At 38.5% G+C, this 144,179-nt stretch overlaps 1 protein-coding gene across 3 annotated transcripts; it reads right to left on the reverse strand.

Moving 5' to 3' along the window:
• Window positions 1-30,620: 30,620 nt before the first annotated feature.
• KITLG (KIT ligand) lies at window positions 30,621-117,605 on the reverse strand. Of its 3 annotated transcripts, none has more exons than XM_060777346.2 (10): window positions 117,286-117,605; window positions 65,787-65,900; window positions 58,181-58,243; window positions 53,610-53,789; window positions 51,295-51,457; window positions 49,791-49,880; window positions 44,158-44,267; window positions 43,431-43,507; window positions 42,286-42,370; window positions 30,621-40,595 (listed from the first exon to the last, which is right to left on the reverse strand). In XM_060777346.2, exons 1-9 carry the CDS (start codon window positions 117,298-117,300, stop codon window positions 42,331-42,333), a joined length of 852 nt encoding a protein of 283 aa, XP_060633329.1. In that variant the 5' UTR covers window positions 117,301-117,605; the 3' UTR covers window positions 30,621-40,595; window positions 42,286-42,330. The 3 variants fall into 3 exon arrangements, with proteins under 3 accessions (XP_060633329.1, XP_060633328.1, XP_060633330.1); XM_060777345.2 differs by having other exon boundaries at window positions 30,621-40,599; XM_060777347.2 differs by lacking the exon at window positions 117,286-117,605 and adding an exon at window positions 67,426-67,480 and having other exon boundaries at window positions 30,621-40,599.
• Between the last annotated feature and the right edge of the window lie 26,574 nt (window positions 117,606-144,179).

Below are 144,179 nucleotides of genomic sequence, written 5' to 3' on the forward strand. Positions count from 1 at the left end.
AACTGATTCTGAAAAGTAACTGTTTGCTGACACCCCCTCCCCACACAATGTTATTTTTGAACAGAGAACTGAGTGTATATGTTGTTGTTTGGAGGATGAATAAAGCCATTGGCCTATGGCCTAATGCTAGGAACAATAAATATGTGAATATCTGTTATGTTTGAAATCAGAGTCTACCACTGTGACCGTTCCCACCAAGTACTTTCTCCCAAAGTTGAGTCTTTCATACATTGTTTCCATTTGAGAGTGGTGTTGAACTGTACATTTGCTTCTGATGTATATAAAAAAGAACTAATCCCATACATGGCAGGGACCTCAGTTTGTCCTTGATGAGATGTTGATTCAATCAGAAACAGAAGCTAAGACAAATCTCTTGGGATCTCATGTTTCTATATTTCCCAGCCCTGGTATTCCCCTGCCCCAGGCCAAAAGCAAAGGTTTGGGAATGAACATTATTTGAGGAGGGTGCAACTTCCTTAAATGTAAAAATCTTTCTAATGAATATTTCTAAAACTGAATTAATGTTTAAAAAGTACAGACAGAATAAGTTCACAGTCACTTAGGCAGAGTGCTTCTCTTTTCTGTACGACAGAAACAGAACTTAGAAAACTTACCATATCATACTACCATGGGTCATTTGCCAGCTGGATTTGGAAAGCTGTAGTTCAAAAGTAACTTGTCCAAACCATAAGGAGATACTTGTCCAACCTCACTCTGACATCACTTAACTTAAGACTTATGGGATTGAATTGTATGAAGTTGTGAAGTTGCTACCTTTAAAAAAAACAAAAGTTCTAGGTGGTATTCAGGACTATGGAACAGTAATAAAAAAGACTGAAAAAAACATGACAAGGCCCAGGAAAATAGATCTATTCATTGGGGAAAAGTCTATGAGTTTATTCTCATGTGGTAGATGTCTCTTTTAAGAGACATCCCTTAGAAAGGATTTTAAAAGAAACGTACCAGGAAAAATATAAATTTGGATAAATGTTGTGTTTGGAAGTAGAATTCTTATGTGCTATTTTTAAAACGAGTGCTTTTTAAATATACCTTTTAAAAATAACTCTGATGCAAATGGCACAGATTCAAACTAACAAGAAAAAAACTGTAAAACTGTTTTTAAACAGTTTTTATAAGTAACTAGTTACAAATTATTTATAATTCTTTACATTTTATAATAATAAATATTTCTCATTTTGTAATTTAAAACACGACCATAATGCAATTTAAATTGTTTCTGTTGCTTTTATAACTACAAAAGGAACATGGCCTTGTAATTTATTATTTCTATTAAGAGCCAATTGTTGATTTTTTAAAAAGTAACTCAAAGGATATCTACTTTGTTATATTTGGATAACAAGAAAGCAAATAGTTACTTTGTGAAATATAGTTAACACAACTGTTAACAAACTACATTTGGGGTCTTGGTGCTATTATAAATTTTAAAAAGTGACTTTCCAAGCCCTTGTAGTTTAAGCCTAAATTACGGCTCAGATATGCAGACTTAGGATGCATCTATGTTGTGTATTGAGGCCTTGGCCTTTGTAAGCCGCATTGAGTCCTTCGGGAGATACTAGCGGGGTACAAATAAAGTTTAATAATAAAATAATAATAATAATCTACACCCAGCATGGACAAACGCTTTTGCCCTGGAGCCACATTGTGGGCACAGCCAGGAGGGCAAGGCCAGGAGGGAGGGTGAGGCAGGGTTAGGGTTAGGGTAAAAGCTAAAAACAGCCTAACAAATATTGATTTCTGCACATTAGGGCTAGATCAAGAGCTCTTCCACACAGCCCTGTATCCCAAAATATCAAGGCAGAAAATCCCACAATATCTGATTAGTACTGGGTTATCTGTGTCCACACTCAAATAATGTGGGATTTTCTGCCTTGATATTCTGAGATATAGGGCTGTGTGGAAGGGCCCCAAGGCACATTGAGATTCTATGCTACACCAGCTTTAGCAAGCAACACAGTGTTGTTGTTGTTGTTGTTGTTGTTGTTATGTTTATTTATACTCTGCTTTTTCTCTCCACAAAGGAAACTCAAAACAGCTTTGAAATATGTGTTTGAATAATAGAACAAATAATTTTAAAGTTAACATTCATAGCTCTGAGGTTTTCTTTTACTCTGAGACTCTAAACTGTAGCTTACTTCATTTAGTATAAACCAAGCCCACATCTATAGTGCCATGTAATGCAGTTTCAAACTGAATTATATGGCAGTGCAGATCGGACCCACGTTGAATCCAATACTGCAGAGCAGTCAAATTACAACAATGGACATCATGGAACCTTTAGTAGCAGAAGTGGTAATTCCACTTTCATTTTTATTCAAGTACATACTCCATCAATGTAATGACCGTACTATTAGTCACAGAAACTGAACACTGTCAGAGTCCTGTCCACCAAAGTACTGTAAAACAGCTGCACAATGAATCATAGTCCAAATCAGTCCGAAGTCATCCACAGCAGTCATCCAAAATAAGGGTAAGACAGAAGAATAGTCCAAAGTTCTTTCCAAAATGTTCAAAGTCTCATCAACACCAAGGCTGCAAGCCAAAACATATTCCACACACCAACATCAAGGTTCAGAGATTCAGGCTGTAACAATTTCACTAATGATGCCTTCAGCACTATAACTGATCCAGCCTCCAGCTACTTATGCCACTTTCCAAGTGATCTTACAGGTTGGCCCTCCTCTCAGTCAACTGACTGGATCCCCTCAGTTGGATGGCATCAATTTTTAATTGCAGCCTAGCTGGAACTGAGACCCCTTCCACACAGCCATATAACCCAGAATATTAAGACAGAAAATCCCACAATATCTGCTCTGAACTGATTTACCTGAGTCCACACTACCATATATTCCAGTTCAAAGCAGATAATGTGGTATATTATTCAGCTGTGTGGAAGGGGCCTCAGTTACTGGTTTGCTTCCTGAATCCCTTGATCCTGCCCTGACTCTGTATCCCTATCTCTTTGGGGCTGCTGCTCCTGCTTTGCAGAGATGGGTGTCTCAGTGTCAGACTGCTCATTTTTTAATCATGTCAGAATTGACTTGAGAAACTGAAAGTAGCTTCTGCTGTGAGACTATTGGCCACCTGCAGAGATGTTGCCCAGGGGATGCCTGTAGGAAGCTTCTCTCATGTCCCCACATGGGAAGCTGGAGATGACAGATGGGAACTCACCCCATCTAGCGGATTCAAACTGCTGACCTTCAGATCAGCAGTTCAGTTAGCACAAGGGTTTAACTCACATGCTGCTGATCTGTTTGCCCCCGACTCAGATGCTGAATAAAGAAATCCTTCCCCTTCGTCCTCAACACAAGTCATGACAAACCCTTAAACCCACAGCTTCCTTGTTCCATCCAAAATATTGTGTGGAATTTTAAATGATGAACAAAAGATAAAAGATACATTCTTTTATCTTTTGTTCATCATTTAAAATTCCACACAATATTTTCTAGAGTCTGTGTGTACTCACCAGGCATTTCATTCTACTGGGAAAATAATTTTTGTGTCTTCCATATGACAGAGAACTTTTTTTCATGCAGTTCATAAATCTATTAAACTTTCGGTCATAGGTAGTCATAAATTAAAAGTACTTTTTAGTACTTTGTCTAGAGAAGTGGTTGTGTTTGACCTGAGAATAACTGGAATATTTAAAAAGACATTATACTTAGTAAATCAAATATTTCTGGCAAGGGGCTAATAAAAAGACTCCCACACAGAGCAATTATTCCAAATAGAATATGCCAGATATCTCTATCTCCTCCTCCTCCTCTTGAAAGGGAGGGAGAAAAGCTTCAGTCCTTGTTGGAGTGGATTCTTCTCCTGGTAAGTGCAGGGGGAAATGGGGGAAAGGGAGCAGTGGGGGGGGGGGGGGGAGAGAGACTGCCAGTGCCAATGTGCACTGCCAGGGGTGAGTATCTGGGCTCACCTCCTGCAAAACCCTGGGGTTTAGGCCAGCTCTGTGGCCGCCATCCCAAGAAGAACTGGGATTTAATACCCCAATGCCTCTCATATCTTTTGCCTGTCTGGAACCACCCTCAGGGGAGAGGGAAAGAGAGTTAGAGAGGTTATGATGAGCACTGGAGCACTGAGGAGATTGGACTGGTGAAGAGAGTACACACATACACACACACAAAGTGGTTTATTTAACTTAGGCTAAAGTGGAAAGGAAGTTTGAGTAGTGACAAGAGAGGTGGGAGAGACCTTCTGGATGGTGTGGTGTGATGATGACAACAATGACAATGACAATGACCACACGATGGTACTGGTGTTGGAATGAGTGGTTGGATTTTTGTGAGAGAGAAAGGCTTGAATGAATTATTTGTTGTGAAACAGAATGTGGGGGCATGCAGTGGGTTAGTGAGGTCTATTAATCTTTCTTTTGCTCCTGGCACTAAGAAGAGCTACCCCAGAGGAGTGGCTGAATTTTAACATTTCAAGTGACAGCAGGGTCTTAGAGATAGATAATTAGTATCAGCAGCACTGTGCTGCTGCGTGCTGGGCCTATAGCAATTGGCTTTTGAACAGGACATGCTCTTTGTGCCCAGCGGGAAGCCGGGGTGCCTCAGATGAGAGGCCCTATGGGTTTTCCTATACAAAGTCTTTAGAAGCTTAAAAGTTTAACAAAGTTCTTTATTATTGCTTAGGTCTTCAACAAACAATCTTAGATCTTCAACAAATCAAACAAATGCTTCTTAACTTGTCTACAATGGACAGGCAACTTGCTTGGAGAACTATTTCTTTCCTTTACAAGGAAAACCCTTTTTGACCCCTCCTTGGGCAATCTGCTTTCTAGGCTTTGCTGGTGTGGATCCTACTCCTGGCTCCAAATTGCTTCTTGGGTACCCGAGTAGACCTACCAGCCAAGGCTTTGAAGAATTTCCAGCTGGAGTCCTTAGGATTTTTCGCACAAAAGCTGTAGGTCAGTTTCTCCAACCCCAACAAGGGTTGTGCTGTAAAGCTGTTTCTCTTAAAAGCCTTTCTTTAGAGACTGTTCTTAAAGCTATGAGGCTGTAAATTCCCCAGCCAGAGCTTTTGGGACTGTTTTCCCCCGGACGTTGTAAGAAACGAAGCTTCTCTACAGGTAGAAAACTTTCTCGTCCTGTAGCTGAGCTTCCAACTGTAAGACTGAACTAAAATGGTTCCCTTTCCCTCCTGAACCTGGAAAAAAGGGCAGAACTAAAACTTAACGATGATAGACAGGTGGCTAGCCCCATGACTGCAGCCTAACAGGAACCATCCAACTGCAAAATGCATGGCCAGAACAAGCACATGCAAACGCTCAAAGTACGAAAGGGAGTTTGGAGCTCCTGGTACAGTTGTACCAGCACAATCACATATTTTTTAGTTATATGCCCACCTTAAGGATAAAGTCTTAATGTCTCAATCTATATAGATTGTCAGCCCTTTCCTTTTATTCTAACATGCAGGAGTTTTATGGATGATGAAAATGATGATTTACATGTCACATTTTCTCTCTAAACTGAACAGTAAAGTAAATGTAAAGGTTTCCCCTTGACATTAAATCTAGTCATGTCCAACTCTGGGAGGTGGTGTTCATTTCCATTTCTAAGCTGAAGAACCAGGGTTGTCCGTAGATGCCTCCAAGGTCATGCGGCTGATATGGCTGCATGGAGTGCCGTTACCTTCCCACTGGGGTGGTTTCTATTATCTACTCACATTTGCATGTTTTCAAACTTCTAGGCCGGCAGAAGCAGGTGCTAACAGCGGGAGTTCACCCTGCTCTCTGGATTCGAACCACCAACCTTTCGAACAGCAAGTTCAGCATCTCAGCAGTTTAACCCACTGTGCCACTGGGGGCTCCAAACTGAGCAGTACTAAAAACAATAGAATATACAACAATATAAAACTTAAAGATTACAAACATTAAAATATAATTGAGCTAATCACTATTAATCCATTTTAAGCCTCTTTAAAATACATAAAATATCATACAACACTCCTGACTTAGTCTTAAAAGTCTTCATATTTAAAAGCTTGCTGAAAAGAAAGGTTTTAGCATGCCGCTGAAACAACAGCAGCAGGGAGGGATCTGTTCTGGCTGGGGTTCCACAGTGGAGGACCAGCCACTAAGAAGGCCCTTTCTTGTGTTCACACCAACTAAGCTTGTGATGGAGGTGCTACCAAGAGAAGGGATTATCTCAGCGTACAGACAGGTTCATACTGGGTGATACATCCTGTCAAGTAGCCTGGACCTGAGCCATATTTATAGATCAGAACTAGCAGCTTGAATTGTGCCTGGAAACACTGGAGCTGTTGCAACCGGGGGCGGGGGTGGCCAAAGTGTGGTTCAAAAAAGGTAAATAGAGGTTGATAAGCAAAAACATCTATTGCCAGAAGTACTGAGAGGTTTGGGTGGTCCTTGGGCCAGCATTTGCTCCTCTTATTGCAATGTCATGCCCAAAGGCTTAGTGTTTAAATAAGTGATTTAAGATGACTAGCTCTGTATTAGTCAAGACATTTTTGCATGTTTACACATATAGAAAACTGTAGTTATAAAAGAAAATGAAATGATTTACTTTCCCCCTGTGCCTTGTGCTCAGTAGTTAATGGCCTTTTGGGCATCTGGTCTCCTTTTTCAGTCTAACCTTAAACTTAGTTCCCTTCTCGTGCTTTCCAGAGTGTTTGCCTTAAAGCATATAAACAAGAATAATAATCTCAAAATACATATGTTTGAGGCTCTCCTCCTGTTGGTAACTGCAAACATATAGCCTGCCTCTGTGCATGTTTACTCAAAAATGAATCCCACCACATTCATCATCAGTGTCTATTAATATAGTGACTTGGAAAGAAAACTCTCTGTTATGAGATGGAGGATGTAAAATCCAGACCTGGAGCACCCTGACACACTAAATCTTGTATGGACAATTTTATGTACACCAGTGATACACCATGATTTCCTGCTGCAGTTTGGGAATCCCAGCTATGTTCAAAGCTTCCTGCGTAAGAATTAATATAATCTGTGCATTCAAGATTTAAAGAAATCACTAATGTAAAGGGACTACACAGCAAACACTTCTGGAAGATGAACTTCCAGAAGCACAGCATACTTCGAATTCCATTTTTCTTTTTTTGTAAATTGACTGCTCAAAAGTTTACAGTTGCTTATTTGCTTTTGGGCCTACCAGGCAGATATTTTGCAGGAAATTATTCATTCAAATGTTTTATGTATTCTCACAGACGTGTTACTACAGGAAAACGGCCATTAAAAATTGACCAATCATTTTCAAACTTTTTCAGCTGTGGAGCCTTTTTGAAGCAAAAGTTTCTCATGGATCCCCAAGAACTGTTTATATATTATATTATATATTATATAATGTGTGTGTATGTATGTATGTGTGTGTGTGTGTGTGTGTGTGTGTGTGTGTGTGTATATATATATATATGTATGTATGTATCAGGCATGGGCAAACTTTTTGACTCATTGAAAAAAACATGAGCAAATTTCTCACTGCAATATCTCATTTTTAGTGCAAAAAAGGGGGATAGAAAGATAGAACAATACATTATTTTAAATGATGAACAATTTTAATTTAACAGTTTATCTTGGTGGGAAGGAAATAGGGTTTTGGGAGCAAGGAAGAAGAGGGGAAAGGGACTTGGGAGGCAAGGAAGTTAAGAAAAAAAAGGCTTTTGGTGGCAAGTGAAGCAGAGGGAGGAGCAGGAAAGAGGAGGAAAAGCTTGGAGAGAAAGGAGGAGGAAGAAGTGTGGAGCCCCCCTGTATGCTTCCTGGGACTCCAAGGGCTCCACAGAGCACACTTCGAGAACTGCCGGTCTAAGGAATTCCTTTATATTATATTGACACAATCCTCACAGTCAAATGAGGACTTTGAAGTTTCAAGTAATTACAAATAGATGTGAAAAACTATGGGTTGGGAAGATATTTATTTTCCATAATCTGCTCACTATGCCAACTTTGTTAGTTTATCTTTTGTTTCATCTCTTGAGTTCTGAAATATAATCACCACACTGATAAGCATATGGAACATCACCAAAAATAACAAAACCTTTAGACTGCTATCACATATTCCAATTACATAATCAAAATGATATTAAGAGCACAATGAATAAATGTGAGTCAGGGCAATTATGAAACACAACATTCTCCATGCATTAAAATATTAGGCTATAGATTATTTCTTTCTAAAACACTTATTCATTCATTTGTTCGTTCGTTCGTTTGTTCATTTAGGTATTTATTACAAAACTAGATCTGCTAATTTCAAAGCAGTGTATAAGAATAAAACATAAACTATACTCAAATATATAATGTATAAATTGACAGGGAAGCCTGGCTTAGGTACATAAAGATGGCCCATTTATTATGTGAGTTCACTGAATATAGTTTCATTGATGTGTTAAGAGCTTTGAATAACATAGATTTGCTCTGTAGATATAGTGATACCTAGAGAAGTGTTCTTTCTAGACCTTCAGCTTGGGTTTACAGTCAACTTCTACTGGAGGTTTCACCAGAAGTTGGCCATAGAATCACACTGGAGGTCTAGAAAAAACACTTATGTGAATATCTGTAGGTCTCCCAGATAAATTCTATGGTATTCTTTAGAAGGAATCCAAAGGCATAATTCATTTCAGGTAAGAAAAATAGAGGTCCAGGTTATATATGAAAATCATATTGATCAAAGTGTTTTAGAGCACAATCCCTTTTATAATATGTGCCCCTACTCTATGTCTGTAGTATGGATCTAAAAGTTACTGTATGCTAAATGTTCACTGAAAGGGCATTCTACAGAGTAGGTGCCACCAGTCTAACCTTCACATGACTACTTTAAGCCCCAAATGCAAAGCAGACTTCAGAAATATGTGGCAATATATTTCTAAACCAAGAGGGCCCCATCACATGAACTCATTTCCTTTTTTAAAGGTTTAGTCTTATCTTAGATTCTTCAATCAGACCGCAAGTCTGTTAGAGATGCATAGACTACTCAAAGTCACTCTGTAGACAGGGTGTAGTCTTAAATTGTCACTCTGTAGTCTTAAATTGTCCAAAGAAAATGACTTCATAAATGTCTTCTTTCTCATATGCTCTCTGCATTCACCTAAATCATTATGTAATATTTATTTCAGTGTCTATTCATCAGAACTTAACACACACCAGATAATTCCGTAGAGCCTGGTTATTTTGTAGTTCAGTATATCATTCGTTTGTCAGCTTATTATATCTTTAAGTCATATTTCAAGATGACTCTCTTTTACAGCTCAATAAATTTTTGATTTCTGTTTTCCCTTGTGAGTTAGTGGTGATATTACATCAGTCTCAAAATGAAAATAAATAAATCCAATGACTACTTTCTCTGATTTCATGGCTTGTAACTTCTTAGGAGGTAATAAAATGTTGCTTAGAAAGCAAGTATGATGCTATTCATCTGTATAGTAGCAGTCCAGGGGGCTGTTAAAATGATGATAGATTATGAGGTTTCCTATTCTATAATCTCAAGGGGGACAATTATCCTCCTGCTTTCTCCAGTGTTTTACCATTCAAAAGTCTGACATTATTCTTCATTATTGTGTTTAACAGCAAAATCTGACACATTTTCTTCTTCATGCTTATCAGTATTTTTCACTCCTTATTCAAAGCTATGTGGAAATCGTGTGAGAAAAAAGGTCAAAATTTAGCCTATAACAGGAGAGTCATTATAGATTCAGGACAACTTTGACTGCATAGCTAGTATAATATAGGAAGAGCATAAGACTTCTGATATTTTCTACTGAATCCTAGGGGTCATCTCCTGGTAAGCCATTTATTTTGTATGGATGAGGACCATAGGAAGATACATTATGGAAATTCAGATTTTAGGAAAAGACTATTTTTTCGACAGTATCAGTTTCTGGAGTGTTGTGTGGTTTCTGGGCTGTATGGCTATGTTCTAGCAGCATTTTCTTCTGATGTTTCACCTGCTTCTGTGACTGGTAGCCATGTGCGATCCATTAAAAATGGTTCTAAACTCCTTTCAAAAATAGGGGGTGGGGCTGGTGCTTCATTTCTAAAGTCTTTCTGAATTTTTGGTGGTCAAAATTTCAGAACTCTAATGAGACTTATGAATCTTAGTAAGTACTTCATTAATGGCATTCGCGATTGCTCAATAGGGAAACATCACTGTCAATGGGGAAACTTGAGGGGTTTCTCTCTGCCTCATTTTTGAGCTATCCTGAAATGGTAGAACACATTTATCACAGATAGCTCACCAAATTTCAAAACATTTGACTTTAGCCATGGATTTTGGCAAATTTTCAAAGTTTTCATAAACAGATTTTTTTTTAAAAAAAATACGTGAGCTGTTGTTGTTCATTCATTCAGTCACTTCTGACTCTCCGTGACCTCATGGACCAGCCCATGCCAGAGCTCTCTGTCGGCTGTCACCACCCGCAGCTCCTTCATGAGATCCTACATGAGCTATCGACTTAAATTTCATACACAATGCACAAGATAACGAGGGCATCAAACCCCGGAAGTTTCAGCAAGATTCACACATCTACAGATTTTAGGGGATTTTAAAAAGTTCAGACCAAAACAGTTTACCCCCCTCCCCCCCCCCCCACAAAAGTGACAACAGCAATCCCCTTGCCTACAGGTAGGCAATTCATCACAAAGTGCCTGTTGTGACTCAGCTGGAATCACAGACTATCTCTAATGAGGATGATGGGGCTCAGGTTCACAGTTTGGTTCAAGATTTCCCTGTTGTAGACGTCCCTGTTATAGACAACGAAGAAGTGCAGTTTCCCACAGCAAGGCACGAGAGTGTTGATTCTGAAAATAGCCAGGTCCAGGTGCAGATTTACTCAGAGAAGGAGGATAGTTCTCAGCCTGATAATGAACAAGCAGGAAAACAGGCTGACACTAACGAACAGACTGACCTTGACGAAATGGGAACCTTAGATCAGGCTGACAGTTTAGAGTTCGAAGGAGTGAAAGGATAGCTAACAAGAGGGAGGCCAGAGGCCAAAGAAATGCCTTCATGTTGCAAAGGGTATTTTTAATAATATTTTTATTATTTTCTCATGATTCAATATGTTTGTTATACATTGTTTGTTTTACAGCAGATACATATTATTCAATACAACCTACCATGCTTTAACTTTTGGCATGTAGTGTTATTTTTCTGCTTATGCATATTATCTATCCCTCACCGATATGCTCCCTCACCCTCAAGCCACGGCTTTTACATATCATCTGTCCAAAATTTCAATTCTTCTTGTGGAAGTAACTTTCCTTCTTTGTTTTTTAATCCTTTTTCAATAAATTTTCTCCATACATCACCAAAATCACTTTGTTTCCATATACCTCTTTTAACTTTTAATATACATGTCAGCTTATCATTTATTGCCAATTTCCATACTTCCTGGTACCACTCCTCTATTTGTATATTTATTTCTTTTTTCCAGTTCCTTGCTATAAGCAGTCTTGCTATTGTTAATAAATTTGTTATCACTTCTTTATCCTCTTTTTTCAATTGTTTATTATTATATAATGATAATAAAGCGATACTAGGACTTCTTTCTATTTTAATGTTCATTATATCTTTTATTTCTCTAAATACTTTCCCCAAAAAATTATTTACATATTTACATTGCCACCACATATGTATATATGTTCCTGATTCTTGACATCCTCTCCAGCAATTTTTTGAATAGTTTTTATTTATATTTGCTATTCTTACTGGTGTTAGGTACAATTTCCATATTAACTTACAATAATTTTCTTTAACCCGTATTGATAATTTTTTTAGATGTCTGTCTCCATAATTGTTGCCACTCTGTTTCATTTATTTTTATCCCTAAATCTTCTTCCCAGACCTCCTTGAGGATGTTATTTTTTGTTTTCCTTTCTTTATTTCAATTATTATCTTATATACTTTAATAGTTACTCCTTTCAAATTTTCATGCTCCTCTACTACCCTTCCATTTTGTATTATTTGTTCAAATTGGTTAAGCTTACTTCCTTTTTTATTATTTGTTTCCCAATTTTTAAACCATTGTTCTAATTGTATACAATGGAACCATGTCAATTTTATTTCTCTAAATTCTTCCATAATCATTTCCTTCTTCATTCCAACCTTTATCCAATCCCCTATTTTGTCTAATTCTTTTCCCCTTAACTTTTTATCCATTACTTTTTTAAAAAATTGGAAATTTATTTTCCATTACAATTGGGGTTATTACTGAACCATCCATTATTCACATTCTCCTATATTTGTTCCATACTGCTAATATATTGCTCAACATTGGGTTTCTAATTTCCCTAGTTTTTTTTCTCGTAAATTGTTAAAAATATATATTCCAAATTTCTTCCTCCACTTTTTCCGAATCTTTTCTTAGCCAATCTACATCCTCTATTTTCATCATTCCTTCTATAACCAATCTTAATCTGCTTACTTCATAAGATTTTTTTAATATTAGGGAGTGCTAATCCTTTCTTTGTATAATTAAGTAGCATCATTTCTGACTTATTCCAGTTAACTTGTAGACTTGTTATTTCCCCAAATATCTCTAAATGATCCTTTATTTTATCCATTTTACTTACTATATTTTCAATACATTGTTATTTATTGAAGGATATTAAGCTATGTGTGTGAGACCAAACTTTTGTCAAAGCAACTTTGCGTTCAACTAAGAAGCTTGCCTTTGTTTGTCTGGATTTATCTTGCAGTTATTGTGTTAATGGTTTCAAGACTTTGTCATGTTCTCTTGGGGTTTTGCTTTGCTGGTGCTTTTTTGGATTAAGCTTCAAGTGCTATATGATATTGCTCTGTTGGAACATTAACCTTTGCCTTTAAAAACTTTTTGCCTTTTATTTTCAATAAACTATAAAGACTTCTGGCTGTGTGCAGTTTGGTGTCTTCAGCAAGGTGAATCTACTCTGAGGTGCAACAGTGCCTCCAAAGCCCTCTTCTCCTCAGTCAGTGCTAATATTTAGAACTTCTTTCTCAAGTTCAGATAACATAGCCTATCCCTTTCAACTTCCATTCTGTCAATTTAAGTATAGGGGTAGAGTGTACATTTGATGGTGCTCTATTAGTAACAACAACTAGTACTACTACAACTACAACACAGTGAAGAAAACAAAGCTTCAAAGAGGATACGATCCCATGCAATCATATTCCAGGTTGAATCCTCTAAAACCTTTACAATTTTCTGCCACACTTTTTTTGGTTATATCTATTCTCCACCTAGCCAGGGGAATAACTTGCTTTCTCTCTCTCTCTCTCTCTCTCTTTCCCCTCACCCCTTACCTCTGCAATTGTATTTGATCAAAAGTTTCCCAGGGCCATGCCTAAATACAGTAGGAAAAAAGTTCATTCTTCTCCTGAAAACAGAAATGAGTACTGTATTGCAACATTTCATGAGCAGAAAGAATGATGGGCAGGATTGAATGGGTATCTTCTGGGACAAAGCAGAGCACTTTTGGATATCAAAAGTCACTTTATTTCAGCAGCAAGAATTATGGTCACTAGATGTCTAATAAAATACTGTAGAGTATGGAATATCAGTCTGGGTATACACGAGCAATATCTAATGATATGTAGTAATCTTTATCTGAAGTCTATGTGACCAGTACAAAATGTAGTCAGGGCTTGTTTGTTGTTTAAGAGGGTGTTCCCAGGGTCTGACACTTCATGTATCTATAAGTTCTGATGCTTGGCCATGGACACATAGTATTGCAGTTGTGACATTTCTTGCACAGCATAAATGGCAGAATTCAGAAAACAATACAGGCCACAGGGAGATATCAGCAATTGTCAAAATGAAGTTTATCCCACTCACCAAAATCAGATCAGCATACATATGAATCTCTAATACTTATTTTATGCCAACAAGTGTATAGAGTTTTGACTATTAAGGTATTACAATGTAATGTTACATCATTAAATGTTTTGTCAAGACTATTGCCTGGTTGATAATATGTAATTAGTTCTGCTAAACTTTGTTTATTATCTGAGGGGAAAAAATGAAAAACTTTAAAGTCTTCAAAGCATCTATCTAGCAATATTAAAAACAGCACTCATTTCTTTTGATGCAATAATGTCTTGGCATTTAGAAGCACACAGATACAGATTGTAATGGATAAGGAGCTATTCAAAGTTAATAGCAGCAGTAAATTAGATTTCATATATAGTTTGGCAATCAACAAGAGACACTACGAGTTCCTGCTTGCATCAACACTCTTTGTCAGATGCTTTAGGCTAGTCAAAAAGCAACGTGAGAGATGGCCTCATAAGTAAGATGACTTTATTTATTTATTTATTTATTGTATTTTTACTCCGCTCAATCTCATCCCAAAGGGGACTCAGAGTGGCTACACCCCAACCCATAGGTCTTGTTTCTCTCCCCCCCCCCCCCCACCACCACCAGTGATGTTGAATTCACACCATAGTGCACAATAGGAATTATTCTGATGTCTTTGAACTACCCCTTTCCACATTCCTCTCCTTGGCCATGTCAGCCACGTGTAATGGGAATTCCCATCCATTCCCATCCCAACATCTGTGAGGCTCCATGATTCCCACCCTTGCAGCAGTGCCACTCCCTCCGTTGCTTCACTACTAAAGTGGCACTGCTCAGCTAAAAGCAGGTGTTGTAGAGTCCTGCCATCTCTTACCTGATTGATTCTGACAAATGAAATAGTTTCGGGCTATATGGCCATGCCTCTAGAACATGGTCATATAGCCCAAAAAAACCCACAAGGACTTAGTGTGTGACTATCTTCCTATTTTATGTGGGCAATGAAAGCTACCAAATTGGAAAAAAACTTAGTACCCACCTGGTACAGCTAGTAATGGGATTTGGATGCTAGCTGTACCAGGTACTATCTTGTTCAGATAGTTAAATCCCCCAAATCACTGATGTCCACCTAAGTACCCTTGATGACATTTTTAGCCATTGGAAATCTATGGTACAATTTGCAGTGGCATCATGGCAATTCTCTATGGACACATCTATACTGATCACTTAATGCAGTTTGGAGGCAGCTTGGCAGTATGGTGTTTAGATGACACACTGTGCAAATGCATGTGCATTAAGCTTTAAACTAGAATTAGCAATGTTGGGGGATAGACGACACTATGATATGCTTCAGTACCCCTAAGTCTAAACCATGTCATGAGGGTGATTGCCGGAGTTCACTCCTTTCAGGACACTTTTGCCCCTTTTCAACCATGGAGGGCTATGCATGACGGCCAGAAGTAGTTGTGATGAGCTCAGTGCCTCTCCATGCTTGAAAAGAAGCTGAAGTGTTCTATGACTGGGAAATTTCTCAATGTGATAAGGTAGTTAGTCTCCACATGCTAGGATTCAGTTAATGAAGATAATGGATTTCCTAACAGTGGCCTGTCTCCTGAATTTTCTCAAAAAGTTGGGTGCTTGCAAATCTAGCACCAAATGGCAAAGATTATTTTATGCTGTAGAGCAACTGAGCTAATTTCATTTCCATGGAAATTTGTTTTACAGTGGCTGAGTGTCTAGTTCTTCCTTCCACAAGTATGCTTTCAGAGTTCATTTATTTATGCTGTCAGGTGCCCCAAGTTCTAAGAATGTACCACACTTGCTTGGCAAAGACATAATAACTTAACACGTCTCCCATTATTCATCTAAGTCAGAGCTCAGACAAGGAAACCAACCAAAGGAATCCCCAAATACACTGGTACTCTTTTGGATTTTTTTTCTTCTAGCGGTTGATTTTTTCCCCTCCTGTATCTTATCAACTGGAAGGAGCACACATAATTGACTGGATTTTATTTACACTGCAAAATCTTGAACTTCTAAAGCTGAATTTCAAAATGATCTCATGTTCTGTTTCACCATCTTTGGAATAATGCAAAGTTTTGTAAACCATGTGGCTCTCCAAACAACTGCTAAGGATTCCAGATGACTCCCAGCCTCTTGAAGCAGCCCCTTTTCCCTTCCATGGAGCTTTATGGACTGCGATAAATAATTTCATTAACCTTTCCACACAAAGTTTTCTACACTTCCAAGTGTAGTAAATGTAGTGTAGCCAGTGCCATATGAAATCCTTAATATAGTCAGCTTGTGGAAGTTATATTTATCTTTTTTGCTGGACAAAGCCAGTTAAACAAAATGAACAATCCTGACCATCTTTGCAATAATCTCCAGTATCTTTAAACATCATTGACCTAAATTTATCCCCACTTCTTCCTCCTGTAATCCCATAGCATTTGCTGAAATGTTTTCTTGGAAAAAGGATACAGGAGGCCCTAGTATTCCTCAGCCAAAATAGTGACTGTAATACATTTAATGAGACACATTTGGCAAAGGTGAGTGCTAATAATACAGTTATTACTCATTACTTTTTAAACAAAAAGTATCTGGTTGTTAACTTTATTTCAGCATAACTTCAGATTTCATGTGTGTATTTTTTTTTAAAAAAAAACCCTCTACCTACAGAAAAACTCAGACTACTCGACAGTCCACTTTGTAGGTAAAATCACTGGGATTCACTCCATCTTGGATACTATTGATGTTATGATCTGGTGGATGCAAATCTTCTCCCTGGTTGTATAGCAGATACTTTTCAATTTATGCAGCCTGATGATGTGAATGACTTTTAGAGAGGTGAGACCCATCACATATGTTCTAGACACTTGCCACTGCTGGCTTTTAAATGCACAAGAAGGAACTGGCAGAATAGATTAGAGGAGTGTTTGATTCCTCTTTACAGCAAAGCATGGTTCCCATTTGCCTAAAAGAGGCCCTTGCAAACTGGAACGTTATTTATGATTATAAACCAATCTCCATTTTAGGGGAGCTATTGGTGACTTCTCAGCAGTATGGGTTGCTGGATAAAACATCAAAAATATTCATCAACTGAAATGCAATGATGAAGTTCTATATATATATATATATATATAGAGAGAGAGAGAGAGAGAGAGAGAGAGAGAGAGAGAGATGATATTTATTTACATGGTAAGTAGATAAATCCATAGTAGATAATTATATCTATGGATTCACTTTATAATACCTATATGTTATTTCCAAGTAGGCAAAGATGTTTCTATACTACTCAGAGCAATTTAAGAGCACTTCAAATACCATGGCTACATCCAGTGGAATCCTTGTTTGTTTGTTTTTTAATTTGGTGATGTGTTTAGAATTCCCTATTAAAGCCACTTTGAGTTCCCTTTGGGGATGTTAAAGCAGAGCATAAATAAATAAAATAATAATAAAGAGCATTCCTGAACCAAAGCATTAAAGGACTGTAGCAGAAAGTCAGACATCGGTATGTGCTAGGATTTCATGAGATGGAACTGTGACAATTTAAACGTGATATCACACTTTTCTCAACTTGTGTAGTGTATACACCAGGGGTCCTCAAACTAAGACCCAAGGGTTGGATACGGCCCTGCAAGGTCATTTACCCAGCCCTCGCTCAGGGTCAAACTAAGTCTGAAACAACTTGAAAGCACACAACAACGGCAACAACAACAACAACAACAAAACTATCTCATCAGCAAAAGGCAGGCCCACACTTCCCATTGAAATACTAATAAGTTTATATTTGTTAAAATTATTCTTCATTTAAATTATTGTATTGTTTTTAAAGGGTTTTTTTTTTGCACTACAAATAATATATGTGCAGTGTGCATAGGAATTCATTCATGTTTTTTTTAAAATTATAATCCGGCCCTCCAACAGTTTGAGGGACTGTGACCTGGCCCTCTGTTTAAAAAGTTTGAGAACCCCTGATATACACAGTAAGAAAATACCAACTTCTTAATAGCAGCCATTTAGGAATATGAGCACTTGTTGAATCCTCATTCCATATTTCACAAAAGTATCTGGTAGGTCATTGTGGAAAACAAAGTACTGAACTAGATAGGTTGTGTGATCCAGTAAAAACCCCTGTGTTAGCTTTCGTGATGTATTTTTTTTTAAAAAAAAAACAACAACCAAAAAACCCTTTTATTGGACAAAATATCTAAATCAATCCTCAGGCATACTATGGCTCCTACAACAAGCCCAATATCTTTTGTTTGCCTCCATAGTCTCTCTAGAAATGTTGTCCTGAGGCTGTGTTACTTCCTATCACCATTTTTTTTTGAGAGAAACTATAAATGCAAATGTAGGTACTATTTAGGGGTGTGTGTGTATGTTTTCATGTGTTTCCAAACATTTGGGAGATTATCTATGTAGCTCTCAGGCAAAAATATTGTGCCAAAAGATATATTTATATAGGAAACTTGTTAGGTGGCTTCATAACTCAAAAAAGGAGAGTTTAGGAAAGGCATGTCATTCAGGCTTGTACTCTGCCTACTCTTCATCTAGATCACAATAAACTGGTTGCCCTGGAATACTTCTTTTCTTCTAAGCAATGAAATATATTGGAACAATATGCTTGGATGATCTTCTTCAAGGAAAACTGAAGCATCTTTCATTATTGAGTTGGGACACACACACTAAAATTAATGGAAGGTAGCAAATATTCTTAGTTTGAAAAGTGCATATTTTATTTATTGTATATACTGAAGTATAAGCCTAGTTTTTCAGACCTTTATTAGGCTGAAAAAAGCCCCCCTCAGCTTATTCTCAAGTGAGGGTTTCTTTCAGCGCCACTCCTTTCTGCCAGGACCCTCACCTCTCCACAAAGCAAACAGCTCTCCTTCCTCTCCTCCTCTCTCAGTGCAGCACATGACTTCCTCTCCTCCTCTCTTGGTGCTAATCTTTCCCACTTTTCCTTATTCATATGTTGTTGTTCATTCGTTCAATCATCTCCAACTCTTCCTGACCTCATGGACCAGCCCACGCCAGAGCTCCCTGTTGGCCGTCACCACCCCCAGCTCCTTCAAGGTCAGTCCAGTCACTTCAAGGATGCCATCCATCCATCTTGCCCTTGGTCAGCCTCTCTTCCTTTTACCTTCTACTTTCCCCAGCATATTTGTCTTCTCTAGGCTTTGCTGTCTCCTCATGATATGGCCAAAGTACTTCAACTTTGTCTCTAGTATCCTTCCCTCCAATGAGCAGTCAGGCTTTATTTCCTCGAGGATGGACTGGTTGTATTTTCTCACAGTCCAAGGCACTCTCAGAACTTTCCTCCAACACCACAGCTCAAAAACATCTATCTTCCTTCGTTCAGCCTTCCCTAAGGTCCAGCTCTCACATCCGTAGGTTACTACAGGGAATACCATGGCTTTGACTATGCGGATCTTTGTTGCCAGTGTGATGTCTCTACTCTTTACTATTTTATTGAGATTGGACATTGCTCTCCTCCCAAGAAGTAAGTGTCTTCTGATTTCCTGGCCACAGTCTGCATCTGCAGTAATCTTTGCACCTAGAAATACAAAGTCTGTCACGGCCTCCACATTTTCTCCCTCTATTTTCCAGTTGTCAATCATATATTCATATACACACAGCATTTCCCCCAAAATATATAGTTAAAATAAACTATGGTGATTATTAGAAGGATACCTAAGCACATTTACATTGGAGGTTAGAATAATGGTTTAATCAGAGTAGGACAGTCTTATCTTACAGTTTTATGTAAATATTTAAAAACATTTAACCTACTTCTGCCTCAATTAATGTATTTTATTGATATCTATTTTTATTTTGAAATTTACCAGTAGCTGCTGCATTTCCCACCCTCATCTTGTACTCAAGTCAATAAGTTTTCCCAGTATTTTGTGATAAAACTAGGTGCCTTGGCTTGTATTTGGGTCAGCTCATACTCGAGTATATACAGTATTTTATATTGGATATATAATATTTTATTTTTAGGACACAAGACAGTTTTACACCCTGCCATACTGCTGAATTCTCATTGTGTGTCAGAAAATATTTCAGATGTTACACAAGGACTGAGGGTTAACTTAGATTTTTTATTTTTAAGATGTTGATCAATGTGTGAGCCAAAAAAACAAAACAAAAACAAACAGCAATATTTTTTGGATATGTTTCTTTGTGTTGTCTTTAAAATGAAAAAAAGTTGTAATCACTGGGGAATTATTTTGAGCTCCACAGGAAACAACAAAACTCTTGCCTTGAGAAAAGAGCAGCACAGAATAAAATGAAATGACCTTACTCTGCGGATATTCCACCACCCCCATCTTTGTAAAATCTGGGAACCTGGTTGATATCATGCAAGAGCTGCAGAAGCAACTGCCTCATTGTGGCTTTAGGAGACAATTTACAGAATCTTGAAGAATCCACATTAGTGCCTCTGGGATTTAGCAAGGCCTCACGCTCTTTCATGGATTGTATACACTTAGTGCCAGTGGGCTGACGGATGGCTTGTGAAGCTGTATAAATATTTTTTAACATTTTGCGCGTTAGATTAAACATGATAGGTGGAGAGAGAGCTTTTTATACTGAGTTGCAGTACTTCATAAAACAGAAGAAAAAATCTCTTCTGTAAATCTAAGTTCAACCCTTATCATTCCCAAATGCTTCCTATTTCCTCTTTAAGCCAATGCTCTTTTTTAGAAGTAAGCAAGTAAACAAATAAATGAATACACAGTGAAGGAACTCCCTTCCTATAGCTGGCATTCAAGGATTGTCTGCTGTAACAGGATGTAACGAAGTAAGAGAACACATTATGATGATCATAATAAAAGAAATATTGGAAGACTGCCTAATTAATTTAAGTGGAAAAATGTGCAAGATACTATTTCTGTAGCACTGCAAAAACACATTTTTGATAAAAGTACACTCCCAGGGATTGGTTTGTGGGAAAAGCTGTAAGAAATCATCTCCCACCATTATACTGTGCGGCAGACTAAAAAGCAATAAACAAAAGCCTTCCTTTCCTTTTATAGAAAACGTCAGCTCTTTATAAGGTTGCTGTTCCTTCACTTCCCCAGACACCAGAAGGTCTGTATCAGCATGAGAGGATGTTGTAAATTTCATAATCCTTCAAAAACTAAATATCCCATGTTCAGACATGGTAAATGCTTCTACGTATTTTAACACTCCACTTATTTCTAACGTAGGTATCACAGAGCAAAGTAGGATGCCAGTTTGTTTCAAAGGGACACAATCACATTCCTTTGACAACACACGCTTCTGAAAAAAAATGATTGTTGTAAATGTTAAAGAAACGTGGATAGTCATTGGTAGATTCTGGCCATTGGTAATTCGAATCTTGTCTGATGAAATAACACTGGAACTGGCTTTTAAATGTGTGCAGCTGTTTTAATAGTATTATGTTTATGTTTTATAATGGTTTATTTTGTATGGTTTTGTGTTGGTAATTGAATGTTTTGCCCTATGCTGGAAACCGCCCTGAGTCCCCTTAGGGAGATAGAGTGGTATACAAATAAAAATTTATTTATATATTTTATATTTATATCATAAAATATATACAAATTTAATCATTTTAGTATGGCTATTTCACAAGGCAACCCTATTTTCTGGATTGGCTCCAATAAAAGGCAGAAATGGTTGCCCCAGGCAGTAGGTACTATATTAGAGGATGGTTGCATTGAAGGAGAGAAGAGTGTGCTAGATTGCTCTCTTTGTGTGTCAAATAGGTCATCTGACAGACCACATCTCTCCATATGAGCCAAATCAGATCCTGGGCTACTTGACAGGAGTGCTTAGGCAGTTCTATATGGATACTTTACTCTGGGGCTGATATTAAGTTTTGAATTCCAAATCAACTCTGGGATCGTTTTTATTGCCAATCCTCAGGATACTGTGGAGCTGGGAGGGGTTTGTAATGCCGGCCATTGGCAGATGAGGAAGTGGGAAGGATTGCCCAACAGCATTAAGCATAGTTCATTGTCACTTATTGGCCACCTTTACTGTCACCCTTCCATTCTCATCATAGCTGCAGCCACTAGATGCAAACATATTTAGTGTCCATCACTCCACGCCTGGAGTGACATCAGCCAGCATGCCAGAACAATGTGGCAAGGGGGAGAGGAGGAATCACCTGCACTTTTTCTCCTCTCTGATAATCTGGGCACCTGGACCAGTGTCACTCGAAGCAGTAGGCAATGAGCATGAACCATGTTTCAGCCACTGGATGCCTCTGTGGCAAGAATGGAAGAGGGCAGTGAGTGGCATTCTGTGTGTTCAGGCCAGCAGAGCCTAGGGAATACAGCGTGGTAATGTAAACAGTTGTGTTTACACAGGCCAAAAGTTACAGTTTGCTCTGGATTCTTGGTGAAAATTTAGAGCAACCTGCAACTTTTGTTAATATAGTTCAATGTTGCATTAACCCAAATCAGCTCCATTTGAAATAAATGGTCAGTTCCATCACATAGGTTTTTTGACAGCTGCTCTTAGGCTCAGAAACTCCCTTCCTAGAACTGCCAGGGTGTTCCTCACCTCACTATCCTTCTGCAAACACCTTTTTTTAAATGGAGGAAGAAACCATCCAGCTACTGTCCTAATAACAACTTTGACCAAAACAACAATAAAAAAAAACAAAAACTAAAACAAAAAACAACAACATATAATCCATTTGGCTTCAATACACAGAACTAGAGCTAAATGTGCTCTGCCTTTCGAGAAGCCATTTTTCAATGTTCAAGTAGCCTTTCCAGTTCAGAAGTGCATATTCAGGAATATGTCTGTTTTCAGGAAGGCTCAGTAAGCTATTATTAGTTTTCTTTATAAAGATTTGAAGCTGTTTTTGGCCATGCAACCTGCTTAGCCCAGTGGTGTATTGAGGTTCAAACAGGATCTCTTTCTTTGCCATAGCAAACTGATGCTCTTTACAAATCTAATTCAAATTAAACTCCCTTACTGTTCAATTAGCAGTTGAATACATTACTGTTGAAAAGTAAACTGCCGACATGTCCCCATCACTCACCTATTGGAGGAGGTTTTCAAAGGCTGAGGTACACAACCAAGAATGCTCCAGAAACATAATAGTACCTGATACAACTGACATAGTTATGTGTTTAGATATTCTAGTCCCTGCCTGTATCCTGGCAGCCTCTTTGACATGATCTAAAACTTCCAGGTAGCGTCATTTAACAGCAAAGAATGGTTAACTGATTTCTAACTATGCAAATAGCATCATGTTTAGTTTGACATGTTTAGTATCATACAAATGAGAACATGCATTTTGAATACAATTTATAGTTTTTCATCATATCTTGTGAAATTTTTATCAGAGCTAGCCAGCATAGCCAACAGTGAAGGATGATGGGAGCTACAGTCCAACAACTTATGACTTGAAGATAATGCACAAGAAAGAAAAAAGCACAACTCTATATCAAGATCCTTTGATTTGATAGTGTAGATGCATGACAAACTCTGCTGGCAATTTTGTGGTCTGAAATAAAGCAGAGTTCTGTGACAACCTCCTCCAATCAGGCAACATGGCAATCTATCTGAGTGCCTATGTGCACTGCATGAGTCCTAGAATAAATGATGAGAAATTCTGGACAATATGTTCAGACCTTCAGGCTTGAACTGGAGTGAGCTGTACAGTTTTCACTCAGGTCTGGCAACTGGATATAAAATCAGCAGCAAGGGGTCAGGCCAGGAGAAGTAACTTATATAAGTTCTTAGTTAAAGGGTGAAGTGAACTGTGCAGTTTTCACTCTGGAGTGAGATGTGCAGTTTTCACTTAAGTCTGGCAACAGGCATAACATCTGTGGCAGGGGGTCAGGCCAGAAGAAGTTACTTATTCAAGTTCTTAGTTAAGAATTTAAGGTGATACAGGGTTCCTGACAATATTTATAAGCAGCAGTAAGAGGAAGGCAGGCAGGCAGGCAGGCAGACTATTTATTTTAGTGATATGTAGTTCTCCCTACAACAACAGTTCACTGGAGAGGAACAAAATGAAACAATATATAATTAGAACATCAATAAAACTATCTGAAGGAGATGTTAAGTGAAAGGAGCAAATGTAGCACACCAACCAATCAAAGCAAAATAGACACACCTGTCAGGAACTGCCCAGACAGGTTGGATATAGATATTTAGTATGATGATGGCTATCTTTACTTTTGATGTTAGGGAAATGAAATTGAGAGCAGAAGAGGCATCAGGTCATTTGTCCTAAGACTAAGAAGTAATATATAAGCTTATTTGTGCAATGAATTACTGACCATCTTGACAATATGGATTTGAATGTGTATAATATTTAACTGCTTGGTCATTCCCCCCCCCCCCCCCCCACAAAACATTATTTCTGTGTCATTTATATAGGCAAGCATATGGTCACTGCCTTTATTTCTAAGGTAGATAATTTAATTATTATTTGTAATTGATATAGTGTTACTAGTTATTCTCATAGTACATCGTTTCTTTAATTGAACATTGCAAAAGAATTCACAGTATAATGATGATCACTATTTTGTAATGGAGATCTTAAAATATTTTATAACACATCTTTATTTTATTAATAAACATTTCCAGCAGAACTTTATAAATGATTTAGTAAAAACTGGACAATCTACTTGTGAACCAGGATCTTCTAAAAAAAAAAAACTGCTTGTAAAATAATGCAATTCTTACATGACTGAAGGAAGAACAAACATAAATGGTAGGGCAGCAACTAGGTCAAGTCAGGAAGAAATGAAAACCAAGGCTCGGAAATGCTGGTAGTCCAAAAACAGCAGAGTCAAGACAAGAAACAATGATATTACCACAACAAGACTCAACAATGAAAGCCTATTTATCCTATAAACTCAGCTATTGCTTGTTTAATGTTTGTTTCTCTGCTAATCTCTTCAACCTGTGATACTCTGCTGTCCCTCCCTCTTATGCTCCAAAGGTAGGGACATGTTTAACCCTTCACTAGCCTGGTCCAATGTGCTTGTTTCAGTTTGCTCAGATTGCTGGGGAGTGATTACTATGTCTGAAGGCTGGGGAAGACTGCTGGGAATTGCTGACCTCCATGTCCTCAATTGGCTCTTCCAGCAACTTCTCATTCTCAACATCAGAGCTGGCCATGACAATATATGGTAAAAGGGTTTGTTGTAAAAATTTGAGCATCACTTTGCTTGTATGGGATATTAATGCAACAGTCTGATGGTGACTGCAATCCCTCATGCCATCTTTCCTGGGAAATGGAATGTTTATTGAATATTTACAATCTGTGAGTGACTGTTTTATCTTGCATATTTGTTAACAGATTTGAAATAGAATTTGAGTAGATTCTATCTTGGTTGCTTGAAATAGCTGTATTATGCCATCTGCTCATAGAAATTTGTTTCTCCCAAGGGCTTTGAGGGTGGCTTCTACTTCACTTTCTAAAATTGTGTGCTCCTCATCAAATAGTTCTTTCTATAATGAATCTGTCATAATGTCATCTCTTTTATAGTTTCCAGTGAATTGTTTCCATCATCTTTTTATTTCTTCATGATTGTGCACCATATTCCCCAGCTGGTTGGAGAGTGTCACCTAACTGCTTGATGAATTTCTTGTGTCATCCAGGAGAGCTTTTATTTTACTTATGGCTAGAGATATTTTTTTGCATCCTTTCCTCACAATTTCCCTGTCTTCAGACCAGAATTCTTCTGGCTCCTGGTCAATCAGGCCTAATAATGTCAATCTGTTGTTTTAAACATTACATAAAATTTAAAGGGATATCCTTCAACTTGTATTTTTGCACAATAGTTGATCTAGTGTTATTTTCAAGCATTACTCTTTTTAAAAAATATATTAACAGTTCATGTTCTATGCCACAATCTGCTCCTGATCTTTTTTTTCTAGACAGAATAGACTTTTCCAGTTTCAGCTTCCAATTATGTAGTCTATCTGATTACCATATAACCAATTGATGTCAATGTATCCGCATAATCAAAGACCCACAGGTGAAAATATCAACAAAAATATCCAAAAGGCAAATCTTGATTTAACATTTTATATAAGGGAAAACAACGGGATCCTAGCTGAACTGTTTAAAATCTTGAAAGATTATGCTGTCAAGGTGATTCATGCCATATGCCAGCAAATATGGAAAACACAAGAATGGCCATCAGACTGGAAAAAATCGACTTATATCCCCTTACAAAAAAAGGGAAATGCTAAATAATGCTCAAGCTTCCATACAGTGGCTCTTATTTCTCATGCTAGTAAGGTAATGCTCAAGATCCTGCAAGGAAGACTCCAGCAATACATAGAGAGAGAATTGCCAGATGTACAAACTGGGTTTAGAAAGGCAGAAGAACGAGAGACCAAATTGCCAATATCCGCTGGATAATGGAAAGGCAGGGAGTTTCAGAAAAAAAAATCTATTTGTGTTTTATTGACTATTCTAAAGCCTTTGACTGTATGGATCATAATAAATTGTGGCAAGTTCTTGGTGGGATGGGCATACCAAGTCACCTTGTCTCTCTCCAGAAGAATCTGTATAAGGACCAAGTAGCAACAGTAAGAACTGGCCATGGAACAACAGACTGGTTCAAGATTGGGAAAGGCATACGGCAGGGTTTTATACTCTCACCCAACTTATTCAACTTGTATGCAGAACACATCATGCGATGTGCAGGGCTTGACAAATGCAAGGCTGGGGTTAAAATTGCTGGAAGAAATATTAACAATCTTAGATATGCAGATGATACAACTTTGATGGCTGAAAGCTAGGGGGAGCTGAGGAGTCTTCTAATCAAGGTGAAAGAAGAAAGTGCAAAAGATGGGTTGCAGTTAAACATAAAAAAAAACTAAGATTATGGCAACCGGTTTGATTGATAACTGGCAAATAGGCAAATAGTGGGAGAAAATGTGGAGGCCATGACAGACTTTGTATTTCTAGGTGCAAAGATTACTACAGATGCAGACTGCAGCCAGGAAATCAGAAGTCACTTACTTCTTGGGAGAAAAGCAATATCCAATCTCGATAAAATAGTGAAGAGTAGAGACATCACACTGGCAATGAAGATTCGCATAGTAAAAGCAATGGTATTCCCCATAGTAACCTATGGATGTGAGAGCTGGACCATGGGGAGGGCTGAGTGAAGGAAGATAGATGCTTTTGAGCTGTGGTGTTGGAGGAAAGTTCTGAGAGTGCCTTGGACCACAAGAAGATCCAACTGGTCCATACTTCAGGAAATAAGGCCTGACTGCTCACTGGAGTGAAGGATAGTAGAGGCAAAGATGAAGTACTTTGTCCACATCATGAGAAGAAAGGAAAGCTTAGGGAAGACAACGATGATGGGGAAAATGGAAGGAAAAAGGAAGAGGGGCTGACCAAGGGAAAGATGGATGGATGGTCCATGAGGTCACGAAGAGTCGGAAGCTACTGAACGAATGAACAACAACAACAATAAGGGAAAACATTTATAATGCCATTGTATATAATGGGATTTAAGCATTCATAAATGTTGGCATCAATGGACCTGGAATCAAATGTGAGTAGATACTATGCATCTACTGTATGCAAGTGCTTCCTTGGTTACTTGAAGAATGTGTTTGCGCTGAACAAACGGTTGGCCTCCCAACATTCATCCTGTTTCATTTCTTGATTCTAGGCTGAATTTTGAATTCTTCTATAAAGTTTCATTCTGTTCCGTTTCCTTTTTTTTTTTATGTGTGCTAATGCATTTTTTTTAATGTTTCTCCATTTTGGGGGAAATTGGGAGAACAAACCTGTCTTTATCACATGGCTTCAAAATGTCTATAACCTGTAGATCTTTCTTCCCACCTTTAAAATGTTCCACCTCAAATGTTCAAGATTCCTACAGCATAGTGGAGCACTTGGTGAATATGTTAGCTAATAGTCTGTTTCTTACCTTTTGTGTGCCAGAGTCAACTTTATTAGAAGTCCCATACTATGTCCACTACACCATAGTATGTAAGTATGTGAGGTCTCATAAGACTATTTTTCACTTTTATAGACGAATATCTGGAAAACCTATCTGGAAAAAAATTCTAATGCCACAGCATGGAAAATGTAGGGGTTTTAAAACTACAGTTTTCAGTATTTCAAGAAGTCAATGGCCATGCTGACTAAGAAATTCTGGAAGTTGACTTCCAAAAATACATTTCTGAGCTCTATTTAATATTCATATTTTTTTAAGTGTTAAGTTTAAAGTCCTTTTTACTTTTTGCATTAATACATGTCATCTCATTTAAAGCTTGTGTGGGTGTCATTTACAAATAGGATGAACATTCCTAAATCCTCTGAAGAGCTGGCTTGTGGTTCTGCAGTGTATAAAACTAGAGAGTACTGGATCCACTTAATGAAAAATGAAAGGTTTTGTTAATATATACAGCTCTGCTACAATTGTCTGGGCCATTGTGTTCTTTTAAAGTATAGTGTCTTCATTCTTTGTGACTTCATGAGAAGACATGTTACAGTACTCGTTTAAATAATATGTTGAGACTTTTGACTGGAAGCCCTCTTGCTACTAGAAACGATACAAACGGTGTCATTTTCATGCCACTGATTCTGGGATTGGTTTGCTGGCTGGGGGATTCTGGCAGTTGTATTCTAAAAAGCACTTTATATTTCCAAGTGCCATACTCTGTAGGACCCTCTGTTCTTTAGGAATGCACACTATCTCCATCGCTTTCCCCGTTTCCGAAATAAATCCAAAGGGAATTATTGCCTTGGAAATGAAAGAAGGTGATTCGGGGCTATGAAGAGGACACAATAAAATGGTTTTGGAAGCCAAAGAAAGAAAGCTGACTATTTGGAGTATGTCTTGGGTTGTCACAGAAAAACAAAACAAAAATAGTGGTATGATTGCTATGCTATTGACTCTCGATGTGCAACAAGTATTGGATTTTTTTTGTCGTGTCAGGAGCGACTTGAGAAACTGGCTATCTGCAGAGAATTGGCTATCTACAAGGACATTGCCCAGGGAACGCCTGGATGATTTGATGTTTTTATCATCCTTCTCTCATGTCCCCACATGAGGAGCTGATAGAGGGAGTTCATCCGCCTCTCCCCAGATTCGAACCTGCGACCTGTCGGTCTTCAGTCCTGCCGGCACTGGGGTTTAACCCACTGTGCCACCGGATTCCAATCAGTATTGGAATTGATTGATAAGAAGTATGTTTTATCTATCATAAAGTCTTTAAGATGCCATTCTATTTAGGTTTTTTGTGTTCAGTTGTCTTTGACAACTGGGGGACAACACAGGACCAACTATATGCACATATTGCTCTCTTGACTTCCAGCATCTTCTAGTAAATTCTGTGGAAAGGGAATAGAAACTACAGCTACAAATTACATTTTTTCAGACATATGTGAGACCTTGGGCCCAAAGCCAAGCCAAAACACAGAAGCAATTTTTGTCTTTTTTCTGGCAAAACGCTGCATTTTTTTGACCCAATGAAAAAAATTGTTTGGAGACTACAAGTGTGTCTTTGTTTTTCCAGTATATTGTGTGATGCTGAATAGTAAAACAGGCTCAATTAAAGAAGCTGAAAGACAGAATGTATGGCTTGTGTCAGTTTTAAACATCCACCACAAAATAAGTCAGTCTGCATGTCAGAAATTCTTTGTTCTCATTCATACCTTACTGAATATTCCATCGCTTTATTAGTCAATCCTGCCTATAAGCCCAATGATTTTTAACATGTATTATTTCAATCAAATACCACGACTACAAACTCAGGAAGAAAAACATCACCGTTGTCTTTGCTAATGATAAAAACTGAATTTCATAAATGAGATGGAGTATTTACAAAATATATTTTGAAAAGCAGTACATTGTATTTTTATCTTATTCTCCTTTAAAGAAGCTCTAGACTCATGGTTTCTCCTTTTCTTCTCAACCCTATTGGCCAGGGGTACGTCTATACTATACTCTAGAATAAATCAGTAAGAGTTACAGGGTGGTGAGACATGAATGCTCTGACAGAAAAAGCTAAAATCCTGGGAAAACTCCCAAGAATCCATATCACTGAGCCATGGCAGCTAAAGTGGTGTCAAAACTGCAATCATTCTATAGTATAAATTCACTCACAGTTCTCCTTGGACTAAGTATTTTACTAAATCAACTATAGTACAGATGAGAATGTTAGTTAACAACATTTTCATGTTTATACTTAGTGTATGCTGGTTTCCATGTTACTTTATAGAAGTATAAGAACAGTAAATATTTGATTATTTTCATTCTCTTTTTCTGCATCATTCTAAGGTGAAGGCATTTCTTTCTTCTATCTCCGCTATTAAATCATACATGTAAGTGGGAAAAAAATATAAGAAAATCTTTTGAAATTTTGTTGTAAGTTGTACATATTTGGTATCTATTTTATGAGGAAGGCTAAAGTTATTTCCTTTCTTTGTCCAACTCTCTGGTTTTTTATGTGTGTGTTGTGTGTGGGAGGGATATGTTATTGTTCAGTTTCTGCCTTGAAAATTTGATTACTCTGCTTGAGAGTGTAAACCATATTTCACATTTCCCAAGACAGGAAGATATTAACCCAGGTATATAACTGTATATTCTGAATCTCTATGTATCCTCTGAAAGTGGTAAATGTTGCCTACAACTGTGCCAAGCCTTGCAATTTTCTCCATTGCCACTAGTGGAATGATTATGTATTAAAACAGCCCTCCTCCAAATCTTTGCAAATTGAAAGAGGGGCCATCTGAATCTCTGATATGAATTACTAATCAGATTTCAACCATCTCGCACACCACACACACACACACACACACACAAGCAGACATATCAAATAAAAGAAAGATGAACAAGAAGACTCTCAAGTGGTCTTTTCCTAATGATGGGAAACAAAAAGACAACATATAATTTTTTATTAAAAGTCTTGAGGGCATACGCAAGATAACTTAATCAAACATTCCACTTAATGTCCATTTATGTTTATATCCTATTCAAGCCAAATGGTATTTCAAGGCAGCCAAACATAATACTGTATTACAGTCAGCCTTCACATTTGCTGGGGTTCAGGGCACAGGACCCTCATGAAAGTGAAAAGCTGTGAATAAAGAAATTGTTAATAAAAAATTACCTGAAAGAACACCTTTCTGGAAATGTCTACATCTTCTAGCATGACTCTGGTTGCATCTTCACTGTGGACTTCATGCAGTTTGTCACCACTTTAACTGCCCTCATCCAATTCTATGGAGTCCTGGGAGCTGTAATAGTTAGGTGAAGTATGTTCACTATTTGGCAGAGAATGCTAAATACCTTGTAAAACCAGAACTCTCCAAATTCCATAATATTGAGATATGGCTGTTAAAGTGGTGCCAAATTGCATTAATTTTACAGTGTAGATTATTTGCAGTCAATGTTTTCTAGAAGCTGACCACAGAATTGTATTGGAAGACCTATGTTTTCTCAGAGAGGTGTTCTCTCCAATAATACCTAAGTCCTTCAGTATATAGGAGTCAAACTGGATGATCTAGTTTGACTACTATATAGTGGGGGGAAAGAGGGAATGGTTTTAAGTTTTTATTTCTAGAAAGAAAAAAAATCCTAAAAATCAGGGGATGGTCCAAATGTTAAAAAACATAGTGGTCAAACAGTGGTAGAAGTGTCCTCCAAGTGTGGCAATTTTCACCCATCTGGCCCTAAAACTGAGGGGAAGGGGAGCCCGCCCATTGCCGCCAATGGGACAAAAATATGTCGGTTTTTTTGTACACAGAATGAAAATGTCCATTCAGGAGTACATCCATTTTTGGGAGGTGTATCAAAACCCGGGGGGGGGGGGGGCTTCTGGAAGAAGCAAGCAGAAACAGATAGCAATCATCCCAAAATGCACAAGCCTATGTGTTTCATAAGGAGCCGCCGGTGGCGCAGTAGGTTAAAGCGCTGAGCTGTTGAGCTTGCTGACCGAAAGGTCACAGGTTCGATTCCAGGGAGCGGCGTGAGCTTCTGCTGTTAGCCCTAGCCTCTGCCAACTGAAAGTTCTAGCAGTTCGAAAACATGCAAATTTGAGTAGATCAATAGGTACCGCTCTGGCGGAAAGGTAACGGCGTTCCATGCAGTCATGCCGGCCACATGACCTTGGAGGTGTCTACGGACAACGCCGGCTCTTCAGCTTAGAAATGGAGATGAGTACCACACCCCAGAGTCAGACATGATTGGATTTAATGTCAGGGGACAAGCTTTACCTATGTGTTTCATGCAAACACAGTGAAGAAATTGGATTCTATGTTGGGAATAATTAGAAAAGGAATCCAAAACAAAATTCCCAATATCACAATGATTTAAAAGAAATCTATATTTTGACTACCCTTGGAATAATATTACAATTGAGATCAAGGTAGGTGCAAAAAGTCCAGAAAGTCAACCAAGATAACCAAGGGGATAGAGTTGAGAAAGCAAAGAAACAAAAGGATGATTAGATGTGTACAAAATGACTTATCAGGATTCTCTCAACCATAGTCCTTACCATTAATTACACCTTTGCATAATTTCAGGTTATGTCTGGCTATACCTCTTTGCCTCTGGCACAAATGCACTAGGATTGCATGTAGATATTTCCTATCACAGTCAGATAGACATGAAGAAGTGGCCAGGGCATCTAACAGACATTTCTGTGTAGAAAGCAAGGAGAAACTGAAGACAAGCTGAGTGAAGTACTGCCAGCTATCGAATGGAAGGTGAATGACCTGTTCCCAGCAACAGATTAATTACCAGTGAAGTGCGTTTTGTATGGCATTCATAAATTTTGAGTCTTCCTGACATTGGGTTGTTGTAGGTTTTTTTCAGGCTGTATGGCCATGGTCTTGAGGCATTCTCTCCTGACGTTTTGCCTGCACTTCGGCAAGCATCCTCGGAGGTAGTGAGGTCTGTTGGAACTAGGCAAAAGGATTTATATATTTTTATTTTATTTTATTTTATTATTTGAACTTATATGCCGCCACTCCCCTGGGGCTCGGAGCGGCTTACAAGAATAGCTAAAATCTAACAAAATTTAAAAGCAATTTAAAACAATTTAAAAACAGCGATATCTGTGGCATGACCAGGGTGAGACAAAGGACTCTTCTCTGCTAGAGCTAGGTGTGAATGTTTCAACTGACCACCTTGATTAGCATACAATGGCCTGACTGCGCCTGGGGCAAACTTTTGTTGAGAGGTAATTAGATGTCCTTGTTTGTTTCCTCTCTGTTGTTGTGCTGTTGCAATTTTAGAATTTTTTAATACTGGTAGCCAGATTTTGTTCATTTTCATGGTTTCCTCCTTTCTGTTGAAGTTGTCCACATGCTTGTGTATTTCAATGGCTTCTCTGTGTAGTCTGACATGGTGGTTGTGAGAGTGGTCCAGCATTTCCGTGTTCTCAAATAAAATGCTGTGTCCAGGTTGGTTCATCAGGTGCTCTGCTTGGCTGATTTCTCTGGTTGAAGTAGTCTGCAGTGCCTTTCATGTTCCTGGATTCATGTTTGGGTGCTGCATTTTGTGGTCCCTATTTAGACTTGTCCACAGCTGCATGGTAAACGGTAGACTCCTGCAGAAGCGAGAGGATCCCTCTTGTCCTTTGCTGAACGTAGCATTTGTTGGATTTTCTTGGTGGGTCTGTAGATAGTTTGTATGTTGTGTTTCCTCATCAGCTTCCCTATGCGGTTAGTGGTTCCCTTGATGTATGGCAAGAACACTTTTTCTCTGGGAGGATCTTCATCTTTACTCTCGTGGCTTGTTCTTGGTCTTGCAGCTCTTCTGATGTCTGAGGTGGAGTATCCATTGGCCTGTAAAGCCCAGTTGAGGTGGTTCAGTTCATCTTGGAAGAGGTGGGGTTCGCAGATTCTTTTTGCACGGTCTGCCAAGACTTTAATAGTGCTTCTTTTTTGACTTGGGTGATGGTTGGAGTTTTTATGTAGATATCTATCTGTGTGTGGGGGTTTTCTGTAAACAGTGTGACCCAATTGTTGATCTGGTTTTCAGATGACTAGGACATCTAGAAAAGGCAGTTTTCCTTCCTTTTCTTTTTCCATGGTGAACTGGATGTTTGGGTGGATACTGTTAAAATGGTCCAGGAACCCGTTGAGTTCTTCTTCTCCGTGGCTCCAAATGGTGAAAGTGTCATCCACATATCTGAAACATATAGTGGGCTTTTTGGTTGCTGTTTCAAGGGCTTGTTTTTCAAAGTGTTCCATGTAGAAATTAGCTATGACTGGACTGAGAGGGCTCCTCATAGCTACTCCATCTTTCTGTTCATAGAACTCATTGTCCCACTGAAAGTAGCTGGTGGTGAGGCAATGGTGAAACAGAGCTGTGATGTCTTCTGGGAACCTTTGATTGATGAGTGCCATGGTGTCTGCTACTGGGACCATGGTAAATAGAGACACCACATCGAAGCTGATCAGTTTGTCATTGGTATTTAACTTGAGATTGCTGATTTTTTCTATGAAGTGGGCTGAGTCCTTGATGTAGTGTGTAGTGAGCCCAATATGGCTTTGTAACTGTGCAGCAAGAAATTTTGCCAAGTCATAGGTGGGGGATCCAATGGCACTCACAGTGGGTCTGAGTGGGGTGGATTCCTTATGGATTTTTGGGAGTCCATAAAGCCTAGGTGGAAGGGCTTCTGATTTACATAGCTGTTGTGGTATGTCGAAGTTGATTGAAAAGTTCTTAATCTTCCTGACATTCTTATTTGCTTTCCATAGTGGCATGTGGCCTACCATCTGACTGCCTGATTATTTATATATGATCATGCAAGTTAACTTCACACTAATCAGTGTCACTAATTTCTTATTAATGGCACTGGAAGTGGATTTTAATTCATAAAAGCTGGTGCCATTAAAACAAGTAATTGGTTAATTTTAGAGATGATGTAAGATTTTTTCTCCTCTCACTCCAATGGCGAAGTTTTTGAGGCAAGTCAAAAGATTAATATATAATGTGGCACATGTTTGAACCTCATCATTTTACTGGCTCATTCCCAAGCACATAGTATTAAATCTTGTTGATTGTCTCAGGCAGAACAGTCCCAAAACTTATATTAATCCAATAGATTTTCTCCAATGATGACCAGAAAAGCTGTAAGAATTGGCTTGGTACTTTTCTAATCTTATTTCTATAAGATGTCCAGCATCTGACAAGTGTCTATAAAATTTTATTCCCTCTCTCACATGGATTGGAAGTCAACATAGTGTAGTCGTTTGTGTGTTGAACTAGCCACTGGGTAATGGAAGTCCATTGGGTGATCCTGGGCATAGCACACTTTCCCAGCCTTAGAGGTAGGCAAGAACAAACCTCCTCTGAACAAATTATGGCACAGAATCCATAAGTGAGAAATGCCTTCAATGCACACAATGCACACAAAGGCAAAGGGATTTCATTTGAATTATGAGATTAATTGGGAGCCATTGCTCCAAGTCCTAGTCTCCAGGGCAGCAGAAAAAAAAGACTTTTCCCTCTTCCTTATGGCATCTTTTGAAATATTTTACATGGCTATCCTGTTTCATCTCAACCTTCTCTTCTACAGGCTAAACACACCCAGCTCTTTAAGCTGCCCTGCATAAAGCTGTCCTCTGGACACATTCCAGCTTGTCAATATCTCTCTTAAATTGTGGTGCCCAGAGCTGGACACAGATAGCTATTCAGATGGATGAATTGTTATCCGTAAGCGGTGCTTTGATTGTGCTTTTACTGCATGGTGGGTTGGAATAGATGGCCCGTGGAATCATAGAGTTGGAAAACTCTATGATTCTACTACATAAAATTCTTTGTTAAAACGAAGTATTTGCATGTAATCTAATTTCAGATATAATGTAATTCCAGATTCAAACAATATTTTAAAAGCTGAGAATACACATCTGTTTTAAGAGTACATGTAAGATATTCATTACATTTTTACAATCACAGTCAATTCAACATCAGTTTGATTACAAATACTATGTTGTTTTTACATTAAAATACTGTGAACCCATGAACCAGTTAGCACATGTTTCTCTGTTTTCAATAAGGAGGAGCCCAAAGGTTTGGATTTTCAAGAACTTAAATATATTTATTATTTATACATTGCTTCTTTTAAAAATACAGTTGAATGAAATGACTAGTGATGCAGGGGGAACTATGACATAAATCTCATTCTGGGTAGCTGAAATAATACAAAAGTAGCTCCTTTGATTCAACAATTGTATAGTATGTAGTCTTCAGAGTCTCACCATATTCAGAGGAAAATGATTTTGAAATGGCACATTTGTACATTTGTATACCAAATTTGCAGTGAAATGAGTACCATTAAGTTATTCAAGTAAACTCTTGTGGAAAATGGTATTTGTTTTTTGTCTACAGCTGCTACTTTTCTGTCTTTGAAAAGATGTTAATAACACAAAAAGTTAGATGACTTCATCATATACACTTTCATAAATGCTGCAAGGAATTAAGAAAATGGAATTTGTATTAATGTACAAATGAAAAAAAATCCCTTCTATCATTGAAGTCATATATTATTTACTCTTCCCAAAACATAACAAAACAAAGCTGAACGCAGAAATGTTTTATGTTTTCCAAAACGAAATTGTTGGATCTCAAGAGAATTCATTTATGCCAAAAATGTTTGTGGAAGAGCTAATGGAAAAGTTGCACACACAAAAAAAACAAAAAACAAAAAACAAACAATGTAAACACATGCCTCGAGGTGTACAAGTCACATAACAGATTGTACTGTGTCTTGTGTTAAACGGAGGCACGTAGCTGGATTTCAATTCTCTTTTCTTATGCCAGGATCTTGTCTGTTCTGGACAACAGATTACTTTTGAATTTTGTTAAGCAATCCAAAGAACTGTGTCCAGAGGCATGTCTCTTGGATATGCTCTAATGATGACCACCCCAGATAAGCATCCTTATTCATCTTTGCAGTTTGTATTGAAAGGAACTTCCTGAATTTGACAGAATGATTAAAAGGTGGGGCTGAGAAGAATATCTGCAAATATTCAAAAAAGGTTGGAAAATGAATTTCTTGCGTGTTGGGTGAATTGAACAGAATCCTTAGTGTTCACGATCTATTCCACACAGAATAAATAAATTTTTTCTATGCAGCAATATTAGTTTCTATGTAGAAAACACTACTTCTCTAAGAAAAATGATGTTTCCATACACATGGCTATGTGATTTTTGAGCAAAAAAAGGCTCAAACTACAGCTTCCAAAAGTTGCTAGAATTAGTGATTGCTTCCTTTCAGAAGAAAATCAGTGAAGGCTTACTTCCCTATTAAATGATTTTAAGTGGTATATAATTTTATCAACCTTTTTTTTTAATGTGTCAACATTTTCTTCCTTTTGAAGGCAGTTTGTCCTTTCTCCATCTTGGTCATAATCTCACCCTAAATAAACATTTGGGAACTATATCACAAAGTTTAGCATAGTTGAAGATAAAGAAGATGCCTCAGAAAGGTTATATGGCTCTGCCAACAAGATTATGAAGAACTGCTAACTCAGGGACAGACAATTCACAGCTTACAGGCCCAATGTAAGCTCCCAACATCCTTTCTGCCAAATTTTGACAACACAGAAGTTTTAAAAAGTCTAATATTTCTTTTGCTGTAGCAAATTCCCCTCACTTAATTTATGAACAAGGAATTCAGGGAGGGTGTATCTTGATTCAAAGCACTGTGTCATCTTTCAGAAGCTTCCGGAATTGCTTCGGTTTTAAAGAAAAACTGTGTGTTTGTGTGTGTGTGTGTGTGTGGGGGGGGGGGGTTATTTCCATTCAGTGGGTTGTGGAGAATTGAATCCCCTCCCTGATTCCCAGAAAGTTGACCATCCCTGTTTTAAGCAATCAAAACAATTTTTTTCATGTCAGGAGTGACTTGAGAAACTTCAAGTTTGTTGTAGTGTCAGAGAATTGGCCATCTGCAAGGACATTGCCCAGGGGACGTCCAGATGTTTGATGGTTTACCATCCTTGTGGGAGGCTTCTCTCATGTCCCTGCATAGGGAGCTGGAGCTGATAGAGGGAGCTCATCCACGCTCTCCCCGAATTCGAACCTATGACCTGTTGGTCTTCAGTCCTGCTGGCAGAAAGGTTTAACCCATTGCGCCTCGAGGGGCTCCTATTGAAACATGATTGCTCTGAAATATTTGGCCTAATATATAACATTGCCTACATATACCTTTGATTCTAAGATTCTAAGATGCCATTGATTATAAGACACACACTAATTTTGAAACCACAAGCAGAAAAAAAAATCTATCATGTGATTCGAAGATACACCTTATTTTTAGAAATGTTTATATGGGGGGGGGGGATTATCTTAGAATAGAGGAAATACAGTCTATTTTCTGTGATAGAGAAAATATAACAGAATATTGTGATATTGGGCTAGTTCCCAACCATGAGTTAAGGATGCTAGCTTTGTCTTTGGGGTAGGGTTTAGGGCTCTTGAGTAGTTACTTTTGTTATGCTAGAATTCCAAATCTACCCATGGGTCACTTTGAACCAAAAGAAAATGGAGAATAGCTATGCAGAGCCAAACTCTGGCATCAAACAACTACACTGAAGTCACCCTGTCTCTGATGGAGAGGACGTCAAAGGAAGCAAACTTTCGACATTACTGCTTTGCAAATTAGTTGATCTTACAAATGATGACCGTAAGCAGTGAAATTTCATCCTTGTGACATTTAACTGAGAAGGCCCCACTCAGAAAAATCTCTTAAGCAGAAAATGCCAAGGAAATGCAAAGAGCTGTCAGAATGATTATTCAGCTTTGCTTTTGATGGGATGCTATTTCACTGTGTGCTAATGGATGTTATTTACATTTTAAAAATGAGAACGATGATCGTTATGCAAGCGTGGTAATGCCAGTAGGATTATACTTGGAATTTTTAGTTGGCCCTGTAAGTGCCTCTTGACCTTCAATTTGTCTTGTTTTCAGGGTAAAGAGAATGTGGCATTATTATAAACTTTCCAGTATAAAGTAAGCTTTGCACGACATGTACTATAAATTCCAACCAGTTTGCAATATTACCTTCAAAGTCATATTTATCTAATACCTTTGTTCTTTGTTCCCTTTTAAATAATTGTTCAGAAATGTGTTTCAGATATTTCACACACAATCTATAGAACACTTGCTGGAATGTAAAATGTGAGTGAAGTTTATGAGGCCTTTAGTGATTTATCGGGTCATGTTAACTGTTCTCTGGTTTCACCTAGTCAGGACCTGTGTTGTGGCATTATTCAAGCAAGTCTTTCTATACAACTGAGATTATACAGAGATTTGAATCTCTCTCTAAAATAGGTCAGAAAGTCATAGTTTTCGGCCTCAATCCAGCTGTATTTATGAGCAACAAGTGACAAATGGGATGGGGTGGCTCTAAAATTGCTCTAACTGAAAAGGTCAGCTTTGTGATTTGGATTGCTATGCAGCTCTTTGCACGAACTTTGAAGATCACTATTTCTAACTTCTTCATAGTACATGTTATGTGGCACTCCTAATGCCATTAGCTTCTTCTCTCGCTAAAAACTATTAGATAGGGCTTAAGTAATATCTGATTTATTTCAATCAACCCTAAATATCTTCTACAGCTTTCCATATATTATTTCTAATAGTCCGTGACAGATATGAAAAATAAATAAATCTGTGAAAATTTTTCAGTTTAAATTAACTATTCCTTAAGCATCGATAGCTTTATCAATATATGGTAAATGAAAATATTAAACATAGTTTAATTAAACTTATAATAGCTTTCGCCTTATGATTGGATTAACAGTTTGGAATATGGAATAATTCAACTATTTCAGAGAACACACAATCCTATTTGCTGTAGAAAAAAATTAAATAGATTTTAATGTCCCTTTTAACATTGGTGAATAACAGGCTATTGGATTTTCTGTCCACAGGTTTGTTACAAGTAATATCAAGAAGCTGATAATTATTTAAGAAAAGAGTTTTCCATTTTATTTTAGATGATCTAAGAATAATCGTAATAATAATAGATGGAGAATGCTAAGTGATGGCAGGTGTATTACTGTTAAAATTCATTTGAAATAAATGACATACAGTAAAAGCTAAACTAAACCTTGGTATTTTCAAGAAGATCTGAATTTTTGTAAATATCAAGAAAGGAGGATATTTATAAGCATTTTAAATAGGATTCATGATAATTTGCAATTCCAGAGTCTGCCTTTTCCATTTTCTTAAAGGTCACTACATCCAGCAATCAATATTCCATCCTAGAATACTTGCCCTGTTTTCCAATGTTTCCTTCTCCTGAAGTATAAGCTGCATTTCTCTGACATGGAGTTCAATGTCACCTTATTTCATACCCAGTCTTATTACCTATGTGACCTTCCAAAATTATGTCCCAGTTCTACTGGTGAAAACAAGCAAGCACATTAGTCCATTGCATAACCTTATTTGCAAGTCTTATGTACAGTGCTGAAGATTATTCTCACCCATTTCTCTCCTAGTCAGTCTCCATATTCACATAAAATGCAAATTTCCTTGTGACTTTGGGCTTGATTCACATCAATTCATAACAATTTGTTCATGCACTTACTGCATTGGTCAAAATCTGCTGCAAACCTCAAGATGCAAAAAAACACATTTGTCTGCATATGTTGAAAAAAAAACCCAGTTCCTTTCGGCGCAGACTCTTCTTTGATGATATTTAATCCAACATTGATTTCACAGTAGCACACTCTTTGTCCACAGCTCTCTATTCTCAATATGGAGTCACGGGCAACAACAACAGATGCAGATTCAGTCTGTCACTCCAAAAGGAATACAAATATGCTTAAAGCTGCTTCATTTATGAAGCAAACATGGAACTGTTAGCTGCCTGGTAAAAGAGATAGAAGGGGAAAAGTGAATAGTTTTTACGAGCTGTTATGATGAACATTTATCAGTTTTACAAATTGGGAAAAGGCATTTTGAAATAACAGTAAATAGTAAATTTCCTCTCTTGAAGTAACATATTTTAACACATTTTGTATTATGTTTGGCAGGTTGAATCTTTGAGAAGAGAAGCCAGAAAGAGAAACAATGACATGTCTATGAGAGAAGGAGGAAGCAATATTGGCAAGAAAGAAAAGGCGGAACAATCCAAAGTAATCTGCTCCAGAGCTGCCCTTGATACACTGTAGGAGTGCCCTGAAGCTGTTTTACAGTTCAGACTGTCCTGTTCTCTTGGAATTGCTATCACCACCATTTTCTCAAACCAAAAGCCATTTCCTGGCAGAGCCTTGCTGATGGCATAGCTTCTGGTGAGATCACAACAGGATACCTAGGTATTTGATCACTAGGATCGATGTCACCAGTGAGGTTCTGCTTGGTAGCTGCCAGTGGAACAGCAATTAATCCTTTTGTCATGTGAACACTGGATTGTCTCATATCTAGCCTGTTCTAGTGTTCCACACATCATACACATTGGAGGTCACTTCAGAGTTTAATGGAAGCTCCAGAGTAACTTGTCCTTGTGACTGATTAAAGGCTGGATGAAGTGCTTTTGTTGTGGAACTGGTAGTATGTTGCCTGAACTGCTTGCAGTGGCTTTGAGGTATGAACAATTTTATTTGGACTTTGTAGAAACAGGGAAGGAGGATACAGAGAATTAGAAGACTGAGGGGATGGTTGCTTAGGTAGCAGATGTTAGGATTTATGGCCAATAGAGATAGAATGGAAGCAACAGATCAGAGCAAGGAACTTGCTTGACCACAACTCTAATCATCTCTAAACCCTGGTGTTGCTACTGATAAGAGTTCAACAATACTTGAAAAGCCACACTTGGCTTACTCCCAGAATGCATTCTGCCAAGGTTCTGCTGATTGTGTATGCATACGTATTGCTACACACATATTTTGTGTGCAGACATAATCTTGGTTGCATGTCTCTAGTTTAATACAGAGAAAACCAGCTTAAAGACAAAATGGCTGTTTATGCAACTCTCTCAATTTTAATAAAAACAAAAACTCTGTAACATCATTGTTATTTTTATTTATAAGCAACTGTTTCTCTGTTATAGGAAATATATTTATATGCCGCTTTTTCTCTCTATAACAGAGAAACAGTTGCTTATAAATAAAAATAACAATGATGTTACAGAGTTTTAGTAGAGATAATTTGTGCCTTTCTGGTCAGAGAAATGGCAGTCTAGGAAATATGGGTGGGCTGAATGTCACAAAAACAATATTGGCACACTGAATTAGCAATATGGTAGCTTTAGCATTTTCTCATAGGTTATTAGGCACATCACCCAGGATAGCCAGCTTTGATAAGAAAGTCACAACATCTGCCTTAATGACAGTAGTAAGCCTCAGGTATCTTTTCTAATTAGATACAATCATTTGGCTAAAATAATTACTCAAATGATCTCTTGGTATAGACCATGCCTCTTCTGAACAAAGTGACCACATCAATGACCTGCCGGCATAAAGTTTTATAAAATAAACAGTGATAAAATATTTTAGCAGGCCAATTCTTAGAACATGCTAGTGGGAAATGTCAAATATTATTTCTCAGAACTTACCCAGATGTGAAACAGTAACAGTGTATATTTTTTAAAAAGCAACAGCTACACTTGTAGAAGGGCTTTGTCTTTTTGTTGCAGCATACTGAAAGACAAACAAAAAAAAAGCACATACTGTCAGGTTGTATTAATTTTTACATTTTTAAAAGATTTCTTTTAGAAGAGAACAAAAATAGGGGATGTACTGGTTTATTTGGCAGCATAATATGGAGGCTTTTCTGGGTGTTAGAGAGTAAAACAGAAGTGGATGTTTATAGTCAAAGCAAAAATAATTTTGTTGTAGTGGTAAGTGTGAACAGCAACCTAAATTCAAGCTAAGTATAAACAAGATATAATTTTATTTATTTATTTATTTATTTACCACATTTATATCCCGCTCTTCTCAACTCCGAAGGGGACTCAGTGCGGTCTTACGAAGACAACAATTCAATGCCATATATTAATACATCAGTAAATAAACAAAAATGTTAAAACCAAATCCATTAAAAACATAGCATTAAAACATCAATTAAAATCGTATTCCAGGATCAGTCTGAGTTGTCGTGATATTAATTTGTAGTCTCATATTACATTACTCCCATTATTGGCTGAAAGCCTGATTCCAGAGACATGTTTTCAGTTTTTCCTGAAGGTCAGGAGGGATGGGGCAGATCTAATTTCACTGGGGAGGGAGTTCCATAGGCGAGGGGCCACCATTGAGAATGCCCTGTCTTTCATTCCAGCTAGTTGCACTTGTGAGGGGGGTGGGACTGAGAGCAAGGCCTTCCCCAACAATCTTAATCTCCAAGGTGGGTCATAGAGGGAGATAAGTTTGGACAACCCCAAAGCCTAGTGTTAATCTAAACCAGAGAAAACCTACTAAGTTACTTACACAAATGTTGACTTGTCAAACTCTCAATTCAACTGGGCTATTTTACTAGGAACAAGTAATTGATGACAAGTTGTAAACTCATGAGAGGTGCCCACACATCTGAGTACATGCCTTTATCTTGATGTATGAAGCAAAACATAACATATATTGCAAAGGTATCCCCTGAACATCTTTCATGACCATAACTGTGATAATGTGCTATTTATATTCAAAAAATATGAGACAGGAAATCAAAAGATACAATTGATTTACATTCATAACAAAATAAAAATACCTTATTTCATTATCCTCTTGGCAGATGTTAGCTTGTGTAGTCTGGTTACTTTCTAGTATATGTTTCCGGGCTGTTTTCTGTGAGCAATAAATAGAGTTAGATACCTCATAATGTTCATTCAGAAAAAGTTAAAAGATAACTGATAATTTTTCATTGACCTATTATTTCTTGCATTATCTCTTTGCTTTTCAGCTTAAAATGGTTGAAATGAGATTCAACGTGGCATAACAGTATGTATTATATATAATATGACTCCCCCCCCCCCCCCCAATCTACATGGGATATATTCCAAGCAAATTGTGGATAACTGAAATCATAGATGATAGTGAACCCTATATTTTGATTGTACTTGGAAGCATATAATAGAATTGCACTGGAAGATCTAGAGACCCACAAACACTTCCAGGAAAGATAGTAGCTTTTCCCCATCAATAGCAACGGTTATGACTTTTTCTCTTGATGTCTCTGTGCCTACAGCTTTTCTCTTCTTACCACTATAGTGCTACTGCCTCTTTCACAAGCCCAGTTACACTGGTGCAATGCACCAAAACAATCCCACATATCACGGACCCTGATGGGCTGAGATACAATAAGCAAATGCATTAAAATAAGGTTGTTGGTTTTTTTAAAACAAAAAACAAAAACAACCCTCCTGTCCTACATAAGAAATCACAGTGCTTAAATGTAGTGCCCTACTCCATGACAATTATTTGTGAGTATTTCTCACCTTCCAGCATACAGCACCCAAAATAAAGCCAATAAAAAGAGTCACCAATGATGTTAGCGCTATGCTCAATCCTTGCATTCCAGGGCTACTGAGGAAACCCAATGCTGCTTCTGTAATTAAAAACATTTTCAATTAGTGAAGGCTTTATTTATTTAATCTCTGGGGTAGAATGGTTAATTCAGTGCCTTTCTTTTGGTAGCACCTTTGTAAATTATGTACATTCTATGTTCTTTCAAGTGGTTTGTTTGTTATTAGGAAGTGTTTGTCTGGCTGATATTCTCAGCTTTATTTGTACGTACTCAAGAAAGACAAACATCCTTGAGAACTCTGTAATTAGAGTTTTGCCATCTGCAGAACTAGGTTAATAAGTTCTCCCTCCCTCCCTTTCTTTCAGCTGTGGCTCCCTCCCTCCCCAGTCACATCCCAAGGCAATTTTGTATACTAGAACAGATTACCCAGCAGGAAAATACTTGGTTCTGCCACAATTAATGCTTATTCCTGACTTTTAGGTAAAGGTTTTCCTCTTACATTAAGTCTAGTCATGTCCAACTCTGGGGGTTGGTGCTCATCTCAATTTCTAAGCCGAAGAGCTGGCATTGTCTGTAGATACCTCCAAGGTCATGTGGCCGGCATGACTGCATGGAGTGCTGTTACATTCCCACTGGAGAGATACCTATTAATCTATTCACATTTGCATGTTTTCGAGCTGCTACGTTGGAAGAAGCTGGGCCAACAGCTGGAGCTCCTGACTTTTATGACTTTTATTATAGTTTTCCTAGATACTCATATATCTACTTGAAAAATGGCCATGTTGACAGAGGAATTCTGGAAGTTGTTGAGCAAAATGTAATGTTTTCAAGGTCTGCTTCTGATTCATTTTACATGGCAATTGACCATGCTGGCTAGATTCAAGATCTGGTATAGTTTTGTCATGAATGTGAAAGTTCATGAAGTTCTGGTTTGCTTCGGTTTTCACCTGCAAAATGCCTCCAAGGAATGTGGGTGGCATTTCCAACACATTCAGGGGGCAGGGTGTACTTCTCAATATGAAACTTTTTCAAAAAAGGTTGTACTCAAATGCCTTCTAAGAGGAAGGGACATCCACCATGTTTGGGGCTGCTGCTGAACCACTGTTAGAAGAGTAGAGGACTTTTTTTAAAAAAAAAAAAGGCAGTGAATGAGACGTGAATTCAGTTCATGTTCTAGTTGTTAACATTGCTTCTCTTGAGCTTAAAATGACAACCTTCTAGATGATGTTTGGCTTGATTAGAGCCAACCAAATGAAGGGTTTTTTGTATTCAGTCTTCCAAGGTTTCCTGGGGATCCTCTAGCCTTCTGTAGCTAGTCAGCCCAGCCCAGATTGTGCCTGTCTATTGCTGTCAAAGTTCAGGTGACACACAAAACTCTTTTAACCTCCAATTGCAAGTACAAGCAGCATTTGAACATACAGCTTTCAAGAAAACATATTAAAGCCACTAAGAAACGAGATAAGCAATTGCTGAGTACCAGTCAGCAATTGCTTATCTGATTGATGTAGTTACTTCTGTTCCTTGTTGTGGACTTGCTATTCATTAGGAACCACTTCTGATGTTCTTGACGTTCTTTTTCTCACTTTACCTCTGCCACAAATATTCTGCCTGCTCCAGTTCAAACCACCACTCAAGCGTCACAGCATAAAGAGCCTGACAATGTATAGCTTATAAAGCTGTCATAAATTCTGAAGCTTGCTTTTAAAAAAATCAGATTTCTAGCCAACATTTCTTGAACTCTGTTTAGACCCTACAGTTGTGCCAACTCTAGAAGGAAATCTTAGTCAAGCAGAACAGATACTTCAAGCTTGCATAACTGCATAATTGGAAGGTGGTTATTTTACACCATGCAAGCTTACCACAGTAGTCAAAAGGTGAAGTTCTATTTTTTTCAAAGTTGCTATCTTATTAAAAATATAGGAAACTGCCTTTGTGCTAAGTAAAAACTCTTGTTCATCTGATTCATTTTGGTCTACATCAGGGCTCTGTAATCTTTCTAATGCTCACATTATGTAAAATAACTGGAGCTTGCAAAAGTTACTTTCCTGGACTACACTTCTTATGTCAGTTGGAGATTAATGAAGCTATAGTCCAAAAAGTAATGTTTGCAAGCTCTGGCTAAGGACTTGTACTTCCTCAGAGCTATGGCAATGCTGGATGATATTCAAATGTGCAGTGGATGGGTCCAGAATCTAGACAAAGGCATACCACACCATTTCCCCCTCTGTTTCTCCTCTTCTTTGTTACCTCTCTCTCTCTCCACTATTTCTTCACTATTTCTCTCTCTTTCTCTGTAGTCCTAGTTCTTTCTAGGTAACACAAAAGGTTGTGAAAGGCTAGCAAATCAAGGGTTAATAATACTATTTCAGCAGGATTTATTTTACTATATGTCCAGGAGACCCCACTCATCTGTAAAATGCACAGAGTGGCTTGAGCCAGTCGCTCTGTCACATCCTGACTCAATGTTATCCATTAGTATCAATTATACAAGAGGGGAGTGGGAAAGCGATGTACGTAATCTTAAATCCAATTCTGAAATACAACTTAAATAAGAAAGGAAGGAAATCTATCTGGAAAAAATATTTTCCTTCGTGAGAGTATGGAAAAGTTATTTTTAAGACTATTTATTTATTTCACATAGTTGGATCCCATCCTTCTCGCCCCCGAGGGGGGACTCAGGGCAGCTTACAACAGGAAACCATTTGATGCCATCATACAGATTCAAAAATATCAATTCCCAGAATCTCCAGTCCACAAAATGGGATTTTCAAGCTATTGAGTAAAGGAGAAGTCACATGCAATTGGGCATCACAGGTTGCTTTTCTTCCTTGTAGGTAAAGAAACTATCATTGTTAATGCTTCTATCATAACAATGTTAAACTTTACGGATGTAACATATCCCCATCTGGTACCAGGCAAGAGGGCTAGTTGTAGTTTTTTTTAAAGCAAAAGAAAGAAAACAATGTACTAATTCTGGTACCATATATTTATCACCCAGGGAGTTGTTCCAAATCAATTAAAACAAGATTATTATCTGTATTACTTTAGTGCAGCTCTCATCAGCAGATTAACTTGGTCATGTAGTGTAAAAAACTGGCAGAACAAATATGCAATACTTATTCAGTTAGTGAAAAAAGTGATTTGGGGATCTTGACTGACTTAATTACAGTAACAGGGATTATCAAATCTCTATCTGAAACCATTAGGCTGCAGAGTTCATAAGGTTGGTTTTTGAAAGGAAAAACCAATGCTAAGCAGCCGACAAAATGTCAGAGGGTGGCAGTTCATTTTAACAATCAGTGGAACTCTTTGTGAAATGCAGTCACTGCATTACACACAAATCAAAGACTAATACAAGAGGAAAATGTAACAAAAGTCCTCAATTGAAAAAGCAGACACAGAAAAAAATCCTCCTTTGACTGGATATTGACAAACCCCAAAAGATAATCATGCTGCTTTCTCATAGAGTGATGCACAAGTCTCCAAGTGGCACCACGACTTGATCCTTTTGATGCACAGTTCAAACATGCAAAGCTCTTGACTGTTTGAAGTTCATCTTGGATTAGAACTGCAGGCAGATTGCTAAACAGGTTCCTTGAATGGTATCTTTGGGTGCATCTACATTGCAGAATTTATGCACTTGGACACTGGTTCAACTGCCATGGTTCAATGCAGTGGAATCCTGGGATTTGTAGTTTGATGAGGCACTAGCACCCTTTATCAGAGAAGGCTAAAGGCCTTGGAAAACTAAAGTTCCCATGATTTCAAAGCATTGAGCTATGGCAGTTAAACTAGCGTCAAAGTGAATTAATTCTGTGGCATAGATGCCCTCCTTTCTTAGTTTTCTTTTCTTAGTTGCCCTCTTTTCTGGAACTACATCTGGGCTCTTGTGTAAGAGATCATACTGTAATCTCTAGAAATAATGTCTCACAAGCAGTGTGGGGATGCTGAATCCTATACCAGAGAAGTTCTCGGTTTTAGTCCAACTTTGAAGGAGCTATCAAAGAAGCTGAACCCGAATCTGATTCAAAGCTAAAATCCTAGGATTCTCACCAGAAGTAGCCATGCATCTTCACAACACATAGCTACATCCAGTGGGTATCCTGCCATTTGAGCTTTGAACTAGCTTTGTCCTAATTTGTCTAAAATCAGGTATCCCATCTGAATAGAGTCTGCTAGAAACCTCAGAGTATCCTGCAGCTTTGAGTCATCTGGTCAACTGGACCAAGTCCAATTTGATTTGGTTCACTGTTCAGACAGGACATAGGTGCCATCATCTTTTCTCTGTGAGAAAGCACATGGATCATGGACTTCACCCTTCCTAGCTGGCCACAGAGTTCTGTGAGAGTTCCTGGCTGTTGAATCCTGGACTCTGGCATTAAATAAGCCTTTCCAGGGACTAAAATGTCACTGGTGACTAAAATCATGGCACAATGCCTCTAGAAAAGGACTGGGGATATTTCAGGGCATTTTGGGGGAGGGGGGAGGTTTTTTGCAGAAGGATGAGGATGTGGGTGTGGTCTCTTGGAGGGCTAATGCAGTCCCTAGCCCCCGACTCCTGCTGTCAAATATGAAGCCAGTGGCAATAATCAAACTGGGTTTTCTGAGTATCAGGAAAAACTGATAATGAGAAGAATCCTGAACTGGTAAAACTCATAACAGTTCAGGACATATTCTGTGCAAAAAAACACACAGTTTACTTTTTTGCACAGAAAACTTTATTTGAACAGTAAATAATATTGGAAGTGGAAGCGTAAAGCTGGCATGCTTCCTGGAGTGTTGGGCAGAACCCAAAGAATTAATGCCTAGAGGCTGGGAATTGTCACTACCTCAATTGCTGCCCCTTGACGTTCTATTAATGGGAACTTCAGGATCCGTGTTTTTGATATCCACGTGAGAACCTGCAATCCAACCTCCTCAGATACCGAGGGCCCTCTACACTACACTATTTCACCTTTATTTATAGTCTAAACATTCTGCCTAACATGGAGCCATAAGTCAGCCATGGGGGAAGTACCTAAAGTGCACTTGGAATAATTTAACTTGGTTAAAATATGACCATAAGGGCGGGAAGGAGGGAGATTCCACTTTCTTTAGAAGTGTTCTAACAATCCAAAAGACATTCCTTCATATGACCATATAACCACAAATTAACTGCATGGTAAAATCAATTTTGCTGTCTATTTATTTCCAATAGATCATGGGTATGCAAATTATGAAAAAGGAAGAGGATTGTTGAGTCAAAAGAAGCAGTGAATCCATATCCACAAAAAAGCATTCTGTGACATTTTTCATATTCTATGCTATAAAGAAACCATCACCCATACGTTATCTTCCAAATGTTTATAATTCACAAACACACATCTTTAATGCCAGCTTAGAGCCTTCACAAATTTTACAGTCTTCATCTTCCACTGTATCCTGAACACTACTTTTTAAAACAATATAAAGTGTGTTTTTAACTAGTAACAAACAAAATGTGCTTTCAACTCCTGTGTTAGTATTGATGCTACCAATGACAACGAATATCCAATCAGTCTGCTGATACTGTTTGCCCCTAAGTTTTTTTCTTGCATAAATGTTACTCATGTCATTTATGCTTACCGTTGTTGTGACTGCTACTGCTGTCATTCTTTAGATGGCTGGCAGCAAAAGGATATGACAAAAATGACTTTGTAACACTGAGCCTGGAATCTATGATAGAAGGAGTACATTTGTGAGCTGGAAATATGGCAGATATTTTTGTTGACAGTGTGGCTTTTAGTGAGTTCATTTAAGGCATTTACAAATAAGAGGAATCAGAAGTAATATGGAATGGTTAAATCAAATACACACATATATAACTATTTGTATATCTAATCTATCTGTGAAAGGTGCCAAGAGGAAGGTGCGTCAAGCCAACCCTGACCAAAACCACCTTCCATGTGGAAAGTGAAGCCCTCACTATGGAAGAACATGTGGCTCAAGAACAGGGCTCCACAGTCACCTATGTATCCACCACCAAGAAACTACACTTGGAAGGCCACCATACTCGGGCAACAAGGGATTGCCTAAGTAAGTAACTATTACTATTAAATCATATACACATCTATCTCTCTGTCTGTCAAACTATATGAGATTTCACATTTCAGTGGACTTGGCACACACACACACAGACATATATTAAAACTCCAACTCCAACTTTGTTAATTGTTGTTGTGTGCCTTCACATTGTTTCTGACTTTGGGTGCTCCTTAGACAGACTTATCACTGGGTTTTCTTAGCATGATTTGTCTATAAAGAGCTTGCCTATACATAAATACACAGAGACAGACACACAGAATATATAGAGATATAGATTCAATCAAACTCCAAGTGTGCTAGGTTATGTCCCTGGGGCATCCAATAATTATTAAGAATTTTCTAGAGGGAGCTTCTGGATGCCCAAACTAAACCCAACAACATGTATACCACAAGTAATTGTGTCAACAATTTGTGATGAGTACATAGCAGGCAATGGCAGAGGGTAATGAAGCAGCCCCCTCCCCCATCTTCCTCAGATGGAGGCCTCCTCCCTCATGTCCGCTATTTGCATGCAGAGAAAAAGTTCCCATTGGCAACATACCCCCGTCACATTTATTGTGGCTCAAAGCTGACATTACTGCTAGTTAGGTCTATGCCTACAGTCAATGGTATGTATAATGATATAGCATAAACAGAGTTGGGAAAGAATTCATTAAAATTAACTTGTTATCTCTAACTTGTTAAAGCTTCCAACAATGTGTTATTTTTTATCAATAAATGCCAACATTTTTCTGGAGGGACCATTTAATGGTTCTCATTACTCTAATTTGTGACTGGCCTTTAAATTTTGAACTATACTTTTAATCTAACACTTTAAAAATTAATGAACAGGGAATTGTCACAAGAAAAGGTGGGTAATAAATAAATAAATGATGATGATTGACATCCATTTTTAAACATTTTAATACTAATACATATCTTACGATTAGTGTATGGGAGCTAACATCATTGTTTTCAAGCCCTGAATGCAACAATATACATTTAAAAGGTCATACAAAATTACAGCAGCATTTGACAGTATTTGTTAATAAAAAGGTACCCTTACCATTTGGAGGAGTCTCTGTCGTTGATGGCAAAACACAGTCACTTTGTACTGGTGTTTTTGCCAATATTTTGTAACTTTCAACGGTGTTACTAAAGTGCTTAAAGAATTCTTCCGGAATAAATCTACCTTCTTCATAAAGGTGGTCATGATGTTGTCTAAAATTCTAGTAAAAAAAGCAAAACCTTTAAAGGATGCACAATGAACTAAAGCCCATCACAATACAGTAGGAATAATAAGGACTAGGATATGGAATATGAAATCACAAGGGGGTTGAATTGTTAACAGCTGACATGCACTTCAAGGTTAAAGCTGTAAATCACAATGGTCAGACTCTATTGCAGAAAAATCCCCAAAACCACAAAAATGTAATTAGTTTCTTTAATTTTGAAAAACTGAAGCATTAATTGCAAAATTATATCCAAATCATATGGTTTCCCTATGTTACAACATTTTCTGTTTGTTTGTTTTTTAAAACTGCAGAGCCATTTGGAACTGATTTCCCCTTCCTTCTTACATTGAAGGCAAGACAGTTTAAAAACAAAAACAAAAATGAGATCTCCAAAGCTGCACTCTTCCCTCCGTTCTCCTTCTTCTGAGGCAAGGCAGTTTTAAAAACCTGAAATAGAGGTCTCTGGAACTTGCATCTTCCTTTCTTCCTCTTTTCTCCAAAGAACTCCTGGAATTCCTTGGAAGGAGGGAGGAGAGAAGAGTGGAGCTTCAGGGACATCCATTTTGTAGTTTTTAAACTGCCTTGTTTTTGGAGAAAGAAGGAAGGAAGGGAAAATTAGTCCCAAATGGGTATGTGACTATTATGCAAAGAAAATAAAACCACCATTTTGGTACCCCAAAAATGGGGGTGTAACTATTACACAATGATGACTATTATGCAATGAAATATGGTACACTACTTGATAATAAGTTGATCTCATGGAGAAGTTGAGGTCAGGCTTTGAATTCAATATTACGGAATCTGCTAAGACCAATGGATAAGTTGAGGGTAAAATTTAGAGGCACATAACAAATCTTTTCCTCTCCTTTTAAATATGCATAGGGGGAACATACCTAAAAAGTGCTAGAGAGGAGAGGACTGTCTTTTTGATTGGTTACAAGGGGGAGTGCAAATTGCTCCTCTGAACTGCCTCAAGCAGACAAATAGCAGGGAGCACAGATTTCACTATTGGCCCTTCCAGACCTTAAAACAGGGGTCTTCAAACTTTTTAAACAGAGGGCCAGGTCAGAGTCCCTCAAACTGTTGGAGGGCCGGATTATAAGATGAAAAAATATGAATGAATTCTTATGCACACTGCACATATCTTATTTGTACTGCAAAAACACTTAAAATAATATAATAATTAAAATGAAGAACAATTTTAACAAATATAAACTTATTAGTATTTCAGTGGGCAGTGCGGGCCTGCTTTTGGCTGATGAGAGAGAATTGTTGTCGTTGTTGTTGTGTGCTTTCAAGTCATTTCAGACTTAGGTTGATCCTGAGCGAGGGCCGGATAAATGACCTTGGAGGGCCGCATCCGGCCCCCGGGCCTTAGTTTGAGGACCCCTGCCTTAAAATGTGGGGTCTGTCAGGCTTTTTTTACCTGAGGCTCCTGGATCCCAAAGGTGCCCCAAACTAGCCTTAGAATTTTTTTAAAAAACTTATTGGGCTGCCATTAAGTTGCTCCAACAGTCCTCCTGGTGTGTAGAAATGATGTGCCAGGAGGTGGGGGAAGGAACAAAATTGCTTCTGACCCTTCCCTCCTGGTGTGTCCTTTCTACATGCCAGGAGGACTGCTGGAGAAGCTTAATGGTGCCCCAGTAAGTTTTTTTTAACTTTTAAGGGCTGTTTTTTGGGGGTTGAGTGGGGTAGAAAGCCCAGTTTTTTTGGATGTGGGTGGGGATTTAAATGTGCACTAAAGCGGGTATTCTAAACTTATTTTGGCATGTGTTTAAGTTATGTCTGGAAGTACCCTGAGATGTTGTCACTATGTTTGCAGCACTGGATAAGTAAACCCAGCTTTTTAAAGTAAAATTTTAGTAAATTTTCTAAGCAAATAGTTGAATATATATTGTACACATCTTTAGAATTGAACATTAAATATATAGTAGATTAAAACTATATTAAGGAGAAATTAATTATAAGTTTCGTAAATGTGAGCAACTTAAATATAAGGACAAGAACTACTACAAAAGGAACTTGATATGATTTACAGTGGTAGAAAATGTTTGTGCAACATATTTATTTGTAGCATATTATGTGCCCATAATTTAACATTATTTTCTTTAGAAATAGAGAGGAAGGGCCAATATGAGAGCCTTGCCTTATATTTCGTAGATGACAGGCATTCCATTAGATCATTGATGATCCTTCGAAGATTATTGATAATTGAATAATTACTCAAGACATCTGGCATATCTGAAAATTCTGTAAATTTGTTGAGAAGATTACTCAGACTCTTTGACAGCTCAGGCACCATCAAATGCAACCAACAATGATTAGGCTGTCAAGGATGATAAAAAGGAGAAAAAGATAAATTACACTTTGCATACAACAACTGTTTAAGTAATTTAAAACGTGTAAAAGTAGATTAACATGTCCTCTCCAATTGGTATTAGCCTGCACTTTGTTAAATTGAAATTCAACTGCCATTAGATTGCCTGCTGTTTTCTCGCGTTCTTTTTTGGAATTCCTGACAGCCCTCCTTAACATAACTAGGTCAGCTGTGACAGTCGGTAGATGTTGCCAGTTCTGCTTTATCCGTGTCTACCAGCTCCAAAGCTGTCAAAACAAAAACACAAAATCCACAAAACTGCTAGCATTTAACCTCTGTTTTAGTAAGTAAGATGGAATCTAAAATACAATCTGTCTCTTCCGTACATAATGTCTACTAGCATAGTGTTTCTACTTTTAATCGTTGTGATCTGTTGACACTATAAAAAGATATGTACCTTCTCATCAATATTCCAAAAAGGCAATTAAATTGTAAAAAGCTTTCTGAGATATTGTTTCTACCTTTATGGACTGAATGGGTTGAGATCTTAGTGATGAACATGTTTTCTTAACATTCAAACTACAGAACCAAACTTCCACTAATGGAAAACTCTTTGATTCAGTGGTCATTTCCATCAGTAAGACAAGGACAAAGGCAATTTTCAGCAGTTCCCCACAATTCTCTTTCCTTTGTCTGCCCCAGATGGTTAAGATATGCCAAAAATGTGCAGATAACAAAAGAAGGAATGCTGAAGAGAAGGAAGGAAGCAGTGATTTTCTCTCCTACTCTGTTCTGCCGATAGAAGATTCCACTTTATCAAAATGCTTTCCATCAAAGGATAGATACCAATTACATAAGTCTGATGGTCAGAAATCAGATCAAAATTAGATGTTTACATTATTTCCTTGTTATGCTCTATTGTTACCAATGTAACATCTTGATCAGTTGATAATCATTAGGTTGGCGATATATGCAAGACCTTGTGAGTTCCATTTTCAATGCATGACTTAATAATAATTGTGATGGAACATGTTGATCCTGAAAATGAAACTAACAACAGCAAACAGTTGTCTTGGTGCAGTGGAGATATAACAGAGAATGGAAGGACAGTGTTAAGGGCAGCTGGCGATGAAATTGTGTTAAGCACAAACTGAGAGCAAAATTCAAATTGCGTTTATATAAAAAAAGCAAAAATGCTGAACATTCTTTAAAGTAACAAAAATATAACAAAGCAGTTTGTTGAAATAAGATACTGTTTAAATATACATCCATGTATGACCTGAATATAGAGAACTGGTTTGATATCTCCAGCTTGCACAACTATCTGGGATTGACAAATACCAACTATTAAGTATTATGTCTGGTTAAAACTGAGTAGCCAAAGTGGATGAATGAAGTCATTTGAGAGACAAAGAGAGGAGAAGGACCAACCTGGAAATGCATGATTCCTTATTTACCAGTTCAATGAACCCTAAATACAATTACACAATCAACTATCTTTTTTATTGGTTCAGTGAACATTATGTGTATTTATTGGGTATTTGGGTTTGAAATTCTTACACATGTACACTTGTCTTCCCCCTTTAAAATCTCTGGCTCTTTGCTGGGAGGGCAAGAAGGACAAAATGAGGAAAATAAAAGTTTTAAAAATGGAAAGAAAAGTGGGAAAGGGGGGAGGAAGCAAAGAACTATCACTTATGTTTAATGTGTTCCAGGTATAAGAGAAGAAGTGCAAATTATAGATGCTGAAGCTCCAGTGCTAGGTTCAAGAAGGAGGTCACTTAGCAGGATGAACATCAGAGTTCATGACTGTTAGTCACATGCTGCCTACTGCAACCCAATCCATTGATAGTTCTGGAACTTTTCAGGTCTGTTATACCTCCTCCTCCTGATGCCATGTCTTGCTCAGCTACCCTCTTCTAACAAACCGAGCAGTATATAGTGTATGGAAGAAGGAACAATCCATTCTGCATATCATGTCCTTACCACCTTTCTAACAGGAAGTGTCAACTGATGGAAAGATAGGCAAATAGAGTGTGTCAATGGGAAGGGGTACAACCCAATGAAGCATTTTGTGCAGGATCCCCAATAAAGTCTAGAACTGGTAGTGCTTGCAAGCAACTTTTAAACACATACACAACTTTGGCACAATGTATATCCACCCTACTCTTCTCATCATTTGCTTGTGAAAATATACCTATCTCCATTGTGCTTTCTGTCTGTTTCTGTCTTTTATTCACTCAACTCACCATTCACATACACAAAATCAGTTTTATTACTCTTTCTTCCAGAAAATGGATTTCATTAGGTAATTAATTAGGTGACAAAAACATTTCCTGAGTCTGCATATATGCTTTAAAAAACAGCAACAAGAAATATTGGGTGATTTGGCCAATAGAAATGTGTGATATGTTATATATTATAGTTTTACTGGCTATATATTTAAAATCTATATTGCTAGCATGTTTTTATTTTGAATATTTTTGTGACATTAAGTGCCAAAAGCTATGTGTTTATTGGACTCACTGAAAGCTACTGTTATTGCTCATGTTTCACTTCCCACTTTCCAAATGTATTGATTTCCACTTAATAGGTAGGAACTCAAGTGGAGTTTCAATGGAGAACGCTTTCAGAATACTGACAATGCAGCTTTGATTTTCTTATTCATTAAAGCAAATGTAGAACTGTGCAATCAGGTTGATATGAAAGTGCATTCAAGGAATTTATGAGAGACTGTTACTATTAATAGACATTCTGACTAATGTTATTAATGGTCCAAATAAAGCAGTCTAGTCCCAGCATTCTTCATTTATGATTAATATAATATCAGTGTAAGAAAGCTCTTCTGCATGTATGAAAACACAAAAAAATTCTTTTTTAATTATGAAAGCATGATAATAATCAGATAATTATATGGGGAAAGGCAAAACATGATAGATTTATAGTCTCCTAAATACCCAAAGACACCTGATTCCATTTGATCTTGGAAGCTGGGTTCAGGCAGGCCTGGTTAGTAAGTGGAAGGAATACCTGATACTGTAGCCAATGGCAAACTAGCTCTGAGTACTCTTTGCCTAATAAGATCCTATGAAATTCATGGGGTCGCCATAAGTTGACAGGTAACAAGAAGATGAAGATCAGAAAGTTCTTGCATATGAATTTAAGAATAAACCTATTGGATCAAAGTTATACTGGCTGGAGAATTTTAATTTCTCTAAGACCTGACAATAATCCAACAAACTAAATCAATTTAATATCAATTAATATTATTGAAATGATCACAAATAAATAAAAGTCAGAATGAAAATATATGCATCTTCCCAAAGTTCTTAAAAGCAGGCAAGTTGATCCCTTAACATTGGGGGTTGGGGAGGGAATTGTGGGATTCTCAAGAAATTATTCTCTTACAGAAATTAGCATTGGGGCAGGGACATCATTAGACAGGCAATATTTTACAGTCAGATATCAAACCACATACCATGAGTCCTTAAAGTTAAAATTAATACCTTAACAGAAGACTGGAACAAAGCATCTAGCAACCATGAAGGGGCTGGCATACATATCTGATTGTACTGCCATGGATTAGCACAGAAAAATATGCTTTCAATCTGATCCAAGCTTTTTGTATTATAAAGTTGGTTAGGGAATCACTTTAATAATGGTGAGCACAAACCTTGCAGCCAAGGTTTTTTTAAGCACACAGCCCGAAACAGGACAGGCAGAATTGCATTTTAGTCCTAAATTGTAAACATGTATCCTTTAGAACATAAAATATAGTTCCAAAATAAGATGAATTATTATTTTGCAGTTGAAGAACTACAAATATATGAAAGGAAACAATAATGTAAGACATATGTGTCAGAAAAATAAAATTTGCTTTTGATGACTCTGTGCTTTCATTAAGGAGATAATAGTAATAATTATTGCAACTAAAAGAGCTGTTCGCCTCTTCATGTCTGGCAATGTCCTACATGGATTTCCCTCGAGGAACTGATAATTATACACTTGCTTTTCTACTCCTATGCCAAAATCATTTTATAATATGATCTAGGATAAATAATTTATACAGTAAAAATCTATATTGTTATCTGTGTTTCTATTCTAAGCGTAATTTATTGCATTTTATAATTAAAGAAAAATTGAAGGCACAATCAAACCAAAATCTATTATTTTGAATTTTGACAAGAAATATTTATGGTTAAATCAAATGAAAATAATACAGTGGGTTTTAACAGTGCTCAGCTTTAGTTGGTTCATGCCTTTTGTAAAGAGGTTTTGAAAGACTTCTTTTTGTTAATTTTTTTTTAAAAAAGGTTTACATTTCATAAAATTAGTACACAAGAATTGTTTGTATGTCCCTTGATTATGCAATGAAGAATAGATCAAGTAGATGTACTTACCAGCGTATCCATCTTCCGGACATATTTAAGGGCTATCATATAATCATTTGGAAGATTTCCAACCTACAGACAGCAAAGGACATCAAAGGTTATTTTGTTATTCTCTTTTAAATAAAGCTGTAATTGAATCACATGATACGAGACAGTGTCATTCAATACTTGTCTAAAAAGAGATCTAAAAGGATTGCAATATGCCAATCTGCCATTCCATTCGCCTCTTAATTTGTAATGTGCTAAAACTTTTTGAGTTGGCATTTATTTATTTATTTATTTATTTATCATGTCCTGCGTATTTAGATGAGACTTAATTCCATCTACTCTTTCAGACTCTCATGTGATTTCCATAAACACAGCTTGCTATTTTCATATGCAGATTGCAAGGTATGTTTGTTCCAAAACAGATGCATATGCATCCAATGCACCCCCTTTTTAAATGAAGTGAGTAAATATATATTAACACCTGTTGCATCTGATGTTTCAGTTGCACTTTACTTTACAATGTCCTCGATACCTCACCTTGATCTCCCTTCAAGGACCATTCTTATATCCATTCCACTGTGTGGAGATGTTCTGGATTTCAGTTCTCATGATCAATGGTAAGGAATCATGAGAGCTGTAGTCCAAACATTGGAGAGCCAAAATTTCTCCAACTATAGTGAGATCACTATAGTCTAGATTTTCAAAAACAAGATGGATATTACTACTTATGGAGCAATCTTGCAAATGGAAGCAAGATTATCAATAAAGAAAGTTTTTTTTACCCATGTCAACACTAGCAATTGAAATAATATTTTAAAATATTCATGTGTCTTAAGTGTCAAGAAACCCTGACAAGAAAAATACTGGGTTGATTAGAATCCTCATTTGTCCTTATTCACTGCTGAATTTCCACATGGTTGTTCTGCACTAAAAAGACTTACGCTTCCTTGTCCAGGAATAGTTGCAATTGAAGACTTAATACAAAATTTAAATATGCACAGAAAATTGCATTTTCTGTATAGGAAACATCTTTTTTTTTTCAGAAATAGTGTTCATGCAGAAAATGTTTCCTTTTCCATATAAAATGTTTTCTCTGTAAACCAACCAAAAGATTTGTGAATAGTAACTTGTAAATTTCAATTATTCTTTAAAGACACAAAGCTTTTGAAGACTTTTTGCAGCAAAAAGAAAATTGCTAAGATTACTAGTTGTTCTTTTGAGAAGAAAATTGTGAGTAATTATATCCCTACTTTATGCTGAACTCATTTTAAAAACTATTATTTGCCAGAGTAGGATTCAAAAACTCAGATCTCATATAGATACAAGGGTCACTTTCTTTAGAAAGATAATATTTCTCTCTTTTTTTCAAGGTTTCAAAAGCCCTTTTCTAAGGAAGAGTTTTTTTCCCCCTTGGGTGATGTCCAATTTTCAGGAAGACTAAGATAATTTGAGAAGCTAATTTCAACCCGCCACTGCTAACAAGATTCCTACAGACAGGTGGACAGTGGCACCTTCCAAGCTGTAAGATCCTTAATACAGTAATGGATATAAAATCTCCACTAACTTAGTTTCTTTATAGGATTAGAACATCTCTAACAAGCAAGTGGTCCATTAAGTTAAATACAGGACTAAGATTCTGGAAAGCGATGTTCACTTATTTTTGTGAAGCTTCTTAGTACCACAAGGAAAGCTTGTAAAATATTTTAGAAATTTGTGTTTTCCAAAATAGTCACTAAACCGTGAACATTTTCTAAATTGTATAAGCCACTTCTTAAACATTGATTTCTAGATCAAAAATATGTATGAATAAGTGATGATTTTAGAGTTTTTTCTTGATTTTTACTTAAGTTTTAGAAAGAGATAGTTTTTTATTTATCTATAAACAAATCTAGAATCTTCAGGTAACCAATTTAAACTCAAGCAAGCGGGTGACCTCAGCTTAGTCATGCTCAGAATAGATTCTCTGAAATCAATTATATAAGTTTATCTCTACTAACTCAAATTTCATTCATTTCATCAGGTCTACTCTAAGTATTTGGAGCCAACTCATTATCCCTACAGTCCCATCTACACAAGTCTTATAATCCACAATGAAGTGGATTATAAGGAGGGGAAATGACACACATCCATACCCAGGGCAAAACCGCATTAAACAGGGAAAGCCCATGTTTGAAAACGTCAGGAGAAAGTATAGTTTTGGTTGGAAAATGAGCTGCAACAGAGCCCATTAAATCCTAGGTGCACAGAAACATAAGACTTTGCTAGATTTCCATGCAGTATGCTGGTGTGGACACCACCAGTGCATAACTGCATTTTAAAACTTAAAACATTAAAAAAAATTGCACTCTGCATATGCGCTGCAGTGGGAGGGGGAGTAGAAAACATTCAGAGGATGTTCCACCAATCAGATTGTTCTGGATTAATGTGGATGCCCTGGGAAGGTTGTTCTGGGGTTTAAAAACTTTTATACTCTGGATTTTAGGTCTGTGTAGAAGTGGCCCACATATTTTCTTACTACACAATACAAATTTGGAAAAGTAGATTTTAATGTCAAGATAAATGATTTTAATATTTATGTATGTTTATAGTCTATTTATGTCCCAGCATTGAATTTTCGCTGTTTATATGTTATGCTCCACCCTGAGTTCCCTTCAGGGTGAGAAGGGTGGAATATAAATGCATCAAATAAATAAATAAATAAATAAATAAATAAATCGTGAAAGATACAGCTGACCTTTCTATTGTAAGATTGCATTAAAGCCATAATGAGTTGAAAAGTTGGTGTCCTTTGCAAACCTATGTTTACATATCCACATTTTCTTTCTTCTGTAAATGCACTGTGAGTATATTGTGTTGACAAACACAGAGCTCTCATCTCTCTTTAACTCTGGCTGAGCAATCTCTTTGTGCAAGTTATCAAACAACCCTCATTGATAGATTCTCATTTTGCTCACAAGAAAAAATCAAGGATTAGAGTGTTTGAACAAATTTAAAACCATGGTTTAATATTCTGGCTTGCTCATTTACTGTATTTTCTGGTTTGGACAAAATGGGAAATGACAGTTAATGAAAAACGTCTTGCTTTGTTTGCTAGTTTGCATGAAGGGAAGAACAAAGATATTGAGTGTGTGGCAAAAAGACTCATTCATAACTCATACTATAATGTCAAGGTATGATAATCTAAATGTATTGATTCTGGAATTGAAACATGCAACAAACAAAGTAAGATACTGCTTTTCATATTCTGTATGCTAGGCTAGATTTGATGCTTAGCGATGTCAGAAACTGTATATACCTTTAAGAAAGGTCACTGCAAGATTAAATTTGTTCCAGATCAAGGAGCATTACAAGAATTGGCATGCATTATGTATACACTCTACTCTACCGGCATCAAAGCCTGTCAAGCACTTTTCACGCACAGTTAAAAAAACATAAGTGGCCAAGACTACAGATTCAAGGAGTAAGAATGTTTTAATAACTTCTGAACAGAAAACAACTCAACGTTAGACAGCCTGTGCATGGTAGCCAATTCTTAGTTGTCATCCATATCCATTTCATCTGAAGTCTGGTATGATACCATCTTAAAGAAAAACTGTAAAGATCATAGCTGACATCCCATCAGGTAGTTGTGATATCATAGCTAGACACATAAACCTGTAACTAGTTTATAGACACATCTGCAACTGTGATAGTACTGCCATGACCAGAAACCGCTATTAAAAGTCAATCAGACATGCCAAGCAATGGAGCTCTGAGATGGAAGTGAGCAGGGATCTATAGAATGACATGACAAGCCCTCCCCCACTAGTTAGCGATAGTGCAAGGAGTAAAAACAGGTACTTCTGTGAGTGTCCTATTACAACTCGAACAATAGATGGGAGCGTGCTAGTCATGTCATCCTGAGTACTTCACTTGCCAGCACTACAGAACTCCATTGCTTGGGACAATGTTCTTACAAATCTTGTTAGGAACTCAAAAAAAATCACAGATGAATCAATGCTTTATCATGTGTAGGCTTGTCATCCACACTTTGAAGAACGACTTGCTTATCACCAAAATACCTGTTTGTCCTCTGACTTTCACTACTTTTATGGTGCAAGGCAGATGCTTTTGACAGACAGGTTCTTTTTGTGGAAATTATAAAAATGGATGATGAAGTGAATTTAGCACTTCCAAACTATCAGTTTTGTAAGTGTTTATATGCTTTGTAACAACATAGCTGGAGGCGAGGGCCAAGTTCTAATATTTAATTTTTAAGTTTGTTTGACAAACAAAACATAGACTATTTTTCCTCCTTCAATTCATATTAAAAGGTGATGGTGATAGTAAATAAAAACATGTATTAAATTACAAACACATGCATTGAGCATGTAGCCAAGGCTTTTGTTGGATTGGCTGGATAACAATACTTGAAGTGCTTAAGTTGTTTATGAAATTGTAAAATGTTTCTTATCATTCTATGAAACTTCCCAGCCTATGGATTTTCACAAGAGAACAAAATCTAACATATATAGGTTGTCAGGTCAGGAGCATCCAGCCATGACATTTCACACTGCAAATTTCACACCCAGATTTTACTGAGACATAAGGATGATGGCACAAGGCTTGGGGCTCAGAGAATGTTATTCTATTTTGAAAAGAACAAGTTTAAGGAGTGGGACAAAATAAGGCAGTGAAGAGAGGTCTCTGGAGTATATAGCAGCAAGTTTGATGCAGCATGTAGCAACGGAAGCCAGTAGAACATGGTTTTTCTAAAAAATAAATTTTCAGGACAGTTCTTTTGCCATGAGATTTCTCTTCTTGACTTGAGAATCAGAGAAAAGAACTCAGACCACAAGAAGAGAAGATCTAATAACAAAATGAAAAGTAAGTGACAATGAATCTAGCTATCTACTTGGTGAAAACATATCTGTGTACTACCTCTTAACAGAGCCAGATTTGAGGAAGACCAAAGTCTGATAGAATAGCTACTCAACTGTGCTCTTCCAAGATCATTACTGTGATGGCTGGATCTAGACTGGTCAGCTACTCAGTATTCCCTGATAGCTGACAAATACATGAGTCCTACATCAACTAACCTATGTGCAAGGAATAGTTAGCACGGTCAGCCTTGGTGAGCATTTTGATGTGAAGCTGCCAATGAATACCAGGTATGGCTACTGCAGAATATATGAACTGAAATGATATCTCCAGAATATATAGACTTGTACTCTTTCCTTTATGATATTTCATAATGGTTTCATCCCTGAACTTATTTTAAAAAGAAAAGTATACAGATAATTATGAATGAGTGTTGCTGGCCAACCTATGGTGACACCATGAATTTCATAGAATTTTATTAGGTGGTTTTCCCAGATCCCTCCTCTGAAATATGGAGGTAGCGTTGCCAATTCCATCTTCTGAAATAGAAACTACAGCACCTGGTATTCATGTACAGTCTTAAATCAAATGGTCACCAAGGCTGACCCTGCTCACCAAGGCTGACCCTGCTAACTATTCACAATGTATCTCTTCCTTCCACATGCATTAGCTGATATAGCAGGGATTCTTTTGTTAGATATGTCTTAATGGCAGGGTGAGCAAAATTGGTTGCATATCATCCCTGGGTCTAAGTTTCTGGTCCCACAAAGGTCTTTAAATGCCCCCCAAAGTGATATTGAAGGAGAAGGTGGAAGCATTTCCAACACATTTGGAGATTCTTTAGAGCTAATTTGTATCTACCCTACAAGACTGACAAGTGACATTTTGAAAATAAAGAATAAGAAACAAATGTAAAGGCAGAGTTGACATGGGAAGTCTTGTGGAATCATTCAGAGAAATTCAGAGAGGGAGAAGGGCATTTCTTCTAAGATGGTTGCACATAGTTTTCAGTAGCAAAATAATTAACAGGAAAATTGCAAGGGAGGTGGGTTCCAAAAGTGAATTAATGGGAAAAGAGAAATACCAAAGGTTGTCTGCAAGTCATTATCCTAGTTTTTAGCTTCATAAAAATGTCTAGTTAATTTGGTACAGAAACATGGAAAATTTTGCATAAGAAGGGTATAGCGTAACTTCTACAATTCAGTTTGTTGACAAAATTATGTTTCCATAACAGAGTGGAAAATATGTGTATTTGTAGTCTATACTTTAGGCTACACAATAACTGTCCATTTCTTTCCATTCATTCAACAATACAGTTGGCCCTCCATATTTGCGTGTTAAACTTTTGCAAATCTGATGATTTATGGATTTGTGGATTTGACTAGTATGTTCTCTAGCAATCTCTAGGACCTCCTGGGTGAATATGTGGTCAACCTCTGTCAGAACATGACCTTGGAGGCATACTGGAGGAATTATAGATTACTAGAGAGGCATTTGCTCAGGAATTTCATCCCACCTTGGAGTGGTGGTGTCCTGTACCCACAATTCCCACAAAAGTGGGGTACCTACTGTAATAAACTATACAACCTTTTTTGAAAATTACTCAGTTCTCATTACCACTATGAATTGTTTGTGACTATATTCTGTATTTTCCGTCTTACAACGTCATCTGACAGCATTCATTTTGGCAGCAATGCAATTTCCTCTTTTGTTTTGCGACAGAGCCCTTCAACTCCCATCCCACAACATTGAACTACTTCCATCAGGGCTCTGTCGCAAAACTAAAGAGGAACTGGTGTATGCCATCGCGGTGGCAATACAGGAGGCTTCCCGTGTTACACTGGAATCTTCAGGGGGAAGCCGGGCAGTATGGGGCATGAGGCAATGGGTTCCCCACTCCCCCTGCCTGGCACCACCGGATTCACCACAATGCATGATGATTTTGGTGGCACATAATGAGGTCCTTAATCTCTGCTTGAAGATATAACATACAATTTGAGGATACTATTATGTAGATGTATTCAATAGAAATAGCTTTCTAATACTTCCACTATTTTTGTTTTGGTAAAATTGATAAGTTAGACATATGCACATTCCTTGAAACTCACTGTGTATAAAAGGCAAACAGGAAAGGACATTATCTATTTTAAAGTAAAACACAGTTTTCCTTCTCTAATATGTTAAAACCAGAGTATTTTCTGATCATAATTCCCAATATATATGTACTAAAATACATTACAATGTGTTTGCATAAGTTTCAAGAGAATGAGCTAATGTAAAAGTCAATTTAGTGTAAAGCTTTGAGTGTTGGACTAGGATTCTAAGAAATCATGAAAACTTGCAAGATGGTTATGAGCAAGTCACACTCTCTCCAAGGAAGGCAAATGAAAACCTTATCTAAATAAATCTTGCTAAGAGAAGCCTTAGAATAGTGTCACCATATGTCAGAGTTGACAAGTCTACCGTGTGTTTGAGAGCAAAGCTAAAAGTAGCATTTATGTGAATTCACAGATAAGCATAACAGCTGTATAAAGAAAATACACTAAGGACATTTGAGATTATTTGCTGTTGAAATAAACCTTGAGCTGAACAGGAAGAACTAAAGTACTGCTCTGCATGCTGTGTAACATTACAACTTTTGTGAACCCATCACCAATCTGTGTAAGTCAAGAAGAACATCAGTCATCGTATTTCCCCAGAATGTCTCTTCCCTTCCATCTACCACTGTTTTGTATTTAGAGAGGAATTAAAAAGAAAAGCCACTTACCAGTTTTGCAATGTCATTCACATCATCTGTCACAGGATTCCCACAGGGACTTTGGGTCTTGACAAGAGGATGAAGCAGGAGCAGTTGAAGATAAAAGCAAGTGATAATCCAAGTCTGTAAAACAGAAAGATTTTTTTGGTACGTTTTATAAGGACTAAATGGGTTTCATACTTCACAGTGAAGCCCTTCTGGCTACTAAAATTAAACAAGGACAAGAGGATACTCTTCAAAGATGAAAACATAGAATGGTTTTCAATCAGCAAGGAGGTCGGGCAGTACTGCATTTTATCAACCTATCTGTTTGATTTTACACTGAATGCATTATACGTAAAGCACAATTGGACTCTAAGGAAAGAGGCATAAAATTGGAGGATGTGACATCAACCATTCAAGATATGCAGATGACACCACAATACTAGCAGGAAATAGTAAAGACATGGACTGGTTACTAAGGAAGTCAAGGAAGAAAGTGCAAAAGCAACTTTACAGCTAAACATTAAGAAAAATAAAAATAATGATGTATCACTAGAAAATACACTAATGTTTGTTAAGTAGATGACAGGAGGAAAAAGAAGACCACACTGCAGATGGATAGGTTCAATGAAAGGTACCACAGCTCTGAGGCCCCTTCTGCACTGCCATACAAAATCCAGATTATCAGCTATGAACTGGATAATGGCAGTGTAGATTCATATAATCCAGTTCAAATCAAATAATGTGGATTATCTGCTTTGATAATCTAGATTATATGGCAGTGTAGAAGAGGCCAATATAGATCAAATCAGAACATAGGGATTTTCAGAGGCTGTAGTAGGGGGAAATGGGCTGCTGGGGGGTGTGCCCCACTCCTTCAGGCTCCAGGGGCCCAAATAACTGGGGTGGCTGTGGGGATTGACCTACAGGTCCAGCACCTGGAAAAGATCCAGAGCTTAGTTTAACGTTCAGATCTTTCCTGGTTTTATTAATCCAAAGCAAACTGGGAAATCCCAGTTTCTCCAGATTAATTCACTTCTATCTGAGGCATCATTTAGTAAAAGCAAGACAGGGCCCACATTTTGAGCCTGCCTGGAAGGATTCTGAGGCTCATGGTTCTAGATCTACCCTGTTTTATATCCCAGGATCTGATCCCAGATTATCTGCTTTGAATTGAATTACAGGAGTCTCCATTGCCATACAATCTGAGATAAAGATATAATCTGCAATCAGATCCTCAGGTATAGGGTAGTGTAGATGGGATCTAAGAGGTACAGGAAATCTGCTGTGTTTTAGTCCTGAAGCTATCAGAGATGCTGAAACTATTCTTATGATTGGTTTCACCACTGTGGATGGTCCTTTTGAATTCTGAAATAAAACTAAGGGCAGATTCATTCTATTCCTAATTTGGAAGCTACTGGCAGTCTCACTGAGAACAAGTCAGAAAAAAAATAGCATCAGTTAATACTTCAAGGTGACATCTAATGCCTTGTTGAAACAAGGAACTAATGGTGTCCTCATCATGGCTACAAAGCAGGTGAGGGGGCCAGGCCAACATAAACTCACAGCTCAGCACAATTTGTTCAATTAATGAGAATTCAAGCTTCCCCAGGACACCTCATTTGACCTATCTCTAAACTTCTGCTCATCCATCTAGTATTATTACCATGTTAGGTATAACTAAGTTGGTGCAGTGCAACAAATTGTGTGGAATGGGATTTGGAGATCCAACCACATTCTTTCTGTCCCAGCCTGCCCATCACTGCAAGAATAAAGCAGAAGTTCTATGTACATTTTCTAAACTCATTTAAGGAAAGTCAAAATGAAAATGTTCCAGATCCAATAAATGAATGAACAATTAAATTATAACTGGCTTTAAAGGTTATAGCAAGAACTACTGAGATAAGTTATGCAATTACTATGAATTTGCAATAAACATTATTACTTGTGTAAGCATTATTATTATATGAAACTAGAATAGCAAGAATGAGCCAACAACAACTAAAACCAGAGTAACTGATTAGCTTGTCATCAACTAGTTTGATTTTTAGAATTATGATGCTTGGTCTGTCTATACTTGTATGGTGAACTCTGACAGATAAGATTCTCTTTTAGTTGTACCTGGCATATTCTTGCAAGTCTTCCATCCAAATACTAACCAGCCAACCCAACTAAGCTCCCCAAATTTGAGCAGATTTTGGATATTCAGAATAGTATGGTGATTCTACCCATCCTAATAGCTGAAGAATGTTTAATAAGAATGAAAACGCAAAAGTAAAACCTCAATAAAAATGGCGAAACTTCAATCTTAAAACATTTATTCAAACTACAGTTTACATCCAAGAAAATTACAAATACAACTTAGATTTTAGACTAATATTAAAATCCTATCCACAGTTTTGGGGAATAAGCCACAGTAAAATAATGGCAATTACAAATGAATAAAAATGTATTTTCTATGTATTAACCAAGCTGATGAAGTACATAATTACTGACTGCATGACAGATATTTGGGCTACTGACACCAAGCACTGGAGAGTTTTCCCACAATCTAAGCTATTAATTTTGCCTAAAATTTGTAACTTGTTAATGAAAAGTAGTTTCCATAACTCATTTCTTGTCAGAAAATATGTGACTAAGTGCTAGACTGGAGGCTTAATCCAAATTCTTGCGCAACTATGCAGAGTGCATGCAACATGGTGTTGAGTCTGTTTTATAATATACAAATTTAATATGATCAAATGCTGGAATGACGAAAAACCAACCTTTTTTATAAGCACAGTTTTCTTTCTATAATTTCAGATACTCAGGAAAAATAAAAATCTTGAGTCAGAGAACTTGGGCAAAGGCCAAAGCCCCATCTACACTACCATATAATGAAATTCAATGAAGTTAATCTGCCTTATATGACTCTACACACTGATCATATAATGCAGTTTCAAACAGCATTATATGGCAGTGTAAATGGAGCTAGAGAATCTGAATTCCCATCACTTTTTGGTGCTTGATTCTTTTGATGTTTTAGGGTCCCCCCTGGGCATTTCTTGAAATTGCTTTTCTGCTATTATTGCTGCAGAAGGGATAGCTACCTCAAGTCTATTGACATGGCACAGAAGCCACAATGCAATAGAAGAGGTATGCAACATTGTTTGGTAGAAGAAGAAGAGGAGGAGGAGGAGGTAGTTTATTTTTCTACCCCGCCTCCATCTCCACGAAGGGACTCAGGGCGCCTTACATGAGCCAAGCCCAAAGCAAAATACAACTAAAACAAACAATAACAATTTAAAAGAGCATAAACAGTGTAACAAAGATAATAACAGCATCAAAAGCAACAGCAAACTAATTTTGGAGGGGGAAAAAGGATCACTATACGAACTGGTTAAAGCATAAAGTGGTTCAATAAGGTGGCTAGAAACGTATAATTGCATAGGAAATAGCATGGAAACAGAGCAATTTAATGGGATCTATTCAACTCAATTTAAAGATATAGTAATGTAATATAGGAATTCAGAATCAGATCATGATTCAGGTCATGATATAAGTCATTTAGGAAGGGGTTATTGACAGCTGCTGAGACTGATGTCTCTTCTATACTGCCATAAAATCTAGATTATCAAAGCAGATAATCCACATTATCTGATTTGAACTGGATTATATGAATCTACAATGCCATATAATCCAGTTCAAAGCAGATAATCTGGATTTTATATGGCAGTGTAGAACGGACCTTAGAGTAAAGTAGGTATGAACTACGTACTATTCTATATGGTTGGTTTTTTTTTACTCTTTTGATGTTTATGGTTCCATGCAACTGAATATGGGATTTGTAATTCAATGAGACACTTAGTATTCTCAGTAGACTTGTATTAGAGCTGTGTAGCAAACAATTCACAGCGCAGTACTGTACTTGACTAACCTACAAATTCTAGGATTCCATAAAAGGTAGCTAAGATCATTAATGAAAACGAAAATGAAACAGATAATCATGACCTGCAGACAATATTACTGACCCATCTTGGATTCAAAGAGAAAGAATACAAGTGAGTTATATAATCCCCAATGAACAACATGCAATGTGGTAGTAATACTCAGGAAAGGGAACAAATTCACAGTTTCAGCCTTCATACAATTGGACATCATGTAGAAATCCTGAGCCACAGAGCTATATCAGCAGAATGGTGAGTGTGGGTTGGGACAAATATTTTCCATGTCAAAACTGGATTGACATAAAAACTGGTACAGACATAAGAGGACATGAGCTTGGTTGTGAGAACATCATCTGTGCCTTGCACCATGAAAGTGTAACCTTCAGAGAATGAGATAAGCAGCAGCCAGAAATCTGGAGCTACAGGACAAAGCTATACAACTCACATGATTGAAAATCACAAGGCAGCAGTCAGAATGACAGACCAAACGAAGAGGCAAGATCCAAAAGAAAGCTAGAAACTGGATCTGAAGAAAATAGAAGAATAAAGAAACAGGCCCAAGAAAACTTAAAACTTAAATTCTAGTCATTCATGCCAAGGAGGTATTTCTATGACCCACAGGGAAAAGCTGCACACAAACTCACAGGCTCCCAGTTTCAGCCATGACAGAACCTGACACTTGAGCTAATGGTGTTAATGCAGTCAAGTTAACTGACTATGCTGTCATATGTGTGCCTATTCAGGTGTTAAGTCTGACAAGTTCAGTGAAGTTTACTCCTAAGTACATGTGTCAGTGTATGAAACAAACAAAAAAGACAATGCATTTATGTGAATCTCTTATATCCTCTTTCAAACAGATGTTTGGCCTAACAGTGAAAAAGTAGAACTGGTTAACGTGACAAACAACTTGGATAACATAAATCATAAAATCTTTTTTTCCCTTCAAATATTATTCATTTTACTGACATATCGTTCTGATTTTCTGTTCAACACATTGCAGTTGTCTTCTTTAGTATTGCCAAGTTATTACAAAACATCAACATTATGATGCACATCTGGCTTTAATCTCTGAATTGGAAGACTGCATTGCTGTTTTCTTTGCATTCTAGCCATTCTTTTCCTACAGGTGAAGCCAGAGTCTGAATAAAGCTTTTTTGGGTGCATGCATATGTGGATTAGGGGATTCTGGAACTTGCAATCTGAAAAGGTAGTATTTCCACACTCTGCATAAAGCCCATACTTAAGCTAAACAATACTTTATATTATGTACAATTAAAAGTGGAGCTTTCAATCCCTCTCATAACAATTTGTGTAATTATATCATAAACAAATAAGACACACACAGTGATGTAGGTATTAAATCTATTGTGTAGCCAAAAATTCACACCTAATTGAAAACTGTAAAGGCCCTACAAGCACAATAAAGTATTTTTAATTCAAAACATTTCAAACATTTCTGCCAATGCTACTAATTTAGACCAAACTAACATTATTATTTCATTATTCCATAACTCATTACAATAATCCGTCTACAGCTCACTAATTCCTATACAGCAGTGCTTCTCAACCTGGGGGTCAGGATCCCTGGGGAAGGGCCACGAGGGGGTGTCAGAGGGGTCACCAAAGACCATTGGAAAACACACTATTTTCTGTTGGTCATGAGGGTTCTGTATGAGAAGTCTGGCCCAATTCTATTGTTCATGGGGTTCAGAATGCTCTTTGTAGGTGAGCTATAAATCCCAGCCAATGCCTACCAAACCCTTCCAGTATTTTTTGTTGGTCATGGGAATTCTGTGCACCAAGTTTGGTTCAATACCATTGTTGGTAGAGTTCAGAATGCTCTTTGATTGTAGGTTAACTATACATCCAGCAACTACAACTCCCAAATGACAAAGTCAATCCCCCCCTCCCATAAATTATAATTATGAAGTAGCAACAAAAATAATGTTATGGTTGGTGAACACCATAACATGAGGAACTTATTAAGGGGTTGAAGCATCAGGAAGGTTGAGAAACACTGCTATACAGCATTATATATGTATATCAAAGGTTTAAAAGAAGAACTCTAGGAAAAAGATAAATATATATTTTAGTCAGGATTTACTATATTTCTACATTTAATCCTGTTAAATTCTTGATATCGTACATCTGGATGGGCCAAAGGACTTTATATTCTCTAGCTAGCAAATTGCTTCAGAGGGATATCAAAATGCACTTGCATGCAGAATAATCTGATGTTGTGAATTGGTCCTTTGCATGAAACAAAAAGGCCAAAGATAACTAAAGAAACAATTATTGGGTGCAACTCCATGAAGCTACAGTCATCCTGGATATGCCAGATAAACTCTATGGGGTGGGGTAGGGTGGGAGGAAGAAAAGAAAGCACATGAAGCCTTCCATCGATCTATCCAACTCTGTTTGGGGCTTCTTTACTTCCACTATTATAAATGTTTCTACTAAGTTCAACACATGGCTTCAGCTCATATACATATGTAAAACCAATAATAATGTCTTGTTTTTACTCTGGTCTATATCATTCAGCTTAATAGCTGAAATGGAACAAATAAATTCTAAAGTAGCAACTGCTTCATTTAATTTATCATCATCTTAATTTTGGCTTAATACACTGATACTGTTGAAATAATACAGATGTTACCATCATATTTGTCAGTGACAATAAGCATTCATGAATGATATGGCCTCTCTTTTTTTGGTACTACTAAATTAAGTATCCCAAAGAAAAATCACGGCCATGGAGTTTATGAAAATTCAGAGATTGCTCCTGGAGCATCCAAGCCATTAGTGAGTGAGTAAAACTGCTTTCCCACAAGAACCAGGACATTAGTCACATGAATGTCATTTTTCTCCAGCTCTGTATGTAGAAAAGGGTCAAAGAACATTATGCTTTATTACAATAGCACATGTGAGCACCTAGGATTTGTCTCAGGATCTTTTGAAAGGATGTAATTAAAACACAGTACTAGAGGTTGTTGAAGTGAATTTGTATTGCAGACATTCATTCTATTACATACACAACTCCTTTTGACACTTTTTGAATAAGTTGATGCATTAGTAGGCTCTAAGCCAAGCATGGACAAACTTTGGGCCTTCTGGTGTTTTGGACTTCAGCTCCTACAATCCCTAACAGGCTGTTAGGAATTATGGGAGTTGAAGTCCAAAACACCTGAAGGCCCAACGTTTGCCCATGTCTGCTCTAGGCTGCGGAATATTATGCTATATTAAAATGAATAGGATTATAGTGTGATGTTATATTTATATCCCACATTTCCTCCAAGATAACTTTTTCCATCCTCCATTACAGGAAGTTAAGTGAAAAGGTAGTAACTAGTCCAAAGCTTATACAGTAACTGTTAGAAATTAATTTTAAGCAGCAGTGTTCATGAAGGATGGCCTTCTTTTTTATTTTGAAACTTGCCTGGTTGTGGAGAAATGTCCTACGAGACATGGCAAGCTGAAGGGAGAGAGGCAGTCATTTTGATCCACCCTCAGAGCAACTCCATTATCCTAATTCAACACCTAATCAATAAAGCCTATCTACTAGAACCACAGGTCATATGATGGGCTCCGTCTGATGAGGTCGTAAGTGGGGCATCAGTAGCAGGCAACTTGTGTTACTCTAAGTGTTTCTGAATGTGTGTCTACATCAGGCATGGGCAAACTTCAACCCTCCAAGTGTTTTTAGATTTCCCAGAAATCCCAGCCAGCCTACCAGCTCTAAGAATTGTGGAAGCTGAAGTCAAAAACACCTGGAAGGCCAAAGTTTGCCCATGCCTGGTCTACAACATGTCCAATGAGGACAGTCATGATATAAGTTGCAAGTCAAGATGTTCTGGAATGCCCAACGACATCCTTGTAATCATAAAATTGGAGGGGTTTCAGGTGCTATTGAACCCTCCCCCCACCCAGTTCAGGATCTCCAGATAAAGCAGCTGTCCAGCTGCTTTCTGAAGAGGTCTAGAGAAGAATACCCCACTGTCTCTCTAGACCAGTGTTTCTCTGTGCTCCTCCAGATGTTTTGGACTTCAGCTCCAATTCCTAACAGCTGGTAAGCTAGCTGGGATTTCTGGGAGTTGAAGTCCAAAACATCAGGAGGAGCACAGTTTGAGAAGCACTACTCTATACAATCGGTGCCATCATTGAGCCATTCTTGCTGTCATGAAGTTCCTTCTAATGCCTTATCAAAACCTGACCTCTCATAACTTAAAACTATCTGGTGTTCAATAGATGGTGTTCAGATTTACTTTACTTACTACAACAGAAAAGGGAAATATAACCTGATTTACACCCATGGAAATTGACAAACAAAGGTTAGAATATGAAGGTAAATATCTCAATATATTAATTTATAAAATTATTAAACAACTTACAAATATACTAAAATATTTTGCATATAAATAAATATACCATATATCATTGGAAATACAAATCACATTCTTTAAGAGAGTCAACCAGACTGAAGTCCTTGAAAGGAGAAAAGACCAAACTTTAAAAGAACAAACCTATACTCAAGAAAAAAACACTAATATCTTTCCTTCACTGTGGCAATGTTTATTCTTTTAAAGCTGTTTCATGGTTGAGGGAGACAATGGAGAGCCACTGATACCTGCCACTGCCATTGATTAAAACTATCTGTTGAAATGCATCTGGCTTTATAACAGACAAAAGACTGAAATATAATTGGAGTCATCACTTGGGTCAACTGAATGGAATGGGACTAACAAAAACGTTAAGAGGAAATAGGGTGGTTTTTTTTAAAAGAAAGAACTATTTGGAAGAATACCAAATAAGCATTTTTTAAAAAAGTTTTTCCTTCTTTTCCAAACTTAGAACAGGGCTTGGTGTGAAACTCTCATTCTTTATTTATCTAGGTTTATTTATATGTATTGTAAGTTCAAAAATAAAACTGTTTGTGCTTCATACATGCAAATGAAAATGGAAAAATCTGAAATGCAGACATCATGTTCATGTTGCAATCTGCTCTCCCAGTCTTTTTATCTTTTCTGTCCCTCGTCTCTACACTGTTGTTTTTTTTAAACTCAATCTAGCCTGATAGAAACATACTTATTTTATTTTATTTTTAGTCCCAGTAAAATTCTTGCTATGAATAAGAGGTCACTCTCTTTCATGGCCCAGAGCCAATCAGATCAAAAGAAAAGAGGGGGAATATTTATTTGAGGGCTCCCAAGGGAGGAGGGACTTCAGAGAGGAGTCTGTGGGAACTGCAACAAATCACTGCATCACTCTGACACAATATTATGTACTTCCTTCTGTTTATCTATCTAAGGAACATTGAGAGATACCTTTCAGCCAATCAAGCCATTGGTGTTTTCAAGGTCTAACACTGTCCACACTGACAGATGGCTCTCCAAAGTTTAAGGCAAGAGTCTTATCTGAAGATGCCAGAGATTGAATTTAGGACCAAGATCATGACCCATACTCCCGAGGAATGTATTTAAAAATATATAAACAGTTACACTAAATTGTCTTTTGAACAGAAATGCTGCCGGTATTAGACACAGACCATGCTGTGAAATCAGAGCTTGGAAATGTCATTTTGAGGGGGGAAACTAAAATTTCCAGAACTCCTTTTCCAGTATGGCATATAACCATGCTGGTTGCAGAACACTTGAAATATTTAATCCAGAAAGTAGCTGAAGCTAAAGATAAACAGTTCAAATCAATACAGAACATCAAGCCATGTTCCCCAAATATGTCAGTAGTTCAAGCAACTCAGGCCCCATCTACACTGCTATATAATCCAGTTTCCAAATCCAGATTATCTCTTTGAACTGGATTATATGTAGACTCATATAATCTAGTTCAAAGCAGATAATCTGGATTCAGAAACTGGTTTATATGGCAATATAGATCCAGCCTCAAATTTATTTGAAATTCATTCAATATTTCATGGAGTAGTCTTAGAAATATACATTGTAAAGGATCTCCGCCAATGGTAATGAAGCTGCCACCAAAGTGTAAAGAGACGCTACCAACTAGTGAGGAAGCGCCTAGGTTTAGGAGAGAGGAGCCACTGATTTGTAAAAGGCTCTAGTATTAAAGGCTCTGTTTGTGTGGTGAGGTAATTTTGGTAGCGTGGGTACACAGAACGTAAAATTAATGGAGATGAGGCAGTTTTAAAAACCAAAGAGAACAAGTTTATTTTCAAACAAAGCGTATGGTTGCAGTATGAAGATGTTAAGCTTGGCAAATACTTGATGGTTACATGTAACTTGGTTGCGATACAATTCAGACTTTCGATGTTACCACTTATGAACTCTTGCTGTGGTGAAGCGCTTTATTAACCAGTGTTCCCTGCAGTGAATAGTCTCTCTGTTTGATCTATACTTGATCAAATCACAGATCTCCAGTCTTCCCCCGACTAGCGATCCTAACAAGCCTCTGTTAGTTCTTTCTAACTAAAGCAACTAACAAGGTTTTCCCCTTCAGCTTCCTAGCTGAAGAAATCTCTACTATTCACGAACACTAAAACCTGACTCTTCACTTCTTCACTCCTCAGAGTCTAAAACTGACTCTGCTGCTCTCTCAGAGTCTCTCCCTCTGACTGACTCTAACTGTCACTTTTTAAAACCTTTACTCTCTAAGCTCCTCCCACCTCCTCTTCTGCCTCGTTTCCATGGTAACACATTTCTCACAGCAAGGCCGCTCCAGCCTTAGGGCAACCAATGCAAACATAAATACAGTTATAAGCATATTATTATAAACACTTCTGTACATACATCTTCATTGCTTATGCATGTATGCCACACTTGTCATTAAGGTGGTTGCAAGACAAACACAGCAGGCTCAAGATTCATTAACACTTTGAAGTTCTGAGCTCTTAACCAACGTTTTATCCACAGAATTGCTGAGGGGAAGCACAGACAAGTGACAATTATTTTGTGCAAATATGATCCCATGAATAAATCAAAGCATAATGTAAATTCAGTTCCCTTGGTCCCCTATCTCTTTTAGCACTCGGTAAAAAAATTCAAATCCTACCTCCCATTGCATGTCTTTTGATGATATAGTAATAATTATCCCTATCAAGGAGATCAAGATAAAGGGAACATGCTTCAGGATTCATAAGTGTGAGCTCCTTTCACCATCTACTTGCAACAAAAGCTATGGCAGAAGGTAAACTGGACTCCAGGGATATGTCTACCTTAAGAGTTCTCATATGAAAAAGAAGACAGGGCTTTTACGCTTTTAATAACTGACAATCAGGTTACACCTACTGACATTATCTAAATAACTATTAAAGATACAACAGCTCCTGTCCTCTTTTTTATGTGGCCACCTTAGATACAGAACAAAGATAAAGAACATCTTTAAGACAAAGGAATAACTTCAACTTCGGGTTATATTCTAATATTCCAATAGTGTCATAGCTTTGTAGGCAAAAAAAGTCAAAACATTCAAATACTTCAATATAACTATCGGGTATTCTACATAGAGCAAGGAAAAGTACTTCTTTTAGCCAAAGGGAAAACTTCAACAATGGTATTGTATCAATTTTGCTACTTTCCTTCACCGCAAGAACCCAGCCCAACACAGAGAGATAAGGTTAAACCTACAGGGCATTTCCTGTTCAGTAAGGAATACTTATCTTTAGTGACACACGGATGGGAAACATGTAATCCAGAGAGACCAAAAGCTAACTTGCCTGGAAGTGGATAAATAAGTAATTGAGACTAATCTTACTAAGCATTAGTAATCTTCCCATCTTCAACAGAATTGTGAGATGAGTAATAAGCTCTTTAACTAAGATACCTAGAGCTGGTAATGAATTACCTAAATCCTCATGAAGTGTTATTCATTACGAAGAGTGCCACAGCTACTGCAGGACACCATGGCCAAAGTCTGGACCCTCAAATGATCACAAAGGGGTGCAAGTAATGAAAGTAGCACTTGAAGGGAGCAGTGGGATTGATGTTACTTGCCTCTTACTTTCTGTCTGTTTTCCTATCTTCCTTTTTTTCTTTATTGCATCTGATTTTTTAAAAAGTGGTTTTATACTCCAAGGATAGTAGAGCAGACATATACATGCTTATTGATGGTGTATTTACTTCCCATGTAGAAGAATATGGCAGAAGATTCTCAAGGAGTCTAACTATGTATTTGCATTAAAGTTATTGTAAATATGTTGCCTTTATTTTATCTGGTTTGTTGATTATTTGCAGCTTTAGTTAATACGTTATCTCTATGAATCATTAGATTTTTGTTGTTGTTTATTTCTTCAGTTCATCCAATTCTTTGTGACCTCATGGACCAGCCTATGCCAGAGCTCCCTGTTGGCTGTCACCAGCTCCAGTTCCTTCAAGGTCAAGCTAGTCACTTCAAGGATAGCATCCATCCCATCTTGCACTTGGTCTGCTCCTCTTCCTTTTCCCTTCCATTTCCCCCAGCATCATTGTCTTCTCCAAGTTTTCCTGTCTTCTCATTATGTGGCCAAAGTACTTCATCTTTGCCTCTAATATCCTTCCCTTCAGTGAGCAGTTGGGCTTTATTTCCTGGCGTATGGATTGGTTTGATCTTCTTGCAGTCCAAGGAACTCTCAGAATTTTCCTTCAACTCCACAGTTCAAAATCACCTATCTTCCTTTGCTCGGTCTTCCTTATGGTCCAGCTCTCACATCCATAGGTTACTATGAGGAATACCATTGCTTTAACTATGCAGATCTTCATTGCCACTGTGATGTCTCTATTCTTAACTATTTTATAGAGATTGTTCATTGTTCTTCTCCCAAGAAGTAAATGTCTTCTGATTTCCTGGCTGCAGTCTACATCCAGGTCAAAATTTTCACTGAATTGTTATACAGTTGCCTTGAGAACTTAAGAGATTCCTGGACAGATTATTTCTCTCTCTTTTTCACTTATACTAGAGTTCTGTATCCCTAACCTCTGCAAAGTGGTGAGTTTACTCTATGGAAGTGATTATCAACCTTTGGTCTTCTAGTTGTTTGGGACTTCAATTCCCAGAAATCCCATCCAGCTTACCAGCTATTAGGAATTGTGGAAGCTGAAGTCCAAAAAATGTGCAGGACCAAAGGTTAGGAACCACTATTCAATGGCACAGAATGATGGCACAATTGAGAAAAAAATGTCTGTTGTGTGCTTTATAATGTGGCATTCTAGACCTGTTTCCCCAATCTAACATTTTTCATCTATGCAATTGATCTGATAATTTTTTCACGTTTCTCTTTTGATGTCACCTACGTTTTTAAAAATAAAAACACAGAATATATGTAATCCTGGTTATTGCAAAAAGAAGGTAGCAACATGACTGTGTTACCTTGTATAGGCTATGCTATTTTATATTTTGAAACAGCAGTCACTCAGCTGGCTAGCTTTGGCTTTGGCTAAAATCAGGAAAGAAGAAGAAGAAGAAGAAGAAGAAGAAGAAGAAGAAGAAGAAGAGGAATTCACCGATACATCGCATAGCCCTGGACACTTGGGAAGTGTCCAACGTGTGATCCAATACAATAACCAACATAATGATCTTGTTTGCTGTGTACTAATCTTGTTGTGTTTCAAATAATAATAATAATAATAATCATCATCATCATCATCATCATCATCATAAAAATGTTATTTATTACCCATCTCTCCTAATGGCTTGTGGCGGGGTACAACAATTTAAAAAAAATGAACACAAAAATACAATAACTTACTAAATTAAACACACATACATATATATATACACACACATACTTATATATGAAAATGTATACCAAAAACAGCTACAGAATTGATATATAGTGGTAATAGAGTGCAAATCAAAATTCATGATTGAAAGTTGACTGGGTAAGCCTGCCAGAAGAGATGAGTTTTCAGTTGCATTTTAAATCCTGACACCTCATTTAGCTGTCAGAGCTCTTCTAGCAGGTCATTCCACAGTTGTGGGGCAGCTGATGAAAAGGTTATCTGGGCTGGTTGGAGTAGCTGCCCTGCAGAGGACCTCAGTGTCCTAAAGGGCAGATTGTGCAGCATAAGGACCCAAACCATGTAGGGCCAGAGTTCCACAGGGTTGGCCAGGGAGTCTGTTAGGAAGTCGAATTGACAGTCTCTAATCTATCCCTGGTTTTCAGACTCGGGTACACACACTCAATGTGATTCAGCTCCCTAGTAGGTAATCTGGTCAGGTTAAGATGGTCTTTATAGACTACAGATACCCCACCCTTCACCGCCCACTTTCCTTCACTTGCTCACTGACACAGTATCCAGCTGGGAAGCCCTGGGCACAGGTTAGACCACTATCATTTCCCAGCCTAGTTTCATTGACGTATCTGTCATGGATATTTTGATTGTGCTTTTCTTGCGTGACAGGGGGTTGGACTAGATGACCCATGTGGTCTCTTCCAACTCTATTAGTCTATAAATCTATGATTCTATGATTCTGTGCCAGATCAGCTCCATCATTTTTGATGAGATCACAGATGATATGTGTCTTATTCTTCACTGACCTGGCACTACTTAAGAGCAAAGTGAGGTTTCATGGGTGGCTCCCTCTCCAAGTTTCCTCAGCTGACAGAATGACTGGAAGATGAGGTAAGTATTAAACATATTTCTCTCCTTCATGATGGCACCAGCACCATATCTTCCTCTGCCCTGTATGACTTCTATTGCCGCCTCATTTTCCATTTGCATTCTATTTTTAAAAAACAAAACAAAAATAAAAACCCAAAACAAAAAACCAAACAATCAAAAAACATGCATGTTACTAGACCAGACATGTGCATCTTATAAACATTTACATTTGAATGATGTTTTTGCGCATATCTACTGTGGGAGATTGAAGTAACAAAGTATTTTCTTTTTCTTTCTTCCTTTCTGGAAAGAATACTGTGTAATTGATACAGAATGCTATGCTCAAAATAGAAAGAGGAAATGGATGGGAGGAGGATAAATCCTCTAACATGAAAAGCCACTTATGATATTATTTCATTAGAGACACATGTCAGACTATCTTATATACTCTAACATTTATTCCTCTAAAGGGAAGAGACATTTAACCGTTTTAAAATGGCTATCACTGTTCGCGTTTAATGAGTTCCATACTAAAACATAATTTTGGTACGCACTACTAAAAATGTATCCAAACAACTATCATATAGTACATTTTCTAAACTGTGTGGTCCATAATTCATCTCTCTCTCATCTTCATTCCTGTGACGCTAAGCCAAAGACTTGGTATAGTACAGCCATTATGAAAATGACTTTGAAATATGATAAATTCTGTGCTCTCCCACCTGCTGTTTCAGCATCTTAGGCTCTTGAAGAAGCTCCCGTGCCAATCATAGATGGATAGCATCTGTCAGATTTCCCCTATGAAAATTCAGACTTAAATCCAGCTGCAAGTCCCAATTAGAGTAAACCCATAAACTCAAGTACTAAATGGTAAAATTTACCATTTAGTACTTGCACCGGGATTGTGGTGCAACTGGCTGAGTGTCAGCTGCATTAAGATCACTTCTGACCAAAAGGTCATGAGTTCGAAGGCAGCCCGGATTGGAGTGAGTGTTCGACCAATTGTGTAGCTTGTTGTCGACCTTTGCAACCCGAAAGACAGTTGCATCTGTCAAGTAGGAAAATTAGGTACCACTTATGTGTGGGGAGGCTAATTTAACTAATTTACGAGGCGATAAAAAGATTGCAGCAAAGCACTCCAGCAAAAGCATGCGGGGAATGCAAGTACTTCATCAGTGTTGCAGATGGACAATGAACGTGACAGCTCCCCTAGCGGACAGAAAAGTTAAATAGCCTCTGACTGTATGTCTATGTCGTGTGTCTTTGGCATTGAATTTTGCCATATATGTGTACATTGTAATCCGCCCTGAGTCCCCTGCAGAGTGAGAAGGGTGGAATATAAATACTGTAAATAAATAAATAAATAAAAATAATTAGAGTATATTAATTCATTCAGTCCACTGAAGCTGGCACAAGAAATTCTCCATGATTTCTCACCATTGTCCAGACTTTAATCTCTAACAGAATAAGAGAAATTCTGAGGCAAACTGGGAAAGAAGACTTCCTTTTAACAATACATTCAAAACACTCAAAATATTCTTCTTGATTATACAAAAAAAGACAACTTAGGCCCTATCTACACTGTCATATAACCCAGTTTCTGAATTCAGATTATCTGCTTTGAACTGGACTATATGTTAGTGTAGATGAATATAATCCAGTTCAAAGCAGACAATCTGGCTGTGTAGATCCAGACTTAGAAGACAACTGCCACTCTTGAGAATGTTGTGCCTCAAGGCAGCAACACAAGGCTGGATTTACACTGTCATAAAATGACTGCATGGGAAAACTTCAACCCTCCAGGTGTTTTAGACTTCAACTCCCACAATTCCTAACAGCTGATAAGATGGCTGGGATTTCTGGGAGTTGTAGTCCAAAATACCTGGAGGGCCAACGTTTGTCCTTGCCAGGTGTAGGTCCAGCCACTGTGGTTACTGACTTGTGGAACTGCAGTTAAACTGTATTATATGGGTCAGTGTTGACTCATACAATACAGTTTAACTGCATTGAACCACATTATATGGATCTACACTGACAATATAATGCAGTTTCTAACTAAATCCAGTCGAATTCTTCCCATGCAACTTCCTCCCTTCCATCTTTGCTTCTTGTCATGATTGACATTCCAACCATTGCACAGAATTAAATGGAGGAGGTAAACATGCCATTAATTCTACCTTCCACATCATTCTTTAAAGCTCTGTAAAAATTACATGAACATTCATTTGGAAGAAAATCACCTGATGATTTAGTTTATATATACTGTATAACATAATTAACATAGCATTAACACACTGATCCAGTTGCTGTGAATAACACTTTTCCAAATTTGACACATGCCCTACTATTTTCCCTTCTCTGAAATTGTGGACCATGTGCTGGTTAACTGGCATTTCTTACAAGTAATTTAACAAGCCTAAACATGCAATATAGAGGAGGAATAAAGTGGTTAAAATGTTTTTTTCTCCCACCATGATTAAGAAATCATCAGAGCTGAGAAAGTCACAGAAAACAGAGTCATGCACTGGGAAAGCAACTAGCAGTCATCTCTGGTCTGGAGGAACACAGCTAGTCACATGGAATTTAACAAACGAGTCTAACCACAGGAGAAAGAGAAGCCATATCTCAGTAATCACATGTCCAATTAAAAGTAGAAAGAGGTATTTTTCCAACAATGTGACTCAGGGCAACTAACAACATTTTGTAAACAGGACAAGACACAAAAGAGGTAGCAACACTTTCCTTCAACTATTCAGAAACACCTTCTGTGATTCAAATACATTTCATGGCAGTATTTCCAAATCTCTTTTCAATAATGACAAATATTAATTTGACAAAATCTGTTGTACCACCTATAGACTTCAAGAACAACTAACTGTTCGGAAACTGTTCTCTGTCATCAGTAATAGATTGATATATGTACTGGGAACATGGAAGAGAACCTCCTAAAGCCTACAACCAAGTTTTAGAACTTCCTCCACAAGATAGCTAGAATAGCTTTCCCATGACTGCTCTTTCCATTGGGAAGAGAATGCTTTTCTGTTTGGATTTTCTGTTTAGATTTTTAGGAATTACCAGGCATGACATTTAATAGCATGCTGTTTTGTTGGTTTTAACTTTTTGTTTTTAATTGATGTGTTTAAAGATACGATTTTAAATTCTATGGATAACTTAACTGCATTTTAATAAAAAACCTTTTACATGTATTTATTTATTATCTGCATTTGTCTTAAGTTTTGAAATCTACTTTCAATCTCAATATTGGAGAAGAAAGATATGAATGAATATAAATGAACAAAAACAGCAACAACAAACCGTACACTGTACAGCCAGTCCCCAAGTTATAACCATCTGACTTACAAACAATGCATAGTTTTTTAAAAATTGTGTCAGAAGCAACTTAAGAACATACACTAAGTCTCTTCTGGTGTGAGAGAATTCGTCATCGACAGAGATGTAGTCCAGGGGATGCCCAGATGCATTGTTACCATCCTGCTGGTAGGCTTCTGTCATGTCTCCACAAGCTAGAGCTGACAGACGAGAGCTTACTCCATCTCGCGGATTCGAACCGGCAAACTTTAGGTCAGCAGTTCAGCCAGCACAAGGGTTTAACCCATTGTGCTACCATACCTCCAACTCAACTTTAACTCATAGTTAAGAATGGGGGTGAGACAACAGGAAGTGCGAGAAATCTACTCCCAGGAAGAGCAATTCACTCCACTGAAGCTTTATCACCAATCCTGGTTTCTACAACAAGCCAAAATGTTCAAAACCCAATGATCAAAGGAACAGGAAGTGAGATGTAATCTTCCGAGTAGGGGCAAAGACAGCAAAATAAACACCACATATGTTTTACCCTTTCCCTATGCTATCTATCTGGCTGCAGTTACACTTAAAAATATACCTATTCCAACTTACATACAAATCCAATTTAAGAACAAACCTACAGAACACTATCTTCTTTGTAACTTGGAGACTGCCTATATACCAAAAGGACTTTCATACTGTTTCTGGTAGGTAAGGTTCATCTTATACTTATGGTCATTAAAAGCATTTATTTAAGCTAGCTTTAATGTACAATTGCTCACAGGGAGGTTATTTATTTAGAAGTCATTTATGTTTTAACTTTTGTATGCCTGTTAAAATATTGTATATGGTTCTAATGTGATTATTTTTAATTTGTTTTTAAACTTTAATGGTTCAATTTTTAATTGATTATTTTTTGTGATTTGCCTTAGTTCTCAATCCTGAAGGAAGGTGGCATGGTAAGTAAGTAAGAAAACACTGGCCAACTCACATGTTGGTGCCACAAATGTTAGAGCCGTTTCTAGGTATATTTGACCTAATTCCAGAAATGGTACCCGTTTCCATCTATCAGCTATAATCTTTGATATACAGAACATATGCTATATGGCAGTCATCTGCTAGGCAGTAGAAAATAATAATATCCTTATATAAAAAATTAAAACTGATGCGGTCTGTTGTTGTTCATTTGTTCAGTCGTCTCTGACTCTTCATGACCTCATGGACCAGCCCATGCCAGTGCTCCCTGTCAGCCGTCATCACCCCCAGCTCCTTCAAGGTCAGTCCAGTCACCTCAAGGATGCCATCCATACATCTTGCCTTTGGTCGGCCCCTCTTCCTTTTGCCTTCCACTTTCCCCAGCATAATTGTCTTCTCTAGGCTTTGCTGTCTCCTCATGATGTGGCCAAAGTACTTCAACTTTGTCTCTAGTATCCTTCCCTCCAATGAGCTGTTGGGCTTTATTTCCTGGAGGATGGACTGGTTGGATCTTCTCGCAGTCCAAGGCACTCTCAGAACTTTTCTCCAGCACCACAGTTCAAAAGCATCGATCTCCCTTCGCTCAGCCTTCCCTAAGGTCCAGCTCTCACATCCGTAGGTGACTACAGGGAAGACCATGGCTTTGACTAGGCGGATCTTTGTTGCCAGTCTGATGTCTCTACTCTTTACTATTTTATCAAGACTGGACATTGCTCTCCTCCCAAGAAGTAAGTGTCTTCCGATTTCCTGGCCACAGTCTGCGTCTGCAGTAATCTTTGCACCTAGAAATATAAAGTCTGTCACGGCCTCCACATTTTCTCCCTCTATTTTCCAATTGTCAATCATTCTTGTTGCCATAATCTTGGTTTTTTTGATGTTTAGCTGCAACCCGGCTTTTGCGCTTTCTTCTTTCACCTTGATTAGAAGGCTCCTCAGCTCCTCCTCGCTTTCGGCCATCAGAGTGGTGTCATCTGCATATCTGAGGTTGTTAATGTTTCTTCCAGCAATTTTCACCCCACCCTTGCATTCATCCAGCCCTGCACATCGCATGATGTGTTCTGCGTACAAGTTGAATAGGTTGGGGGAGAGTATGCAGCCTTGCCGTACTGTTGCTGTTGCTGTTCATTCGTTCAGTCGTCTCCGACTCTTCGTGACCTCATGGACCAGCCTACGCCAGAGCTCCCTGTCGGCCGTTACCACCCCCAGCTCCCTCAAGGTCAGTCTAGTCACTTCAAGGATGCCATCCATCCATCTTGCCCTTGGTCGGCCCCTCTTCCTTTTGCCTTCCACTTTCCCCAGCATAATTGTCTTCTCTAGGCTTTCCTGTCTCCTCATGATGTGGCCAAAGTACTTCAACTTTGTCTCTAGTATCTTTCCCTCCAGTGAGCAGTCGGGCTTTATTTCCTGGAGGATGGACTGGTTGGATCTTCTCGCAGTCCAAGGCACTCTCAGCACTTTCCTCCAACACCACAGCTCAAAAGCATCGATCTTCCTTCGCTCAGCCTTCCGTAAGGTCCAGCTCTCACATCCGTAGGTGACTACAGGGAATACCATGGCTTTGACTAGGTGGATCTTTGTTGCCAGTCTGATGTCTCTACTCTTCATTATTTTATCGAGACTGGACATTGCTCTCCTCCCAAGAAGTAAGCGTCTTCTGATTTCCTGGCTACAGTCTGCATCTGCAGTAATCTTTGCGCCTAGAAATACAAAGTCTGTCACGGCCTCCACATTTTCTCCCTCTATTTTCCAGTTGTCAATCATTCTTGTTGCCATAATCTTGGTTTTTTTGACGTTTAGCTGCAACCCGGCTTTTGCGCTTTCTTCTTTCACCTTGATTAGAAGGCTCCTCAGCTCCTCCTCGCTTTCGGCCATCAGAGTGGTGTCATCTGCATATCTGAGGTTGTTAATGTTTCTTCCAGCAATTTTCACCCCAGCTTTGCATTCATCCAGCCCCGCACATCGCATGATGTGTTCTGCATACAAGTTAAAAAGGTTGGGTGAGAGTATGCAGCCTTGCCGTACGCCTTTCCCAATCTTGAACCAGTCTGTTGTTCCGTGGTCAGTTCTGACTGTTGCTACTTGGTCCTTGTACAGATTCCTCAGGAGAGAGGGAAGGTGGCTTGGTATGCCCATCCCACCAAGAACTTGCCACAATTTATTATGATCCACACAGTCAAAGGCTTTAGAGTAGTCAATGAAGCAGAAGTAGATGTTTTTCTGAAACTCCCTGCCCTTCTCCATTATCCAGCGGATATTGGCAATCTGGTCTCTCGTTCCTCTGCCTTTTCTAAACCCAGCTTGAACATCTGGCAGCTCTCGCTCCATGTATTGCTGGAGTCTTCCTTGCAGGATTTTGAGCATTACCAATTTTCTGCAATTTTCTGAATTAGCACCCCAAATAACCCCAAAAACAGGCCTGAAAACCAAGACACCTAGAATTTTTTTTGTTGGGCACTGTAATAAATACAGAAGGATATATTGATGAAAAATTATTCATTGGATTGCCCCAGGCACGCTGTCATTTATAGCATGTGATGTATATAGGAGTAATTTTTACACTACTTACTTAAGGACAGCATGTACAGAGCAGGACAAAGAATTGGAAAAAGAGTTCACAGCAGTTCAAACTGAGACCACTCAAAATTTAGGTATACATAACATCTGAAGATCAATGTTTATATCAAAAATACTATTAACATGGTTTAAACTAATTTCCAAACACACATATGCTAATAATATCTCCCTTTCTTCCCTTTTTGTTTCAATAAATGTAAAAAGAGGTTTTTTACAGTATATTTTAACATGAACTTACAGGCTTTATAAAATCCATCTGGAACTAATTGTTGACATTCATATGCGGTCAGAGGAAGGTTTAGATGTGGTTTAAATAAAATTGGAAAACTCAACAAGCCTAGGAAAAAGGAAGAGATTAGGCAAGAAGTGTTTCTGAAAATGGTTACAGTTCAGCCGAAGGATTTGTAAACTGATTCTCATAACAAGCCACCTAAACAGTCTCTGACCGTTACTTTTAGGATGAAGTTTAAAGGATGGTGTTAGGAAAGGAATCACAACCTAACACCATCCTTGAAATAATTGTATGAAAAGTTGTTTTCTGTGGCAGGTTTTATTTTACAACTGCTTAAAACGTCCCAAGGTCCACTGAAAAATAATGTCGTTTTGTCGAATTCTTCTTCATAGCAGAACAAAATAGTGGGGGTGATTTATGTCTGTGAGTAATCAAATAGACCCATAAAATTACTCATTTATGAAATCACATGATGAGATGAAAAAATTATCTATGAACAAAATTGCTATTGCTATTTTATTTATTTATTTATTTTATTTTTATGCCACCTTTCTCCCAGAGTGGCACCTAAGCCTTCTGCAGAGACAGTTTGTTGGAAAACCCTGCACAATACCATGTAAAAAATAAAAAAATAAAATCAGCCCTATCCTCACAATTGATTTGCATGAGTCCATTGCCTACTCGTGCCCAGAAATTATTAATTGAAGGTTTACTGGTTGTTGGTTCAATGGTTGCTTTCATATACTATTATAATGTTGTTTTCTTTTGTTTTATGCTGTTGTTTATGTATTTTGTATTTTCGTGTCTTATATTTTAAATATGTTGATTGGGCTTGTCCCCATGTAAGTTGCCGTGAGTCCCTCTAGGGAGATGGAGGTGGGGCACAGAAATAAAGTTATTATTATTATTATTATTATTATTATTAAACAATAAAATAACTCTAAATATTCTCAATCCCATACCACACTACTATGTACACTTTAACATGTTATAGGTTCATGTTTGAATTTTGTGTTTTTCTAAGATAACATCTTTCATTATTATAAAATAATTTGATATGCTTTTATAAAGCATGCAATGTTCCATAAAGTAATTAATAAGACTGCCAAATTTATATCCTCTCTTCTAGGATGACAGTTTGATTACCTTGTCCTATCCTTCTGCCAGTCTCCAAGAGCCCTTTTGGATACAAATTACTTCAGATGCCTCAAGTGTGCAGTTTCTCCATTTGTAAATCATGTTTGGAATGTGTATAAACAATGGAGGCATTCACACAAACAGTGCCCTCAGTATTGAATAATCCTCACAATGGTCCCATGTTCCTCTTACTGATCCCAATGGGCCCAGCGTCCATCTCTAGCAATAGTTCTAAGGCCACTGGTGGAATGACCATGGCACCACTGAAAGGACACCCGAGTTCAGGTCAGCAATCACAGAATAAATTGTGAGCATAACACAACAGCAGAGGAATGCTTGCAGCTCAGCCTTCAGTGAAAGCATATATTACACAAATGGCCTTCCTGGTCTCTTCATCATGCCCCGTTATGGCTCCAAGTTTTCTTGGCTGCTAAATACACAGGAGATTAAATGATTGTCTTTACTAGTAAAAAAAAATAATAATACTCCAAATCCAGTGTGTCAGTCTTTCAAATAGAGAAGTACAGCAATTTCCAGTAAGTATCCAGAGCTTTTATCCTTTAATCTACCACCTGACTTTGCTCCACATCAAACAAAGTTGGTAGATACTTCAGAGGCTCTATCTACACTGCCATATAATGCAGTTTCAAACTGCATTGTATAGAAATGTAGACTGGGCCAGAGTTTGCTGCAAACTCTGGAATATTTGTGGGCTTTGCATTTCTCTGGACAGTTGGGCCACATCAATTTGAATTGGATCCATTGTCCACACATGGCCAACATATCAGAGAAATTCATGGATTGACCTCAAATCACCATGTCTTTTCTCATTGGTCATGCAAGCATCTGGAAATCAGGATTTCAACGATTTCATTCGTTTGGGAGGAATCTGTTATAAACCATATGCTTAAAGTGATCAGGGCTACAGAAATGAGCAGGATCACAGTCAATGTAGATGAACAGATGCTTGATTTCACTACTTTTCTTATTTGGACCAATCACACTATAAAATTATAGCACTATGGTTCCACTTTAATTTCCCTGCTTCAGTCTTATAGAATCCTGGCTCTGACAGGAAGAAGGGGTGATATTCAAAACTTTCATCCAATGTACTTCAGGGCATCAGAACACGACAGATTCACAAAATTTGTAAAATGGAATAATAACAGTTAAAGTGAAATAATAGCACTATAATTATGTGATGTGAATGGGCTTTCTGTCTCTCTACCACCATGGCACCAAGCTTAATGAGTTCTTATGTAGATTACTGAACATTTATTTATTTATTTACAACAGTTGTATCCCTCCCATATCAGCCCGAAGGCGACTTGCAGTGGACTGCAATGATCACTTTACACAGGGATTTTGACATTTAATCATGAGCTAAGTGTTGTGTGCAGTGCTAAATCTATAGACTGCCCACTCTTTAAAAAAACTTATATAATATTTTGGGGCCCCTCTCATATTACATGACACAGCACTACAATTCTACTTTAGTTGTGCTGGTTCCATGTTATGGGTTCCTGGGATTTAAGGATATTTAGAAGTCTCAACTCGAGTGTTAGAATCACAGAATCCTGAAAAAGAATAGCAGAGTTGGAAGAGACCACATAGGCCATCAAGTCCAACCCCCTGCTATGCAGGAAAAGCTTAATCAAGGGACCCCCAACATATGGTCATCCAGCCTCTATTTAAAAACATCCAAAATGAGCTTCCACCAGCTCTTTCTGGAGGGTCTTCCTAAAGTTCTGGAAGAATATCCTTTCCTGTCACTTTAAGCCATTGCTCCAAGTCCTAGTCCTCAGGACCACAGAGACAACCCTGCACTTTCTTCCTTATGACATCCTTTCAGATATTTAAACATGACAATCACGTCTCCTCTCAACCTTTTCTGCAGGCTAAACATATCCAGCACTTTAGGCTGCACCTCATAGAGCATGGTATCCAGAACTTTGATCATTTTAGTCACCTTCTGGACACGTTCCAGCTTGACAATATCCCTCTTGAATGGTGGTGCCCAGAATTGGACACAGTATTCCAGGTGGGGTCTGACCAAAGCAGAATAGAAGAGCACTTTTACTTTCCTTCATCTTGACACCATATTTCTTTTAATGCAGCCCAAAATTCCATTGACTTTTTTAGCTGCTGCATCACATTGTTAAATTATGTTCAATATTGTCTACTAAGTTTTAGAGTTTCGTCTGAGTAAAAATTCTAGGATTCCATAGAATGTACCGATAGCAGTTGAAGTGAAATCACAGTACTATAACTGCACAGTGTGAAAGGGCTTCTGGTGGAGAAACAAGGTTACAACATATAATAATCCTTCATTTTCTAATCCATGCCCAAAACTTGAAAACATCACTTTTCTGTACCACAGCTCCAAGAATGGCAATGCTAACTGTGGGTTTCCGGGAACTATGGTCCAAAAGAATGTAGTATTTCCAGATTCCATGTCTGGGGACAGATTGTCCTTGTGTAGGATGGCTAACATATCTAATATGGTTCTCAGTTTTATCTGTGCTAGCTATCCTGCAAAGGATATAATAATCTACTCCCAGTTGAAATCCTAGACTATATAGTCTGGAGTGCCAAATTCTGTAAATTGAACAGGAACTGTCGAAATTGGGATAATCACACTAAATGTAGCAATGTAATGGAAACCAATTAAAGTGTAATGTAATGAAAATGGAATGGAATGAAAACAAATGTGCCAAGAGAGTGCTCTTTCGACTAATGGCAATAAGCCAACATAGAAGAAATACTGCTTGCTGAGGCTACCACATGAAAGATCTATCTCTCTCAATCTCCTTGGGGAAAGAGCAGCTAGCAGTGTTTCTAATGCTATCACATATTGATGCTGCATGTAATTGTATGCAAAAAATTGAGATTATCCTTGTGTTACAGGTGACCTATTACTCACTCGTAGCCCCACCATTCTCATGACTCAACTATAAATGTCTCCTTTTAAAAAGAAAGCTTCAAAAAACACAGTTTCCCTGGCTCCCATGAATAAGAGTAAAGTGTGTTGGAATATAAAAGGATATTGCAACCCCACTGTGATGTGCTGAATACATGGATGTAATGAATACTTTTGTATATGCTTTAATAATACAAAGCATTTTTGGCAAAATACTTTAAAAAATCTTTCTGTTAGTCAAAGGTTTTTAGTGATAAATTTCTTAGCAAAATCACCTTTCTTGGGGCAAAGAGGATTGAGCACAAGAAACTATAGCTAAAGATGCCCTATGTGCCAGGTCTTGTTAACCACACAGTAGTGTAGCTGTGAAACTTCACAGTTTGACAATCACATTTAGTACCATGACTTAAGGAAATGTACTGAAGTGTAAATTGCTTAGTCTCACTTGATGGTGCCACACTGAGCAAGGAAAGTTTAACTCCTGCAACCACAGAAATGAAGTACAACTTGGATGAAATGTACTTGTGATCTAAAATGTTTAAAAATATATCCAATGTCTCAGAAGATTTTAGAAATATTCACAGAAAGCAATAATTGTTGCTTGCCAGTTAAAGTACAAAAGAAAGGAAGAGGAACATCAAGGGACCAATAATAAAAAGAGGTAGTCATAGTTCTTATAACTTTGATTCTTACTGAATTGATGCAATGAGGTTCAAAAATACAATGAAGAAGATTGAGTAGAAAGTTAGACTGAAAGCAGGTGAAAGACACAAAAAACAGAAGTTTCTAATTGTTCAATGTGTTGTCTATGGGCATTTCCACACATACATTAAACCTACTTTGGAGCAGGTTTAAGAAACCTGGTTCAAAAGGGGTTTAAATCCACACAGGCAGGGGAAAAACGGGCTTTCCCCTTTGGCATGTGGCCATCCAACCCAACCCCCAAACCTTAAAAATAAAAAGGAAACTTACTAGGAGACATTTGGCTTCTCTTCCTACCTGAGGGAACATACCAATGATGCCCAAAAACATAGGGGGAGCCAGGAGTGATCCCCCCCTTTCATTTCAGGTGTTATTGGTCTGTTCCATCAGAAAGAAGAAGAAGCCAAATGGCTAGCGGTAACTTTTTATTTTTTGGGGGGGGGGGGGGGTTGGGGGGGTGGAGCCCTCAGAGTTTTTCCAGGATGAATCAGAACTTTTGATGGAGCAGTCCAGACAGTCGAAGTAGTGGGTTTATCCTGCACCTTCCAAGAAGGCACAGAATAAATCCACTATCTAATTAAATGGCTACAAACCAGGGTTTTCCTGGTTTGTAGCAAATTAATTCGGGATTGTTCAGGATGTCATCTGGACAGCCCTTTCTTTATTGCGGGAGTTACCGCAATAAAGAGGCTGTCTGGATATGCCCTAAGGCATTGTAATTGTTATGTGCTTTCAAGTCAATTGCAATATATGGGGATCCCATTAAAGGGATTTATTGGCAAGATTCCTTCAGAGAAGTTTTGGCACTGTCTTCTCCTTAAACAGAGAATGTGAATTATTAACGGTTATCCAATGGTTTTCTATGGATAAGCAGAGATGTGAACTCTCGTCTCCTAAGGCTCTAGTGCAATAGTCAGACCACCGTACCATTTTGACTCTTAAGCCCTTCAATATTTGTATTTCCACTTATTTGTTTATTGCAGTTTAAACTATGTTAATAACCAGAGTTTTCTCATCAGTATACAACAAAAACATAGATTTTGGACAAAAAAAGAATGACTAATAAGAGTACATAAAGCAAAGATAAAACCACCAGCAAAGAAAATTTATAAAAAATAATGTACTAGCATATAAACTCAATTGTGAATGAAACAACTGCTAGTTTATGAATGGTACATGTGAAATCAGGAATTTGTTCGTGCTGTATATACATTACAATAAAAAGTGACATGTAAGTTATCCTTTACATTTAGTTCTACAATATTCATGTCCTAAGTTTTACAGTCGATTTTATTATTATTAGCCATATCTATATCCTGACTTTCTCACCCCGGAGGGGACTCAAGACGGCCTTACAACAGGAAGCAATTTGATGCCATACACACATAAAATAAACAATTACAATTAAAACCAAACATGAATTATTAATACATCAATTAAAATCACGCCATCCAAAACATAATCCAGGGCTCATTGTATTCTTATTGTGTGCTCTCTGGCTTACAGGAGACCCTCAGACAGAGGTTCTCAACCTGTGGGTCCCCAGATGTTTTGGCCTCCAATTCCCAGAAATCCTAACAGTTGGTAAACTGGCTGGGATTTCTGGGAATTGTAGGCCAAAACACCTGGGGACCCACAGGTTGAGATCCACTGCCCTAAGATCAACCTGTTGTGGGCAACATATCTGGGGCTGAGTGTGTGCAATTTATCCAAGCCACCCAGTGCGTTTCCATGATAGAGCAAAACATTGAACCCTGGTAATCAGAGTTATAGTCCAATGCTCAAACCACTAGACTATGCTGCCACCTGTGATTCTATAATTATAGCATATACTCATGTAGAAGATAAACCCATGTATAAGTCAAAGGCAGATTTTGGAGTCAAGACCTACCTTTGAGAAAATAAGTCAAGGGTCATTCTACAGAAAACATTCACTTGTTTTTAGGGAGTTGCAGAGGGCTAGGAGGAAGCTGCAGTAGGAAGTGAAATTCATAACAATCACCTTCAACTTCTATTAGCAGATTCCAATTCTTTGAATAAGATCCCTGGCCATGTGATGAAATGGTTCTTACATACACTTGTCATAAGTCCCTTAAACACCTCCCCAAGCCACATTTCAGTGAGTAGTAGCAAAAGGACATTGTCTAAAAGGACAATTGGCATGGATGACTGCATACAAGAAAGGTATCTGATCTCAGATAGATAGTTTGGAATTGGATGGGAGTAGTTGGCACTACAAAGAATATGAGGGGTGAATAGACATGAAACAGCACAAAAGATTTCTTTGCTCACTGAGCGGAGTTGCAAGACATTTCCAAAACAGGAGACAGTGGAATGTTTGCATCTCTGCTGAAGTGCTCGGAAACAAAAGACACCATCTGAAAAATACAGACAGATATCTGACAATCATCCTGAAAAGGCCAAAAGGAGGAGAAGAAAAAAGTACCCGTGTATGCGTCAGCAAACACCCAAGGACTAGAGATATTGAGCTTGGAAAACATGTACATATTCCATGTGCTTACTAAATAGTAAGGCAGAGTATGCATGAAAAGAAATTTCCATGTTGGCTGGAGAGTTGTTGTTCACCACATCTGTGGAGAAGCAGGCTGGGAAAGCCTGATCTAGAAGCAGTTTTCTCCTTTGCCATTTGGACAGCACAATGTTTGCAGAAATGAAGACTGAGTCAGAACAAGCTGATTGTGATGGACAATTCCTGTTGCCAGAAAATTCTTATAAAACATAGGGAAAAAAATCACTATTTAAAACAGGTATCAGTTTTAAATGTTCCAAAGAATTATTCAGGAAGACATTCTTTGTATTAAGGAATCTTATTTTGTGCACATGTGTTTAAAAAAAAAAACCGAGAGAGAGAGAGAGTATGCCAAGAGAAATTATACTTCTAAATTAAGCTGGCAGTCTATTGTTCACCCTCCCACATATGACTCAAAGCAGTTTTCCCCTCAAGATTCAATTCGAATGAGATTTGACATCCAAATCTGCAACAGTTTTAAAAGGAGTTGCCATGCAGTTATCGCATTAGAAACTTGCAAAACAGAATTCATTATACAAGCCCACATGGATATAGCATTGGCAGAAATCGGGTTTTATACAAGTTAAATACTGCTTCGCTTTAAAGATATTGGAGCGTAAGTTTTTGCATACAGCAAAATGAAACAATAACATTTGGGGATTATTGTGTAGTACCAAAACCCTTTTAACAGACCATGTAGACTGGTGTTTTGCAAGACAAAACAAAATAACACAAAAAGCTGACAGTAATTAAGAAGCAGAAATTAAAAATGAATTCCATTTTACAGTAATCTAGGGTATCTGCTGCTATGCTAGGTTTCTATTTGCCAGTTGTATATGTGTGTGTATCTGAGACATTTCCCACATTATTCCCATTTTATTTTGCTGTTGATTTAGACATGAAATGTGTGTGTGTGTTTAGGATTCATAAATCAGGCATTTCCAGCAAATATTTGGTACAATCTATTGCAAAACATTTTAATTTCTGAAGGAGACAGCCTTTCCAACCTGAGTATTTCCAGCCAAAAAAAGTATGTGGTTCAAGCACGCCTGAGAAAAAACTTCTGGCTCTACAGACTTGACACCTTAATGCCATATGGCCTTGATTTAATAATGCTCTTGCCTCCAGCGTCATCCTCTGAATTCCATGCTTTGGAATTGTATAACTAAAATTATACAACTGCTACTGAATACTTGTTATAATTCCCATTTTAACAGACATCACTGAGGAAAGTGAAAGTTGAGAGATCTATTGTTTTTAATAACCACCAATCATTTCGTTGAAGCTTCTTCACCTTTATAGTATCTTTCTGGCATCTAGATTCCACCTGGAAATAGTTCTATATAATTGTTTTTGTTCCCCAGTTATTAAACACACACACCTTTAAGTGTCTAACAAAAACACACAACATGATTGCTTATCATTAAAGCAGTGTTTAGAAAATGCCCACAACTGATTCTGCACTAGTGTTAGGATTTTTCCCTGTGCTGGTATGGGAGAAAGATGAAGCGAATGTGAATTGCTCTCTGCAAAGGACAGATACAGCATAAAGTCAGTACTGCTATACCAGTTCAAGGACAAAGCATACTTTTAGTATGCAAAAGGTAAAAATGTATAAACCTGGAAAATCACTATCCATTATCAGTAAGCATAATAGAGGAAAGCTGGATTGTAAAACCTTTGGGGCGGGGGGTAAGAAAGGGGATTTGGAGGCTACACAACCTCCAAATGCTACCCTTTACACATCCATAGCATCAATGACACATGGGCCATCTTCAATGACAGGTGGCGATTTTAGGAGGAACCCTTTCTATATAAAGAAACCCCAAGAACTCACAAGCCTTATGTATCCTACATGTCTTTTATTCCATATTTGAATAGACACCTAAAGTTATTTGGAAAGTCCCCACTTGTTCTCGTAATTAATGAGCAAACCCAGCACAAGTAAAGGCTGGTCAGCAAGTACCTAAGGACAGATGAGGATTTGTTGCTTGGTCTTGACCTTCACTCAAAAGATACGGAGCCCTAATGGCAGACTGCTTGATTAAGAGCCTGGAAGACATCCCACTTCTGTAAAGTATTGATGTTGTCTTATGAGGCTTCTGTTTGTCTCAAGCACAGAGACAAGTACAGGAAGCTGGCAATGCAAGAAAAGGAACATGGAAGGAACCCAGATTGTCAGATGATTCCCCTCAAATGCTCAATTCATAGGTAACGGATGTCAGATACGCATGCCAGGAACAGCACCATAACTGAACTATCAACATTAAAATGAGTATTACTCAATGTCTAAGAACATGTCCTCTAATAAGCTTCACTATATCTGATCAAGTTTCATACCCCCCACCTCACCTGCCCCCAAAGTGTACCACAAATGGAAGTCATTGTTTTTATTGGACTTGGGCTGAGGAATTTACCCTGCTATGAGGCTATTCTTTACACTAGCCTAAGTGTTCTCCTTTGTATTGACAAGGGGTGTTCACTCAGACTGTGTATGTTTCTTTACTGTATGTGCTCGGATCGAAAATACTATAAAAATCCCATGTCTTTAATGCTCTGGATAAAATTTTGTCTGTCATTTTGACATGAAATTCAGAGCTTTACTAGAAAGCCTCAACAATTCTTCTCCTTACAACTTTCAGTTCTGGCCATCTGTGTCCCATTTCCACCAAAGAAAGAAGCCTGGAAATACAGTCAACACGCAAGTGGTGGGTTTGATTAGCATGCTCTCTCTAGGAATCACTATATTGTCCAACATAAACCTATGATCAATCTCCAGCATAGAATTACATTTAAGGACCTTGGGATTCCTACAGAGGACATTACTCTAAGCATTTGTAGAAGAACCAGCATGATTTTATGGTAAACTTCAGGAAGATGTTTCATTAGAAGACCTAGAAATTCCTGGATTGATGTTTTCTTAGATAATGAAAAAAAGTACTTTTTATTTGAATTTTTGTAGGGGCCCTGTATCCCTAACTCCAGTGAGTCCACAGTGCTGACTGTAAAGTTTTTCATAACTCCTTTCTCTGCAGCATCAGCAAAATCTCCTCCACCAGACCCCAACTTCAGGGAAGATCCATTGGGATCCCTAGAAAATCTTTAAGAATGTTGGTCTTATTATGTGGGGTAGTCTATCTTTTTTAATCAACTTTCCTATTGTATGTTTTTAGCCAACTTTCCTGTTGTATGTTTTTCAAAAATGGAGTAGTGTCAGTCTCTTGATGCCTAAAAAAACAGGAGGGGGACATAGCTGGACCTTTAAGACTAACTGGCTTTTAATTTCACATGGCCATTGTTCAGAAACACAACCTGTATGTTTTTGTAGCCATTCAAATACTCAGTCTGCTTTTCTTTTTTTCTTTTTCTTTTTGCAATTGTGACTCAGCCCAAAGCCTAGCCATTATGTGTCACCACTGAGACTTCTGGATTTTTTTCACACTACACAATTATAACATTATAATTGTCTATTAACTGTCATGGTGACATTTTATGGAATCCTGGCATATGTCATATGGTGAGACACTACAGCTCTGAGGCTGATCATTTTAAATACCTCTTCTTCAACTGCAAATCCAAGGATTCCATAGGATGTTGCTATAGCAGCTAAAAGTGGAATCATACCATTGTAACTATGTAGTGTGAAAGGGCGCCTGAACTCTTGTCTTGCTCTCATAATAATTTGTCCTACTTGTTCCCCTTGTTTCTACCAGAAGCATTGAGAGCTAGTGTGGTGTAGGTAGTTTGATCATTAGACTATGACTGGAGAGACTATGGGCTATAATTCCCACTCAGACCATTCGGTGATCTTGGGCAAACCATATTCTCTCAGTCCCAGAGGAAGACAGAGCAACCTCCTCTGAATAAATCTTGCCAAGAAACCCTTAGTGTTGCCATAATAAATAACTTGATGGCACACAACAACAAACCAGAAGTCTTAGACCAGAGGTATGCAACATCTATATGTCAATAGTCCCCATACCTTCCACAGGCTGTCAGCAAAACTGTACATGTCACATCTCCCATACCTCCTTTTAACCTCAGACTGGCTATTCACATGCATTCCTAAGAGGACTCCAGGGACGCAGCCATTTTGGGCCATTGGGTCTGGTTGTCATTTCAGAGTTAGAAACCGTTTTCAAAAATTGATATTTCCGATACAGCCCCGGAGGCCATATATGTCCCATGATTTACTCATCCATACCTTAAACTATGGATTTCCTTATCCTCAATCTAGTAACTTCCAAGATGTAACACAGACCCTATGGAAATGTGCAAGGTATGCATGCTTAGCCTAGAAAATGGGCTACTAAAACTTGCCACACTATATTCTAATAAAGATTTCTAGTTCATTCATTTAGCATATTTTGTCTTCCTTGTTTAATATAGATAACAGACAGTTCATTACTTTTGATCTAATTTGTGCCATATCAGAGTTCTTATAAGGTTATCTGAAACTTCTTCCGATGAATGAAATAACATATTTCTCCTTTTAAAACCTTCCTGTGATTTCTTTTTAAAAGAAACTTGAGAAACAGAACCTGCGTGCATATAAGATACTGGGAAAAATCTGCTGCAACACGCCAAGATTAGAAGATCCCTTACACATGTTCAAGCCTGTTCTTGTGTCTCGAGAGGACAACTCACTAGCAACCCCCCACTCAGCAAAACATCAACTGCTCACAGCAGGTCTCTTTTTGATCAGAACAAGTAGAAATTGCAGCACGTCAAAACTTATTAGAACAAGAAGAAATAACACCAGGTCAAAATTTATTATCAGCATTTTCTACGCTCTCCCTCCTCTTCCAATCTTTCTTTTTGACTGATATTCTTCTGTGGCATGCTTGCAAGTGTACTCGCTATCTTTATGGGAGTAAGGTTTATTTTTAAACTGAAGTTTTAGAAATGGAATGGCTAAAAGCAAGGCGTAGGGCAGCGTTTCTCAACCTGGGGGTTAGGACCCCTGGGGGGGTCATGAGGGAGGTTTCAGAGTGGTCACCAAAGACAATCAGAAAACACATACTGTATTTCTGATGGTCTTAGGAACTTCTTTGGCAGAGAAGGTTGAAGATCTCTCTGCCTGTCCTCTTTCTTTTTGGAAACATATGGTGAATCCTCCCACCAAAAGCCTTCCTCTTGCTCTCTGGATGTAGGTGAATTACAACTCCAAAATTCAAGGTCAATGCCCACCAAATCCTTTCAGTATTCTCTGTTGGCCACAGGTTCAATTCCATCATTGGTGGAGTTCGGAATGCTCTTTGATTGTAGGCAAACTATACATCCCAGCCACTCTCAAATCCCAAGGTCTACTTTTCCCCAAACCCCATCAGTGTTCACATTTGGGTATATTGAGTATTCATGCCAAGTTTGGTCCAGATCCATCATTGTTTGAGGCCACAGGGCTCTCTGGATGTAGGTGAACTACAACTCCCAAACTCAAGAGCAATGCCCACCAAATCCTTCCAGTGTTTTCTGTTTGTCATGGAAGTTCTGTGTGCCACTTTTGGTTCAATTCCATCATTGGTGGAGTTCAGAATGCTCTTTGATTGTAGGTGAACTATAAATCCCAGCAACTACGACTCCCAAAAGACAAAATCAATCACCCCCACTCCGTCAGTATTCAAATTTGGACGTATGGGGTATTTGTGCCAAATTTGGTCCAGTGAATGAAAATACATCCTGAATATCAGATATTTACATTACAATTAATAACGGTAGCAAAATTACAATTATGAAGTAGCAACAAAAAGAATTTTATGGTTGAGGGTCAGCACAACATGAGGAACTGTGTTAAGGGGTCGCAGCATTAGGAAGGTTGGGAAACACTGGCATAGGATATCAGCTCCATCATACAGGGGGGAAAGAACTAAACTTTTTTAATGTTGTGACACTTCTGATACAGCAAACTGATTTTTAAACTACTTGCTAGATGATTTTTTTGCCTGCGCTTTTACTTCAGAGGGATGTATGTGGGTGCGAAAAGAGTTCCACATCAGTTTGCTTACTAAACCCATATGGCTTTGCATCCTGAGCGTAAAAGAATCTGGCACATCTTTTGCAAGTATATGACTGTAAGAATGGGTTTAATAATACATGCCGTACTTCTTTTTACTGAATCCAGCTTTGTGGTCAAAGAACAGAAGAGAAGATGAAAAGCACAATTTTGGAATTTTAACAGCTTTCCTCTGCATAGTCCAAAGTTATAAGACATGCTTACATATGCAGCTTGCATAACACACACAAATCACAGGACTTAAAAGCAACCAATCGCTTTGCCTGCCTTGCAGCTTCTGTTTGAGGCTGTAAGACTGTAACTTTTACACGCCAGCAAATGTATCTAGTTCTTGCTCATAAGTGAAGGCTGCCTGCAGTAGGTTTGCTTTGCTTTCCATTTTCAAGCTGATAATATATGTTATGTTTCGAATCTCTGTAGTATTTTAGCATAGAGGATGGGCAAATTCTGGAGCCATGGTTAGAATCACAGCATTCAACAAGTAATCAAACCAATGAATATTGCTGTATTTGATAATACAACACGCCACCATTGCAACCTCCAGTCAATGAAAATTAAGCAAATTATTAGGAGAAACTTGACTTCCAAAAGGAGGATTTGCAATACATGTCTGACCAGATCTCTGATTTCCTTATACTACTTAGTAGTAGTTCGGGGTGCAGTGTCCCTGTGAAAGTGAGGGGAAAAAATAATCTAAAAATCGGAGTGTTAATAGTATTTCATGATCACTACCCCTTGGGGAAAAAAAATCTATAGGCATTTATAGGCCCTCCAGCAAAATTGTATGTTCACCTTCCACTGAACTGTCCTGGAGGATCTAAATTGTGCTGGAAAACCTAAAATGGCTAGAGAAACATTTTTTCTGGTTATGTGGAAGGCAGCAGAAACAGCGAAAATACAGTCTTCCATAAATATCTAATTTACAAATGCTTTACCTGCAATTGTGGGATGGCTTGTTACTATGTTAACACCATACATTATTAGACTCTTGGTTGGGGACTCTACCTTGTTTCCCTATAGACAAAGAACAAGATATTGTATGTAGAATACTGTTTGGATTTTTGACAGTTGATCATTTCATAACTGAAAGGAGGGCCCTTCCAGACAGGCCCTATATCCCAGGTTTTCTGTTTATTCCAGATTATCTGGCAGTGCAAACTCATATAATCCAGTTTAAAGCAGAAAACCTGGGATTAGATCCTGGGATATAGGGCTGTCTGGAAACGCTTTGAGAAGGCATACACACAGTAAAATACCCCTATAAGCAAATCTATTAGAACCACAGCCGGCAAAATATCCCACCCAGAGATGTGGCACCAAGTAGAAATAAACTACAAAAGACAGAACAACCAAAAAGTTCGGTAATTAACATGAAAAACCTTTACTCCTTCCATGTTCCAGATCTCCCCAAAGCAATAGTGTCCACAGGATACTATGAATTCTCTCATTTTTTTCGTCTCAGAAATGGCTCTGTCCTACTCTTGTGACCAAAACAGGCAGGGATTGAGGCAGGGAGGGTAAATAGCCTACTGTGTTTAAGGGTGTATTATGATTTGATGAGTAAGTGAAACTCACTTCAAACCATAACTTTAAAAAGTATCTTTTTTGGACTATAAGCCCCAGAATTTCCCAGTCAACCTGGCCATTTGGGGTGGGATGGTCAAAAGGTTCAGGCATAGTCAAGCTCTGGATTTCAGATAGTTAAGGCCATACAATCTTGTTCATATTGGAACATGCAAGCAGCCTCAACACAACTGGAGTCATACACTCCCAGGAGTGGCCGCAGGGGAGGTTCCAGACCAAGCACAATCTGAAGACCCAAAGACCTCAACGGCGGAGCAGGCGGAGGACAACATGATACATCTTACAATGGCTGTGAAGGTGGAAGAAGGCTGCAACAGATTGAGAAGCCACCGTCATTGTGTTAACCATGCGACTGGATGGGACCTCACTCTATGAAGACTGTGTGTTGACCAGCTGTGCACTGACCTCCAAATATTAAAAAAACTTATAGAGTCATAGAATCATAGAATCATAGAATCAAAGAGTTGGAAGAGACCTCATGGGCCATCCAGTCCAACCCCCTGCCAAGAAGCAGGAATATTGCATTCAAATATTGCATTCAAATCACCCCTGACAAATGGCCATCCAGCCTCTGCTTAAAAGCTTCCAAAGAAGGAGCCTCCACCACACTCCGGGGCAGAGAGTTCCACTGCTGAACGGCTGAGTTCCACTGCAGATGCACAGGCATCTTCCAAGATAAAGAAAAACAAACTAATGAAAAAAAAAAACTAACCTATTCATATGCTCTCTCCACAGGATTAAAAGTGATATGAGAGTGGGGATATGCTAGGGAATTCCTCCAGGTCCAAGTTTGCTAGGGAATTTACTGGGTCCAGTTTTGTCCCAGCTTACTCCACTTATTGAAGAGCAAATATATCTAGAAGGGATTCTTTTGTGTATTATTTCTGCAGTGTAGATGTGGAGGGTAGTAGGGCTACACATGGAAAAGGGGCAGAGAGGACAGAATTAGCACGCCATGTCTCCCACTTACCAAATGAAGAGGACATAGTATAGAGTTACGAGATGGAATTTACTCAGATTTGTTTGTTTTTTTCAAGGGAGAGAACAAAAGAAAAAGAAAGCTATAAGAGTTTCTACATAACAAAACTGGAATACAGTTTTGGCATGTGCAGTGAGACAACAGTGCCCACAAGAATTGTTGTGAGGAGACTTGTGGTATGGCACTCAATATTCCTTCAAGGACAAGTAGAATGCAAATGTGATGAACACATACAGATGACTGCAGACACGCAGCAGATGCCAGTATGGAAAATATAAAATCAACAGCACTTATAGATGTTGGCTTGGCTAAAGGTAAAGCAAAGCAAGCTCTCACATTCTCCTTATTTATAGCTTTAGAATTCTTTGTCTCTGATCCATTTATAAAATGTTTTACAATTATTCTTATGGCAACTTTATTTACCTATTGCAGTTTATTTAAAGCCTGTCACAATCTGTTTGATAAATGAACATCTGTTTACCAAGGCACCCTGGGTTCTCTTCCATTAAGTTTCAAAAGCAATCCTTCACACCACAAGAAATTGCTGTTTTCACACAATGTCATTCAATTTACAATTCCTAATACATTTTAGGTGCCAGATGAAAAGGAAGGTCTAGGGATTTTTAAAAGTATAAACAAGGTCAGAAGGAACATCCCTGAGGAGATACGATTTCGAGATGCATTAGTGTGAGTCTCCTTTGCAGGGAAACAGCACAGCAGGTAAAAATGCGAGGAAGGATTTGGAGAAACAAAATAGCAGTGTAGGAAAAAGCCAGGCTTAGCAGGAGAGTTCACAAAAATCTGAGTTGTTTAACAACAGTCACAAAGAGCAGCTATTCATCAGCTTAGCATTTCATTACCATTAATATTATCAATGTGGTAAATAAAACACATGATTGAAATTCATGTGCATTTGGGGAACATTTAACTAGCTCTTTATCTTCAGGAAAATGTCCTTTAATAATTACCAACTGCAGATTACTTCGACTGATTCACTACTTAATACTCTGCATTTAGGAATGAAAAAGAAGAAAAACAATTTAAAGATTACAAATCTATTACATATCTACTTCAAAGTCAGCAGGGCTTATCTGACTACATATAGAAGCTTGGAAATTTACTTTTTAACTGTAAGTCACAAACTCCTCCAGCCATCATGCCCGTCCACTCCTCTGTTTTTCAAACTCTGGCACATATATGTAAACATGTGCAAATTTTGTACACAAATGTACCACACAAAGACAGATGACATACAAAACACAGGAGAGAGCAAAGAAGAGTAGAAGTGGTTGTTAAAAATATAGAACTGACGGACGTTAGCTTATTAAGTGATTGTACTGCTTTTGAATTTTTGAAGTGTTATTAAACAATTTCTTTTTCATCTAACGATACATTTATCTTCATCTTAAAATAAATATTGTGGAACAGGGGACTCAGATGACAGTTACAGAACAAGAAGCTCACAACTACATCACGGCTCCCACATCTCTGGAGAATATATTTCTAAACTCAACCATGGAAACAGAAAATTGTGGATAACTATGAACCCTAGTGAAATGAATGATCCCTGCCAGAAGTTACCAGAATCACCCTGAAGAACTCAGAATACTCCTAGAGAGGTATTCTCTCTAGGAATTTGATAGATCCTCCAGCAGAAGTATGCCATATAATCATCTGAAGGACCTAAACAATTTCTAGAGAGAATATATTCTATTAGATGTGGGTAGGTGAAACGGCAATTATTCATCCCAGTATGTCATATTGTATATGGAACCTTAAGTCTTCCACTGGCTGTCCAGTGAGCATCTCTGTACCAGAAATGGGGAACATGTGGTCTCCAAACATGACTGAATTAAGATTACTGTTCCCTGGAACAACTAAAAACAGGGTCCCCTTTATTCCCAAACTGGTGTGGCTGAGGCCAGAGTTTGTCCATGCACCATCTGCACCTTCACACACTTTGCAGCTGGAAAATATGCCTGTTAGTAAATTCTACTAACCATTGCAGAAGTGAGTTGGAGGAGAGATTTTCCTTTCTCCCATCTCCCTACAGGAGAATTCCTCTTGGTGTAACATCATGGTACAAAAAAGGGGCTGTGTATCTCGTGTGTGTATGTGTGTATACATGTGGCCAAAATAGCAGCATGGGACCCCTAGCTACTGAAGGTTATAGAACATTCATCCCAGCTTCTTCCACTAGCCTTAGCCAGCATACTCATTGATGTGAGATGCAGTTCTAAAACATGGGGGAATAAATTCACCTTATTTGCATTAAACTTTTCTTGGAAGGATTCTTGAATGGAAGCATTTTGGGGGGAGGGGAATCCTGTTTTCACATAAACTATATGCATTTCAGAAACAGTTAAGCAGAGATAGTGTACACTAGAGGTGTCCAAAAATACTTCTCATCTTGATTCAACCCAAAGTGAATAAATTAAAAGTGTACCGTATTGTGTTCAAGGAACTATACAGATGATTAGGAAACCTGGAAAATGTCCCCTGTGTGACCACATTTCAAGAGGTAATTACTAATCAGAACAGTTGTAGGCTGGGAGAAATGGATGCTAACAATATAAGGTTGTTTTTTTAAGCTCTCTCATTCATTTAGTCATTCATCCAAAACTCTTTGTGCCAACATGCAAAGAACAAAACACAATACAATAAATAATCCTCAATCCAGGACAGTTCAAACTAAAAGTCACAATAAATCACAGGAGCAGAATACATATATGAAAAGCAAGAATTCTAAACCAGAACTTTAAAATATGGCTAACACTAAAGCATAGATAATTAAAACATTTATTGACTGAATTTTAAAAGATCAGAAAGACTAAAAATGTGCCACAAAGTGAATTGTCCTCTCCAGGGAGGGCATGCCATTTCAATCTTTGCCAATAAAATTCACAGAACCACTATTTCATTTCTAATCCTCCACACTGAGTAATCCAGTGGTTTCAAAGAAATATTAACTGTATCATGTGTTGTCTGTGTCTCCCAGTTTACTCAAGTCAATGAAATATAAACCCGTCCTTCCACATATCAAAAAAACTACCCTGATGATAAGGTTGTTTAGAACACAGTTCATCATTTCAGAATTACTGTGTGATAATGCTGAAGAATAAATCCAAGTATTTACCTTTAAGTACTGTCATTACTATACTATTCAGATTTGTTTACACTTGCCTTTACCATCTTTTTACATATATTTATGTAATGGCACTTTTACATTACACAATTCCAGCACTACGATTCCACTTTGACAGCCTTGGTTCAACCAGATGGGATTTTGAATATAAGAATAAGTACTTGGAAACCCCAGAAGAGAGTTTCAGTGCTCACCATTAGATATACTCATTGTAGCTAAAATGGAGCCATGTTGCTATGATTGTGCAGTGTAAATAGGACCTAACATCCACCTGAAACTTGCAATTGCATACCTCAAAACCAGCTCACAGCCACTCCTAGCATTATTCTTTGTGATAAATATATCCATGCTGTTTTGAAATCATCTCAGTTGGTGGCTATCAACACATCTTGTGGAAGCAAACTGATAGTAATTACATGTAGTATCAAGAAGGGGCATTGTCATCAAACGAATAGTCACTGAGAACATTGTGTCTCGTGTATTTCTCTAAACATTTTTTTAAAACTATCCCTGTGGCTCTACGTGTTGTCAAACTGAATTCCATAATTTAAGTGTGTGCTATATCAAAAAGTACTTCCTTTTGCATTCCCTGTAACTGTCATTAGTCAGCTTCACTGGAATGACCCCAAGTTCTATTATTCTGAGAAAGGGAAGAAAATACCTCTTCATCATTTTTATGACATCACACGTAATTTCATAAACCTCTGTTATGTTTCTCCAATCTATTATCGGCCTTTTTTCTAAAACGCTATCATTCGTCTATTGTCATTTGCTTCCAATTAGTGTGGATTTGTAGTAATCCAAGTCGTAACCTGTTAATCACTTTAAGATGTAAAGTAGAGCAGATTATTATCTTTGGATTCTTTTATCTATTCTCCTATCATCGAATATATACTGATGATTTTCTTTCCTGTCCTGTATAATTTTATGATCTCCACACATTGACTGTTTTTCAAAATGCTTTAAAGAAGACAAGCTAGTCACCTCAATCCAAAAATGGGTTGGTGGGAGGGAGGAGCCAACAGGAGTGCTGATTATTACATGACAGGATAACATAGAGCAAAATAAGTTATAATTATTACAAAAACCCAAAGTACAGGAGCAATTATCAAGCCAGCAATAGTCCAGGAAATGCACTTACAGTAAAAAAGTAGCTACAGAAGTCAAATCACTTACAAATTGCATTTTTAAACTGTAGTATTTAATATTGACAGGAAATATTAAACTATTCTTTCAGGTCACTTTGTATCTAAAAAGAGCCCCCAGTGGTGCAGTGGGTTAAACCACTGAGCTGCTGAACTTGCTAACTGAAATGTTGCCAGTTCAAATCCAGGGAGCACCGTGAGCTCCCGCTGTCAGCCCCAGCTTCTGCCAACCTAGCAGTTCGAAAACATGCAAATGTGAGTAGAACAATAGGTATCGCTCCAGCAGGAAGATAACGGCGCTCCATGCTGTCATGCCGGCCACATGACCTTGGAGGTGTGTACGGAAAATGCTGGCTCTTCAGCTTAGAAATGGAGACGAGCTCTAACCCCCAGAGTTGGACACGACTGGACTTTATGTCAGGGGAAAACCTTTGCTTTTACCTGTATCTACATTACATACATCACAGCTAATCCAAATAGCCAGGAATTCATTTTAGCCACTGTAATTTAGGTTTGAAGAAGCCCTGACTTCAGATCACCAACCAATTTCTTAGAAGCAGACTGGGTGACCTTGGTGGATCTATGCTAGAGAGATTAAGGTGGATGTTTCAACCTGCCTTTTCATGATCTTTTTTTTTTCTGTCTCCCACTCTTTGACCAGTTCCAGCACTTCTGGGTTTAGATTTCAATTTTGATTATTGATTATTGAAGCAATAAACATACTCATGTTCATCTTGCACAAACTTTGGACAAGACAGATTCTCTGGAGCAAAATTCCATTTTAGCTCATAGTTACATACACCCATAACATTTTATTAGCTTAATTAGAATTATATTCTTTAAAAATCATGGGGAGTATGAGGAAGAAAAGTGTGGGAAAGGAACACTCCTTCAATATAACCTTTATTTCATCTTTCTTTCCTGCCACCTATCTAGTCTGTTTGTTAATTTGGCATTTGGCAAACCCAAGAACACCCACTGGCAACATGTTCAGTACCATTAATGGAGCCTCCCAAAGCTTTTCAAAGGAAACCATGCCAAGGGATTCTATGGCTTTGCTTGAAATGGGTGCCAGTTTCTCACTGCAGTTCAGCTGCATATATTTATCCTATGTTGTCCAACCTCCTTAGTTGACTAGGAATGAAATACCAGTTTCCCGTATATACACAGTGGGAAGCTGACACAAGCAATATACTGCCAAGAAATGTGAAGGAGTGAAGTAGAATAGAGGAGACACTCTTTTATCTAACATAACTACTCTCAGTACATGAACAATTGCATAAGGCATTTAAATATTTGTTTCAAAAACATGATTCTTGTGCCTATGCCCAACATAAATTACCAAGTTTAATTATAGATACAGGCAGTCCCTAAGTTGCGAACAAGATGGGTTTTGTAGGTTGTTCTTAAGTTGAATTTGTATGTAAGTTGAACAGATTTTTTTAAGTGCAACTCCATTGCATGTTTTGGATAACATAGGGAAGGGTAACACCCCTGTGGTGTTTTTTTTTTTGTTTGTTTGTTTTGCGGTCTGTGCTCCTGTTCAGGAAATTTCACCTCAGTTTCTGTCTCTATGACCATTGGATTTTGAAAAAAAAACAGCTTGTTGTGGAAACAAGAATTGGTGAGAAAGCTTCAGTGGATAATGCTTCCAGGGATAGATTTCTCTCACTTGCTGTTGTCTCACCCTTGTTCTTCATCATGAGTCATTTGCAAGTCAGATGTTTGTAACTCGGGAACTGTTTGTACACACACACATGTTCCATGCAATTCATTAGACCTCTGAATAGTTGCTTCTTTGACTACAATTCCCAGAATTCCTGAGCCAGCATGGGCAAATTGGCTTGAAATTCTACCAGTTTTGCATTTAAAAAGTAGCGTTTCTAGGTTCTACCGAGGTTTTGAGCAGATAAATGGTACCTGAGAAAGGAGCAGAGTCCACCCATTCCATCATAAACACTGAGTCTCTTATCTCCAATGGTTAAGAAGCACTTTTGTGATCAATCATTTCTGAGGAAACTTCACACATTTAAAACAGGATTATTTGTGGCCAGATGGCAACACCTTACTCACTGGTGCTTCTTAATAAAATGGTTTTAATGTGGATGACTGATGCTGAAAATTAGTAGCAGGAGTAATAGTAGTGTTTGTCTGCCCATGCCCACAAGAATAAATTTTCTCACTCTGGTTCATATGGGAGCTGCAATCAAAATCAAAGTTACTTCCAGTTGAGCTTCTGCAGCCCTCTCATCCTTGCTGGTTCTTTACCTAGACTTTAATATATTGCCTCTCCCCCCCCCCCCCCCGCCCTCAAGAGAACAGGACAAACTTGGTTATTGACTTGCCAGCAAGTTTGTCCCACAATTATTTTACAACATATTTCTTAACAGCACGACACTGAAAATGTGTACTCAGAAGTATGTGTCATCAAGTTTAAAAGACACGACTCTCAGAAAATTAGATATATCCTATATAATTATGTGTACATCTAGAAATTTTAGCAAAATTTCTGGGTCCATGGGTCAATGTAAGTGCTATTTTAAAAAAAAACTCTTATTTTAAAAAAGGAATCACCCCTTCTCTGAGTAGAGCTTAGTCTATCTTGGGAGAACCTAAAAGAAGCATCGATCCCCTCTACTCTCTCTGCCATGGTGCTGCTTCTGGCTTTGTTTGCACTATCCCTCGCCCAGTCCTTTATAGTTGATCAGGTCCATTTTAGTACTTCTAAAATACTCCTTTGTGTTATTGAACCTCGCCTGATGAAGCTCCAATGTAATTAGTTTAATATTTTTATTTTTAGTGTGTTTATTCAGAGTTTTTGTATTTTATGATGTTTTATTTTATTTTATTTTGCTATTTTGTTTATTATGTTACAGTTAGGTTGATTTATATTGCCTAATGTGCCTTGTCCTGGCATAAATTGTTAGTATGGTTTTCTTTTGACATTGATTGTTTGCCATATTTGTTGGAGTGGCTCATCTCCATTTCTAAGCTGAAGAACCAGCGTTGTCTGCAGACATCTCCAAGATGATGTGGCCAGCATGACTGCATGGAGTGCCATTACCTTCCCACACAAGCAGTACCTATTGATCTACTCACATTTGCATGTTTTTGAACTACTAGGTTGGCAGAAGCTGGGCCTAACAGCGGGAGCTCATCGTAGTTCCTGGATTCGAACCTTTAAGTCAGCAAATTCAAGAGCTCAGTGGTTTAACCCACTGCGCCACCAGGGGGCCCTACAGGGGATATAGGATGATCTTTAAATAAGATATTATTATTATTATTATTATTATTATTATTATTATTATTATTATTTGAATGCATGGGTGGAGAAATAGCATTGGCAGCCAGGGGCAGCTGGACTCCTGAGGTGATATTGTTGCTATATGCTCTCCATGGAATAACCCTCAACTTATTCATGGGTCACATCAAAATTCATAATTTTGGCCCCCAAACCTGTCCTAGATGTATACACAAGGCTGATGTATACATGAGTATATATGATAGGCTTGGAGAGTCTTTTAAAAAAGTGTTCCAGGGCTGAAGAAAAAAATTCTTCTCCCTTTCTTGTTGCATTTCCTCAGGATTGTTTTCTTGCACAATTTGTACTGCCTCCTTATATCCCAAGACCCTTTTCCAGCAGCAAGAATGCTGTACTACCAGGACAGAAGCCCTGAAGGTCATATAACTGCTGGCAATGAATGTACCCATTTAACAAAAGAAAGCTGTATTCATTCTGCCTCTAGCTCTTTTCCACTACTAAGGTCTCCAAAAGTTTGCATGTCTAGCCGGCAGGTCAAACTTCTGACTGTCGGCTGCTGCAGTTACCACCAAAAATTGTCATAAATGGCTATATTTCAAGTTTCTGCATTTGGCACCTTTTACAAATAACTTTTCTTAACAGAATATGTCACATAGAATCACTATTCATAACTACAAAAATTGTGCAAGTTTAAAATGCTACAAACCAGATTTTTCATCTGCCTTTTAAAGCTCTCATTTCTAATGGTTACTGTTAATTTTGTTGTCTGTTTGTTTTGAATGCCAAGATGAAAATAACATAGACAGGCTTTTCCCTCCACTATTTATTTACTATAATGCACATGATCTCATAAATCACCAGCATAATCCTTCAATGGGATTACATCACTGTGATTACTGTGAATGAAAATGTAATCTTACATGGGTAATTTGAAAGGCATTACTACAGTGTTTGTTTTCCTTTCCTCGGCTTCGAAAACTGTTTATACATATCATAAACAACTATCAGTGTTGTCCCTTGTTTCAAGGTTTGTGAGGTTATAAACTATGTGAAATCAAGACTTATCTGTTACATCAAACCCTATAACTGAAAACAATTTGCTTCACTTCTCTGTGTTTATATTCCATACAGCTAGGCCCCTCCATTGTAGTGAGAGCTACAGAACACTTGAGATATTTCACACAAACTTATTAGGGTCATATCTAGTTTATGACCAGTAGTTACACCCAGGAATGTAATATCTTCCATCAAATCCACACTGGTTTGTTCAAAGCAGTGGTTCTTGATCTGTGGATTGCGGACCATCGGTGGGCCATGAGGATGAAAACCTGGTCCATGAGCCTCCTTCCTCTTTATTTATTTTATTTTATTTTTGCTCCTTTTGCCCCTCCTGCCACTCCTTCCCTATTATGGACCATAGAATATGTTGTGTATCAGAAACTAGAGCTGATATGGTCTATCCAATGCAATTTTATGAATTAGCACCACAAACCGAATCTAAAGTTGACCAAAAACTGATTCATAACCCTTTTGGTACTAATGTTGGAGAGTGGTCCCTGGTCAAAGTGGTCCCTGATAAAAAAAAGTTGGGAACCACTGGTTCAAAGGCTTTGCAACTCACTGTGAATGTTTCAGCTCTAATGAGACTTATTCCCTATTAAGCATACTTTGAGTTATGGCCTTAAATTGCAACACAAAACATGCTCACCAGGAAGTATGTTCTATACTAGCAGGTGGACTTACTTTCAAATCAACATGGGATAGGATCAGTCTGGGAAAAAAAACTGACTCAGATTTTGAAGGCCAACTTCTAATGCAAAGATACCACAGTAGACAGTAGAACCAGCTTCCTTGTTTTCTTTTTCCCATCACTTTTCTTTAAAAGGGCACAGATGCAAAAAATATACTAGCAACAGGATATATCTGAAAAAGGATGGAAGGTGTGAGACAATGGATGATATGGTATGTTATAGTGACTGATGAGATCATACTTTGAAAGAGCCTACAGGTCCTTTGATAAGACAGTACTTACTTGCCCATACATGGGCCTGCAGGCACAACACAATGAAACCTTATATTTAGGTCAACCAATTCATTTGAACTAAGGCTGGATCAAGAATGCCATATAATGCAGTTTGAGTCTAGACTGACCAAATAATGAAGTTCAAACTGAATTATATGGTAGTGCAGATCCAGCCTACACAAGCAGAGACCAAACTTGTAACCTGACTACCAACAGGATTACAGTGTTCCGTCACTACTTCGCGGTTCGCTTTTAGCAAACTTGCTGTTTCGCGGGGTTTAGAAAACATTAAGAAAAATATTAAATATTAAATATTTACATGCAATGGAGGCCAGGGACCCCAAAACTGTGGCTGCCTGAGGCACGGCGGGGAAGGCCTGCCTCCCTGGCCTCCACAGATCCCAGAAGTGTGGCAGCCTGCCTGCCTCCACAGACCCCAGAAGTGTGGCAGGCTTGCCTCCCTGGCCTGCTGCTGCCTGCATGGCTCCGGGGGCTCTGAGGAGGCCAGGGAGGCAGGCAGGCACCTTTGGTATAGGCCAGGAGGTGGGTAAAGAAGTAAGGGTAAGAAAATAATATATAAAATATATAAAATAATGTATAAATATTAACATTAATATAGCGTCCCTACTTCATGGATTTTCACTTATCGCGGGTGGTCCTGGAACGGAACCCCCGTGATAAGTGAGGGAACACAGTACTTTCCACTTTCCTTGAGTGCATACTAATTAATACATTTTGTACAGTAAAGTGAAAGAGCTCTTTTTCTTGTTGGAAGCCTTTCCCTCAGATTAGAAAAATCACTGCCGGGGGGGGGGGGGGGGTCAAAGTAACTTTTCCAAGCTCTCCTTCTGTTTGAATCTCTCCAAAGAGGTTTAGACATTGTTTTGCCTTTCTCAGCCTCTTAGGTAAGACTAACATCAAATACTGTCCGGTATGATGGGATTTTTTTGCACATGTATTTTCTCCCTGTCAACCATCCAGTGAGCAAAACTACACACACATAGGGTAACCACATGTCAGGAACTGAAACTAACCAGAAGCCTAAGCACTGAATGGTTGGTGAAAAGTTTTCACACATGACTGGAAACAAAAATCCACAGACATGCATTCCAGAATGGAGTTCTATGGTCCAGGAAAACCAATGGAGGCTGTCATTAGCCTAATAGTATGGGATCTCCCATGTCAGTACCACTCATCTGGAATGTAACATTCCCTCTAAAGCTAAACTGCTATTTTCTGAAAAGACTCCAAGCCATTGAGGGTGCAATGAAATGGGTTGCAGCTTGCTTCTTTGCATAGTTTGGAGTCTTTCTTCCGAAGTGCATTGCCTGCCGTCTTGTACAGAAACTAAGCTTTGGAACATCCACAGCTCTTTCAGTAGTTGGCATATTCAGACCCATCATGTTCAGATTCTCAGGATAAAGCCCAGAGCTTGAAAACGTCTTTTGAGACTACAGCTTCCAGAATGCTCCCCTCGTCAACAAGGCCACTGGGGGATTCTGGGAGGTGTAGTAACTTTCCATATGTAGCTCACACATACATTGTCATGCACAATGTGGTTTAAAATGTAGCTAGGCAAGAATAAACCTTAGATAGATGTCTTTGCCAAAGGATATGACATTGCTCTTAATTGCTTGCTTTTAATTATTTTGACAGTTTAATTGTATGATTTACTTTTGCATGACATGGACTTCTAGCTGTATCCTTTCACTTTATGAAAGCCCTTCAGTTCCAAAGGTTTGGGAAAAGACAGTGAATTACTTAATTAATCAATTAACAAATAAGTAATTGTTTGAGGTGGGGCATCTTTGGCACTCCCCAATATTTTGGCATTCAGCTTCCAGAAGCCCACCCAACATGATCACTGTTTGTGTGTGTCAGGAGTGTCAGGAGAGAATGGGCCATCTGCAAGGACGTTGTCCAGGGGGCGCCCAGATGTTTTACCATCCTGTTGGAGGCTTCTCTCATGTCCCCGCATGGGAAGCTGGAGCTGACAGATGAGAGCTCACCCTGCTCCCCGGATTCGAACCACCTTTTGGTCAGCAGTCCTGCCAGCATAAGGGTTTAACCCATTGCACCACCAGGGGCTCCTAATTGTAAATTAAAATATGTGGTTCAAACTTCCCCAGCCCTGCCATAGAATGTTCTGAAGAATTTTATTCCCCATTATAATGGGAAGACAATGAGAGAACAACCCAGCAGGCATTAACACATTTTAAAAGGAAAAATACTGTGATGGCAACATTTCAACCCTCCTCCCTCAATTCCAAGGAGTTACTGTTTCACAAATGGATGGTTTTCTAAAAAATCTGAAATTTCCAAAATCAATATTTTGTTTTCTGACCCCAGCCTAGATTTCTTTCTCTTTCTTTCTTCTATTGCAGCCTTTTTCTGTGTCTAAAATGGTAAATGGCAAGTGCCTCGGAGAAAAGAGTAAAGAAAAGTATAAACCTTTGAGAAAAGTCAGTGAGGAAGGGAAAGCATTGGCTCTGTCACTCAAAGAGACAATGGCAGATATACACAAATACGTGGCTGGAGATGGACCGGTCACAATATTTTTGTTTCATGGCCTGGCTTGCTAACCAGTTATCTATACATAAAAACAGAATTTTATTTTCCAGTCCCTTTTTCTCTGAAAATGCCCCTTGTCCATCTCTATACATCTATCAATGGGAATATATCCTTTGCCACCTTGTGGGGAGGAAATGGAACCAGAGCCAATAAATGTACAGAGTGTGATGCAAAATGCATAGAAGTGGCAAGGATAGAGGGAAGTGGGCACTGAGCAATGTCCAAAGCAGGCCCATTGCATGCTTTTACATGGCAGCATCTCTGCCAATTCTGTTGTATGGGGCAGGTTGAATGGAATCATAGTGCCAAACTGCTTGTCCATAGATCAGTTTTTCTCAACAGTATTTTCTGTTGGTCATGGGTGTGCTGTGTGGGAAGTTTGGCTCAATTCTATAGTTGGTGGGGGTTCAGAATACTCTTTGATTGTAAGTGAAATATAAATCCCAGAAAATACAACTCCCAAATGTGAAGCTCTATTTTTGCTAAACTCCACCAGTGTTGACATTTGGGAATATTGAGTATACGTGCCAAGTTAGGTCCTGATCAATCATTGTTTGAGTCCACGGTGCTCTCTCGATGAAGGTGAACTACAACTCCCAAAACTCAAGGTCAATGCCCACCAAATCCTTCCAGTATTTTCTGCTGGTCATGGGAGTTCTGTGTGCCATGTTTGGTTCAATTCCATTGTTGGTAGAGTTCAGAATGTTCTTTGATTGTAGGTGAACTGTAAATCCCAGCAACTACAACTCCCAAAAGACAAAATCCACCCCCCAACCCCACCAGTATTCAGATTTGGGTGTGTTGGGTATTTGTGCCAAACTTGGTCCAGTGAATGAAAATACATCCTACATATCAGATATTTACATTACAATTCATAACAGTAGTAAAATGACAGTTATGAAGTAGCAACAAAAATAATTTTATGGTTGGGAGGGGTCACCACAACATGAGATAAAAGTAAGCATTTTTCCCTGACAATAAGTCCAGTCGTGTCCAACTCTGGGGGTTGGTGCTCATCTCCATTTCTAAGCTGAAGAGCTTGGAGGTAGACACCTCCAAGGTTATGTGGCCAGCATGACCGCATGGAGTGCATGGAATGCCATTACCTTCCTGCCAGAATACCTATTGATCTACTCACATTTGCATGTTTCAAACTGCTAGGTTGGAAAAAAGCTGGGGCTAACAGCAGGAGGTCACTCCGCTCCCCGGATTCGAACCTGCAACCTTTCAATCTAACAAGTTCAGCAGCTCAGTGGTTTAACCCACTGCACCATCAGTCATTCCACAACATGAGGAACTGTATTAAGGGGTCACGACATTCAGAATGTTGAGACCACTGCCATAAATCCTGTATCCATGAATTCAACCATCCAGGATTTGAAAAAAAAAAAAACCCGAAAAGTACCCCTTGATTTTGCCATTGTATACATGGAAGACCATTGACCTACAACACCATTGTATATAAGGGGACTTAGGTATCCATGGGAGTCCTGGAACCAAACCCTAGCAGACACCCTGATCATGCATTGACTATTTATAGTGCCTTGGTCCTACCAGGGAGAGGCAGGAACTTCCCCAGCTCCATCATGTACAAAGGACAGGGCAGAGAAGCAACAAGGGAGGGAAGCCCCCGGGCAAAGCTTCAACCAGGAAGGTACCTTGGCATGGCAGCTCTCCCTGGGCAAGTTACCAGGACAAAGCTTCTACTAGGAAGGCACCTTGGCATGGCAGCTCTTCCCTAGCCTGGCAAACTGGGCAAGTTCTCCGCCAGTGACGACTGATGCCCATAGAGATGTGAGTGTGTGTGTGTGCAAAGGGTCAGTTTTCCAACGCACGTGGAAGAAGGCAACCCCTCAACCCACGCTTCTGCGAGGCAAACCGGTGCCAGGCTGCCCTCGAGGGGCGAAGTGCCACCCCCCCCCCTCCTCCTCCTCCTCCACGGCTTGGCTACTCACTTGTGCCGTCTTCATAAGGAAAGAGAGCGCTGCAATCCCGCCTCAGCAGCTGTGTGCAAACTCCTGTTAGCGCCTCTGTAGCTCCAGCATGTTGCGAAGGCGGCTAGTCCGTGCATTGGGCTCTCCCTCGCTTGGCTCTGCGACCCTCCTCGCCCCGGACCCGCCACCCACGCGCTTCCTTGCCTTGCCTTGCCTTGCCTTGCCTTGGCACAGCCGCCCTCCTTCTCAGCTCCGCCAAAGCGAGGACTGTGCGAAGCAGTCGGAGCCTTTCTTATATAGCTGCGAGCTGCCTCCTTCCACGGCTCGGGCTTGGAAGCGGAGGACACGCCTTTCCTGGCGTCCTTCTTGCCAAGGAGGGAAGGGGGAGGAATTGGGGGGGGGGGGAGAGCCCTGGGGAACTTCAGCGAGATGGAGCGCAGGAGGACAACCTCAGCCCTCCCAGCCAGAGCCAGAGAGGAAGGCGGGCTGACGCACTTGAATGGCCAGGGGTCCATGCTGGGGGGCAGTGCTGCTCAACCTGGGGATCGGGACCCCAGGGGGAGTCGCGAGGGGGTCTCAGAGGGGTCGCCAAAGACCATCAGAAAATACAGTATTTATGTTGGTCATAGGGGTTCTGTGTGAAAAGTTTGGCTCAATTCCATCATTGGTGGAGTTCAGAATGCTCTTTGGTTTTAGGTGAACTATAAATCCCAGCAACTACAACTCCCAAATGTCAAGTCTATTTTCTCCAAACTCCACTAGTGCTCACATTTGGGCATATTGAGTATCTGTGCCAAGTTTGGTCCTGATCCATCATTGTTTGAGTCCACTGTGCTCTCTGGATGTAGGTGAACTACAAGTCCAAAACTCACAGTCAATGACCACCAAATCCTTCCAGTGTTTTCTGTTCTTCGTGGGAGTTCTGTGTGCTAAGATTGGTTCAGTTCCATCATTGGTGGAGTTCAGAATGCTCTTTGATTCTAGGTGAACTCCCAAATGCCAAACTCTTATTTTCCCCAACCTCCACCAGTGTTCATATTTGGGCATATTGAGTATCCGTGCCAAGTTTGGTCCTGATCCATCATTGTTTGAGTCCACTGTGCTCTCTGGATGTAGGTGAACTACAAGTCCAAAACTCACGGTCAATGACCACCAAACCCTTCCAGTTTTTTCTGTTCTTTGTGGGAGTTCTGTGTGCTAAGATTAGTTCAGTTCCATCATTGGTGGAGTTCGGAATGCTCTTTGATTCTAGGTGAACTATAAATCCCATCAACTATAACTCCCAAATGTCAAGCTGTATTTTCCCCAAACACCACCAGCATTCACATTTGGGTATATTGAGTATTCGTGCCATGTTTGGTCCTGATTCTTCATTGTTTGAGTCCACAGTGCTGTCTGGATGTAGGTGAACTAGAACTCCAGAACTCAAGGTTAATGATCACCGAACCCTTCCAATATTTTCTGTTAGTCATGGGAGTTCAATTCCATCATTGGTGGAGTTCTGAATGCTCTTTGGTTTTAGGTGAACTATAAATCCCAGCAACTACAACTCCAAAATGTCAAGTCTGTTTTCTCCAAACTCCACCAGTGCTCACATTTGGGCATATTGAGTATCCGTGCCAAGTTTGGTCCTGATCCATCATTGTTTGAGTCCACTGTGCTCTCTGGATGTAGGTGAACTACAACTCCAAAACTCAAGGTCAATGTCCACCAAACCCTTCCAGTATTTTCTGTTGGTCATGGGAGTTCTTTGTGCTAAGACTGGTTCTATTCCATTGTTGGTGGAGTTCAGAATGCTCTATGATTGTAGGTGAACTATGAATCCCAGCAACTACAACTCCCAAATGAAAAAATCAATACCCCCCTCTCTCACACACACACAACCCCACCAGTATTCAAATTTGGGCTTCTTGGGTATTTGTGCCAAATTTGGTCCAGTGAATGAATATACGTCCTGCATATCAGATATTTACATTACAGTTATGAAGTAGCAATGGAAATAGTTTAATGGTTGGGGGGTCACCACAACATGAGGTATTGTATTAAGAGGTTGCAGCATTAGGAAGGTTGAGAACCACTGCTGTCAGATCTTGGAAGTGTGGGTGAGGTACCCACCCACTTTAGCCAAGAAGGCCAAACATTTGTAAAACTCACGATGCCATAGCCAGTTAAAGTGATGTCAAATTGGCTTAATAGATGCACCACTGAAAGTATCTTTGCCTAGGCACCTCCTTCAAAAGCGTGGAGGTGGGGGAGATGCATCTATGAATACAGTTTGACATTGCTTTAACTGGCAAGGGAATCCTGAAAGTTTTACAAAGTCTTTCACCTTTTTGAAGAGCCCCCAGTTGCACAGCGGGTTGAAATGCTGAGCTGCTGAGGTTGCTGACCGAAAGGTTGGTGGTTCAAATCCTCCAAGTGTAGTCTCTTGGTGGTGGGTCCGTAGGTCGCTGTGGAGCCCTATTTTTGACCCGCATGTTCTCCCGCAGTGTGGACATTGATTTCCAGGTGGAAGGTGGTTCCGATCAGAGTTGGCTTGACACTCCTTCCTCTTGGCACGTAACAAACCAAATGTCTCATTAAATAAATAGGTCTATAGATGTTAACAGAAAACCATCAAGAGTAGGGACAACTGGACCTTCTGAGGAAGGGATTTCTATGACTTGGAAGAAGCCACTGAAAAGGTTCCCTTATGTGTTTTCCCCAAATGAGCCCATGACCAAGGGTAGGACCAAGGGAAAACTCCCCTGCTGATCTTGAAGCTTGGTGTGGCTCTTATTGGTTCATTTATGGTATTTCAGAAACTCTGGACCCAAGCCATGTAGATCTTATAATGTTGCTCAGGCCTTGGAAGCTGGTGAGCAGGAAGCAAGGATAGAGAGGCTTCAGGAACACGGAAGGAAATATAAAAGCTATTTCATTTCCAGAGTTGTGTGAGCTAATTTTATAACTACACATGCAAACTCAGAAATAATTGCACACATGGCCAAGCTAGGCAATTAATTTTCCATTGAAATCACTGTGAATAAAATATATCATCCAATTCATTTGCGTCTCATCCCCCCTTGATCATCTCAAGTTAGTTGTTTTCTCCAATTACAATTAATTTGCAATAGCTATGAACTAGTGTGAAAAACAGCCAACTAAGGGTGACTCATGGGGTTACCCCCAATTAATTTGCCATTTTCCAGCCAAATCCAATTCAATCCAATCAGTTTTCTTTCTATTAATCGCCCCCATTCATCAACCACCCTCATGTCTGGAATTAAATTCAAAAAAAATGAATTGGAGCACAATTCCATTTGGGAAAGGAATAAAAAAGTTGGTTTGTTGGTAATAGCAATGATGGCAAGTAAAAAAAAAATAGGAAGGAGGGGAAAGTCCAGTACACACAGATTTGGAAACAGAGGAAGGAAGGAATAGGAAAGATGGAGAAAGAAAGAAAAGACCATGGCAGAGACAGAAGTCTCTTGGAATGATAAAAGGGAAATTGAAGGTAAAGGGTGACAAAAATCACTCTTTTTTCTCTGCTTTGTAGTTCCTAGGATTGTCTTAGGATTGTCTGCTTTGTAGTTCCTAGGATTGTCTTAGGATTGTCATTGGGACTTATGGGTTTTCTCTTACCCCATAATACATATAGTAGAACTTGGAAGGGGAAAAAACTCTTGTTTCTGTGATAAAACACTAGTTTTACACACACAAACAGACATGGATTTCTGGAAACAGTATTTTCAGGTTACCCTTCCCATCCTTTCTCCTTGCACAAAAAACAGACATTCCAGAAACTTCTGTGACTGTTTTGCTCTTTCTTTGTTTCTGTCTAATTTTTCAAAAGGCAGCAGCTGTACAGAAATAGTAGTAGTAGTAATAATAATAACAGCAACAACTTTACTTTCTTATCCTGCCACCATCTCCCTGAAGGGACTTTGGGCAGCTTACATGGGAACCAAGCCCAGTCAGACAAAAATTAAAATATAACACAGTAAAATTCAAATAAAAAACCTCATAAAAACATAACCATCAACAATCAAACCATCAAAACAACCAATAGCCTATCCCAGAGGCCATGTACTGAGCTGACAGGTGAGGCAGGGGCTTGTGCAAAACAGTTGCAAGGACAAGGCTGAGAGAAAAGTGCAGGAGCCAGATGATAAATATGGGCTAAATGGACCAAGTAAATTTGTACAATACATGACTACAGTGGGCACTTCATATCTGCTGAGGGTTAGTTCCAGGTACCCTGTGCTCAGGTCCTGGAATGGTATCTCTTATATAAAATTTCAAGATCAAGATTTGCTTTTTAGATTTATTTATTTTTTTTTTAAAAAAACATTTTCAAGCTGTGGATGGTTGAATCCATGGGTGTAAAATCTGTGAATATGAAGAGCCAGCAGTATCTGAAAAAAGTGAAGGGGGTGCAAAAATGTGGGTGTTTTGCACACAAAATATCATTTCTATGCATATTTCATTGTGTTTATTTTTGCCGACAGTAATTAACCGAAACATATGTGTGTTGTAATGTATGAATACATCATTTCTGTGTTATTTTTCTTCTCCAGATTTCCCAAGTGTTCAGAAACCCAGTTTCTGCTCAGCTAATGAATAACAGCAAATATTCTTTTCATGCTCTTTCTCTCTCACACAGACACATACTGAAAGACTCAATCTGTCTCACATCCATCCATTCTAAAACTATGCAGTTCTGAATCTTTTCAGTTACTAGATGGGGCCTGCCCAGAGGCTCTCTTTTTGCAGCTTTGAACTTCCAAGAAAAAAATGCAGTATATAAATGTAGTAGAACAAAATCTTGATCAATCCTAGCAGAATGTGTGAGCAAGCTATCAAAAATGTTGCTAGAATTCTCATAGACGTTCAGTCTGCATTCAATTCATGCATGTAAGGCACAATAACACTGTAATAAAATGGTGTCTAGTAGTTCCATATGTACCTTTTAAAAAGACACACGAAAGGATAGCATCATAATACAGTTGTGAAGCACCTTAACAATTCAGTCTTTTGTGTATGCATATTGAGAAGTAAGTTCTTTTGAGTCTAACAAGAGTTACTTTCAGATAAGTAGAAATGGCATCACTAAATGAGGTAGAAGAATCAGAACTCATCTTTATGCATCTATCTATCTTGAAGTAAGTGTTATGCTAGCTCAACAGTAGAAATAAACAAGTTAATATTCTTGCCACATATTGTTGTTGTTTATTCATTCAGTCGCCTCCGACTCTTCATGACCTCATAGACCAGCCCATGCCAGAGCTCCCTGTCGGCTGTCCCCACCCCCAGCTCCTTCAAGGTCAAGCCAGTGACTTCAAGGATACCATCCATCCATCTTGCCCTTGGTCAGCCCCTATTCCTTTTTCCTTCCATTTTTCCCAGTATCATTATCTCCTCCAAGCTTTCCTGTCTTCTCATTATGTGGCCAAAGTACTTCATCTGTATCAATTTTGTTAGTATAGATGTATTGTTGTATTCGGGCATTGAATGTTTGCCTTTTATGTTTGGAATCCACCCTGAGTCCCTTTGGGGAGATAGAGCAGAATATAAATAAAGTTTTATCATCATCATCATCTTTTCCTCTAATATCCTTCCCTCCAGTGAGCAGTCAGGCATTATTTCCTGGAGTATGGACTGGTTGGATCTTCTTGCTGTCCAAGGCACTCTCAGAATTTTCCTCCAACACCACAGTTCAAAAGTGTCTATCTTCCTTCATTCAGCCTTCCTTATGCTCCAGCTTTCACATCCATAGGTTACTACGAGGAATACCACTGCTTCATCTATGAGGACCTTCGTTGTCAGTGTGATTTCACGTATTATCTTACTTAAATTTTAATTTCCTTTATACATCAGACATGTATGAGAAGACATTAAAAAACATTGTATTTTTGTGCTCAAATAGAAAAGAATCCCACTTTTTATGCTGGAAGGAAAATAAATACCTTAAGTGATAAAAATATATCATTGCCACAATATCCAGCTATCTATTTTGTATTTTTCAACCAATATATGATGGTCCCATTTCTCAAGTGGTTATCATTATATTTTCAGTGCTAAAACTATAGTGTTGTGTTCTTCCGCATATAAAAGAAGTTCTTTGTAGAAACTAGAAAGATTGGAAAAGGAAAAAGTTTTTGGCAAGTACAAAAGAAAATAGTCCAAAACTGGAAAAAGACTATTTTCTGTTACTGGGTTGAGCATATGGTTTACTACTAGCTTTCTTCTTGCACAGAGAAAGGAAATAATCTTATGGTGTTTTCAAAGAAGGAATTAATTGACACCACATAGAAATGAACCAAGCATTCAACCCTAACCAGCAGAGACACCATAGAAACTGGTATAATGCAACACACATCCATTGAACCATTTGCACCACTGAATACAAGAGAATTTTCAGAATGCAGATGTAGAAGTTTGTGACTGAACCATTTCATACTGAATGATATTATCATATTTGATTGTTATGAAATGCCAAATGTCAGCACAAAAATTGCATTTAAAATAAAATATTTTCTCTCACACATGTGAACCCACAAACACATCACACTCATACATACAGCTTTTATCCTGCAAATCTTTGTGAGGAAATTTGCAACTGAGGGTTTAGCTTCCTCTCTCATTCCAGAATCAAAACTGGGTTTCACAGGCAGGTTTTAGCATCAACTGCCCATGGAAGGGGAGTTCTAGTTGGTACTTCGGTATGTAACACAGAGAGGAGTGGGCCAGGAATTTCTAACTGCAGGAAAAAAGGACATCAGATATTGTTCCCAAAATGTTTTGTTCCACCTTCCACCTTCCATACAAAATTCGCTTGGAGGCCCTCTTAACTCAGTATCCCTGACAAGGTGAGGAATTTACTCCCCCCATCCACCCCAGGACTCTGCAATCTGCAAACACTGGTGAATAGGCAAGCTTTGACAGTAGAAATGTGAAAATATTTGTTAATAATTTAATCCTTAATTAGAAAACAAGATCTTAACATTTGGGGCATCCTGCTAAGAAAAAGGAGAACAGCCACAACATCTTAACATTTAGGGCTGTCATACTCTTCAACTACCCTGTTTTGGCAGAGACAGTCTTGATTCCCTGCCATCCGACTTTTTCTCTCCTCCCATTTCCCTCCTTTGTTCTCTGCTTACTTCCATTGGTGCAAAATGAGGATGCAGCCAGACTGATTAAAAAGATGAGGAAATCTCATACTTTGTTCCTATTCTGTTCCATTTTTGGAGATCCATACAAATTTTGCTTATCCAGAATATCTTCTGGCAACTCCTATTATAATCACAATATTTCTATACCTGCTCCCAGTTTGGTTTATTTTGAACTAGTATATAATCAAAACAAAATTTGGGACTTATCAGTCTGGATGTGCCCCAAGTTCAAAGTACAAAAGTAATTTGTATTAGTTAACTCAGCAGGGGAGAAATTAGGAGAGTAGGGAGCATAGTCTTACCTTTACTAGTAGGCTCAGGCAAATGCAACTATTGTGGTCAACCCTAGCTTATCTGCTGTTCCTCATTACTAATATTTGCCATCTTGTCCTCACCTAACTTCCATTGGTGCAAGCTGAGTTCAAAATGCAAAGGTAGTTTTTACTCAATTAACTCATTTGGGAAAATAGGTGAGGAGGTAGGCTCTTGTCCATCTGAGTAAGCTTTCAGAGCAAATTGCTGTAGCTTCTCATAGACTGTGTGTTCTATATCTTCAATCAATTTCGCTATATTAGCCACACTGTAATGTTGCTTGGCTACTCATGTCCTGGTTTTCATTTCTGAAATGCCAGAGGATAGGCTAATAAAGCCAGAGGTCAATCATTAATGTTCATGCAGCAGGATTCACAGCTGTATTTTAGTGTGCAAAAAAGGCTAAATCAGGCTAAATCAGAGGTAACAGAGCAGCTTTCTAGCTCTTCCTCTTCTCCTGTCATTTGTTGACATGAAAAGTTAAGGTGCTGAAATATGGAGCTTCTTCTACATTTGATGTTTCTACATGAGTCGGAAGATGAATTTTCTACTATTTTCTTCTTCAGAACTGCTGCTTTACAAAAGGAGGCTGAGAGGGTATCAGAGCAGGGTAGAAATAGAGTAAATAAATAAATAAATCATTATCAAATCTCAAATACTTATTTTAATGAAAAAATTCTTCATCAAATGATGATTTCTGTCTATGAGTCTGTGAATGGTCTATACAACAAAATGAATGAATATAAAAACAAAATCTGGGAAGGAGAACGGCAAAGAAACAAGTTTGATGAGAATTGCAATCAATTGTGTATTGGAATGATCATAATAGGGATCACAGATTCAGAGAGTAATCCTGAGTCTCAAGACCTGTTTTGCCCTCTCTGGTCCTCAGTGTGGTAGTCATAGGCATCCTCAGGGTAAGAGTATTCTTTTATATATATATTCTCCTTATTTGTAAGTCTTGATGGGTTTTTTTTTAATGACATACTCTGTACATCTATAGCTTTGTTGTTGTTGTTCATTCGTTCAGTCGTCTCCGACTCTTCGTGACCTCATGGACCAGCCCATGCCAGAGCTCCCTGTCGGCCGTCCCCACCCCAGCTCCTTCAAGGTCAGTCCAGTCACTTCAAGGATGCCATCCATCCATCTTGCCCTTGGTCGGCCCCTCTTCCTTTTACCTTCCACTTTCCCCAGCATAATTGTCTTCTCTAGGCTTTCCTGTCTCCTCATGATGTGGCCAAAGTACTTCAACTTTGTCTCTAGTATACTTCCCTCCAATGAGTAGTCGGGCTTTATTTCCTGGAGGATGGACTGGTTGGATCTTCTCGCAGTCCAAGGCATCTATAGCTAATAGTCAAGATATCATATTTAATAATGTTACCAGGGTTGCACTTTGTAATATTACTGCTGTTTGTATTACCAGAGTTTGCCCTGTGACGTCACAAGAAAGGATCTCTCGGTCTTAGATTTTGGCCCTGAAATCTCAGCACCTGGGATAGCCCTGACTTCACAAACCTAGTCAAGATGTTACATATCACACCTTGCTTTTTACTATGTGTAATCAGCTTATGTAACAACTTCTTTCTATGTGTAATCATGCCCAGATTCATGGTTTCATTTACCCATGTCTGACACAATAGATATTTTATAGGCATTTTTGAGGGGTTTTTTTAGCATTACTTGGGCCAGAAGTCATTCATTTCAATAGGGTTGACTATTATTTACTGTTCATGTGTCCATATAAAAATCTAAGAATGTATTCCCTGTAGATATGGAGATGTACTGTAATTAGGGTTAACCAATTCATTCTGCTGTTTGCTTTCATGTGATGCTCTGGTATGCATCACACATTGGCTGAACGGCAGCATCATAACTAGCTATAGTGGCATGTTGTTGTTGTTGTTGTTATTTATTTATTCATTCAATCAATCACTTTCAACTTTTCATGACCCCATGGACCAGCTCATGCCAGAGCTCCCTGTCAGTGGTGGCCACCCCCAGCTCCTTCAAAGTCAAGCTAGTGACTTCAAGGATACCATCCATCCACTTTGTCTTTGGTCTGCCCCTCTTTCTTTTTCCCCAGCATCATTGTCTTCTCCAAGCTTTCCTGTCTTGATTGTGGTATGATTGTGTTTTAATTAGCTTTCCACCCCCGCTTACTGGGGGTAAAGGAAGATTTGCTTCCTCCACTGGAGAGACCAGTTGGAAATAGTTCCAGCTGGAACTATTTCCAGAGGGCATGGCTGGCACGAGTGGCATGGAGCGTGATGCTGACTCACCCTCCCACCCGCTTAACAGTTTTATTATTGGTCACCTCTAGGGGTGAGGAAGGAATCCCCCCATATTCTGGGGGGGGGGGGGGAGGTTCGCCTATCCTATACTGTTTCTTCTTGGGTAGATTGGGTTTGTGGGTTTTAAATAGGCTACCATGCAGAAAACAGGAATAAATTCACATTTACTGTACACCTAAGGCACCGCTTTGTGGGGTAGACCATGAATGGAAACCCTCACCTGTGGTTTAAATAACCAAGGTGAGAGCAAATTGAAATGTCCCCAGATGTAATAAACTGTATTGTTTCCAGGGTGACCTGTCAGGGAAACAGAATAGATAATTCTGTCCTACTCAGTAGATTTATTAATGACGTGAAATAATAATTGTCTAAGTCTCCAACCTGGCTGAAAATAAAAGTAAAACAAACCTTGAATTGACTTCTGATCACTTAGACATCATCTGGAACATTTTTGTAAAGTCCGCTCTCCTTCCCACAGCAGAATCACTCATTGCAGGTTGACAGGTTTCCTTTGCATTTCCTGAGCATGTTACCTGATGAGAATTCTTAGTTTTACAGATAGTTCATTGGGTACTTGATGGCAGTTTTTTTTATTAATCTTGATACCATGTAATATTAACTTAAGCTGGGTCAGTACTAGCTTTTCTAAATGCTTTATTTCAATTAACTTCAGAGACAAAGTTGTCCCCTTCTGAACTCCATTCTGAAATAGGAAGGAAGTTTGTCTTTTGTAGATTGTCATGCTAAAACTGGGGAGTTAAACATCATACAATTTTTGTGTAGGTCTTGACCACAATGTTTTGCTCAGGGATCAGAGAGGACATCAAGCTAGACATTGTTAATAGGTAAAGTCTTCCTCACTTTATCTGAAACACCAATAATTTGAAACGACTTAGCATATTTCCAGAGAGTTACTCAGAATCCAATCAGTGCTATGAATCATTAAAGAAAACCAGCTTGACATGTCTCACTTTGTAGTTGCACAGCTTTGGTTGTGCAATTCCCTTTCATAATTGCTAGTCTTCGAGGAAAATATTGAATAACGTCGTAGCAGTGTTTATAAAAGTGAGCTGAGATATGTCATAAATCTTCTACTTATCTGTAAAGGTGTACAGAAGATGTGTTTTAACACTCAGTGGAATATATTTAAGATAGGAAACAAGCCTGAGCCTGTAAGAACTGCCTCACTGGAACTCTATATATGTTAACAGTCGATATGATGAAGCAGGTATTCTTTGTGCTGCCTCGGGCATACTTATAGTTTTTGAACCTCAACATTTCTGGCTTTCATATTATCTGAAAAGAATTTTGATATATACTTTATTGTTAGCATGTTACATTTACTGTACTTATGGCATACAACAGCTAAGCCTTCCCCTCTTAATTTATAGTAATAACATAGTACACAACTAATGTAGGTAAATGCAGTGTTTGTCTACAACAAAGAATCAGGACTAGGGTTAGTGGAATGAGTGGAATGAGAGATTAACAACCCACAGGCTGTAAACCCAATGGTGTTAATATCAGCTTCAAAGGAACATATTGACTGGGAATGAAGGATGGAGGGAGGTTTTTAAAATATCCCAGGGTTGCTATTTAAATAACAAAAAATAAAACACTTTAAGACTATGCAAGTATATACATGTTGAAATTATCACCTAGCTAGATCCTGACACATGTGAAATTGATGGCCCCTCTGTGTGAGAGAGTTAACTCTGCGTCATGCATAATATTACATTTCCTCATTTTATTTGGCCCTTTATTCTGCTTTGCTTCTGCGTATCCATTAGACGTGGTTAGGTACTGTTGGAATCTTTGTAATTCGGAATAAAGTCAGAAAAATTACCTTTTTGAATTGATTTTGAAGTTTTTAAGAAAACCAGAAGTCCCTTTGCCCTTCCGAAGCTTTTTTCCGCCATTTTTGTAATGACTCATGAAGCTTTTACCCACTTCTGATCCTTGGCCTCAGCTCAAACCAGAGAAGCTAGTTTTAAACCAGAGAAGGAAGTAATTTCCTGGCCTTGGCTCAAGCCAGGGAAGCCAGTTTTAAAGCCAGAGAAGCCAGTTTTAAAGCCAGAGAAGCCAGTTTTCAACCAGAGATGGAAGAAATTTTCTGGCCTTGGCTCAAACCAGAGAAGCCAGTTTTAAACCAGGGAAGGAAGGAATTTCCTCTGCTTGCTTTTCCCTGCTTCTGGTCCCTGGCCTCGTCTCAAACCAGAGAAGCCAGTTTTAAACCAGAGAAGGAAGGAATTTCCTTTGCTTGTTTTCCCTACTTCTGGTCCCTGGCCTCGGCTCAAACCAGAGAAGCCAGTTTTAAAGCCAGAGAAGCCAGTTTTAAACCAGAGAAGGAAGGAATTTCTTTTGCTTGTTTTCCCTACTTCTGGTCCCTGGCCTCGGCTCAAACCAGAGAAGCCAGTTTTAAAGCCAGAGAAGCCAGTTTTAAACCAGAGAAGGAAGGAATTTCCTCCGCTTGCTTACCCCCATTTCCAGTCCCTGACCTCAGCTCAAGCCAGAGAAGCCAGTTTTAAATCAGAGAAGGAAGGAATTTCCTCCGCTGGTTTTTCCCCGATTCTGGAGTAAAACAGCTACTTTAAAATTAAAGACTACTCAATGAAACAGGAAATAACACTTTCAAGCCATTAACAAAATGATTCGGAAGTCTTGGAAGTTTTGAAAAGTTTTGAACATTTTTTTCTGTGAAAATCGGAATTGACTTTGGAATCGAACCACCAGTGCCCCCTACATGCAAAATGAGTTTTGAACCATTGTTTTTATCAACCAAGCCTAGTATCCATGTATACAAGCTGACTATTTCAAAGTATGTCGGTTGCTTGCATACTGCTCTTAATCAGCCCTCCCAAAAGTCATCTCCTGGTTTTTTAAATTAATTTCAGAATTGTGTTTACCAATAACTAGCATGCTGTAGTGGTTTGACCATTGGACTGCGACTCTGAAGAACTTTATTTTTCTACCCCGCCTCCATCTCCCTGAAGGGACTCGGGGTGGCTTACATGGGGCCCAAGCCCAGGCAGAATACAATTAAAATAAAGCAATAACAATTAAAACAGCATAAAAGCACCATAAAACAACATAACAAAAATAGCTAGCAACAACAATAACAGCAGACTAATATTGGTGGAGGGGGGGGGGGGAGGGAAACCACTACGTGAACTAGTTAAAGGATAAAGTGGTTTAGTAAGGTAGATGACAATGTATAACGGCATAGGAAAAATCATGGAAACAGCAAATTAACAGGATCAGTTAATATAATATAGGACATCAGAGAGACTATAGTTCAAATCCCTGCTCAGCCATGAATACTGACTGGGTGGTCTTGGGTAAGACACACTCTCTCAGACTCAAGGAAGGCAAAAACAAACCTCTTCTGAACAAACCTTACCCAGAAATCCCATGATAGGTTCACCTTATGTATGTCATAAGTCAGAAATGACTTAAGGGTACACAACAACTACTACTTGGTTTACTTATTTTATCTATAGCATATTTGTTTGGAACTTTGTTGAAGAAGCATTTTTGATGTCTTTATAACTGTATTTTAAATCAGCCAGCAGTCTTGATTTTAAGCATGGCAATATCATCAATCATGTATATTCCATCCTGTTAATTTTTTACATTTACATTGAGACTAGTACTCAATGGACAGCATTCTTCTAAAATGTTGTCATCTTGTATTGGAAATCTTAAAGAATTTCAGCAGACTTCCTTCATTTCCTTTATTGGACTCTTCCAGATACCAAATCTATGTGATTGTTTCTGGAATCCTGTAGGTTAGTCCCAACTAGAATAGACCTGTTTAAACAATTGTTGTGTCATGTAGGTAAATCCAATGGCTCTACTTGAGTTGGGACTAACAATAGGATTTAGGCCCCCATGTTTATCTCATCCATAAATGCTCAAATGACGCATGCAGCACAGTAGAACAATGACTGGGGAAACCAGGTGTGTTCCGTGCACAGTTAGAAAAGTATAGGCACTTTGCCATTCTAGCAGTCACATTATTTTTGGTTAATGAAGTACAAAGTTCTCTCACATCAGAGGTGGAGGTAGCATGATGCAAGCACTGCATTAATTCTATTGAGATGAGTGCAACCACAGTTGGTTGAAACAGTCTCCTGGAACTACATGTTGTTTCACAAATAAAAATCTTTGCCCTTATGCACTCTGAGCATCTGCCTGAATCTATGCTAGCTTAAAACCAATATCAGTGGCTTTTTAAAAAAAATCATGATTTTACTTTTGAAAATGAAGCTGTTGGCATGTTGATAATGTATAAAAATAATCCTCATAAACTCAATGTAGCCAAGATCTATGAAACATAGCAATTCTTATAGATCACGTGTAAAAAATAATAAAAAGAGTTCTGGTTTTCCGATTAGCTCATAAAAGCATTTCATAGCATCCCACATAATTCAATCACAGAGCTTGAAACATTAAAAACAAATTAGTTGCACCAGATCTGTTTATTGAGTAGTCCACTGACCATCCAACAATAAAAGACAAAAACAAAAATACACAGAAAAATAGACTTATATTTAGTTATATTTCCCAAAACAGTTTATCCTGCCTAATAGTTATGGTTATCAAAACAACTGTTCACTTTTGCATTTCTCAGAGTGAAGTAAAATAGTTACCTTTTAAAATGATCTAAATACTCATGCTGTCTGCCTTTTCAATAAAACAATAAAAGAGTGCAAATGTTTAAATTAGTACCTGATTTGTCATGCAGAAATGTGGTAGTTTTGTTTCCTCTCACATCCAAAAAATTAAATAAACCTCAACTTGTTTCTGTGCCGAATAGGAAGAAATGTGCAAATTCTGGTATTCTTCCACTGCACAAGCTAAAAATCAATACATTCAACTGTCACTACAATGGAGAGGATTATAATGTAGCTGGTCATCAATTTTAGGGTCCTCGATGAGGACCCTCCTAGTTTTTAAAAAAGGAGGTTGCAAATCCAAGCTGAATTAATACACAGAGATTCAGTGCAAAATTCCTGTATGTACTCACATACAAGTAAAAAAATTATAGTTAAAAAATCAACCCAAAATACCAGGTCAATTGATCCATGTATCTGTGTGAGTACTGTGTGTTAACTTATATAGTTCCCTTCTCTGAGTTCAGTGGTGAAAGGCAATAGCTTAATCTGTTCCTAGAGATGAACCTAAGTATAGTACAGACATCCTCTGCTCTCTCCACCATGGGGCTACTTCTGGCCCTGTTGGATGCCAGGATAGGACAATGCTGGTGGCTGGGACAAATGGCCCCTGGAGCCTCTCCACAGAATGGTTCAATGTCTGCTTAGCCCTGTCTGTGCCTAGCCACCATTTACCATGGTTCTCCCTCCAGCCAGCCAGTCAGCCAGATTTTAAGGCAGTGGCTCTCAACCTCTTTTTCACCAGTGCCCACTTGACCAGGGACCACTTTGACCAGTGCCCAATTGAACAGGGACCACTTCGACTGGGGACTACTCTCTAGCATTAGTACTAAAAGGGACAGAGCTGTTCAGCTCTGCAGAAAGGAGCAGAAATAAATAAAATAAATGAATAAAGAGAAGGAGGTTAGCGCAGGGGCGGCCCGTCCATTACTCGAAGTAAGCGGTGGCGGAATACTTTTTTTGCCAGGGGGCGCTGTTCTGTCCTTAGGCCACGCCTCCTCCTGCAGGCCCCATGCGCCCTCCACAGCCTTCTAATGGAGAAGCGCAGGCCCCGCCCACTAGGCGAGAGGGAAGTCTTCCCTCCACGTGCTGCCAGGAGGGAGGCAGCTAGCCAGGCTCTTTCGCTTTCCCTTTCCTTCCCTGCAGCTGAGCCTGGACCCCTCTCAGGGCAGCAAGGAGGCCTGGTCAAAAGGTACTGCAAATGTCATCTTTTGTACATGCCTCCCCCAAACCCCTCTAGTATTTGGTAATGGAAGTCCTATATGCCAAGCTTGGTTCAATTCTATTGTTGGTGGAGCTCAGAATGTTCTTTGGTGCTTGGTAAACTGCAATTCCCAAATGTCAGGGTCTATTTTTCCCAACCCCCTCTCCAGTATTTTCTGTTAGTCATGAAAGTCCTGTATGCCAAGTTTGGTTCAGTTCTATTATGGGTGGAGTTCAGAATGCTCTTTGGTGCTTGGTGAAGCATTCTCACCTGATGTTTCACCCACATCTATGGCAGGCATCCTCAAGAGGCTGTGAGGTCTGTTTGTAACTAGGCAAGTGGAGTTTGTATATCTGTGGAATGTCCAGGGTGGGAAAAAGAACTCATGTCTGCTTGAGGTAAGTGTGAATGTTGCAATTGGTCATCTTGATGAGTATTTAATGGCCTTGCAGCTTCGAAGCCGAGCTAGTTGCTGCCCAGGAATCCTTTGTTGGGAGCGGTTAACTGGCCCTGATTGCTTCATGTCAGGAATTCCCCCCCCCCTTTTTAGTGTTGCTCTTTATTTATTGTTCTGATTTTAGAGGGTTATTTTAGAGGGTACTGGTAGCCAGATTTTGGGCGAGGGGCGAGCGAGGCATTCTCTCCTGACGTTTTGCCTGCATCTATGGCAAGCAGCATCCTCAGAGGTAGTGAAGTCTATATTTATAAGGGTTTATATTTATGTGGAATAATGACCAGGGTGGGACAAAGGACTCTTGTCTGCTGGAGCGAGGTGTGAATGTTTCAACTGACCACCTTGATTAGCATTTGATGGCCTGGCAGTGCCTGGAGCAATCTTTTGTTGAGAGGTGATTACAGATGTCCCTGATTGGGTTGTTGTAGGTTTTTTCAGGCCATATGACCATGGCCTAGAGGCATTTTCTCCTGACTTTTCGCCTGCATCTATGGCGAGTGAGAGGGGCGAGCGAGCGGCGAGCGAGAGGGGCGAGCGAGGCATTCTCTCCTGACGTTTTGCCTGCATCTATGGCAAGCATCCTCTACTAGTGAGGTCTGTTGGAAGTAGGAAAAAGGGTTTATATATTTATGTGGAATAATGACCAGGGTGGGACAAAGGACTCTTGTCTGCTGGAGCGAGGTGTGAATGTTTCAACTGACCACCTTGATTAGCATTTGATGGCTTGGCAGTGCCTGGAGCAATCTTTTGTTGAGAGGTGATTAGATGTCCCTGATTGGGTTGTTGTAGGTTTTTTCAGGCTATATGGCCATGGCCTAGAGGCATTTTCTCCTGACTTTTCGCCTGCATCTATGGCGAGCGAGAGGGGCGAGCGAGCGGCGAGCGAGAGGGGCGAGCGAGCGGCGAGCGAGAGGGGCGAGCGAGAGGGCCCGCCAGAGTGAGTGCCTGCCTTCCCTCCTTAATAATAATTTTAATTTCTCCTCCCTATTCTACTAAATTAATAATTAAATTTAAAAAATATTGAAAAAATATTGAAAAAATATTGAAAAAAAGGGCGCCATCTTTACAAAATGTTTTGTAAATATTTACGAAATTTCGTAAATACCGAACTTTTTTTTTTGAAAATTTTGTAATTATTTTAAATATCGAAACAAAAAAAAACCCCAATTACAAAACGATTTTAGAAACAAATTTTTGCGTTGTTACCCAGGCCTAATAGATAGATAGATAGATAGATAGATAGTGATTGGTTTTTTTGGGGGGGGGCGCCAAAATACTGTTTGCTTACCATTGAAAATTACCTAGGGCCGCCTCTGGGTTAGCGGATTGGATTTTTGTTCTCGTGACCCACTGCTGACCTGTGGCCCACAGGTTGGGAACCATTGCTTTAGGGTGAGTAGAAATGTTCATGCCTGCCAAAATTTTCGAAGTTCTTTGTTATTGTTTTTCTTTGCTTCTGCTTTTACATCCTTTGTGGCATGCCCTTATGTTTTACCCTAAACGTATTGATGGATAATATCAAAATTTATACTTTTTTCTCCAAATCTGGCCTCGACTGATACATGAGGTCGACTTATATATGAGTACATATGGCAAGCAGAACTATAGTCCCAGTTTAACAAATATACAACTTTTTGTTGTTATTACATTCTTTTGTAGCCCACAAAATTCTCAAATACTTTTCATCAGATTTTTGTAGAAATGTGGTTGTGTGGATAAATGCTTATGCAATCCAAGCTGAAGCAAAATTCTCACCAACCCATTTGAGCTTTGAAATTAAGCATGATTTAAACTCAGACATGCTTGGTTGCTTGTTTCATGTTTTCTCTGCTGATTCATGCATACCCGTGTCCTTTATAGTGTCTCAGTTTTATTTTTAGAATTTCTGTGGCTCCTTTAGAAGGTGAACTTGTTTTAGTACAGAAAAACAGCCTCTAGCTAGATTTGGTTTTTTTTCCATGTTGAGATATGGTACCCTGTTCAGTACAAACAAACAAACACACAAACTGATGCTTCAAGGAGAAAAGAAATGTATTTTTAGAAGCAGGTGTCACCGCTAGCTAATAGAAATGAGCAGCTGACATTTTTTTAAAAAAAGGTAATTTACAAAAGCAAAACCCACAAATGTAATAGAGTGAAAAGACATACAAGAGGAATGGAAAACATAGAGCTTGAGGTTGCATGACAGGCATGGACTAAATTCATGCCTGGGGATGGAGGGACCAGGACAGAATGAAGAAAGGTTAGGAGAAGAAAGAGGTGCCTACCCAAAATGATCAATGTAAGGAAAGCACTATGCTTTCCTTACATTGATGATGGAATTAGACAATGCTTTTACAAGGAGATGCTACTGATGCTGTTTTTATTGTGTTGTTGTGGTTTTATACTGTTTTTACATTTTAATTTGTATTTTGATATTATGTGTACTGATTTGTTGTAAACTGCCTTGAGTCACTGATAGGCTGAGAAGGGCAGTATACAAATACAGTAAGTAAATAAATGAATAAATGCTTGGCATTTTTTCTTGATTACAGTGACTATGGTGACAGGGAATTCTGGGAATTGCAGTCCAAAGTGATGTCCCAAAGCTTTTGGATGAACAATTGAATAGAGAAAAACAAAATGCTATCAATTTTTGGCATATACCTCTCCTATCTTGGGTTTCAGTTTTGCTCATCGCCAGAATGGAGGCCCACAGAGCATTCCAGATAAAAGGGAACAAAATATTTCCTCCTCCATCATTCAAATACATTGTGAATATTGGCTGGAGCCCAATATCCATTCTGCATAGTATAAATATCCACATCCAGAAATATACTATGTCACCAATACACAGACCCCAACAATAGCATTATTCTGCAACATACTACAACCGCTGGGTTCTGTGTAACGTGTAGTGATCAATGAACAATATTTTGTGTGCTACTGCACTTCTGCTGTCCCTTGTGCCATGGCAAATTATTCATGTTGCTTGTGACATGACTTATGTATGTGCACATCACTAGCAGCTGCTGAATCTTTTGGGCTACATCCATTTGTTAATTTCAATTACACCAGATCCAGAGAATTAAGAGAGTGCTGATTTACCAAAATTCCCTTGATTCTGGGGTTTTACTGCTGTTTGGACTAACATTTCAATTCCCCAATAAGTATCCTTGGAAAGGTTACTTTCCAAATATGCTGTTTGGGAGATCTGGGGAATTTCTAATCTGAGAAATTGGGATTGGCAAACTAGAAACCAGACAAATTGACTGCTAGAAACCAGGAAACCTGGTGCTCCTGAAACTGGGAAATAGCTGCAGATTCTTTGATGGGAGAAAGATATTGGATGAGCATACATAAATGAGAACTCCCACAGATATATCAGCAGCATTAATTACTGCTCCTTGTTTATATATTGCTATATACCTTGTAAAAATGCCTTGTAAGCCCAAAGCCAGCTTTCAAGGCAATGGTGGTGGCTCTTTTCATCCATCCATCACCATCTTATCATTGTTCAGTTATATAATGCCAACAATGTACATGTGCTTGACAATTAAAACAAACCAAAACAGTAGGTCCTGCCAAAGGCATACTATCTAAATGTATGTATATGCTCATACAAACACATAGAGCTCTTCTTCACACTCGCATGTCATGGACTCCACTTTATAGCCCCATTTTAAAAGGTTAGTTCTGCATCTTGCGGTGCCAGAGTATTTATTTTATTTATTTATTTTCGGTATTTCTATCCCGTTCCTTCTCAACCCCCGAAGGGGGACTCAGAATGGCTTACTTTTGGCAGAAATTCGATGCCACTACATATAACAGAGCAATATAATAACAATTACAACAATAAGTAAAGAACAGAGTACAGTCTGTTCAGCGTCTTCCAAGTCACCCAGTCTTTTGTGTGTCCAGGGGGGAAGTTTCCCATCTGGTCTCAGCCACTGACTGAGGTTCCAGGTTTTAACCTGCCACTTTTGGACTTGCTTACTGAGATGTTCTTCTGAGTGTCTCTGTAGATAATAGGAAACTGTTTCTTGATTTAAGGCATTGGCTTTCTGGTTGATATCTGAACAGAGGATGGGCCGGAGACGTCCATGCCTTGGTCCTTTCATTAAAGGCTGCTACTTCCTGACAGGCACTAGGTAGTGCAATACCAGCTAAACAGTATAATTTCCCCAGTGGTGTAGGGTGTAGACATCCTACACATACATTGTTTCATTCAGAGCCACTGTTGCATCCCAGTTCAAAAAACAAGACCATAAGATTAAATCCACCACTCTGGACTGTAGGAAAAGCAATCCTTGTTTATTGATGAAAAATTGGTTACAAAAGAAAGGTAAATGCAGAGTAAAAAAAGCCACAGAAAAACACAGTAGTCAATAGGATCTCTGAACTTGAGCAAAACTTCAAAAGCCACAAAACACTAACCAGGAGTCTGTTAGCCTTTTACTAACCATGAACTTGGAAACTACAAGCCTCTGGGATTACTGGCCATGGAACACAGGAATTCTGCCAAGACCAGCCACAGTCCCGAACGTTGCTTGACCTAAAGAAGCACCTGGCAGGGATGCTCTTAAACCAAAGAAGCTATTCTTAGAAACGCCCCTTGACTTTTCTGTTTGGGCCTCTTTCTGCTGAAGACGCTGTGACCTTCGTACAGAGTGGGAAACAAATCTATCTCTCACTATCTGTTCTCTTCGGACCTCATTATCAAGCCCAGGTGGGGAGATATCACGGCTAACTTCCAAAACATTCTCTTCTAACTGTTGGGTTTCGTTTTCATTCCCACTGACCTCTAAATCAACAAAAGATTCCACACTGTCAGAGTCAGGGAGAGCTTGCTCAGTTTGAAAAACTATCAGAGAATCCTGTTCACACAGATCAGGATCAGACTGAACCCCAACAGCCACATACATTGTTTTAACGTGGTGAGATGTATTCCACATGTATATTCAGCAGCAGAATAGGAAAGCACAAGGGCAGATGTCTTCACTGTATCGGGTTGTGATCCCCAGGCTGTGCCAGTCAGCTTTCGTGTTATATTATTTCTTCCACCCACTTTTTGCTTGATATTCAAGCAGCACTTCTTATAAGTCAAAGTACGCTCCAGAGTAATTCCCAGGTATTTTGGTGTGATGCATGCTCCAGTGGAATTCCTTCCCAGGTAATCCTCAGAGCTGGAAATGCTCATCTGTTCTTAAGATGAAAAGCACAAGTCTGCATTTTAGATGGATTAGAAATCAGCTGGTTTTCCCTGTGATAGGCAGTAAGAGCACCTAAAGCTTCAGAGAGCTTCTGTTCAAACATTTCAAAGCTCCCTATTTGAGTGGTAATGGCATGATAGTCAGCATAGATAAAACTCTCTGTCCCTTCTGGCAGTGGCTAATCATTTGTGTAAATGTTAAACACTGAAGAAACAAGCATGCTCCCCCGAGGCCAGCCATTCTTTTGTTTTCGCCATCTACTTCTTTGACACTGGAACTCAACAAAAAAGCTCCTGTTTTGTAGTAGATTTCATGTGAAGTGGGTGAGGTGGCAATCCTTTCTGATCAGGCATGTAGCCGGGGGTGGGGGGGCTTGGGGGGGCTTCAGCCTCCCCCCCTCGAAATTCTCATGGTGGTTCGCAAAAAGGCCTTACTGGTGCATTATTTAAACTATTATGTTTATTCATATCATGATCTGATCACCATATTCAATATATCCCATATGCATGGGGGTATTGGGGTAACGATACAAAAGGTTTGCTAGGGTAGACCCTCTTTCACTCACACTCAGCCCCCCCCCACAAACTCAGCCCCCCTCCCCCCCCCCCCCCCGAATCAAAATCCTGGCTACGGGCCTGTTTGTGATATAATTTTTTTTCAGGAGGAGGCGATGATTTGCAGTATCTTAAGCTGCTGACAGGTCTATGAAGACAGCTCCACAGTAGTTTGATGAGGAATCAGTACAGCTATGTGTAGAAGGTTCAAAAACATAAACAGCTGCCACTTTCATGATTCATAGCATTGAGCCATTGCAGTCAAAGTAATGCCACACAGAATTAATTCTAAAGTGTTGATGCACCTTAAGATTACAAAGATTAATGAAAGATAGAGGGGAAATGATCAATACTTTGTGGGTATTTATTGATATTTGAAATGTTATGCTTTCCCAGTCCTCTCTCCTACTACCCTCCCTTTCTTTCTGCAAAATCCACTGCATGGAAAGATATATGGTATTCTTCAAAATCCCCAGTCATTGACTTTGTACGGCAGAATCTAGAAATTTGGAGGAGAGAGTGTCTTCAAGCTCAATTAAACTGGGAAAGAAAGGGAACTTGGAAATGATTGGGTAGATGAAGATGGCTTTGAGAATCAGAAAATGCATGGCATATACAGTCTAGTTTGCACTATGAACAGAATTCAAATCTATGTCTTTATTATAGAGTACAATCCCTTATCTCAGGGATTGGTACTTGTGATTTCAGTTAACTGAAATTCATGCATTTTTAAAATGGGGTTTATTTATCTACCATTTTCTGTTTCCACAGAAGGTCTAAGTAAAATATCCTCAGCAGATATGGGGGTCATGCTATGATTAGTGATGTTTTGTAATTACTTTTGAAGATATTTTAAAGAATGTCTTCCACAGATTCATCAGATTCTTATTTCAATACTTTTTTCTTTAAAATGAATAGAAAAACAAAAAGTAGGAAGTAACACAACAAACTAGGCAGCATGCTGTCAGATTTTCTTTTTGTGACATTAACTGTAAGAAATAACTGGGAGGTGCTTTGTAGTATATAATTAACAAAATGGTTTTAAAAAGTTAACTTTCCTGAAAACAAAGAAATTATGTAACTCAAAAGAAGAAATATCCAATGCATATTCCAGATGTGAGAAGACTAACAATATGATAGGGAAAAGACAGCAAAGCCAAGCAAATTTGTGCTTCATATAGATTGTCTCCTGCATTAGGAAATCCCTTTGACAAAATTAAGAAGAGCATGTAGGTCAAAACTCCAAGTAATGCTATTACTTTTGTCCAGATTTCTTCCTGTGGTGAAAACTTCAATAGAATTGGAAGAACTCCCTCTTTGTATTCAATTTGTTCAGGTCTGCTCTGCCAGATAGTCACCCCCCCAGTGAAAAACAAGCAAATCATGACATTTTGTGCAATATTTTCATTGGATAAAAATTGTATCTGAACTAAGTATTTTAAATTTAATTTTCATATGCCATGAATGTAGAAGTAATTCTACATGCATTGTAACTGCCTTTGTTGACATACGTATTTCAGCTCTGAAGTGAGCTTCAAGGGGCAAAAAAAGTGTCCCCAATGATATTTTTCTTTAATTTTTTAGGATTGCAGTAACATTTCCATTGATCATTTAGAAATACAACCAAGGGTTCTAAATATAAGAGTTCTAAATGTGAATAATTCTCACATTTCACCTATCTGCAATGCTAGAAATTTGGGGATTGAAATAAAATTTAATAGGGGGAGAATTTTATTGAAAAACGTTGAGAAAAGGAGAATTCACCACAATCTGCAGAACTGTATTCCAGTCAAACAGCTCTTACCATCCACTTAAAACTAATGTTTAGGTAGAAACTCTTTTTCTGTAGTTTGAATCCATTGCTGCACATTCTAGACATGCTAGAACAGCAGAAAACAAGTTTGCCTCATCTTCCATCTGACATCCTTTCAAATATTTTCTGTGTGGCTATCATGTCCCCTCTCAACCTTCCCTTCTCCAGGCTAAAAATACCCAGTTCCATAAACTGATCTCCATAGTGCATGGTATCCCAATGTATTAACATTTTGGTCAACCCCTTTCTTGTTCCAGCTTGTCAGTACCCTTCTTGAATTGTGGTGCCCAAAACTGGACAAGATTAAAAATAAGATCTGACCAAAGCAGAATAGTGTGGTACTATTACTTCCCTCAATGTAGACACTATGCCCTATTGATACAGCATTGAATCACATTTGAATGTTTAAGTTGCTGCATCATACTGCTGTTTCATGTTCAGTTTAGAGTCTGCTAAGACTTTTAGATCCCTTTCACATGCACTGTTGTCAAGTCAGGTGCCCGCCATCCATCTCTGCAGAACATCATTTATAGTTAAGTATTGCATTTTACATTTCTGCCTTGTTGGAATTAATTTTGTTATGTTGTCGAAGGCTTTCATGGCTGGAATCACTTTTGTTAGTTTTGGCTCAGTTCTCTAATCTGTCAAGGTCATTTTGAATCCTGATCCTGTTTTCAGGTGTATTAGTTACCCTTCCTAATTTGGTATCACCTGCAAATTTGATAACAATACCATCTTTTCCATCAAAGTCATTAATAAGGTTGTTGAATAGCATTAGGGCCAGGATATAAACCTGTGGCATCCAACTACTTTCTTCTCCCCAGGTTGAAAACAAGCCTTTTGTGAGCAGCTTTTGGGTTCAGTAGATCAACCAATTACAAATATACTTAAATATAGAATAATAGAATCATAGAGTTGGAAGAGACGTCATGGGCTATCCAGTCCAACCCCCTGCCTAGAAGCAGGAATATTGCATTCAAAGCACCCCTGACAGATGGCCATCCAGGCTCTGTTTAAAAGCTTCCAAAGAAGGATCCTCCACCACACTCCGGGGCAGAGAGTTCCACTGCTGAACAGCTCTCACAGTCAGGAAGTTCTTCCTAATGTTCAGATGGAATCTCCTTTCTTGTAGTTTGAAGCCATTGTTTCGTGTCCTAGTCTCCAGGGAAGCAGAAAACAAGCTTGCTCCCTCCTCCCTGTGACTTCCTCTCACATATTTATACATAGCTATCATATTTCCTCTCAGCCTTCTCTTCTTCAGGCTAAACATGCCCAGCTCTTTAAGCTGTTCTTCATAGGGCGTGTTCTCCAGACCCTTGATCATTTTAGTCACCCTCCTCTGGACACATTCCAGCTTGTCAATATCTCTCTTCAATTATGGTGCCCAGAATTTGACACAATATTCCAGGTGTGGCAAAATAGAGGGGTAGGATTGTCTAATTCATATTTTACTAACTGATTTATTAGAATATCTTGGAGAAACTTGTCAAAGGCTTTACTGAAATCAAGACATGCTACAATCACATAATCAAAGCATTTCACTGATCTACCAAGTATGTAACGAGAGAGAGAGAGAGAGAGAGAGAGAGAGAGAGAGAGATGGTCTGTTCTTGAGAAACCATGTTGACTTTTAGAGATCACAGCATTCCTCAGTGCCTATATACTGCTTATTGATCGGCTTTAGAATAGTTCCTGATATTTATTCCAGGCTGACTGGACAGCAATTATTTGGATCCTTCTCCCTACTCCTTTTGAAGATTGGAACAACTGTTGCCATTCTCCATTCTGCTGGGATATATTATATTCAAGCAAGGAACTTAAAGATAGTGTCTTACCAAAGTGTGAACTCAGTGTTTGAGCTGTGATCATAAATTACCTAATTTGGTGTGCATGCTGCTGTTGAAATAGTTTTCCAGATATCAGCATTACGTATAATGTTGTGCAACAATTTGGATTCAGAAAGGGGTGAAATAGTAACCATCCAATTAATGATGTAATTATCACATGGCTTATATGTAAGAGCCAGCTGGGTGGGGTCCCCGACTCCTTTTGATGTTGCCTACTGTTAAGTAAAGCATTGACAAATGTATTCCCATAATTTATGTGTACTCAAGGAGTACCTTAACAGAATCTTCTGGATATCTGCCCATAATCCAAACTGCAGAAGTACAGTAAGTCTGAGAAAATTGAGGTACTTTTTATTGTAATGACAGAGGTAAATGGCCAAGTGAGTTAGCTGAATTAACCTTCTCCTGATGCGGACTTAAGTGGAACAAAGTAGTGCTGGGGAATTCCTATTAATGTAATGCTCTGTAATGTCCCTTGAGGTTCCATCTTATCTTCCATGCTGTTAACCTTATATATTAAACTTCCAGAAGAAATAATTCTAGGTTTGAAAGGATACTGTATGCAGAGGACATCCAATTGTCTTCCTTCTTTCCACTTAAATCGTGAGTAGTGATTATGTGGCTTTCCAGATGGTAGTCTTTTAAATATGTGGTAACTCCCATCAGCCCCAGCATAGTCAAGAGCAATCAAGAGACTGTAGTCCACCAACCTCAACATGGGATGCCAGTCCACCAAGAATGGTCTATTCTGACTTAAACCTGGGGAGGCAGCTATTGAATTTAATACTAGATTGGATGAAGCTGAACAAACTGGAAATAAATGCAGACAAGGCAAAATGTTCCAATTACATAACAGGCAGATTAGTTTCCCACAAACAGATCTCGGGGCTCTTCCAGACAGATCCTTTATCCCAGGATCTGATTCTTTAAACTGGATTATATGAGTCCTCACTGCCAAATAATCTGGGATAAATAGAAAACCTGGTATCAGTCTGTCCACCTGCCTGATCATATGTGAGACAACAGCAGAAGTAAAATTTTCATTTTTGGACGTACAGCTCCAAAATTTTGAGAGAGCCTGGTTGTTGCCATCAAGAAAAGTAACTTTACCATACTCTGGATAACAGTGAGTGTTCATCTTTCTTTTACAGGTATCTGGCATCTTGAAGCAGAGCTTACTACTATTCCAATTTTTCAGCCAAATTTGTATACACAGGAAACAGAAAGCCCCTTCATATGTTTGCCACGAATATGAAAATCTCCTTGAGATTGAAGCGGGAAGCTGTCCCAACCCTAATATCATTTCCATCTTTGTAGCACTGCCTTCCTAAACACAGTGTATTGTGTGAAGGTTTGAAGAGAGAGCCATCTGTACCCACTGAGATTTGTCTGGCTGTTATTCAATATGTGAAGGT

This window comes from Anolis sagrei, chromosome 5, assembly GCF_037176765.1.
Source record: "Anolis sagrei isolate rAnoSag1 chromosome 5, rAnoSag1.mat, whole genome shotgun sequence".
In the NCBI taxonomy this organism is placed as follows: domain Eukaryota; kingdom Metazoa; phylum Chordata; class Lepidosauria; order Squamata; family Dactyloidae; genus Anolis; species Anolis sagrei.

What these genes read in the sequence shown, in the direction of transcription:
- KITLG (XM_060777346.2), bottom strand. An exon ending in TCCGGAAGATGGATACGCTG is followed by an intron (nt 53,790 to 58,180) that starts GTAAGTACATCT and finishes CATCCTTGACAG; the next exon opens with CCTAATCATTGTTGGTTGCA. An exon ending in TGGGTGCTGTATGCTGGAAG is followed by an intron (nt 43,508 to 44,157) that starts GTGAGAAATACT and finishes TATTGCTCACAG; the next exon opens with AAAACAGCCCGGAAACATAT.